At 41.1% G+C, this 144,179-nt stretch overlaps 2 protein-coding genes across 2 annotated transcripts in view; both read right to left on the reverse strand.

Moving 5' to 3' along the window:
- Nucleotides 1–22,173: 22,173 nt before the first annotated feature.
- Nucleotides 22,174–80,780, reverse strand: LOC140209930 (plakophilin-1-like). The gene is made up of 14 exons (XM_072278602.1): nucleotides 80,475–80,780; nucleotides 79,578–79,681; nucleotides 58,134–58,570; nucleotides 51,093–51,222; nucleotides 47,831–48,038; nucleotides 45,490–45,655; nucleotides 42,792–42,909; nucleotides 40,878–41,048; nucleotides 39,396–39,572; nucleotides 38,497–38,650; nucleotides 33,673–33,856; nucleotides 28,341–28,425; nucleotides 26,120–26,239; nucleotides 22,174–23,851 (listed from the first exon to the last, which is right to left on the reverse strand). The coding sequence occupies exons 1-13, from the start codon at nucleotides 80,653–80,655 to the stop codon at nucleotides 26,141–26,143; spliced, it is 2,214 nt and encodes a 737-aa protein (XP_072134703.1). The 5' UTR covers nucleotides 80,656–80,780; the 3' UTR covers nucleotides 22,174–23,851; nucleotides 26,120–26,140.
- A 63,245-nt stretch (nucleotides 80,781–144,025) lies between these two features.
- LOC140209931 (uncharacterized) overlaps nucleotides 144,026–144,179 on the reverse strand; it is a 20,675-nt gene continuing 20,521 nt past the window's right edge. Inside the window, exon 5 of the mRNA XM_072278603.1 lies at nucleotides 144,026–144,179. This exon is cut by the window's right edge and continues 4,973 nt beyond it. The gene's annotated coding sequence lies outside the window, so the exon portion shown is untranslated.

Genomic DNA, 144,179 nt, shown 5'->3' on the forward strand with positions numbered 1-144,179 from the left:
TTTGTACTCCCTCTATGGCAAGAATGTCTTTCCTCAGATTAGGGGACCAAAGCTGCATACAATACTCCAGGTGTGGTCTCACCAAGGCCTTGTACAACTGCAGTAGTACCTCCCTGCTCCTGTACTTGAATCCTCTTGCTATGAATGCCAGCATACCATTCGCCTTTTTCACCACCTGCTGTACCTGCATGCCCACTTTCAATGACAGGTGTATAATGACACCCAGGTCTTGTTGCACCTTCCCTTTTCCTAATTGGCCACCATTCAGATAATAATCTGTTTACCTGTTTTTGCCACCAAAGTGGATAACCTCACACATATCCACATTAAATTGTATTGGTCATGAATTTGCCCACTCACCGAACCTATCCAAGTCACCCTGCATCCTCTTAGCATCCTCCTCACAGCTAACACTGCCGCCCAGCTTCGTGTCATCCGCAGACTTGGAGGTGCTGCATTTAATTACCTCATCTAAGACATTAATATATATTGTAAACAACTGGAGTCCCAGCACTGAGCCTTGCGGTACCCCACTAGTCACTGCCTGCCATTCTGAAAAGGTCCCGTTTATTCCCACTCTTTGCTTCCTGTCTGCCAACCAATTCTCTATCCACATCAATACCATACCCCCCAATACCGTGTGCTTTAAGTTTGCACACTAATCTTCTGTGTGGGACCTTGTCAAAAGCCTTTTGAAAATCCAAATATACCACATCCACTGGTTCTTCCCTATCCACTCTACTAGTTACATCCTCAAAAAATTCTATGACATTCGTCAGACATGATTTTCCTTTCACAAATCCATGCTGACTTTGTCCAATGATTGCACCGCTTCCAAATGTGCTGTTAACACATCTTTGATAACTGACTCTAGCATTTTCCCCACCACTGATGTTAGGCTAACCGGTCTATAATTCCCCGGTTTCTCTCTTCCTCCTTTTTAAAAGGCGGGGTTACATTAGCCACCCTCCAATCCTCAGGAACTAATCCAGAATCTAAAGAGTTTTGAAAATTTATCACTAATGCATCTACTATTTCTTAGGCTACTTCCTTAAGCGCTCTGGGATGCAGACCATCTGTCTTTAATCCCTTCAATTTACCTAACACCACTTCCCCACTAACATGTATTTCCCTCAGTTCCTCCATCTCACTAGACTCTCTGTCCCCCTACTATTTCTGGAAGATTATTTATGTCCTCCTTAGTGAAGACAGAACCAAAGTAATTATTCAATTGGTCTGCCATGTCCTTGTTTCCCCATAATCGATTCACCTGTTTCTGTCTGTAGGGGACCTACATTTGTCTTAACCAATCTTTTTCTTCTCACATATCTATAAAAGCTCTTACAGTCAGTTTTTATGTTCCCTGCCAGGTTTCTCTCATAATCTTTTTTCCCTTTCCTAATTAAGTCCTTTGTCCTCCTCCGCTGGACTCTGAATTTCTGCCAGTCCTCAGATGAGCCGCTTTTTCTGGCTAATTTGTATGCTTCTTCTTTGGAACTGATACTATCCCTAATTTCCCTTGTCAGCCACGGGTGCACTACCTTCCCTGATTTATTCTTTTGCCAAACTGGGATGAACAATTGTTGTAGTCCATCCATGCGATCTTTAAATGCTTGCCATTGCATATCCACCATCAACCCTTTAAGTATCATTTGCCAGTCTATCTTAGCTAATTCACGTCTCATACCTTCAAGTTACCCTTCTTTAAGTTCAGAACCTTTGTTTCTGAATTAACTATGTCACTCTCCATCTTAATGAAGAATTCTACCATATTATGGTCACTCTTACCCAAGGGGCCTTGCACGACAAGATTGCTAACTAACCTTTCCTCATTGCTCAATACCCAGTCTAGAATGGGCTACTCTCTAGTTGGTTCCTCGACATGTTGGTTCAAGAAACCATCCCGCATACATTCCAAGAAATCCTCTTCCTCAGCACCCTTAACAATTTGGTTCACCCAATCTACATGCAGATTGAAGTCACCCATTATAACTGCTGTTCCTTTATTGCACGCATTTCTAATTTCCTGTTTAGTTGCATCCACAACCTCACTACTACTGTTAGGTGGCCTGTACACAACTCCCACCAGCGTTTTCTGCCCCTTAGTGTTATGCAGCTCCACTCATATCGATTCCACGTCGTCCAGGCTAATGTCCTTTCTTTCTAACCAGCAATGCTACCCCCCCTCCTTTTCTTTCATGTCTATCCCTCCTGAATAATGAATATCCCTGAATGTTGAGCTCCCATCCTTGGTCACCCTGGAACCATATCTCTGTGATCCCAACTATATCATATTAATTAATAACAATCTGCACTTTTAATTCATCCACCTTGTTACGAATGCTCCTTGCATTGACACATAAAGCCTTTAGGCTTGCTTTTACAAAACTCTTAGCCCTTACATAATTATGTTGAAAAGTGGCCCTTTTTGATTTTTGCCCTGGATTTGCTGGCCTGCCACTTTTACTTTTCACCTTACTACTTTTTGCTTCTACCCTCATTTTACACCCCTCTGTCTCTCTGCACTTGTTCCCATCCCCCTGTTGTGAACTAACCTCCACTCTCCTAGTCTCTTTAATTTGATTCCCACCCCCCCCCAACCATTCTAGTTTAAAGTCACCTCAGTCGCCCTCGCAAATCTCCCCGCCAGGATATTGGTCCCCCTAGGATTCAAATGTAACCCGCCCTTTTTGTACATGTCACACCTGCGCCAAAAGAGGTCCCAATGATCCAAAAACTTGAATCCCTGCCCCCTGCTCCAATCCCTCAGCCACGCATTTATCCTCCACCTCATTGCATTCCTACTCTCACTGTCGCGTAGCACAGGCAGTAATCCCGAGATTATTACCTTTGCAGTCCTTTTTCTCAACTCCCTTCCTAACTCCCTATATTCTCCTTTCAGGACCTCTTCCCTTTTGCTACCTATGTCATTGGTACATATATGTAACACGACCTCTGGATCCTCACCCTCCCACTTCAGGATATCTTGGACGCGATCAGAAATATCCCGGACCCTGGCACCAGGGAGGCAAACTACCATCTGGGACTCCGGACTGCTTCCACAGAATTGCCTATCTGACCCCCTTACTATCGAGTCTCCTATTACTACTGCCCTCCTCTTCCTTTCCCTACCCACTGTCGCTTCCCCCAGGTAAGCTGTCCCCCCCCAACAGTACTCAAACAGGAGTACTTATTGTCAAGGGGCACAGCCACTGGGGTACTCTCTAGTACCTGACCTTTCCCCTTCCCCTTCCTAACCGCGACCCACTTGTCTGCCTCCCGTGTCCCCGGTGTGACCACCTGCCTGTAACTCCTCTCTATCAACTCCTCACTCTCCCTAACCAGATGAAGGTCATCGAGCTGCAGCTCCAGTTCGCTAATGTACTCCCTTAGGAACTGCATCTCGGCGCACCTGGCGCAGATGTGGACGTCCGGGAGGCTTGGAGACTCCAGGGCCTCCCACATCCGGCACCAAGAACAACAAACTGCCCTCACGCTCAAACTGCCCCTCTCCTCAAATAACAACAAAAAATGAATACCAAACCTTCCTCGCCTCGCCCGTTTCCGCCTAAGCCCGTTGAGCCGAAGCCCTTAAGCCTTCACTTGTCGTGGTTTCACAAATGACAAGGAAGCGCCGAAGATTCTTCAAGAAATGTTTAAACTTTAATTTGCAAAGTAAAGCTGAGACAGACAGTGGACCAGACTGTGTAGGTCTGTCACTGTCCGCCCATTTGTCGTTCTCACACAGCATTCTTTATAGCCCCCTTCTGGGTTAGCATACGTCTGTAAGTTTTTTACTCTAATGAATCAATCACCCTTATCTCTCTTACTTGGCTACATTCATTTTTCTCGAGGGGTTAAAAGTACACAGGATTCATTCAATGGTTACATCCCAAATACCACAGTAATCCCATGCACTCTGTAACAGACACTGAATGCATAGTAAAGGCATGGTCAACATCTGAATAAACACCAAATACATGATAAAGACACTTAAAATAAACACTTAGAAAGCAGAGTTAAAATGTTTTCCAATATAACCTCTCCTTTGAGACTGACAAAGTCTCACATAGAGAGAGGAAACTCTGAGTACACACACACAAGTTCAAATAAACTCCAAAATTTACTCCCAAATCTGGGTCAAACTATAATTTCTTGTGCTTAGAACTCGAAATGTTCTCTCCCTACCTTCCTAGGCCACTGAGCCAAAAACCTGTCCCTTGATCTTTCGAGGGTACCGCTTCTACCCATCTACTGAATCTTGATTTCCCGCACTAGTAACTGAGTACTCTCTCTTTTCACACTCAACCCATTTCTAGTGCATTCTAATTTTAATTCTAGTTTTAATAGTGCATCTCTGCCTAGCAAATTAATCAGGGTTCCTTTGGACACTAATACTGGCAGAACTATTCTTTTACTGCCCATCCCCAACTGCACTGGAGCTGTATATTGTGTTAACTGTGTTTTCCCTGAGAACCCTACAGTCTTAATAAATTTTCCTGACATGGGAAGGTGAAGGGCATACTGTGGCTGTACACAGGTATACGTGGCTCCAGTGTCTATCATCATGGGTGTCAATTGTCCTTCTAACATAACCTGAACAATGGGTTCCTCTTCTGCCTCCCTTGTAATCACTGGGTAATGTCCCTTCCCACCTGGGTTCTCTGGGCACCCCTAGCATCTTGCATAGGGGTTCACTGGTCCGCTTGAGCCTGTGGGGGCTGGTCCTTGGCTAACTTGCAGTTCCCTTCTCATCGGCCCCGTTGGTACGTGATGGGCCATAACCTGAGTGGACAGTCTCTTCTCATATGTCCTGGCTGGTTACACCCCCAACATAGTCTCTCTATCTTTTTCTCCCCATATTCTGATTTTTCTCCTCATCTGACTCCTCGTCCCCTTCTGACCTCGTTCTTTCTGGCTGCCACACAAATCTCTCCAGGGTTTGCTCTCTCCCTTGTTTTCCTATTTTCTCTTGACTTCTCTTTAGAGTCCTCTCTTTCTGATTCAGGCTAGCATTTACTCGAGTCCTCGCGAATTCCTCAAACTGTTGTTGGAAACCCAGTGGGAAACCCAATTTCCACTGTAATCTCCTATACTCTTTCTCCGCTTCTCTTATCTCCCTTTCCACTCTCTCTTTTTCCCCTTCAAGGAACTCCTCTTCTATCCCTTGTCAACACTCTCTTATACCCTCATACTCATTACTTGACTCTTGCTCTTCTGATAAATCATCTTCTTTTTCAGCCTCTTCAGTGTCGTGTTCCCGTAACAGGAATTTCTCCTGATTTTTCCTCAGCCTCAATTCCTGCAACAGTTTGATACGTTCTCTTATTATCTTACTTTCTCGTTCTACTTTTTTCTTATCTTCCTGCATCTCCTTCCACAGTGCCCCTCTCTCCTCCTCATATTTCCTTCTTTCCTCCTTGTTCTCCCAGACTTTAAACTTTCCCTCCAGTTCTAGTTCTCCCGTTAATACAGGGCACTGTTTAAGAGTCTCCTTCTCGTAATAAGGGGGAGGGGTTTCTACATTTCTCAGGTCTGGGTATAGAGTCGGCTCTTTATTCGGTTTCTCCTGTGATTTACCAAACTGCTTTTCTTGTTTCTCAATGTCTTCTTTACTTGCTACTGATATTCGTCCTTTCTTTCTCAATCTTTCTCCCTCCATCCTAAAGAGTTTTAACACTTCTATCTCCTATTTTCTTTTTTTTCTCCCTTTTTTTAGATTTATCTCTTGGTTTATAATTTTTAATCAGCGCCTCCATTTAATCACATAAACTTACATCAAATGTTCCTTCTTACGGCCACGTCGTGACCAAATTTTTAGTTCTTTTTTCCCATTTTTCTGAAATTTCCGCTATCTTACCTTGACACACCGGGAATATTCTACTCAATATTTCTACTGCTGTTCCTTTCCCTGTCATATTGTTCTTCCCCCTTTTTAAGGTATTCTTGGCGTCTCACACCAAAGTAATACTATTTTCTGTAACCTATTTTCTATCTAGCCATATGGTTTCTTCTCACCCGTGTCTAAATTATCTACTTAAGCTATCCTTATCTTCTATTCTGTTCTGCCCGTGCAGACCCCTTTCTCGGGTGGTATCCGCAGAACCCTCTTTTTCACCTCGCCTATTCAGACCCTTAACTTTTCTTAAGGCGGTATTCATGAGGATTTTCTCTTTTCTTTCTTTCCCGGTCCGTTCAGCCCTTCGTCTCGTACGAAACGGTATCCACAGGGACTTACCAACACCACGTGGAATTTTTCTCACTTAACTTCTTATTACTTTATTCATACTCAACCCCCTCACTGCAGTGCTCTTGATTAATGCTCCGAGCCTCCTTTTAACCCTCAATTCTGCCAGATTCTTTGAATCGGAGAGACCCTTCGGCAGTTGTTTCACACTTTTGAGTCCCCGAGATCTCCCCAAAAACCAACAGAATTCTTAGTCCAAATTGTGGCTAAGAAGCACTTACCTTTGTTTGGGTGTACCCTGAATTCTGTTAGCTCTGTGGAGGTCCCCCAGGGACCGGGAAGCGCCCTCAATTTGCCGTTTCCTTCTTCCATGGGCCTCTTCCCGATCCTGCCGACTACGCCAGTTTTGTTGTGGTTTCACAAATGACAAGGAAGCACTGAAGATTCTTCAAGAAATGTCTAAACTTTAATTTGCAAAGTAAAGCTGAGACAGACAGTGGACCAGGCTGTGTAGGTCTGTCACTGACTGCCCATTTGTCGTTTTCACACAGCATTCTTTATAGCCCTTCTGGGTTAGCATACCTCTGTAAGTGTTTTTCTCTAATAAATCAATCACTCTTATCTCTCTTACTTGGTTACATTCATTTTTCTCGAGGGGTTAAAAGTACACAGGTTTCATTCAATGGTTACATCCCAAATACCACAGTAATCCCACACACTCAATAACAGACACTTAATGCATAGTAAAGGCATGGTCAACATCTTAACAAATACCTAATATGCGATAAAAACACTTAAAATAAACACTTAGAAAACAGAGTTAAAATGTTTTCCAATACACTCTGCACCTGGCTCACTCCGGAGCCTGCAAACTACGCTGCCCACTGTATAAGTCTGTGTTACTTTTAAATCTTCCGCGCTTCACTGCCCGACATCACACACCTGAGCAGTCCCGCCTCTCTGAATGCCGATGGAAAAAAACCCCAAAAAATTCAAAAATGGCTTCCTCCGCACTCCCGCTCCAATTCTCAGACTTCCTTCTCCGAATTCAAGGAAGCTAGAGGTCGTGGTACATATAAGTATGTTGCTAATGTCTTCCACTGTGAAGACTGTTGCAAAATATTCATTTAGTTCCTCTGCCATCTCTTTACTACCCATTATAATTTCTCTAGCATCATTTTCAATCGGTCCTTTATCTACCCATGTCACTCTTTTACTCTCCGTATATTTTAAAAAACTCTTAGTATCCTTTTTAATGTTAATTGCCAACTTCTTTTCATAAATCATCTTTTCTTTCCTAATGACTTTCTTAGTTTCCTTCTATAAGTTTTTAAATTCATCCAGTCCTCAGTTATCCCACTAATTTTTGCTTCCTTATATGCTGTCTCTTTTGCTTTTATTTTAGCCTTAACCTCTCTCGTTAGCCACATTTGTGCCATTTTTCCATTCATGATTTTCTTTTTTCTTGGAATATATTTTTCCTGCACTTCCCTTATTTCTTGTAGGAATTTCATCCAATTCTGCTCTACTGTCCCTCCATCTAGCTTACTTTTCTAATCTACTTGGGCCATTTCCTCTCTCATACCACTGTAATTTCCTTTGTTCCACTGAAATATCGATACACCTGATACCAGCTTCTCCTTTTCAAATTTGAAACTGAAGTCAATCATATTACGATCACTACTTCCAAGGGGTTCCATTACTTCCAGCTCCCTAATCGCCTCAGGTTCATTACACAGCATCCAATCCAAAACAGCTTCAGTATCATTAGTATCATTATAGGTTCATTAGTATCATTATCAACAGTATCATTATAAGTAATCTACTTGCGATCTTAACTCCTCCTAGTACTCGATCCAATATATCTCAATTTTGATTTTTGAATGATTATCTCATTATCTCCATTTTGAATGGCCTGTATCATAGATCTGAACCAAATCTTCATATTGTTGTTGAAGACATTTTCCGACCATGTTCAATTTCTTCTCCAGGTAAAGGCAGAAGATCTCAAAATCCAGGTTCATTCCTCTGTCTGCAGAGCAGAAGCTATGAAATGTTTGTCTCTGTGAGTTTCACGACATTTTTTCCCTGCTAATATGATGAACTGACATCAAGGCTTGGGCCTACTCCACTGCTCTGGGGAGTGATCGAAGGACTCCATCTGGTTCAGAATGCTGTTGTTTGCTCCTATTGTTTTTGAATCACGGATATGTGTTTTTTTTCTCTTTCTTAGCCCAGTGGTTATGGTCTTTCTTTTTGTTTAATTGGGTTATTCAAGTTTCTTGCTTTGTGGCTGCATGTTAGCACAGAAATCTCAGGGTTGTATAATTTATACCTTCCTTGATAATGAATGTGCTTCGAACCTTCGAAACTTTGAAAATCTCTTCTGCACTCTCCTGAAATGTGACACTCACACTGGGAAATAATTCTTTAGTTGTAGCCAAACTAGTATTTCTTTACCTTCTTGTTATTCATAAAGTTCCACATCTCACGTGCTTTTATAAATTCTTCCCCAACCTTCTCTGCCACTCTGAATGAAGCATATAGTTTTATCATCAGATCTCTCACTTCCTTTAGAAGTGTTTTTGTTTTACATTTTTCAGCAGTATGTTTACATTTATCAAGTATTATTTTTTTTAAATTTCCTTGAGATCTATTTTATTTATCATTGTTCACCATACCACCAAGTTTTCTACAGCTTCTGCCAGAAAGAAATGTTTAAGGCAACATTTCCATGAAGTTACCCCTGTTATCCAATTAAAAGTTTTGATGACCACTAACAATCTTTGGAATGTAGTATGCATCGCATACAAATATATTTGTTTCTTAGCATGTATTGCTGCTGCCACATCTTATTCACCCATAAATTAATATTATATCAGTTATACATCAGTTTTTCTGGTCTTGTGCAATGCTTTTAGATAAATATTTGTCAGAATCAGAATCAGATTTATTATCACTGATGTATATGGTAAAATTTGTTGTTTTGCGGCAGCAGTACAGTGCAATGCACAAATATATTGTAAAATACATTAAGAAATATATATTAAAGTTACAGTAGCAGTACAACAAGAGAGCAAACTTATTTTGTGATTTGACAGGGAGGTGACCTGCAAGATCACTTTTTTTGTAAGCATTCTGAGCATACTTTCCCGGGGAGTGGGGGAGAACTAATAACCCAGTGATAGCTCTTTGCACAATTAATTGTACATCAGAATCCAAATATGGACAACTAGAAAAAGAAGGCCAGGAAGGCATATAAAATCTGTGATCATGTCTCTTTGCACCCCACCCTACAAGTACAAATAAAATTCTGCTTCATGGTCCTTATCAATACCGATCAATCATTATCATTGCCCACATATGGGGACTCAGTAAAAATCAAAGCTGATTCCACATATGTTTCCTGTTTAAAACTTTTCATTTGGGATAAAAGACACATTATTTCTTCAAGCTGGTACCACAAAGTTACAGACAAGAGGTACTTCTTCTATTGATGGTGAAGAGGAACAAGTCTCAAAATCTCTCCCTTTAATAGACTTCAGCTAGCCAAGCAAGCCCAAAGGGACTAAACTCTGTGTCAGGTTTCAGTCCTATCGGGTTTACATTTGGACGAAGCATACACATTACACATGTTTTAAACATTGCTTTCATATGTATATATATATATAGTGTATTTTTATTGTGTTAAAATAAAAATCATAAAAATCCAATCACTTTGTTCTCCTTTACACTTCTGTACTGAAGAATGACAGTAAAAAATCTTGAATCTTGAATATCAAATCTTATATAGAGCTGGTTTGGCTTGGACCAGTACTTTATTTGTGGTCAAGATGATTTGCTTAATATTATTAGTAAATTAATTACTGTACATTTTTAAGATTGGTATAGTTATGGTTGAGACAGTTGTGGAAAAAAAGTAGTACAAATAATCAGATTTCGGTTGGCTTTGAATAGCCCTTTGGGTACATGTCAGGTTTTAAATCTAACCCAGACATCTACTCAGCCTGTGTGTCTGCCACACCCTGTAAAGCTGGATAAATCACGGTTTAAGTTGAAAGCATTGAAACGTTGATTTAGAAGCCGAACTCATGACACAGCATGTACCCATGCATAAAACAATAAATAAACTACTGTACCATATATAATGTAGAAGCAGTCTCAGGCTGGAGAAAATTGTGTAAGCTCATAAACAGTGGAACCAAGAAAAGAACCCTTGACAGGAACAAGCAATTTAAATATTAACAATTCAGATGTTTCACACTCCCATCATATGGGTTCATCTATCAGTATCCTTAAAATGTGTTTAAATATTTTTAAACTAATACATATCTGTTCAAAATGGCAACAATCCCCACAACACTACCTTTATGAAAATCAAGCAGAAGCCACAGATGCTGGAAATCTAAAGTGAATAAAGAGAAAGTGCTGGAAAAACTCAGCAGTCAGTCAGCACCTGTGGAACAAACAAAGAAGCCTAATCTTCTCTAAACTTGCCCACTATTTCATCCTAACAGTGAAATTCCCTTTGTTCAACCCATCACCTTTCCCCATCTTATCTGCTGCCTTGGCCTAATGTGCTCTCTATATGTCAGTTCTGAGACAAGGTTGCTAGTAGGGTAAGTGGGTTAGGCAATCCTGCCCAATGTCCAGAGGGATAGTGGCATCCTTCTGTAAATTGCCTTAAAGTCCCGAACAGGACTTGTAGTCTGCATTTTCTATGAAATACAGACATTCTGATCAGATGGACAAGATGCTGTGAAAGTCAGTGGCCCTGACAGTCTTCAGTGCCAAGTAGTGACACTACAAAGTTTCATTGAGTTTGCTGTTCTCGGTGTCGGATGTGGGAGGCCCTGGAGTCTACAAGCCTCCCGGACGTCTACATCTGCGCCAAGTGCATCGAGATGCAGCTCCTAAGGGACCGCGTTACGGAACTGGAGCTGCAGCTCGATGACCTTCGTCTGGTCAAGGAGAGTGAGGAGGTGATAGAGAGGAGTTGCAGGCAGGTGGTCACGCTGGGGCCACGGGAGGCAGACAAGTGGGTCACGGTTAGGAGGGGGAAGGGGAAAGGTCAGGTAATAGGGAGTACCCCGGTGGCTGTGCCCCTTAACAACAGGTACTCCTGTTTGAGTACTGTTGGGGGGGACAGCTTACCCGGGAGAAGCGACAGTGGCCGTGCCTCCGGCACAGAGTCTGGCCCTGTAGCTCAGAAGGGTAGGGCAAGGAAGAGGAGGGCAGTTGTGATAGGGGACTCGATAGTAAGGGGGTCAGATAGGCGATTCTGTGGACGCAGTCCAGAGACCCGGATGGTAGTTTGCCTCCCTGGTGCCAGGGTCCGGGATATTTCTGATCGTGTCCAAGATATCCTGAAGTGGGAGGGTGAGGAGCCAGAGGTCGTGGTACATATAGGTACCAATGACATAGGTAGGAAAAGGGATGAGGTCCTGAAAGGAGAATATAGGGAGCTAGGAAGGGAGTTGAGAAAAGGGACCGCAAAGGTAGTAATCTCGGGATTACTGCCTGTGCCACGCGACAGTGAGAGTAGGAATGCGATGAGGTGGAGGATAAATGCGTGGCTGAGGGATTGGAGCAGGGGGCAGGGATTCAAGTTTTTGGATCATTGGGACCTCTTTTGGCGCAGGTGTGACCTGTACAAAAAGGACGGGTTGCACTTGAATCCTAGGGGGACCAATATCCTGGCAGGGAGATTAGCGGGGGCTACTGAGGTGACTTTAAACTAGAATGGTTGGGGGGTGGGAATCAAATTAAAGAGGCTAGGCGTGAGGAGGTTAGTTCACTACAGGGGGATGGGATCCAGTGCAGAGAGGCAGAGGGGTGTAAAGTGAGGGTAGAAACAAAAAGTACTATGGAGAAAAGTAAATGTGGCAGGCCGACAAATCCAGGGCAAGCATTAAAAAGGGCCACTTTTCAGCATAATTGTATAAGGGCTAAGAGAGTTGTAAAAGAGCGCCTGAAGGCTTTGTGTGTCAATGCAAGGAGTATTCGTAATAAGGTGGATGAATTGAAAGTGCAGATTGTTATTAATGATTATGATATAGTTGGGATCACAGAGACATGGCTCCAGGGTGACCAGGGATGGGAGCTCAACGTTCAGGGATATTCAATATTCAGGAGGGATAGACATGAAGGAAGGGGAGGTGGGGTGGCGTTGCTGGTTAAAGAAGAGATTAACACAATAGAAAGGAAGGACATAAGCTGGGAAGATGTGGAATTGATATGGGTAGAGCTGCGTAACACTAAGGGGCAGAAGACGCTGGTGGGAGTTGTGTACAGGCCACCTAACAGTAGTAGTGAGGTCGGAGATGGTATTAAACAGGAAATTAGAAATGTGTTCAATAAAGGAACAGCAGTTATAATGGGTGACTTCAATCTACATGTAGATTGGGTGAACCAAATTGGTAAAGGTGCTGAGGAAGAGGATTTCTTGGAATGTATGCGGGATGGTTTTTTGAACAAACATGTCGAGGAACCGACTAGAGAGCAGGCTATTCTGGACTGGGTTTTGAGCAATGAGGAAGGGTTAATTAGCAATCTTGTCGTGAGAGGCCCCTTGGGTAAGAGTGACCATAATATGGTGGAATTCTTCATTAAGATGGAGAATGACATAGTTAATTCAGAAACAAAGGTTCTGAACTTAAAGAGGGGTAACTTTGAAGGTATGAGACGTGAATTAGCTAAGATAGACTGGCAAATGACACTTAAAGGATTGACGGTGGATATGCAATGGCAAGCATTTAAAGGTTGCATGGATGAACTGCAACAAATGTTCATCCCAGTTTGGCAAAAGAATAAATCAAGGAAGGTAGTGCACCCGTGGCTGACAAGAGAAATTAGGGATAGTATCAATTCCAAAGAAGAAGCATACAAATTAGCCAGAGAAAGTGGCTCACCTGAGGACTGGGAGAAATTCAGAGTTCAGCAGAGGAGGACAAAGGGCTTAATTAGGAAGGGGAAAAAAGATTATGAGAGAAAACTGGCAGGCAACATAAAAACGGACTGTAAAAGCTTTTATAGATATGTAAAAAGGAAAAGACTGGTAAAGACAAATGTAGGTCCCCTGCAGACAGAAACAGGTGAATTGATTATGGGGAGCAAGGACATGGCAGACCAATTGAATAATTACTTTGGTTCTGTCTTCACTAAGGAGGACATAAATAATCTTCCAGAAATAGTAGGGGACAGAGGGTCCAGTGAGATGGAGGAACTGAGCGAAATACATGTTAGTAGGGAAGTGGTGTTAGGTAAATTGAAGGGATTGAAGGCAGATAAATCCCCAGGGCCAGATGGTCTGCATCCCAGGGTGCTTAAGGAAGTAGCCCAAGAAATAGTGGATGCAATAGTGATAATTTTTCAAAACTCGTTAGATTCTGGACAAGTTCCTGAGGATTGGAGGGTGGCTAATGTAACTTCACTTTTTAAAAAAGGAGGGAGAGAGAAACTGGGGAATTATAGACCGGTTAGCCTAACGTCGGTGGTGGGGAAACTGCTGGAGTCAGTTATCAAGGATGTGATAACAGCACATTTGGAAAGCGGTGACATGATCGGACAAAGTCAGCATGGATTTGTGAAAGGAAAATCATGTCTGACGAATCTCATAGAATTTTTTGAGGATGTAACTAGTAGAGTGGATAGGGGAGAACCAGTGGATGTGGTATATTTGGATTTTCAGAAGGCTTTTGACAAGGTCCCACACAGGAGATTAGTGTGCAAACTTAAAGCACACGGTATTGCGGGTAAGGTATTGGTGTGGGTGGAGAGTTGGTTAGCAGACAGGAAGCAAAGAGTGGGAATAAACGGGACCTTTTCAGAATGGCAGGCGGTGACTAGTGGGGTACCGCAAGGCTCAGTGCTGGGACCCCAGTTGTTTACAATATATATTAATGACTTGGATGAGGGAATTAAATGCAGCATCTCCAAGTTTGCGGATGACACGAAGCTGGGTGGCAGCGTTAGCTGTGAGGAGGATGCTAAGAGGATGCAGGGTGACTTGGATAGGTTGGGTGAGTGGGCAAATTCATGGCAGATGCAATTTAATGTGGATAAATGTGAAGTTATCCACTTTGGTGGCAAAAATAGGAAAACAGATTATTATCTGAATGGTGGCCGATTAGGAAAAGGGGAGGTGCAACAAGACCTGGGTGTCATTATACACCAGTCATTGAAAGTGGGCATGCAGGTACAGCAGGTGGTGAAAAGGGCGAATGGTATGCTGGCATTTATAGCGAGAGGATTTGAGTACAGGAGCAGGGAGGTACTACTGCAGTTGTACAAGGCCTTGGTGAGACCACACCTGGAGTATTGTATGCAGTTTTGGTCCCCTAATCTGAGGAAAGACATCCTTGCCATAGAGGGAGTACAGAGAAGGTTCACCAGATTGATTCCTGGGATGGCAGGACTTTCATATGAAGAAAGACTGGATGAACTGGGCTTGTACTCGTTGGAATTTAGAAGATTGAGGGGGGATCTGATTGAAACGTTTATGATCCTAAAGGGATTGGACAGGCTAGATGCAGGAAGATTGTTCCCGATGTTGGGGAAGTCCAGAACGAGGGGTCACAGTTTGAGGATAGAGGGGAAGCCTTTTAGGACCGAGATTAGGAAAAACTTCTTCACGCAGAGGGTGGTGAATCTGTGGAATTCTCTGCCACAGGAAACAGTTGAGGCCAGTTCATTGGCTATATTTAAGAGGGAGTTAGATATGGCCCTTGTGGCTACGAGGGTCAGGGGGTATGGAGGGAAGGCTGGGGCGGTGTTCTGAGTTGGATGATCAGCCATGATCATAATAAATGGCGGTGCAGGCTCCACATTCAAGGAATTATGGACCTGTATTCCCAGACCCATCTGTTCTATCCCACTCCTCAGTGACTTTCCATTCACTATGTACTTCCTATCCTGGTTTGTCCCCCCAAAGTGCAACACCTTGCACTTGTCTGCATTAAATTCCATCTGCCATTCTCCAGCCCATTTTTCAAGCTGGTCCAGATCCTGCTTCATTCTTTGATACGCTGCCTTGCTGTCCACTGCACCCACAATCTTGGTGTCATCCGCAAATCTGCTGATCTAGTTTACTGAGTTATCAACCAGATCATTATATAGATGACAACATCAATAGACTCAGCAGCAATCCCTGTGACGTGCCAGTAGTCTCAGTCCTCCAGTCAGATAGACAATCATCCACAATTAAAGTACATTTATGTCACTATGTGATTCATTTTCTTGCAGGCATTCAGAGTAAATACAAAGAAACACAATAGAATTAATAAAAAACACGTGCAATAAAGACAAAGAACGAATGTGCAAAAGACAACAAACTGCAAATACAAAAAGAAAACAAAAACACAAAATAACAATAAAATGGAACTGAGCAATAAATATTGAGAACATGAACCCTTGAAAGTAAGTCCATAGGTTGTGGAATCAGTTCAGTGATGGGGTGAGTGAAGTAGAGTGAAGTTAGCCCCCCTCTGGTTCAAGAGCCTGGTGGCTGAGGGGTAAGAAATGCTCCTGAGCCTGGTGGTATTGGAAATCAGGCTCCTGAACCTTCTTCATGACAGCAGCAGCAAGAGAAGACCATGTCCAGATGGTGGGGGTTCTTGATGATAGATGCTGCTTCCCTGTCTCAGTTCTTCATGTAGATGTTCTCAGATGCAGTGAGGGTTTTACCTGTGATGAACTGAGCTGTATCCATTACTTGTTGTAGGGTTTTCCATTCAAAGTCATTATGTTTCCATTCCAGGTCGTGATGCAACAAGTCAGTATACTATTCACTGCACATCTATAGAAGTTTGTCAATGTTTTAGATAAGATATCAAATCTTTACAAACTTCCAAGAAAGTAGATATGCTGCTGTGCCTTCTTTGTCCTGTCACTTATATGCTAGACCCGGGCAGATCGGCTGAAATGATAATGCCAAGGAATTTAGAGTTGTTGGTCCTCTCCATTTCTGATCCCATGATGAAGACTGGCTCACAAACCTCCAGTTTTCTCCTCCTGTAGTCAATAATTAGTTCATTGTTTCTAGTGACAGTGAGTGAGAGGATATTATTGTAGTACCATTCAACCAGAACTTTTGAGGCAGAAATCTAGAGAGCTAAAAGATGACATGAGGTTATTCTGGCAGACAAGGAGAGGAAGATGATGGGTATATTAGGAGCAAAAAATAGCAAGTGTCAAAATTTCACCTCTTGAAGATCAATGCAGTCATGTATGCATGGAGCTAGAAAAGATGGGGGAGTCTTAAATCAATTTTTGCATCAATTTACTCAGGAGTCAGACACACCAACTGTAGAACCCCGGACCTGACAAGGCAGGCGAGTACAGAAGTTACTGGGGACCCAGCAGAGATATTTAAAGCATCTTTAGCCACAAGTGAGGTGTTGGAGGACGGAAAGATAGCTAATGATGTTCTATTATTCTAGAAAGGCTCTATGAATAAGCAAGGAGATTATAGAATGGTAAACTTGACATTGGTTGTGGGTAAATTATTGGAAGGTTTTTTAAGGGGCAGGATATATAAGCATTTGTTTAGACAAGGCCAGAATATGACTTTGCACAGGGTAGGTATCTTTAACTAATCTTACAGTTTTTCAAGCAGGTTACCAAGAAGGTTAATGAAGGGAAGGCCGAGCATATTGTCTTCATGGACTTTAGCAAGGCCTTTGACAAAGTCCTGCATGGGAGACTGGTCCAGAAGTTTCAGACACTTGGCACTCAGGATGAAGTAGTCAATTGGATCTGACATTGAGCAGACAGAGTGTGGTAATAGCCTATTATCTCTTTCACTGCAGGTCTATGACTAGTGGAGTGTTGCAAGGTTCAGTGTTGGGCCCATTGTTGTTTATAATTTATATTAATGATTTAGATGATAATATGGTAAATTAGATCAGCAAATTTGGATAGGGGCATAGTGGACAGTATAGCAGTATTTTAAGTTCTTGATGTCCAGCAGGGTCTTGTGATTGTAACAAATATGTTTAAAAAGCTAATAACACCTTTGGATGGCCCTGTAGAAGCCACTGCATCTGAATGTGCTATCATCTTACCAGAAGGATTACCTATCTTACACATCGAAGCTTGTATTGGGATCTGGACCAGCAGGGAAGATGGGCCAAAAAATGGCAGATGGAATTTAATGCAGGCAATTGTGAGATGTTGTGCTTTGGGAGGACTAACCAGGGGAAGACTTACACAATGAATGAGGTATGCCATAGGACAAAGGCATGTGAGAATACAGATCTATTCTTCCTTGAAAGCGGCATCACATGTAAAGAGAGCAGTAAAGACAGCCTTTAACTGGTTTTCATAAATCACGGCACAATGTATAGGAGTTAGGATGTTAGGCAGAAGAGGTAAAATATGAAAGTAGAGTATCACATGCAGTTCTGGGCATTGGTCTACAGGAAAGATACCAATAAGATATCAATAAGAGTCGAGAGAAAATTTACAAGGATGTTGCCAGAATTTGAGGACCTGATTTATAGGGAAAGGTTAAAATAGGATAGTATTTTATTCCTTGGAGCACAGGAGAATGAGGGGAAATCTTATAGAGGTATAGACTATTGTGAGTGGTATAGATAGAGTGAATATATACAGGTTTTTCCCTTCAGTTTGGGTGAAATTAAAACTAGATGTCATAGGCTAAGGGTGAAAGGCGAACTACTTAAGGAAAAACTTAGGGGAAACTTAATCAATCCAAGGATTGTGAGAGTGGGGAATGCGCTAACAGTGGAAATGGTAGATGCAGCTTCACTTGTAAAATTTGAGAGAAGTCTGGATAGGAACATTAAAATGAGGGGTTTGGAGGGATATGGTCCAGAAGGCAGAAGATTCTGTCAGCATGAACTGGATGGGCTGTAGGACGTGCTTCTGTGCTGTAATACTCTCTGAGTGTAAAGCAGTGATCCCTTTGGTGTCTCAGGAATTACAACCTATCAAATTCAGAACAATCTATTCATTTTCACCCTTTGCTTTCTGTTTTATAATTAATTCCCAGTATACTATCTCCAATTTCAACTGCTGTAAACTTGTTCACCAACCACCTGTGATACACTACATCAGAAGTTACTCCTATTAATTCTACTAGTCACATTCTCAATGAATTCCAGCAGATTAGATTAGCTTCTTTTTCATATATCTATTTTGGCTCTCCTTGAGTCCACTGCTCTTTTCTGGGAATTTTGCTATTTCTTCCTTCATCATACAGTAAATCCCTTTGCATTTACAATAGGTTACCAGGGAAACAACTCAAAGTTTTTTCCACTCCCTGTTTCCTTAAATAGCAAAATCACATTTGCTACCTGGAACAAGTCTAGAACTTAATGAACCTTGAGAGATGATAACCACTATTTCTAAATTTCTTTAAAGCTCTGGTAATATTGAAGTTCGCATCTTTCAACTTAACATTCATTTTCTTTTTTACTAATACTTAGTTCCTTCAATTCCTTGTTCTCACTAGATTTTTAATTCTCTGATATTGCCGCTAGGTTTTGTGTGTCTTCTTTAAAGATGGATGCAATGTAATTGTTTAATACCTCTGTTTTCTCCATTATAAATTCAATCTGTCTGCAACTTTTCATTTTTAGTCCCGTGGCTGACCAACGAGAAGACTGTGCCCTCTAGCCAACTAGGTTTCCTACCAATGATGAGCTTGCCTATTAGTTAACAACCAATCCAATGACTTTCATTTAGGAATCAAAACCTAGCTCCGGATTCAATGGTCTGCAACGAAGCAGATGCAACTGGGCAGACCAGTTTGTTCCGATTACTAAAAATATATTGTTCTATCTAGTCAGAAACCAAGTACCTCCTATATAGTATTTAAAACAAAATGAGCAATGCTCACTCATTGCCTCACATTACAAACATCACATAGGCTGCACCAGAAAGAGCACAGAAGTGATTCATCAGGATGTTGTCTAGTATGGAGGACTTTAGATATGAGGAGGGACTGGATTGGATAGACTGGTTTTCTTCTCACTGGAGCATAGTAAATTGAGATGTTACATTTAGATTATGAAGGGCTTAGAGAGGGTAGATATTCAGTCTCTTTCCTACAGTAGGAAAATTTAAAATTAGGTCTAGCTTAAGGTGATGGAGGAAAGTTTATAAGTGGATCTGAGGGGTAAATTTCCCCTGACACAGAGGACCGTGGTTATCTGGATCGGGCTCCTCCCCCCACCCCGCACAGAAGTGGTAGTGGAGGCAGCAAATAAGTTATTTCTACAGCTACTTGGTAGGATAGAAGAGAAATACATTCCCATTGCAGGTAAATGGGATCAGCATAGATGGGCATCATGGTTAGCCTGGAGAATTTGGGTGAAAGGTTCTATTTCTAAGCTGTAGACCCCTATCATTTTTATTTATTAATCACTTGTTGGACTAGCAAAATGCTTCTAGGATTTTTTTAAATTAAGAAGACATTTTTTGAATGGAACTTCAGAGATGGCAATTAGTATCAGTCAAGATGGCTTCAGCGTACAACATTCCTTGGGTCGATGTCTTCCAGATGGTCCAGGAAACTGTTTATTTCACAGCTTTTCACCTGCTTTTCACCTTAAGTGTGTTTCTGGACGTGTTAGTGCCTGCGATTTACAGTTTAGAGATTGATTGAGTGATTAGCACTTTGCTGTCCCCAAGAAGACTCCAGGAAGTGAGTGCGAGCTCCAGCAGCCTCAAGGTGAAGCAGCTTAGAGACAGGGCTCAAGCCTTTGATCAACTCCATTTTGCTGATTAAAGCATCCAGTAATTGCCAATTAGTGCATCAAGGAAGATTGAAGCAGTGACGTGAATGCCGAAGTCGAGCAAGGGTTTAACACTGCCTGCCTTTTGATTGTTGCTGGGAAGGATTTCTCTGTTGCCAGAGCACTCTGTGTGGTGGCCTATCACTCACTCCAGAGGGTAGACCTCTACATTTGAGTAGTATCTCCCTCTCTCTCAACGCTGTCAGGCGATATTCCTGAGGTTTTGCGTTTAACATGGACTGTACTATCAACTGTCAGTGCTATGGCTTTTATATTCTGCTTTGTCGCCTGTTCTTTCTCGATGCTGTGTGGCATGTTTTGTTAGTTTTTTTTTGTGAGAGGAGGAGATTTCAGGGTTGATGTCCTTGTGCCATTCATTTTTGTACGGGAAGGCGGGGGGGACTGGATTTTCTTTGAACAACTTCCATGGTTTTGTTTTGTGGCTATCTGGCAAAGACCGAATCTCAGTTGTACTCTGCAGATGTACTCTGATAACAAATGAACTTTTGAACTGTACATGACTCTCTGTAATTTGAGGTTAAGGATTCTCACACAAAATAAAGATTGTGACATACTGATTAATATCAGTTTACAGCTCTATAACTTGAATTAGTGGGGACATCACTCATCATGCCTGAGATTATACTCTAAATCTTATATCTTTTCCCTTGGCTGAGCATCCATGCACAGTAGTGTAGTGATTAGCAAAAATGCTTTAGAGTATCAGGACCATGGGATCAATTCCCTCTGCTGTCTGTAAGTTCTCCCTGTGACTGTATGGGTTTCCTGCCCCAGTCCAAAGATGTACTGGTTGGTAGGTTGATGAGCCACTGTAAACTTTGCCGCCCAATTTTAACTGATGCCTTCAGTAGAAATTCATTTAGGTTAGGATTAAATTAAGCAATTGCCAAAGGGCCTATTCTGCACAGTATCGCAAAGAATAAATAAGTAACAAATATTCACGTGAAACTCTTTAAATATATTCCTATTAAAAATGGTGCATAAAGACGTTGCAGATGCAATTAACTGGCTCTGAACCAGCTTCAGTTCACTCATGTTGCTTTGTTTTCTGTCGATTCTTTCTAGGCTTCCTTGTACCAGATTGTTGTTCAAGCAAATATTTCATACTTTTGTTTTCCCACAGTGTTTCAACTTTGTGTTGAAAAATAATGGCTGGAAATTCATCTTTGATCTGTAGGGCTATATAATAGCAACATCTTATTGTATTCAACCTCTGAAATGCAGTCACATCAGTTTCAATGGAATTAAAATTCAAAGGTAGAACTTTCAAAGAATATTTATATACAGGAAGACTCTGAAGTATTTAGTGTCATCAACCATAAATAATTTTCTGTGCTATGCATCTCTTCCCAGTTCATCTGACCTCACCTGAATGCTATTGAGATTGGCACTGCTACCAACCCTATAGTAGTAACTTCTTGTATTGTATCCAGTTATGCAATCTTGCCATCTTAAAACATGCTAATACAAAGCTTGATATTTTATGTAGGGGTTTAAGAGTGATGGCTGGGTGTAGATGCATCTCCACCAAAGGAGGTACAAGGCACTTCTTCCCTCTGCTAGCCAGCAGGTTACCCTTGGGCAAGGCGTAGCGTCTGCTTAGTCCCCCCGATCAGGGTCACCTGAACCCATGGAGCACGTGGTGGATAGACATATGAGCAGCTGGTGCATATCACAATTCCTAGTTATGTGACTACTGATGCCAGGCAAACAATCTCTGATTAAAGATTGGGGTTACCCACCTTGTGAAGACACTGCCCAGAAGGCAGCAATGGCAAACCACTTCTGGTGAAAAATCTGCCAAGGACAATCATTGTAATTTCACATGATTGCCCACATCATACAGTATGGCACATAATGATAATGATGAAGAGGGATAATTTAATAGTTTTCAAATAATTCATGGAATATTGCATTTGCAATGGGGTTGCTTCATAGTAGGTGATCACATTTTTTCCCTAATCAATTGAAGGATGGATACAGTTTTTGTCTAGTTTCATAATGATGAATGGCGTGTCATTGTAAAAGAAACACCAGAGCCAGCAAACAGATTGTCATACACAATAGGCTCTGAACTGCCAGAAGGACATATTTCACACAAAGTACAGGTGTACTAACTGCTAGTTATAGTATAGAGAAGCTGGGTACTAACTGAAAGGCCAATTAGATGTAATATTAATCAGTAACAAAAGAACCACAAAGCCATAATTTTGATTTATGTATTGTACAAGTAGTTTACATTTGTGGAAAACCTTTCAGGATGCTAAAGTCAAATTTCACAGCTGACACAGCTACAGAAATTGTTAGCAAGCCCAAATTTATTAACACAAGAGTACAGTGAAAATTCCCAAAGTCAAGCAAAAAGTATTAAACATGCATGAACCTTCTACACATACATTTTCCATAACTATAAAAAGTTAGCTCAGAAACCCTTGAACATTTTTGAAGTAAATACTGAATTATTTATCATGAACCTAGTGGAAAGAGGTATAACATTATAAAATGTTTTCAATCACATCTTTCAAAGTTTTGCTGCAAGTGAACTTTTAATTTTAATAAAGAGTTAGAAATTAATCAAATCAAATATGTGCCAGAAGAATACATTTTTTTTTTTTTTTTTTTTTTTTTATAAAAAGAGCAGAGTAATTTGTTATAAAACATTATTTGAAATATGTCTCGGTTCAAATTCTTTCAACTAGGATGCAATCTATTGCAGTTTTAGCGAAAGTATGCAATAACATTCAATGTTTGAATGAGTGCATATTGAATGTAGCTGGATCATGCAAACATTTATGCAACTGAGAAAATGGGAAGACATTTAATTAGAGCTACAGTTAGACATTCTTTTCACTCAAGAACTCTGAATATACAACTTAAACTGGTATTCTTGACACTCAAGTTGCTTTAGAACTGTCACTTAAAATAATCTTAAGACAAGGCAAGCAAGCCAAGCCAAGATTCAATGACTTCAAAAGTAAATCATCCCATATCTGCATAGTTACTTCTGTTTATCCTTGCTCAAGCACTTGTAGTCATGTTACTTCCCCCCCCCCACCATTTTTCTTTAAACACCATCCAGCCAATTGAGTGAATCAATCCCATAAATATAAAATGCTATGAAACTAAAGGCAGATATACAAACTTACATTCCTCATATTGTTTTATCATGGCAGTTAAAAAAGATACTTTTCCTGATCATGCATATCACATAGGTGTACAATCAGTGTGACTGACATGTCTACAAACTAAGTTTATAGATTAAACACCGGAAAACAAACCAGCAAAAAAAAGCACTTTATCATTTTATAGTTTAAAATTACATTGTCATTGTAAGCCTTGGATCAATTTGGAGTACCTTTCCTATCTTTGTCAACTATTTCATTTCTCTGGCATTTTTAAGGACTATTCCAAGAAGCAGTTGACAAATTGATGTTTGTTAAAATTATATAAGACAGCTAAAGCCAGCTGGAACATACCCAAGTACAAAACTTAATTTACTTAAAAAAAAGTTTTTTTTGGTTGTAACAATGATCAAAATATCAAATTTATTTACATACATCTTAAAGTCACTAATATTGACATCCAAAATACCCCACAGCAAACTTAAAGCATTAGCAAACTTGCAAAAATCCAAAAATTTAGATGAAGAGATACTCTGAAGAACATTTTTCAATGAGATATACCCCTCAAACTTATAAAGTATAGAACTTTTAACTTGCAATAGAATTCTAGAAAGTAAAACAAATGTTAAAAAAATATTACTTTTAAATTTCACTCTCCCCACCATAAACCCACTAGATTTTCTTATTTTTTTCCAGTGTTCAGTCCATGCAACAGGAGTCTGTTGAAGAGAAATTTACTCATCATAGATTTTCAAATCCACCTAGGAAATAAAATGTAATTTTAGTTGCAGCGAATTGATTTTCTGGGATCTTAATAAAGTTAACAATATATGAATTATGAATATTTGTCAGAACAGTTTACAACTAAATATACTTGAAATTTTGAAATGCAACTTTTCTACTGCAGAGATATCTAGACATTAAGCTGTTAGAAAATTCATCTCACAATATTCCACAGTATAAAAACTAAACTTGTTGCCACCAGAAATGCTAAAAGGGGAAGGACATATACTATGCCTGCAAAGAAAGAAAGAAAACTATCATTGGTGGAAAGACTTGAGGTGGTGTTTTAAGGCATACAAGATTGACAATGAGGAGAGGCAGAGAGGCTACTGAGCGAGATCCCGGATTTAATGAAGGGGATGCAGAAATCCTGATAGGTGAGAAACTTTGCAGGAAGAAGCACCTTATTTATCAGCAAGATCAGGTGGTCTGCCGCAGCCAGAGTTAGAAGCACCATGCAGGGGCTGCTTTGACAAGACTCCTCCAGGACTAAAAATCTCTATAGCATACAGCAATACCACAAGTAGTGTTGTATCTTACAAGCCATTATGTACAACAGCATCTGACTGTTCTGGGCCTGTCCTTGAAGGGACTCATTGTGAACATGGACAGTGTGTTTCTATTAGTATGAATCTTGGATCTGAGGGCACAGCCTCAGAATAAAGGGTTGACCCTTTAGAACTGAGATGGGGAGGAGTTTCTTCAGCTAGGGGATGACATCTGTGGAATTTGTTGTGACACAGGGCAGCGAAGGCTGCTTTTGGGTGTATTTAAGGCAGAGGTTAATAGGTTCTTGATGTGTAACAGGGTTAAAGGTTGTGGGAGAATAGAATTGGTAGAGAATTTAAAAATAAATCTGTCATGATTAAATGGCAGAGCAAACTCAATGCTCAATTCTGCTCCTTTTTCTTATGGTCTACACATGATATAGTTCACAAATATTGCTTCTCCATCCACACTCATCTCCCTCATCATCCTTATCCCATGATATGCACAGGTCAAAAATTGGTCAGGTGGCTTAAAAGACACCATGGCATCTGATTTCTAGGTTCAGGAGTTTCATAACATTTATTGAATCACTCAATGTAGGAAGATCTTTAAATGTTGTGAGGGAGGCCGCATCTTACAATACAAAGCCCAGAATAGGTTGAAAGTAAGCATCAGGGTTCAATGAATATAATACAAGAGATACAGTTATCTAAAAATGATACATTGTGAAGGGACAGCTTTATGGAAAATGTGAGGCCCATTCATATTTGCTTCAGTTCATTTTGGCTAGTCAATAGTCAAGTAAAATCTGCTTCGGGTATTAATTGGAATTGGCTCAGATAGTTCGATGATAGACTGTGTCAATGCAGTGCAAGCATGGGTTCTGGTCCAGTGTAGGGTGATATCCAAGTGGTCTCAAGCTTCCCAAAGCAGCAAAAAGTGGGATGACCAATGCAGACAGAATGGTTACTAGATCAGATTCATACCGGAAAGCAATGGGATGGCAACTGGATTAGATGCTTTTAAAATAAAAGTTAAAATATTTAAACTCATCTAAATTAATAGCAAAACCGTTTGATTGCCAGAAATGTGAATTTATCATGGGCACTAGCCTCAGCAGTATCTAGGAGATCTTCAAGGAGCAGTGCCCCAAAAAGGCCATGTCTACCATTAAGGACCCCCACCACCCAGGACTTGCCCTCTTCCCATTGTTACTATCAGGATGGAGATACAGAAGCCTGAAAGCACATACTCAGTAATTCAGAAATAACTTCTTCACCTCTGCCATCTGATTTCTGAATGGACATTGAACCTATGAACACTACCTCACATTTTTTTTTAAATTTTTATTCTTTTTGCACCAAAAAAACTCTGACCTCAAAACCTCTGCTGCCTTGCAGCTATACACATCCAGGGGGGGAAGGCTTCGGGAGTAAACCCCGAGGGAAGGATCCAGAGCTGGAGTCCCTAAGGCAGTCCTACATTGAGTTCAATGCTGACGGGCAACTCCTGTGATGCTGCTGTATCAGTCTCCGCCATTCCTTTGGGTTTATCGGATGCGTGGAGAGGGGGAGCTTGCTACATGAGCAACGGCTTGCTCTCCATATCGTACTGTCCAGGCTGCATATCTGGTCAGCTGGGATGCAATATCCATCCTCAATTACCGTAATTCAGTTTTTTGCTGTTATCATAGTTGCATCAAAGCAAAATTACAATTCAAAGCCAAAGACAACATAAGGAAGTATTTCATCCATTACCTTTCGAGCACTTTTATTATTTCAGAACTTTTTGCTCATGAATCCTAAAGCATTCTGTTGTGCTACTTTGACTGCAGATGATGTCAAATCATTTACAAAGTTCTTCTTTGAAAACCCTTCCTGTTAAAAAAATATGTAAATGCAAGCTTATTCACAATAACAGATGCTCCAACACTTTTGTTCAATTCAATGGCTTTTTGCTGTATCTGGACATAAACCACATCAAAAATGGAAGCTGAGTAGGTCATAAAATATTACTGGCCAGCTCCATCAGTCAGTGTGATCATGGCTGACAATCCATTTCAGTACTCTCTTCCCAGTTTCTTCTACTTTCCCTAATCTCTTCAGTTTAAAAAAAATACACCTTTTGACTACAATTACTTGTTTGGCCTGCACTATGTTCCACAGCTTTACCACCCTCTGGCAAAAATTTTTTTCCTGATCTCATTTACAAATCCTGAGATTATGACTCCGGTTCTGGACTCTCCAGTGACTGGGAAAATCCTCTAGGTATCTAGTCCTGACAGGACAATTTAGGTATACATACACATTATACCAGCCTACCCACCATCAAGGACGTATATACAGAAAGGCACGGAAAAGGGTAAGTAACATCATGGAGGACTGTTTGTTCCACTCTCATCAGGGTAGGGACTGTGGAGCATCCATGCCAGCACTACCAGACTCAAAAATCAGTTACTTTCCCCAACTAGTAAGACTGATTGTCACCTCCACCCACTAACTCTTGCCACTTCTTTATTATTTCCCATCAGTCACCTTTAGTGCAGCCTAGCGTCAAATTATGAGTGTACAACATATGTATACAAGCTATGTATTTATGGTGTGGATTTTTATTATTTTTGTAGTATTCTTTATAATTTGTGGGGTTTTTCTGAGCTGCATTGGATACAAGGTAACAATTATTTCATTCTCCTTACACTTGTGTGCAGGAAATTACATTAAACAATCTTGCACCTTGCATCTGAACCATCAGTGCCAAAGGCAGTTATGATCCTCAAACACCAGATTTTGAATGTAAAAGAATTTCAGTTTGCTGCTCTCAAAGTATCAATTTTTTTTTGTAAATACATTCTCAAGGTATAATCTGAGCTGCATTAAGCATTCAAGCTCAGGTCATTAGTGCTAATATTTAAAAACTTAGGTAGTTGGGTGCGAAAGGGGAGGCTACTATGAGTGGTTCACCTTCTGAATTCCCAAAAGGTCTCTAATAGCCATAAGACACAATGCAAAAGTGTAATCGATTACTCCCTTAGCTTGGAAAGATGCAACTTCAAGAAACTTAAGCAACATCCAGTCTGCAGCAGTGCACCTCACCAACATCTTATCCACCATCTTAAGGCTTCCACTCTTTCAGTAGTAATGTCATACAGCTGCAGATTGATACAGTTTTTAATAGGATGGTGAGAGCAGGAGAGCACTCAGCATCTTACACCTGACCCATCATTCAACGGGATCAGGGATGATCCAATTCTCAGGATGCTTCAGTCCTGCATCTCTTGATATCCACAAGTGATCTATCGTGTGGATAGTCAGAGGCTTTTTCCCCAGGGCTGAAATGGCTGCCACAAGACTCAAAGGGCACAGGTTTAAGGTGCTTGGGAGTAGGTACAGAGGAGATGTCAGGGGTAAGTAGCTGCTGTTGTGTTATTTTTTTTACACACGCAGAGAGTGGTGAGTGCATGGAATGGGCTGCTGGCGACAGTGGTGGAGGCCGATACCATAGGGTCTCTTAAGAGACTTTTGGATAGGTAAATGGAGCTTAGAAAAATAGAGGGCTATGGGTAAACCTAGCAATTTCTAAGGTAGGAACATGTTCAGCACAACTTTGTGGGCCGAAGGGCCTGTATTGTGCTGTAGGTTTTCTATGTTTCTAAATCCTGCACCCATTCTTACAAAAATTAGAACTTTTAAAATGTGAAGATCACAAGATGACAGATTCAAGAACAAAAGCCAGTAATGCATATTAAGTGCAATAAAAACCCATTATAAATACTAGGGATGTCAACATAGCATGCATCTCTTTAGGAAATATTTAAAATAAGACAATGGGGTTTGGCATCCTCTGAAAATGAAAGACCAGCCATATGCATACACAGCTATTGTGTGTGGACGGATGCACAATGACCAGGTATTCAAAGCAAATTAATACATATGTAAATATTATCAGTAATAAATTTAATCCTGTCAAATGACTGTATACCTTCTTGAAGAAATTCTGCAGATCTTTCTGCATCCACATTTCATACAGGAAAAGGCAGGCAGCTTTCCCAGCTGAGGGATGTGTACTATAGAAATGAACGGAAAATAAGTCAATATACTGTGGAACTTGTATACTGATAGCTCTGATCAAAGATGCTGTCTGTACTTGACTGCATTCTACAGGGCATGGTTGAGTAATTACTGTACAATAACATTCACAATATTTCTAAATCCAATTAAACTACTTTAATTGAACCATCCGATCTTTGTGGTGTGTGCATTTATGAACCAGAAATAAGTAGTCCTTGCCTATTGAAATGGACGGAGGGGGAAAATCAGAAGGACACACTGGGTCAGTTCAATAGCTTGTTTATCATAGAATTGGTGCATCAAGAGCAGAATAAAGCAGTTGGCTTTAAGCTGATAATACAGGCAAAATCTTGTAACAACTCAATTACTTTCCGGGCAATCCTTCACCTTGTTGTTAGGCACAGGATTCCCTGTTCCAGGTGGCAGGAGCAGTTACATCCAGGTTTTCAGTCAATGACAAAATACATGTAACATGGATTACATTGGAAGTACATTTTACTACTTCTGCCATTTTTCCAGTATTATTCAATAGTTTCTTGTCCGCTGCATTTAAATTCAGACTGATGCATGCCTGGGAATTTCCTCAGTGTCAGAATTTCCTAGTTATTCTACAGGCAAAGGTGTACCCATATGTTAGTGAAAATAATATACAATCAGTGGCCATTTTATTAGGTACACCTGTAAATCTGCCCGTTAATACAATGCAAATATCTAATCAACCAATCATGTGGCACCAACTCAATACATTTAAAAATCATGCGGATACAGTCAAGAGCTTCATTTCTTCTTCAGATAAAACATCAGAACGAGGCAGAGATGTGATCTAAGTGACTTTAACCATTAAATGACTGTTAATACCAGACAGGGTGGCTTGAGTATCTCAGAAAATGATCTCCTGGGATTTTCACACAGAACAGTTTCAGGGTTTTTCAGAGAATGGTGGAAAAACAAGAACAACATACAGAGAGTGGCAATTACGTGGCGCAAGCACCTTGTTAATGACAGAGGTCAGCAGAGGATGGCCAAACTGGTTCAAACTGACAGGACGGTAACAGTAACTTAAATAACCACACATTACAATGGTGTACAAGAGAGCATCACTGAACACGGAACACATCATACCTTACAGTGGATGGGCTACAGCAGCAGAACATACCGAAATATACTCAGTGGCCACTTTATTAGGTACCTTCTATACCTAATAAAATGGCCACTGAGTGTAAACATTTCCCCCAAGGTTTTCACAGCATCTATCCTGAAGATACGATAATCAATTGGCAAGTGAAACAAGTGTCACACCTGCCCCTACACCTCCTCACTCACTACCATCAGGGCCACAAACAGTCTTTTCAGGTGAGGCAACACTTTACCCGCAAGTCTGTTGGGGTTATCTACTGTATCTGGTGCTCCTGGTGTGGCCTCCTGTAGACCAGTGAGACCCGATGTAGATTGGGAGACTGCTTTGCATAGCACCAACGGTCCATCCGTCAGAAAAAGTGGGATCTCCTAGTACCCAGTAGCCACCTATTTCAATTCTACTTCCCAATCCACATGTAAGTCCATAGCCTCCTCTACTGTCATGATAAGACCACACTCAGGTTGAAGGAGCAACACCTTATATTTTGTCCGGGTAGCCTCCAACTTAATGACATGATCATCAATTTCTCAAACTTCTAGAAATCTGCCCCTCTCTTCACCATTCATATTCTTGTTTCCCTCTCTCACCTTAACTCCTTACCTGCCTACCACCTCCCTCTGGTGCTCTTTCTTTCGTGGTCTTCTAGCCTCAGCTATCAGATTACACCCCCCCCAACCTTCAAGCCCTTCATCTCTTTCACTAATCAACCTCCCAGCTCTTTACTTCATCTCTCCCCCACTCCCAGCTTTATCTATCACCTACCACCTTGTACTTCTTCCTCCACTCCCCCCACCTTCTTACTCAGACTTCTCTTTCTTTCCAGTCCTGATGAAGGGTCTTGGCCCGAAATGTCGACAGTTTACTCTTTTCCTGCTGCCTGACCTGATGAGTTCGTCCAGCATTGTGTGTGTGTGTTGCTTTGGTTTTCCAACATCTGCAGATTTTCTCATGTTTGTTATGAATTGACCACACTTCTACAAAGAAACTGTCAAGGAAGCTCTTCCAAACTGTGAGAGCTGTTAAACTGGTAAATAGTGGATTCTCCATCCTGAGATGTTTTTCAGTTGTACTACAACGCTGAGCTCTCTATCACATCATTGGAGTACTAGACATTTTATCAGTGGAGATCTGGGGAAAGAGTGAGAGATGGGTAGCCAAGAGCTTTCGAAATGGCTTCATCTTAATCTAGTTACCAACTGCTCTCCTTGTACTGATGTATATTCATTGCCAATACCATTGTACATTGCAGGTACAATCAGCTTATCAATAATTACATGCCAGAATATCTGTCGCTACATCAGCACAAAGGAAGTAGCTCACACAACTCAGATTTCACATCACCATTTCCACATCAATTTCACATCACAATTTCCACATCAATTTCCAAACTTAAATGTCAACATCATGCCCCAATCTATTCGTGCATGTCTATAAAACTGATTCCAATGATTTTTCGTTTGCCTCCACCAGCACTGGACAAACTGAAAAATTGCCTGAGGTGATAAAGATAACCCCAAACAACCTGTGAAACATGCTTCACTAATGAAATAGAAAAGTCATAGGTCCTTATCTTGAAAAGGATTTTGTAGATGCTGGACGAATACTATCAAGCCAGGGGTGCGTGGACTCTAGGAGGGGAAGCCCAGCTGTAGACAGAGCCTTCCACAGAGTAACCCTCAAGTAATAACAACTGGTACCACATATCAGTGTTAATTCATAAATCGATACATCCTGGCTACAAATACCTTCAGAAGCAACCAGTGACCCTCTGCACCTTACTGTCTAAACAAGTGTACCACATTGTGATCCACGAGCAGAGTATATACATTTTTAAATGGACTTGGGCATTCCTTTTTATTTGCCTTCACTAGTAAATGTGTAAAAAAAAAAAATGAAGCTATTCATGCCATGGTGCCCATGATTTGGTATCATGTAATGTTTGATGTAACTAGTAGAGTGGATAGGGGAGAACCAGTGGATGTGGTATATTTGGATTTTCAAAAGGCTTTTGACAAGGTCCCACACAGGAGATTAGTGTGCAATCTTAAAGCACATGGTATTGGGGGTAAGGTAATGATGTGGATAGAGAATTGGTTAGCAGACAGGAAGCAAAGAGTGGGAATAAATGGGACCTTTTCAGAATGGCAGGCAGTGACTAGCAGGGTACCGCAAGGCTCAGAGCTGGGACCCCAGTTGTTTACAATATATATTAAGGACTTGGATGAGGGAATTAAATGCAGCATCTCCAAGTTTGCGGATGACACGAAGCTGGGCGGCAGTGTTAGCTGTGAGGAGGATGCTAAGAGGATGCAGGGTGACTTGGATAGGTTGGGTGAGTGGGCAAATTCATGGCAGATGCAATTTAATGTGGATAAATGTGAAGTTATCCACTTTGGTGGCAAAAATAGGAAAACAAATAATTATCTGAATGGTGGCCGATTAGGAAAAGGGGAGGTGCAACGAGACCTGGGTGTCATTATACACCAGTCATTGAAAGAGGGCATGCAGGTACAGCAGGCAGTGAAAAAGGCGAATGGTATGCTAGCATTTATAGCGAGAGGATTCGAGTACAGGAGCAGGGAGGTACTACTGCAGTTGTACAAGGCCTTGGTGAGACCACACCTGGAGTATTGTGTGCAGTTTTGGTCCCCTAATCTGAGGAAAGACATCCTTGCCATAGATGGAGTACAAGGAAGGTTCACCAGATTGATTCCTGAGATGGCAGGACTTTCATATGAAGAAAGACTGGATGAACTGGGCTTGTACTTGTTGGAATTTAGAAGATTGAGGGGGGATCTGATTGAAACGTATAAAATCCTAAAGGGATTGGACAGGCTAGATGCAGGAAGATTGTTCCCGATGTTGGGGAAGTCCAGAACGAGGGGTCACAGTTTGAGGATAAGGGGGAAGCCTTTTAGGGCTGAGATTAGGAAAAACTTCTTCACACAGAGAGTGGTGAATCTGTGGAATTCTCTGCCACAGGAAACAGTTGAGGCCAGTTCATTGGCTATATTTAAGAGGGAGTTAGATATGGCCCTTGCGGCTATGGGGATCAGGGGGTATGGAGGGAAGGCTGGTGCAGGGTTCTGAGTTGGATGATCAGCCATGATCATAATAAATGGCGGTGCAGGCTCGAAGGACCGAATGGCCTACTCCTGCACCTATTTTCTATGTTTCTATGTTTACTTTTCTAAGCCCAGGTATATTTATCAGTGTATCTTGCATCAGGACTATCTATCGGTTAGCAATCAAAAATGTTTAACTGATGGCACGATTAAGATATTGTCTGGAATGCTTACCCTGTTTACAAAATACACAAGGCTGGTATAGTGGGGCATACAGAGGCAGATAAGTGGAAAGAAAATCATTGAAGCAAGATGAATTAATTTCAGTTTTGTAAAACTTAAAAATTTCAAACACAAAAACAGAAAATACTGCAAATATCAGGTCAGGCATCATCTGCAGGAAGTGAAACAGAGTTAGCATTTCAGGTTATCTATTTCCAACATTTTCTGATTTTATTTTAAATTTCCAGCATCTACATTTCCTTTATTTTTAAAATATGAATAAATACTAAAAAAAAAATGTGTTGCTTTGGATTTCCAGCATCTGGAGATTTTCCCTTGTTTGTGAACAAATTAGGTGATTTCAGTTACTATTTGTAAATAATCAGAAATCTTGCTTCAGTGTCAGAATATCCAGCAAGATCCATCAGGAAAGAGGTTCAAGAAAACAAAAAGGATAAAAAAAAAATAATAAAATAAATAATTAAATAAAAGAGCAGGATTATGGAGAAGATACAAGAATTATTAGAGATAACTTCTGGTTCAGCGTGGCAGATGTTGGATTCTAAATTTATTTGACAATTTAGTAAAATAGCATTATGTAAACTTTTATTTTGCCCAACTTCAATAGCCAAACTTAAAATGTTATTGTAGATACCTGTGCATGAATATTTGTTATTTTATATTTCAGATCCTTTACTATTTTAGGTAAGACGTTATATTTAGAAACTATTAATAGGCAACAAAACAATGAAAAGTTTAAACAGCAATTTTAAAAGGTTAAACAGTAAAATCTCTGAAAAATATTGAAAGAAATGTACCTGGATCTGCTTAGATTCATCAGATTTTTCAACATAGAACCCTGCAGCACTGTTTTTGCCAAGCTGGTGTTATTAGGAATCAGATGTCGCATAATGTTACAGGCAGAAGCGATGGTGTCATCTGAAGCTGTACTACTGCGTCCACTAGGGAGAAGCTGTGCTAACCCTGGTAACGTCTGAGAAGCTAAGAAAAGTTTTAAAACTTAAGTATTTTATTTTACTTTTTAGGACTATACATATATTAAACTCAGTTAATATTTTTCTAACACAAATTTATAATATTCTGCTACGCTCTTAAAAGTATCACCCAAGGTTTACATCCAAGTGCATTTCCTATAGATGTACTGAGTGGCTAATCTAGTAAAATTTCATTGTTGTAAAAATTACAATAAAAATGCATCCATCTTTTTCTCTGCCAGCAGTATTGAAGAAGCTTGAATTTGTTAATTGTTAAAGAGTTGCATTCAATGAAGTTCTGGTGAAAGATCACTGCAATAAAGGATTAAATCATTTTCTCTCTGCAGATACCAATTGACATGTTAAGTCTTGTATTATGCACTGAAAACATAAGAGGTCAAGCAAGCATTTATTAAATTTTATCTAGGGATCCTAGTCCCTATCACACTTGGAGTTTTACTTCCTTTCAGTATGTGGAGGTTCAAATCTTGAAGATCTTGAACATCTTCCATGTTATTTGCAGTCTTAAGGACCTTCTGAAAATCAAAATCTTCCATTCACTGATTTAGCTACAAACTTTTCACATCTGACTATGTTAGTGCAAACCTTTATTTCTGCTCCTGTGGGTTCTTTCCTTTCTTTCATATTTGTCCCTTCTTATGGTACATTTCTAAAGTCAATTGCATCATATTCTTCAATATTATACTCTATATTCTGAATGTGCATTTCTAATTAATCAGTTTTATTTTGTTATATGACGTGACTTCATTCATTTTGATTATAACTTTATGCATATTTTTTGTTGTCAATTTATAGGTTTGGTAAAATTAACATCCTTAAATTTGCATCAATTGAGTTTCATTCTAATTATCAATACCTCCTGTTTGTAATCCGTCATTTTCTCCAACTCTCTAGATCATTACAATAATAATCTAAGCATACAGATCAATACAAACACTGAACAATTGATGAATTAAATTGCATCAAATCATAACCAACTATTCACAATGAGACTCAACTGAAATTATTTACATATTGAAGATCAATAACAATATTGAAATCATATTTCATAATTACATTGAACGGAGGTGATTTGCCCATCGACTCTACCAGGGAAACCCTGCATTTATTATCCTGTCTTTTCTCTCACATGCTATTAATTCCCACTTCTCCTACCAACCACTTGCACTAGGGGCAAATTATAATGGTCAATCAACTTACCAACCAGCAAATCTTTAGCACGTGGGAGGAAACCATGGATGGCAAACCCACAGAGTCACAGGAACAACATACAAATGCCTCCCAGAGTCAGAATCAAACTCTGGTATGTAGAACTAGGAGTTAGCAATGCTAACTACAGCACCACTGAGTCACCCTCATAGTAACTTGTTACTTCCCTTTCTCGGAGGAAGCAGTCAAGGTAAATGTTACTTGTGCCACATGCAAATTGGCACAAAGTTAATAAGGTCAGAGAGCTAAATGTGTGGGAAAAGTGGGCTTGAATTTGTGGGGCATCAACACCAGTATTGGGGAAGGATGGAGATGTCCCATGGGATGGGCTCCACCTGAACCATGCTGTGACTATGGTCCTGGTAAATCACATAATGAAGTCTATGGACAAGTCTTCAAAAAACCAAATGGCAAGGGACTGGAACAGCTTGGAAGAGTATGGTTAAATTAAAGGGAAACAGATGCAAAAGAATTACCGAAGTCTCCAGGAAAAAGACTAAGAGTAGAAGTTGAGAAAGGGATAAGAATTTAGTATCAGGCAACAGAGACAAAATTGAAATGAAGAGTGGCGAGTACTGGACTGATAGTGTTATATTTGAATGCGTGCAGTATATAAAATAAGGCGTATTATCTCATAGCTCAGGTATCATTTTGTGGGCACCACTGAGGTGTGGTTGAATGAAAATCACAGCTGGGAGCTTAATATCCAATGAAACTCATCATATTGAAAGGGCAGGCAGGTGGACAGAGGGAGTGGGGCTGCTTTGTTGGTGAAAACAAATCAAAACCTGAGAAAGAAGTAAACACAGGGTCAAAATATGTAGAACCCCTTGTGGGTAGGAGTTATTCAACTGCAAAGGTAAGGAGGCCTTGATAGGAGTTATATACAAGCTTCTAAACATTAGCCAGGATGTAGAATACAAATGACAACAGGAGATAGAAAAGGTATGTTTTAAAAAAAAAAAGAACAATGTTGCAGTGGTCTTGGAGGATCCAAGTTGGTGAAGAATCCCAAGAGAAAGAATTTGTAGAATGCCTTCAAGATGTTGTTGTTGGTTTGTTTTTTTTTAAAAAAAAAGAACAGCCTGTGGTAGAGGCCACTAGGCTATTCAAGATTGGGGATTGTGTAATGAATCAGATTTGATTAGGGAGCTTAAGGTAAAGAAACCCTTAGGAGTGAGTGATCATAATATGATAGAATTCACCCTGCAGTTTGAGAGGGAGCAGCTAAGTTTGATTATTTTGGTATTACAGTGTAGTAAAAGGGAAATAGAGGCATGAGAGAGAAGATGACCAAAGGTGCAAGAAACGGGATATGAGCAGAGATCACAGTAGACCAATGGTAGTTGGAGTTTTTGCGAGTAATTTAGAAGATACAGAATTGGTTCATCCCAAAACAGAAACATTATAAAGGAAGGATGAAGATTCCCTTTATAATCATGGCACAAAAGGGAAGTCAAAGACAGCATTAAAGGAAAAGAGGGCATGCAATTATAGTAAAAATGAGTGAGAAGCTTTTAAAAACCAACAGAAGGCAACTAAAAAGTCAGGAAGAAAAAAAGATTAAATATGAAGATAAGCTAGCCAATAATATAAAAGTGGACACCAAAAGTTTCCTTTCCAGATATATTAAAAGGCAGGTAAGAGTAGACATTGGACTTCTCCAAAATAATGCTAGAGAGATAGTGACGGGGGACAAAAGAATAGCAGATGAACTGAATTAAGTATTTTGCAGTATTCTTCATTGTGGAAGACACCAGCAGCTTGCCAGAAATTCAAGAGCGTCAGGACAGAAGTGAGTGTAGCTGCTTTTTGTAAGCAGAAGGTGCTTGTGAAACAAAGATCTGAAGGTAGATAAGTCACCTGGACCAAATGGACCACACTCCAGGCTTCTGAAGGTGGTAACTGAAGATATTGTGGAGGCTTTTCTAGTGATTTTCAGGAATCACTGGGTTCTAGAATAGTTCCAGAGGACTGGAAAAAAAGAATCACAAATGCCATTCTAGTCTTTAAGGAGGAAGGGATAAAAAAGAGAGTTAATTATATGTCAGTCAGCCTGCCTGACCTCAGTGTTGGCAGCATATTATGAATCTATCGCTAAGAATAAGGTTTTGGGGGTACTTGTGGGCGCAAGATAATATAGGCCAAAGTCAGCTTGGTTTTCCTAATGGAAAATCTTGCCTGATACAGCTGTTGGAATTACTTCCAAAAATAAAAGGTTGGATAGACAAAGGAGAGTCAGAGGATGTTGTTTACTTGTATTTTCAGAGGGCATTTGACAAAGTGCTGCACATGAGGATACTACAAATGACAGGAGCCCAGGGTTTTACAGGAAAGCTACCAGCATGGGCAGAAAATTTGCTGACTGGCAGAAGGCAAAGACTGGGAATAAAGGGGGTCTTTTGTGGTTGTCTGCCAGTGATTAGTGGCATTCCGTAGGAGTCCATGTTGGATCCACTACTTTTCATGTTATATGTTAATGATATGGATGATGGAATTGAGGGCTTTGTGACCGAGTTTACAGAGATACAAGACTAAGAAGATGGACAGATAGTGTTGATGAAGCACTGAATCTGCAGTGATCGAGTCTGCAACAAATGGGGAGCAATCTCAGAAATTGGAGGTTCATAGGGACCTGGGGGTTCTAGTGTAGGAATGCTTAAAAGTCAACCTGCAGGTTGAGTTTGTCGTAAAGAAGGCAAATGCAACGTTAGCATTCGATTTTGAGAGGACTAGAATACAAAAGAATGGATGTAATGCTGCTTAGTAAAGCATTGGTCAGACTGCATTTGAAGCATTGTGAGCAGTGTCTAAGGAATAAGTCCATTATCAAAGGATGTGCTGGCATTGCAGAGGGTCCAGAGAGGGTTTATGAGAATGACCCTGGGAATTAAAGGGTTAATGTATGAGGAGCATTTGATGGCTCTAGGCCTGTACTCACTAGAAAACTGAGGGGGATTCCCATTGAAGCTCACTGGGTATCGAAATGTCTAATATAATGGACGTGGAGAGAATGTTTCCAACAGCGGGTGAGTATGAGGCCAGAAGGCACAGCCTCAGAATACAAAGACATCCCTTTAGAACAGAGATGAGGAGGAATTTCATTAGCTAAGGGAGATGAACCCGTACAATTCACTGCCACAATGAAGACAAGTCACTGGGTACATTTAAAGTGGATGGTGATAGGTTCTTGAATAGTAAAGATACCCAAGGTGACAGGAAGAATGCAGGAGAATGGGATTAGAGGGAAAATAAATCAGTAATGATTGAAAAGCAGACTAGACCTGTTGGGGTGAAGGGCCCAACTCTGTTCCTACAGTACATCTTATGGTCACTTGAGGGTGATCATTACCACAGTTTTAGTTGAATATACAACCAACTGCCTTGTTTGAGAGAAAGTTTAAGCACCTGCCTTACCCAATTGTGGCTGGAGATTACTGTGCCGTGACAGATTATTCAGCAATAAAACTGCTGTCTTCTGTACATCTGCATTCCCAGATTGGAGAAGCTTTGCCACCCATGGACTTGCCTTCTCTCTGTCCACTAATGCCGAACTCATCAGATAGGACGACTGCAGAAAAGCAAAGGAAATATTTTCATAATTCTGCAAACAGGCTGAATCTAGCATACTAGCCTAATGTTCACTTTTGCTGAGGTGAAAATTACTAAATTAAAAATCCTTCTTTGTTTTAAATGAATAAGAAAGCTTTTTTGTTTGCAGTCAGTGATTTTGCTAGTTCTAAATTGCCCCAGTTTACACCGGATTATTGTTATTTTAGGAAGAACACACAGATCATGCTGGATTTAGTTTCTGGTATATTATAATGGATCAATTGACAATGCCACACCTTTTACACAGTATATTAAACAACCATGTCTTACTAGCTATGCTTTTGAAATTTAGTTTGCAAGATCTGAGTATCTCAAGAGCATTTACAGTCTATCCCCAATTGCCCAAGAAGGCAGTGGTGAATCACCATCTTGCACCACTGCAATCCTTCCAGTGAAGGTACACCTATGGTGATTTTGGAATGGAAGTTCCACTACTTAGACCCACTGAAGAACTGGCAATAATTTCCAAGTCAGAATGATGTGGAATTAGGGGGGAAACCTAGAAGTTCTGGTGCTCTTATGCACCTGCTGCCCTTCACCACGTTCGAGGTTATGGCTTGGAGAGGAGCCATTGGCATAGCCTGGACAAGTAACTGTAGTGTATCCTGGAAATGATACACAGTGGCTATGTGCCATTGCTGAAGGAAATTAACGTAGAAGGTCTTCAGGTGGGGCACCCCTTCCCTCTCAATAATGTTCTGTACCACTTTGTTGCCGGCTGTCAGATTCTGCAGAGCTCCAGCAGAGGCTTCCAACGTTGCATCAGACTTGGATTTATCCAACAGTGATGCATACATTTTAACTGCTTTCGAATGGAAGAGGTTGTTAACTCCTTTGGGATTGTCATCCTCTTGAGTGAAATACATATTACATAAATCTGTCTGTGGAACAAAGAGAAAATGATTACAAAAGAATATTGTTAGCCATTAAAAACTAGGGGCTGGTCGTGGATTAGTTCTTTTAAGGCCAATGATCTATAACACAAATCTGACCTGCAAGTCCTAAATTAAAACTCACTTTATAGTGAAAATTACTGCCCAACTTCTCTGTATTCTGATGAGCTAATGGCATAATTTGAATTAGAAACTAGATTCAAACCTATCAACATTAAAGAATGTCGCATGAAACTAAATATGCATCATTCTATTCCAATATACTGAAAATAAAATTTTAAGTAGATTCTTTCACTGCTTATCCAGCTTTCTACCATGGCACACACTTAAAAAATGAATAGAGAAAAACAAAGGACATGATTTATTATTTTGCAGTATATTCCCATTCTTACTGAGATGGAAAAAATGCACCTGTGACTTCTGAATTTAAATTATTCAAGATGTCCTTTGAGCCCACTTTACATTCAACAAAACCATGGCTGATCTCCATTAAGGCTGCTATTCAGCACAATTTTGACACCTCTTGATACCTTTAATGATCAGAAATCCATTAATCTCTACGTATCTTGGAACTTGTTGACTGATTCTGACTCATAAATGTTTATGGCCCTCACTAAAGAGGATACACCTCACTTCAGGACCAGATGGACAATTTGACATGATTATGCGTCAGTGCAAAACACAATTAACCAACTTATGAAAAAAAATTAAAGGAGACATTTTCCTTTGGTCACCACTGCTCAATGCATGTACCAGTTACAGGCAGTACCAACGTGTACCAGCTAAATTCACTTTTCTGAGCATGTCACTGAAATCAAAAGCAAATATAAAAGAGGGATAACTAACATAAGATGTATAAGATGATGAGAGGCATTAATCGTGTGGACAGTCAGAGGCTTTTTCCGAGGGATGAAATGGCTAGCACGAGAGAGCAGAGATTTAAGGTGGTTGGAAGTAGGTACAGAGGAGCTGTTAGAAGTTTTGTTGTTATTTTTAAAAAAAAAACGCAGCGAGTGGTCAGCAGATGGAATGGGCTGCCGGTGACGGTGGTGGCGGCGGATACGATAGGGTCTTTACGATAGGTACGTGGAGCTTAGAAAAATAGAGGACTATGGGTAACCCTAGGTAATTTCAAAAGAAAGTACAGCTTTGGCACAGCATTGTGGCTGAAGGGCCTGTACTGTGCTGTAGGTTTTCTATGTTTCTAACATCAAGAGCCAAGATTCATACACATGTTTACACCTGGTATCCAAACAAATGTGCTCCCTGCTAATTTGTCAAATAAATAGTTACCTCCTCAAAATAATCTGCTCCAGGACTGAAACAGCCTACAGAAGACATCTTTGACATTTTTTTGGTATGCTGCACATCTGCTTGCTCACTGAGATGGGCAAATGCACTTGGCACTTCTGAATCCAAGTGGTATGAGAGGTTGTGGAGGATACAGACACAGTTTTCAACAGACTGGGGGAAATAAAATATGATGCAATAGAGTTAGCATAAACAAGCAACTTCTTTTGATGTTTAAGCTGGTAACCCATCATTAATAAAAGAATCACCAAAAAATTAGCTAAATGATGTCCACGTATACAATAGTAAAATGTTATTGTTAAATTGTAAGTAATCCAAAACTTTGAGAACTGGAGATGTAAAAAAAAAATCAAAAATTACTATCCAAAACACATTTCCATAAAATAATTCTTTGCAGGAGGTGCCCACATTTTGTCAATTAGAAGTATATTAACAATGCTTAAGGACAAATAGTAAGATTTGACTAAATGATAAAGCCAATTGAAAAGAATATGCATTAACATATGTTGACATTAAAACTGTCAGCAATATCTCTTGCTATGCACGTTGCAAGCTTTGTTACAATCAGGAGCTCCAAGTTTAATCTGAGCAGTAGATATTAAGTCAATTTAAAAAAACAGGAAATTGCAATTACTTTAATTATGAAGCAAATAACAACCATTCATTTTCCCGTTTATAAGATTTACTACATTTTCATGACAGCCAGTGATTGAGCAGAGTTGAACCACATAATATTGTTTAATATTATGCACATTACAACATATTTTCAAGGTATTTTAGAGATAGATGCATTTAATTACAAACAATTTGTCTAACAGTTCTAATCAACAAGTTCCAAAACCTGGGCCTCTATATCTCCCCTTGCAACTGGATCCTTGACTCCCTCACAAGGAGACCACAGTCAGTGCAGATTGCAACAACCTTGTTCTCAACATCAGCAAGACCAAGGAATTGATTGTGGATTTCAAGAAAGGGATGTCCAGGGAACACACACCAGTCGTCATAGAGCAATCAGTAGTGGAAGGAGTGAGTGGTTTCCAAGTTCCTGGGTGTCAACATCTCTGATGGTCTTTCCAGGGACCAAGATATTGATGGAATTAAGGGCAAGACCGCCACTATACTTCATGAGAAATTTGAGGAGAGATAGTATATTACCAAAGACACCTGCAAATTTCTACAGATGTATCGTAGAGAGCATTCTAACTGGTTGCATCACCACCTGGCATAGAGGGACAACTGCACAGGATCGGTAAAAACTGCACAAAGTCCTAAGCTCAGCCAGCTCCATCATGGGCGATAGCCTCCCCAGCATTGAGGATACCTTCAAAAGGTAATGATTGAAAAAAATAAATGCAACATCCATCACCCCGGGCATGCACTTTTCTCATTGCCACTATCAAGGTGGTGGTACAGGAGCCTGAAGAGATGCATACAGCACTTTAGGAACAGTTTCTTCCCCTCTGCCATCAGACTTATGAATGGACAATGAACCCATGAACACTACTTACACAATTTAATTTTATATAGATGCTTATTTTGATTTATAGTTTTTATTATGTATTGCAATGTACTGCTACTGCAAAACATCAAATTTCACGGCTTATGCCCAACTGATTCTAGTTTTTTTTTTTAAATAAATCATCTGTCCTTTCCTGCTCTTAGTATTGCATAACATATTACAGTAGCAAACAGGAAAGAAAATTGTTTTCTCCGCAGCAGAACTGGAATGGGAATTGAAGAACAAAGGCAAAGTAATTTAAATACATCACTTAAGTATCTAAAGCATTTGGAATAGAGGTGCAGTTATTACATTGCACCACATTTTTGTAATTCCATCATAAATTTTACACGTCTACCCTTATCATAATATTTAATAATCTGTATTAATTTTGTTACCTTTTCATCAGCTTTATCCACAGCAAGGCATCCTTGAACATGAGACATGAGAGAATCAATAAAACCAGGAGTGTTTCGCATCTGCTGCCGGCTGCTCTCCCCAGCTGAGCTCAGGTTCCTACAGAGGAACAAATGCAGTTCTGTCAGAGACCAAATGGCGGTGGCTCAGGACCAGTACCATGACGGTTAGGGTGCGAGGCAGGGTGAATGGAAGAAAGAGGGCCAACATTACGGTGTGTCTGTCTGGCTCTTGGTAATGCCTTTGTAAGTTTTGTAGAACATACCTGTAACTTCAATTGATTTTGCATCTGATCAGCTTCAGTTTCCTTACTTACTCTATTCCTGTTCTCCTTCACCTTTTACTTTCTTGCCTTTTTAGTCTCTTTCCTTCAAACCCATCACCTTCACTTTTTGATTTTTCCTTCCCTATTTCTATGGATCTTAAAACCTTCATTATCATTGTTCCCAAATTTGGTGTCTTGGAGTAGTAAATATTTCTTTTTCCCACTGATGCAGCTTGATTGGACGAGGATGCAGAACGTTTAATGTTATTCGTTTACAGACTGAGTACAGTATGTTGAATTCACCGAATGTCAACACTAATTTCTTTGACATGAGGAAGCCTGCAGATGCTGGAAATCCAAAGCAACACACACAAAATGCTGGAGGATCTCAGCAGGTCACACGGCATCTATGGAAATTAATAAACAGCCGACATTTCGGGCCGGGGCCTTTCTTCAGGACTGAAAAGGAAGGGGGAAGATAACAGAATAAAAAAGTGGGGGCAGGGGAAGGACAGCTTGAAGGTGCTAGGTGAAGCCAGGTGGGTTGGAAAAGGGTTGAAAAAGGAGGAATCTGTTAAGAGCGGAGAGTGGACCATAGGAAAAAGGGGAAGGAGGTGGGGACACAGGGGGAGGTGTTAACAGGTGAAAAGAGGCAAGGCACCAGAGTGGGGAATAGAAGAGGGGAAGATAGGGATTTTTTTTAAACTGGAAGGAGAAATCAATATTCATGCCATCGGGTTGGAGGCTACCCAGGCAGAATACGAAAGATTGCTACTCCACCCAGAGGATGGTCTCATCCTGACACAATTTTTTTGCAGGTTTCTACAGTACTAGATTAAGTTAGATAAATTTAAAATTGCTTTTAAAACATTAAATGGCAATTAATAGGAAAGTGGAGAAAAATAAAATCTTAGATTAAAGTTAGATTAGTGAAAATGTGGATTTGATGGTTGGTGCAGACCATTTCTGTGCTGTATGACTCCAGTTAATGAAGCATGTTAAAACGTGAAAGAATTAACATGCTTGTACAATCACACATCATGACACTTTCTTTTTGTTTGAAAAGAATCTATGGTAGATTAGTTACAGAAGTGAATCATCACTGTAGCTGAGAACTGAAAGAGAAGGCAATACAATCAGCAAAGGGAATGGTAAAGTAAAATACAGTACTGGCTTCAAAAGTTAATGAAATGAGTAACTTTCCACTTTGATATAAAGCAGTACACTGAATTGATCTTTAGTATCATATAGCAAATGGAATTTATACACAATTAGAAGAAACAATGTAAATACAAACAAACGAGACGCCAATGGAGGAAAGGTAAATGAAAAATAATAAACAAAAAATCCATGCTGAAAATGAATTGCTGCAAGGATTCCCACCTAAAAATGGCTTGTCCCAAAGGTGGGAAATCTATAACTGACTCCAGGAGAACTCTAGTCGAATAACTACCTGTTTGAAAACTGTTAATTACATTTTCCTCAGCCACAGTGTCATTGATGACCGAGCTCACTGCACACCATCACATGTATGTCATAGGTAAGAAAAAGCGCCAAGACATGATCTGATCTCCCTTCATCCAATGCTGATCTACTGTTGAATAGAACAGAGCAGGAAATACTGTCCAAATTTGCTTCCACTGGCCACAGGCATACTGATCAAACTGACAATGTCAGCATGCTTCCATTGTGAAACTTGATAGTTTGACATGTAGCACATACAATTTATTTTTAACTTAAAGAGTAACCAAATGTTCTGACAAATTGCTTATGTTATCTTACACTTTTACCAATAAATAGACAAAAACACTGGTGACTGAATCACTCACAAAATGTGCCTGCCGAGTTCCTTCAGCATTTTGTGTGTGCTGCTTCGATTTCCAGCACCTACAGATTTTTTTCTTGTTGGTGAATGAATCACAACCAGTTTAATTTAACGATCAAAAATACAGTTTATCACAACACTTCAGACACTGTGGTTGGCAGATAATGTAGTGGAAAACACCGGGCAGGTACAGACCATTATTAGGGTTGGCAGGCAAACTGTAAACCAACGCTCACAATTATACATGTGGGCAGAAAATTGTTTATTGGAATGGGAGCCAAAAAATACTTTATGAAAATAATGCTTGCTCCCACATTGACAACTTACCAAACATTTGAAAAAAATAAATCAAAGAATTGCTAGTTGTGTAAATTATAATAAAGAACAAGAATTGCTGAGTACACAACACTGGTTAAGCAATGTTGGTGGAAAAGAGGAAGATTGTTAATGCTTCAAGGGTAAGACAATTTATTAGGATTTTCAGAAAGGGTCTTTGACTTGCAACATTAACTTTTCTTCTTTTTCCACAAATGGTACCATAAAATATTCTGAGCTCTGTTTTGAAAGCACCAGTGGAAGGCTAACATACCTTAAACACCCTGAAGCATTGTAAAATATTTCTGAGTCCATGGTTCCTTGACTTTTAACTCCTTGAGAAGCATATGGAATGATCACAGAGTCAGTCAGTATTGTTAAGGCATCCTTAATTAGATCGTCCTTTAAAGTGTCACATGATGAAAGGTTCCACAAAAGTCCTAATAAGGTAGAAAACATTTTTATACTAAATATGGAATACATTTAAAAAACATTTTGTTGTATATCCTCATCATTGCTCCCTTACTTCACACCATACTTGCAGGGAATTCTGCAGAACAGCACAAATCCTTTGCCCCTGATTTGACCCAACCAAGTGTTACGTTCCAAAGGGTTGTGCAATCTTTTGATGCTCAAGCAATCTGTTGAAAACTCAATAGGTCAGTCAGCATCTGTAGATTGAAAACACTGCCTGACCTTTTCCTCTACAGATACTCTGACCAGCTGAATTGTTCCAGAACTTTGCACCAGATTTCAACACCTGCTGTCTCTTGCCTCTGTCTTGTGCAAATCCTTCACCATGCCATTCATCATCTGATCATAGCAACCCCCACCCACTAACAATTCACAGGACATGTGTACCACCAACTAACACGCTGATAAAAACAGAACCCCTCACTTCTAATTTCATTTTTGCACTAATTTAATCTAGTTAGTATATATACTTACTGTAATTCAGTTTTCTAAAATTATTTATTGCATTGCACTGCTGCCATAAAGACAATTTTCATGACATATGCTGGTGATATTAAACCCAATTCTGATCCCATCTTAATGGCAATATCAAACATCACCATCACGAATAGGAGACAGCTAGTAGACATCCCTGTACAACTTCAGTTGCCTCACTTCAGATGTCCTTCCACTCACCTCGACCCAGCCTATCACTACCCTTGCCTGTTTTCCTTCAGCTACTCTATATCAAAACGACGACGACAGAAAAGTGGTGTAGGTAGTGCCGTCACTCGGATTTACACTGTCAATGTGGAAAATGAAATACTGCACTTTTCAGGTCCTGGAACCTTCATCAAAACAGAGTGCGAGAAAGAGAAAGAATGAAAGTTAGTTTTAGATTGCAGAGAAGATGGGGAAGAGGATCTGGTGAAATGTAACAAGTTACTCCAAGGGCAAGATTGATGTGCAGGAATATGCTTGAGATGCTTTACTATCTTCTGAGATCAGAAATGAGGCATCAAAACTGACTAAACCATGGGCATACATTATTGTCACATTCCAGTGTTACACTATCCTAATCATTTAGACACAAGTCTCTTTAAAAAAAAATATTCATACTACTCACATCAACAATCAGAAAAAAATATTTAAGGTAGATGCTAAACAAGTTAATTCTCATTCTGAGATGGTGGTAGGTTACTCAGTTAACACCGCTCTAAGAGCCTGATTTTTCACCGACAGGGATCACAAGTGGGCAGTGGGATGGGGTGGTGCTACCCTGCATTGTGCATCTCGCCCAATTCCTCTTCTACAAAGCAAAGGTTAGAGCATGGTGGGTTACTCTCCATTTGCCTGGATGCATGGCCAACAACACTTCAGAACCATGTCACAAAGCAAGGAAGAGGTCCACCCGATGGTTTGTTGTTGCCGTTGAGTCGTTTAGTCGAATCCGAGTCTTGGTGACCTCATGGCCAGATACGGAAACAGATTGCCAGGCCTTTTTTTCCTGCGCAGATACAGCTGCTACCCAAGTTGGGACCCAGCTGGGTTTGAACTCAGGACCATCTGCCTTGAAGTCCAGTGCTGATGCCACACCACCACCAGCCATGTAATGTTACCCATTCATCAAACCATTAATTCTGAGAACTATTAGTATGAATTAGATCCAGTGCTTAGAATCTGAAAAATGCTTTGCCCAAGTTCAAAGCTTCTTGGCAAAGCCTGGGCAAGTTATAGTGATAACTTTAAACCTGGACTCCTCAATGTTTTGTATGAGAAACAACACGTGCTGAATCTAGCTACTTACACAATGGTAGTGGCAGTCTGATATAGAATTCGGGACGAAAGACATGATATTCAAAGTTAACAGCCAATAGGGTCAAAGTGGATAGAACTACAAACTGGCAGATGTTCTGCAAGAGTTTTGTGGTGACAAATCAATAGTGTTCCATATTGTCCCATTTCAACTGAGTGAATGTCTCCAGACAATAATTTTAAGCATAAGGTGACATTAGATTCAAAGTGGAATTTGCATGAGGCTTGGGCAGATGATTTGGGAGAAACGAGAGACAGAAAGGAAGGAAAAGGGATACATGCTCAAAAGGAGAATTGTGAGTTACAGCATTAAAAAATGGACAATAAATTTTTACAGAGGTTTATACCAGTTATTTGCTTCTTTGTTTCTGGGTCAGTTGTTTCTCTCAGCAGCTGAAGTATTTGTTTGATTCCATCGTGCTTCTTTACTTCCAACTTGTTGGTGGCATTCTTAAAGACTGCATTTCGGAGGGCTGCACATGCTGACTGCTGAACATAGGAATTTTTGACTTTCAAAAGGTTAATTAGTTTAGGGATTGCATCCAATTGGTAAATCTGAAAGAAAAACAATATTTCATTAAATCTGTTAGTGTATTAGTTCTAGGTATTAACACAGCATATCAAGTTGTTTAAGATGAATGCTTCAAAGTTATGCGCACAAGAATTCAAAAGCAATTTTCAGATTTGGTTTAACCTTCAAGCTACTGACAATCAATTACAGATGTCTAATGACTTGTATTTGTATTTCCCTCCCCCCTCCCCACCCCTTCTCTTTCTCCCTGGGCTTCCTGTCCCATGATCCTCTCATATTCCTTTTGCCAAGCAACTGTCCACCTCTTGGCTCCATCCCTCCCCCTCCTGTCTTCTCCTATCATTTTGGAACTCCCCCTCCCCCTTCAAATCTCTTACTAGCTCTTCTTTCAGTTGGTCTTGACGAAGGGTCTCGGCCCAAAACGTCGACTGTACCTCATCCTAGAGATGCTGCCTGGCCTGCTGCATTCACCAGCAACTTTGATGTGTGTTGCTTATATTTATATGGTGTTTTTGAGGGGATATAAAGCCAGAATTAAAGTGTTTGGGGGACATATTTTGAATGAGGATTTTTAACTCAAAGGGCAAGGTAACAAAATAAACAGGTTTGAAAGTGGATTCCAGGGAGAAATGCATGCATGAAGAGTATAATGCATAACCACTGGTTTTCATGCTGCCCAAAGGAGCTTACAATTATTAAACATTTACAAGTAGAAAATTAGAGTACTAAACTTGAAAATAGCAAGTAAGTGACAACAAAAATCAAAGGATGAATTTCTGCTGTCATCAAAGATGCCCTCACCCGCATCACCTCCATTTCCCACACTTCAGCTCTCACCCCATCCTCCCGCCACCACAACAGGGACAGAGTTCCCCTTGTCCTCACCTACACCCCACTAGCCTTCGGATCCAACACATTATCCTCTGCAACTTCCGCCACCTTCAACAGGACCCCACCACTAAGCACATCTTTCCCTCTCCACCCCTCTCCGCCTTCCGCAGGGATCGGTCCCTCCATGACTCCCTGGTCCACACGTCCCTCCCCACGGATCTGCCACCTGGCACTTATCCCTGTAAGTGCAAGTGCTACACCTGTCCCTACACCTCCTCTGTTGCCACCATTCAGGGCCCCAAACAGTACTTCCAAGTGAGGCAACACTTCACTTGAGAGTCCGTTGAGGTCATCTATTGCATCCGGTGCTCCCGGTGCGGCCTCCTCTACATCGTTGAAATCCGACCCAGATTGGGGGACCACTTCGTTGAGCACCTCCGCTTCGTTCGCCAAAACAGACAGGATCTCCCAGTAGCCACCCACTTCAACTCTGCTTCCCACTCCCATTCAGATATGTCCATACATGGCCTCCTCTACTGCCATAATGAGGCTAAACTCAGGTTGGAGGAGCAACACCTCATATACTGTCTAGGTAGTCTCCAGCCCCTTGGTATGAACATAGAATTCTCCAACTTCCGGTAATTCCCTCCCTCTCCCTTCCCCTATCCCTAGGTCTCTCTGCCCCCTCCCCCAGCTGCCTCCTTCCTCCTTCTTGGTTCCGCCTCCTTCTACTACCCATTGTGTTTTCCCCTATTCTTTCTTCACCTTTCCTGCCCATCACCTCTCTGCTTTTCTTCCCCCACCCCTTTATCTTTCCCCTTACTGGTTCTTCACCTGGAACCTAGCAGTCTTCTCCTTCCCACCCTCCCCCACCTTCTTTATAGGGCCTCTTCCCCTTCCCTTACAGTCCTGACGAAGGGTTCCGGCCCGAAACGTCGACCGTTCTTTTCCACCAATGCTGCCCGACCTGCTGAGTTCCTCCCAGCGAGTTATGAGTGTTGCTTTGACCCCAGCATCTGCAGATTATTTTGTGTTTACGATAGCTCCTTCATTAGTGTGGCCCAATAGTGCAGTAATTAGCACAACATATTACACTATAGGTAACTCAGGTTCAATTCCCACCACTGCCTGTAAGGAGCTTGTACATTCTCCCTGTGAATGTGTCTCTCTCTTCAGGGTGCTCTGGTTTCCTCCCACAGTCCAAAAACGTACCAGTTGGTGGGTTAATTGGTCATTGTAAATTGCCCCGTGATTAGTCTCAGATTAAATCGGGGGACTGCTATAAGCGGCATTGCTTGAAGGGCCAGAAGTGCATATTCCGTGTTGTAACTCAATAAATAAATGAAATCGAGAAATTTGATGATCCTTCATTATAATGCCTCCAGACACATATATTCTTCCTTAAATAAGGAGACCCAATCTATACATAGCACTGTCTTACCAAAGCCTTATATAGCCACAGTAAGCTCCACTACTTTTGCAATAAAGCCCAGCATTGCATTTAATTTTCTTAACACCGACTCCAACTGTTTCTTATGATGACTCTTCTCAAAGGATTCTTCACAATGGGATTACAAATTAATTCTAATCTATGACATACAATCAAAGAAGTAGTCTGCCCATAACTGAAACAATACAAGTACTATCTACGTTTTATTGTATAATACTGTCTTACTAAGTCTGCAATGATGATTTTCTTCAGCTAAAAGGGAGAATTCAATGCTACCACAGCTCGTCTTCAAAGGTGCTTTCTCTCCTCCAACAAAAGACACTTGTGGGCGGCCCAGCTGATTTGATTTGACACAAAGTGCATTTCAACATTTGATATACATATCACAAATAAGCTAATCTTTATTTTTAAAATGTGTATTACTATGTGATAGGGAAGACAATAGAAAGGGAAAAAATAAGAGCAGCATTAATGAATCACTAGATTCCAGAATGGTTCTACAGCAATGGTCCCCAACCTCCGGGCCGCAAAGAATGCAGTGGTGCAGCGCTAGCCGGAATGCACCCAGCACATCTTTAAGAAAAAAGTCGAAATAAACAAGCTAATTAATTAGGTACCGCCTGGCACGTAAATGTCAGCCCATCTGAATGGTCCAATTTTGTTCCTATGTCCATGGTTTTACTTCTATCCCAAATTGAATGGATCGATTACTAGTTTACTATATGTGAAACAATGACTCTGTCAACTCATGGAAAAGTAGTCTTTTTCATGAAATATTTGTGACTTAATACTTTACCGTTGATTTAGCGCTGTCCTCCTTAAAACATTCATTCTGTATGTAGGAAGAAGCAGAAACCAGAGTACTGGGATCTTGACTGCTTAAAAGAGCCACCGCTTTTTGTAAGTTAAAGTCTCCACTGATTTCTCTGTAACACATTGTAAAAGAATAGCTGTGATGAAAATGTAATTTCTGAAGTATATAGCTCAGACTTGTGTGGTTTACAACACAATTATACTTAAAGCTTATACTTAAATGCATTTCAGTAAGTAATATTTTGAGACAATAAACAATTAAATCCAGCTACCTTCAAGTAGACAATCATAGCAGACATTATTATAAGCAAGACAGCCAAGAATAATAGAGAAACAAACAGTTAAGTTTAAGGTCTATAACCAAGCGTCAAAAGTTCATTTGTTGTGAATAATGTTGTTCCCTACACCTGACAGTCCAAATCCAATTTGGCTGACAGGTCCACAGAGTACATCTGTTCCAGACACAAGCATGAGCCCCAACTAGTTGTCTGGGTTCTACTTCCTTTTATCTTTGTTTTGGACCTCCAAAAGCAACACACAAAGCTGGATACCAGCTTGAAGAACAGCACATACTTCATTCAAGCACATTTTAATTCCCTGGATTTATTGCATTTTATCATTTCAGCAGTAATGTAGCTCTTCTCATTAATTCCCTTTTGCTTTCTATTATAATTAAATGTCTTTCTTACCATTCATCTGTTTTTGTTTCTCACTCATTTTATTACATGTTAAAATTTATTTAATTCTGACCTTCCCAGTTCAAATGATAGGCTGTTAACCCAAAATCTCAACCATTTTCCTCTCTGCACAAATTCTATTGCACCCACAGAAAGTTTCCTGTAGTTTGATTTTTCTTCCAAATTCTCAGAATCCAGAATATTTGAATACAGATTAGTCATTTGGATCTGGAACAACTTAATCCAATTCCATTTATGTTTCGCATTTTTAATCTTATTTGCAATTCCAATCTATGCTGTTAAGTACTCAATTACAACCTTGACCATTTACAGTCATACCAAAAGAATTTGCCTGCCACACATACTGGACTGTTTGATCCCTATGAGATCCATTCTCCATGTTCAAAATAATTAGGAATTAACAATGCTAAAATAGGCTAAACATTGAAAAAACATCAGCTTTTCCACTGAAGTCGAAGATAACACAGCCATTTTAGAACGTTCTTTTAGGTAAGCAAACTCAGAAAATTGAAATAGTGGATAGTGAATGAAGCACAATTGCAGGAATAGGGATTGGCTGTACATTAACAAGGATGAAAGATTAATTTATCTGTTTTGTACTTTGGAACAATGAAACATTTATTCTTAACAGTTAATGTTAAGATTGTTTACTCCACAACAGAGGAGTATAAAAGTTTAAGTAGATGCAGGAAAAATGATGGATTGTTCAGGGTGGTGGGTGTATGGAATGAGCTGCCAGAGGAAGAGGTATGCGTGAGTAAAATTACCACATTTGAAAGCGTTTGGGACAGGCTTATCGATAGGAAACATTGAGGGCTTCTGGTAGTGCCATTAAAAAGGCGACCCGTGTGAGCAGCTCCAACTGTCTTGCATCGTATTGCTGCCACAACAAACTTTACGACATTCACCAGTGATTCTGATCTGATTCTGAGGGGCACAGACTAAATGCGCTAAATGGGACCAACTTAGAGAGGCTCCTTGGACAAGTTGGGCCAAGGCACCTGTTACTGAGTCGTAGAACTAACCCTGTGCTGTACCATTTGATATCAATTCTGAAAGGTTGGACCCTGATCAAACATGAAACGGGATGTTAATTCTCAGGCTCATATTGGTCCTTGTATAGGAAGCAACAGAGTGAGATGGGACAGAGGAGTCATATGACAGGCAACAGGAAGCTCAAAGGCATTCCTGCTGACTAAATGCAAGTTGCACCATGTGTTTGTTTTCTCCAGTGCAGAAAGGACCACACTGCAAACATGGAAAACAGTGCACAGGTGGCGAGGAGTGCAAGCCAAGCACAACTGTTTAGATCTCTAGATAGCAGCAAAAACAGACACTTGCAAGGGAATGTATCTTATAATGGGACAGATAAGTGGGGAAGAAAAGCAGACCAATGAGTTGTGAAAGGAAAGCTCCATTCAAAATGCTGATTTGAGGGTGAAGGGTAAGATTTGTCTGGTGGTGTGGAACCTCATTAAAGATGGCAGAAATTATGAAGCAAGGTCTATTGAATGCAGAGGTTGGTGGGATGGAAGGTGAGGACCAGGGTGATTCTATCATTACTCTGCCCAGGAGGAGAGGGGTTAAAAACAGAGATGCATGACATTGAACAGTTGTTATAATGAACAGGATTAGTAGGAGCAATTCAACACTTCCACTGAATAAAAGCATGCAGCCACACTTCAAAAAGTGCTTCCTTTCTTTGTAATGGCACTTATGCACTGCACCCAGGCCAGAGCCTCTAAATGACAACACTGAGAAATTAAAAGCTGACCTTCTCCACCTTTAACCATATCCCACCCCCACTGATGAGAACTGGCTCATGGACCTCCAATTCACTCTTCTTGAAGTCAATAATCAGCTCTTTGGTCTTGCTGACATTGAGTGAGAGGTTGTTATTGTGGCACCACTCAGACTTTCAATCTCCCTCCTATATGCTGATTCTAACCACCTTCGACTTGACCAACAATAGTGGTGTTGTCAGCAAAGTTAAATATCGCATTGGAGCTGTGCTTGGCCTCACAGTCATAAATATAAAGCAAGTAGATCAGGGACTAAGCACATAGCCTTGTGGTACATGTGTGCTGTTGGAGATTGTGGAGAAGGTGCTGTTACCAATCCAAACTGACTGGTATCTGCAAGTGAGGAAATTGAGGATCCTGTTGCACAAGGAAGTGTTAAGACCTAGGACTTGAAGCTTATTGATTAATTTTGAGGGGATGATAGTGTTGAATGCTGAGCTGTAATCAATAAAGAGCATCCTGTTGTATGTACCTCCACTATCCAGAGTATCTGATGCTGATCTGATGTGACCGTAGGCAAATTGGAGTGGATGCAAGTCACTTCTCAGGCAGGAGTTGATACGTTCCATCACCAACCTCTCAAAGCACTTCATCACAGTGCACTTAAGTGATAGTCCTTGATGCAGGTTACCTCTTTCTTCTTTGGTAAACTTCTAAACTGTGACAAATTTCTATAGCCGTGTGGTGGAGAGCATCACAGACTAATATGGAAACACCAATCCCTAAATGAAAAACCCTACAAAGAGTAGTGGATATAGTCTAGTCCATAATGGGCAAAGCCCTCCCCATTACTGAGAACATCTACGCAGAGTGCTGTTGCAGGAAAGCATCATCCACCATCAATGATGCCCACAATCCAGGCCATGCTCTCTTCTTGCTGCTGCTGCCATCAGGACAGTGGAGCAGGAGCCTCAGGACTCTCACCACCAGGTTTAGGAACAGGCTCCTGAATCAGAGGGGATAACTTCAACCAATTTCACTCACCCTATCACTGAACTGTTCCCACAGCCCATGAACTCACTTTCAAGAACTTTTCATTCATATTCTCAATATTTATTGTTTATTATTATTATTATTATTATATGTATTTCTTTTTGTATTTGCACAGTTTGCTGACTTTTGCTCATTGATTGTCTATCCTCTAGAGGGTGGTCTTTCATTGACTCCATTATGTCACAAGAAAATAAATCTGAATTGTGTACGGTCCCATGTAGGACATCCAGGATATATCCAGTGACCTAGGCAACTGCTAGTGGCTCCAGGTACGACAGCTTAAATTCCAGAACACTGGCAGGTATTACTGGGGCACACCTTTAAAGTTGGTGATTTTGTGAATAGCTCATTTATAGAGGTGGGTAGGTGGGTTATACAGCAGCTACCGTGTGTGTGCACACAAGAAATTGCACAGGCAACCTGAATTAGTAGGCAAATAATAGAAAGGAGAGGACTCAGAGGCAGCTCACCAAGATATTTTCCCTTCTGGTGCTTCAGGTAGGTTCAGTCAGAACCAAAAGCATTGCACTATGAGTATCTCAACTGCACACGGATGGGGAAAGAAAAGGAAGAGCACACTGGTAACAGAAAAAAAACCAAAAGCTAGGGAGCAAGCATTCCTGAGCTTACAGATGGAGTGTTGCCAAAGATGGCTTTGAACAGCTGCACAGCATCCTAAAGAAAGAGGTGAAGACCAAATCCAATACTGCAGGTAAAAGGAAGGATGACATTCTACAAATAGATTATAGGAAGCTAGGAAAGAGATTAAAAACAGAACCGCTAAAGTAATCTTAATCATGATTATTCCCATTGCTGCATGCTGACAAGTACAGAAATTGTAGGATACAGCAGATGGATTTATGGCATTTAAAACAAACATGGCTTTGTAACTCGCATGCATTCCTTCAAGATACAACAATAGAGCAAGAAAGATGATCCACTGATCACACAATAAATTAACAATGACATTAAACACAAGAAAAATGTTTATATAAAGTTGACACAAAAAAGGCAAGCCTGAGAAGGGAGTACATTACTGAATGCAGCAAAAGCATGACCAAAAATTGATAAAGAAATGAACAGAGTAAATGAACAAGAAACAAAAAAAACTGCTAATATTTTATGAAAAAGCAAGTAACTGGCAAGTGTATACAAGATCACCTTACAGACGGAGATGGAAGAATTCATTTTTAGGATTAAGACAGTAGGCAAATTAAATGAATATCTTGTGTTTGTTTAAACAGAAGGCAAGAATACAGTAAACCATGGATCCAATACAAATGAGGAAGGTAAGAACATCCATCAGCAAACAAACTAAAGGATGTGGAGGCTGTGGAGAAGGTGTAGAATGGGTCCACTGGGATGTGCCTGGATGGGAATATAATGGCTATAAAGTTAGACAATTTTGGGTCATTTTCTCCACAGGATCTCACAAACGACCCAACAGAAGTTAAGAAAATTATGATGTATATTATCCAATCCCCACCCTAATACAAAATACAAAGAAATGAAGTTTAAGAAGAGTAGTGGGAAAAGGTTTAAGGAATATTTGTGATGCAAAGTTTCTTTTTAAAGAAATACTGTAGATGCCGAGAACATGTTGTCAAGGGAACTGGTTGAAGCAGATGCAATTGCAATATTCAAGAGACCTTTAGACAGACACACAAACAGACAAGGAAAGAGGGATATGGTCTGTGACGGGCAGATAAGATGAACATGTGGGCTAAACTGTGGTGTATGTTTCTAGGTTCATTTGATAAGGCTGAGAAGTGATAAACCCCAAGAACCTGATGAATTACATCTCAGTTTTGAAAGGAGGTGATGATGGAACTAGTGAAAGCTCTGGTTTTCATCTTTCAAAGTTCCTTGAAGTAGTTCATATGAATAAGAGGATCAGAAATGTAATCGCATTACTTAAGAAATAATGGGCACTACTGAAGTTGTGATAATCAAACTGGAATCTATTATGAAAGATATAGCAAGACATTAAGAAAATAGTTACATGATTAAGTAGAGACAACATGGAAGGTAAATCACATTCAACTAATCTACTGGAATTCCTTGAATATGTATCTAGTAAAGCAAATGAGGAATAGTGAGCTGATGTGATGTACATGTATTCTCAGAAGGCCTTCATTAAGGTTCCACGCAGGAGATCAGAGTAAAGGTTATAAGTAAACACATCTTATCATGCTCTTCCTGCTAGAATTGGTTAAATTGCGAAAAAAATAATACTCAGAAGAAACAACTGTAGCTTTTTTATGCTTGCAGTTGACACAAACCTATATGAGCAGTGATGAAGAGATAAAAGGGCTAAAGACAAGTTGAATGAGTTGACAAGGACATTGGTTAGATAGAATGCCTTATGAGATTACCTACTTGGATAGAAACAAATAGAGTATTTTTAACAAGTAAGTGATTAAATTGCATAGGGAACTCAGTGTCTTTGGGTATTAGCCAGTGAAAGTAAGTATACTGATTCAACAGATAACTTTAGAAAAAAAAATGGTATATTGGCAGTTGTTGTAAGAGGTTTCAAACACAGAATGCAAAATGACATGGTACTATTAAGTTTTCTATAGAACACATCTGGAGAACTATATAGTTTTTTCTCTTTAAACAAGTTAAAAATATCAAGGGAATCCAGTGAATATTTATTACACTAATTTCTGGGATAGTGATTTGGTCATGAGAAGACTAGATTTTATTGTTGAAAATTTAGAACAATAGGTGACTTGAGTGAGGTATAAAATACTCAGAGCTCAGTAGGGTAGACACAAAGATGATGATTTCCCTCAGCTGAGGCGGTCAGGAGCAGGGATAGAAGTCTCAAAATAAGGGGTAAACAACTTAAGATGAAATGAAGAATTTTTCCTCCCACTCAAAGCAGATATAGAATTTTAGATTTCTGGACCTTATCCACTGACCTTTGGTTGAGAAGGTGACAGTGATTTTTTTATCATTGCTGACATGTCCACCAGCTTAACAGAACCTGCAAAATGTGTTTTAAAACTCAAACCTTCAAATCCTTATATTATAAAAGCTAATCACTAACAATTAAGATAGTCTCAAATATGGGAAAATTATTTATGAATGGAGGTAGGAAGGCACTCTCAAGTTCTTCCATTGCTGCAAAGACCCCCACCTGATGGCTCATTCTCCAGTCCAGCAAGCCCTTCAGTACATATTTTTCAGTAAATTAGCTGCATTGTATTTGCTAAGGCCAGCTGCAAATTTGATCACTAAACAGATTTCTGTCACCCTTAATTTCACATGAATACCGTTAAACAACACCTAGATGTCACTGCCTGAGAGGGTGGTGGCAACCAGTGGTAATCATTGATGTCAGAGGGAAAAAGGAAAAAAAATGTTGCAGGGAAATTTTAGAGAAATGAGACAAACTAGATCACTTTTGAATACACCCAAGGCTGGATTGATGAGACAAAAGGCCTCCTTCTTTATTACATTCATACTGCAATCTTAACTGAAATCCTTGACCATGTCATCAAATTAAATCATTATCAAACTTACCGCACTCCATCTACTTTCCTTCTGGAACCATCTCTCTTTGGAGCTTGAAGCTGCACGATTGACTGCTTAACCCTAGAGTTTTCAGGACTTCTGGTATCTGGAAGAATATGAGACCGCATGGACCTGGATCCTCTCACAAAGTAACTCCTGCTCCGGCCTAACGATCTGCGCTGGCTTCTTAATCGTTTAATTGTTGCTGAAGTTCCAACATTAAGAAGGTCTGGTTCACTTCGGCTGGATGAAATGCCATAGACAAAGACATCATCACCTTGTGGACTGTATGGACCAGAATATTTGCGATATGATGATCCACTCCCCTTCACACTGTATGAAGTTAACACACTCTTGTGCCGTTTCCCTCTTGTGATTCCCGTTCCATAAAGATAGTTGTCTTCCACTTTAGAAAATCCATTCATAGTACCGTCATAGAGTGAAGTCTAAGAAAAAAATTATGACAAAGTTTTCATTAAAATTAGGACTGAAACCCAAAACGACAAGATTAATTCAAGAGCCTAGAACAACCTTGCGAGTTGGGAAAAGCACATTAATTCATCAAGTGTGCAGTGAATCAACAAGCACTTTTTCCAAGTGTCCAACACTACAAAACAACCTTGATGGACAAGAGGAGAGATTTTTGCAGGGCACAACATGGGCAACAGGTTCCCAGCACAATTCAGACAGGTCTCTTTGACCAATGGTTATAAGGCAGCCTAGCACACATCTCATTTTTACTCTAGTTTAACTGTTCCTGTGCCAGTGACCTGAAAAGCTCCTGATGGTACAATAGTGGGTGGGGGGCTGGGGGAAAACGATACTTGACTATTTACTAGGCATGTGCTGCACATCATTACTCCAGACATCCCACCCTGCAAAAACTCATTTCAGGGAGGTAGCACCATCAATTTGCGGGAGACTCCCGGGAGAGGTGGGATGTCTGCAATAGAGTAGCTCCTTAGCAGCTAGCCAGCTAGTGTAAATAATGTTAGCTATGCGAATGAATGGAAGACACTTGTTAAACTTACCTTAACATGTCTTTTACAGTCTTAACCCATCATGGGCAATAGAAAAGTCACTGTTGCAAACAGTGCAGCGAGCAACACTGTCATTATTTTTGACCCCCATTAGGTAGGGGTACACTTTAGTGTAGTCTGGGGTGACGTACGTTTTATATTTATTTGGAAAACTCTGCCATGGCGCGCTCTCTCTCTCTCGCTTTCTCTCTCGCGCTCTTACTTGCTCTCTCTCGTGCTCTCTCTCGCTTGCTCTCTCTCTCAAAAAAATTGATTTCTGTGATATTGTATATAATTTGCAGGCATCAGGGAGCCACTATTCATATGCAGGAGACTCCCGGAACTTCCGGAAGAGATGGGATGTCCGTTACTCACAAGTATGTTTATCCTAGTGACTCCAAATATGAACATATCGGTTGCATGGAAGAAACATCCCCCAAATATTGGAGCCTTTGTGAAATAGGTTTTTAAGTGAGCCTTGGATACTCCAGAAGTCTTAGTAAGTTTCACTTACAAAAGTAGTGACAAGAAACATAAACTTCAAATAAAGCATGTTTCTTCTAATTTAAGCACTTATCATTCTGCCCTTAGAATTCACGACAGTGTTACAACACTCAACTGAGTGCTCAGGATGAGTTTCCAGGAATAAGGGTACTGATGGGATCCTCGCTTAAAGGGGGTCATTATATCTTTGCACATTGTACACAGACATGTGTTAAGCCGTGTGCATTGGGGACACAGGGCTTTGAGCCTGTTACCCTAGAAAAGCTGTGTAGCCAATGAAGAGAGGGGGAAATAGCAGCTTCCTTACATCTAACAGTGGATGATGGAGACTGAAGGCCCTGGGCAGTCCATCAATACATGAAACAGTGCCCAGTAGTTCTTTGCTATAGAAACAATGGCGAGGACGCCGCGTGATGGGAATACGGGCTACTGCACCAGGGTATCTGCACAGCAGTGTATAAAGCAGGACGCAAAGGGAAAGGTTCACACCAATCTCCCGGACAATAGTGTGTTTTGGTAAAATAAGTAGTACAATTTTCAAACTGTTTTGAGGGCTCAGATTACAGGGAAACTGAGAAGCTGTACTCCCTGATCATCTATAACATTCAAAATAAAACCTATCTCATGTACTTCACCAAGTCCAGTACTCTCTCAATGAATCATAGGATGTTTAAAAGTATGTCCTATGCATTAATTTTCTTTTTCACTTAGCAAAACAAACATCCACATGTTTGCTTCCTTACAGGATTAAATTTAAAAACTGCAATGCTGTTTTAACATAACAAAGAAAGACTCAAACAAATCTTCTGCCTTCATTACTATAAGTGTGGTTTACAACATAATCATACCAGCAACTCACAAACACAGTGGTCTTAAGTTAATTAAATCTTAATGCCACTTATCTTTTAGTTCCATAAAAATGTCATCAAGTACCAAATACGCCCAACTGAATCCAAATGTACATGCAGATACCGGGGAATCTGAAGCAAAGATGAACATACTGGAAGTACATAGTATGCCAGACATTTCAGGTTAAAGACCTTTCTTCAGAAATTTCTCTTTTCAGATGAAAGGTCACTGACCCAAAAAGTGACCCCTCTCTCTTTTCATCGACACTGTCTGACCGGCTGAGTAAGAACAGCTCCATCAGTTTCTATCAAAAGTCAAACTGCAACAAATTCAACTTCCTCCCACATGCCAGTTTTCTACCACTGATGTCATTTAAGAGCAAATGTGTATAACACCTTAGTTACTTATATAAAAATGACTTCTAACAGTAATGGCAGTAATATTCCAAGATTAACATTAATCAACAAAAATTGGTGAATCTTTGAATACAAGTTAAACTGAGCTCAACCTTGCACTCCAATTTCTATCTCAGGGCTAATGAGACCTGGCATTGATGTTATTGAGCAATAGGGCTGTTTGATATTAAGCCACCAGTTGTTTTGAGGCTTTGGGAAATTCCCCACTTCCATTAGAGTATAGTGTTTCAATAAGCAAATTCATAATGATGAATTATTAAATGTAATATGGACAATTTTTCATTTTCCTTCCTCCTAAAATTTTTTCTACAATTTGACTTCTTGATATAATCTGTTCTAGTCTTTTAATTTGAAACCACTTTACATACTATACCTCCGGGAAGTGTAAGTAATTTCGGAAATTTAACATTGACTTGATTAAAGGCTGGTTCCAAATGGCTTATATTTTTACAGTATCCCAGTCCGAACAAAACATAATTGTCCTATTAAATAAAGTGATTATTTGGTGACAAACCTCATTAATGCCCTTAGCAGTGTGGTCAAAAACAAACTATAAATAGATCAGAAATTATAGTGCATATCTGCAGACAATGTATTAAAAATAAGCAATATCACAATTTGATTCATTATTCTTCTGCTATTTCTTTTAAGTATACATTAACTGAATGCCACTTTATACATTGCCATTCATGGAAAGAAATACGATGAGAGCCGAATATGGGTCACTATACTTGTTCAGGTTCTTCAAATAGCCATCTAACGAGGCCAACTCCTGTGATTTTTGAGCATCTCTTTGGCTACATAACTAGTAAAATGAATGCCTCATAGGTTCAACCTTGCCCTCAAGAATATGCATGCTCTACGTGCAACTGCTTAGATTTTTCTGAGGTGTTTAGTACCCTCCCACAAGGGTGGCAAGGTAGATAGCTTTTAAAGTAACACCATTACAGTGGCAGAAATCTGGGTTCAATTTTGCCAATGCCGTTGAAGTGTTTTATGTTTACCCCGTGACCTCATTGGTTTTCTTCTACATTCTAAAGATGTATGGGTTGGTAGGTTACTTTGTCACCCGGGTCTCATTGGGCAGCAGGAGTTCATTGGGCTGGAAGGCATTGTTACTGTCCAAAATAAAGATCACAAGAATTTGTGGGTTGGTCAGGTAAATGTCCACAATAAAACTGGCCTTCATGTGTAGATGAATACTAGAGTCTGCAGGGCATCTATGAGAATATGGAGAGAATGTTTAAAAGAAATGAGTGTGAATAGGTGATTTATAGTCACCTAATTGGGCCACAGCATTTCTTTCTGTGCAGTTATCTCCCTCGGATTCTATCTCCCAATGGTTGTGTCTGCTGCATAAACAATCTAAGTTGCCAGTTTCTCTACATAATGAAGCTTTTCATCCCTGGTGTCCATAAGACATAGGAGCAGAATTAGGCCATTAAGCCCAACAAGTCTGCTTCAGTATTCCATCATGGCTGATCCCAGATCCCACTCTACCTCATACACCTGCCTTCTTGCCATATCCTTTGATGCCCTGACCAAGTAGGAAACAATCAATTTTTGCTTTAAATATACCCATGGACTTGGCCTCCACCACTGTCTGTGGCAGAGCATTCCACAGACTAAAAGAATTCCTCCTTACCTCTGTTCTAAAAGGTCACCCCTCAATTTTTAGGCTGTGTCCTCTAGTTCTGGACATCCCCACCATAGGAAACATCCTCTCCACATCTCCTTTATCTAGTCCTTTCAACATTTGGTAGGCTTCAATGAGATCCCCCCCCCCCACCCCACCCCCCAGATCCTTCTATATTCCAGTGAGTACAACCCCAAAGCTGCTAAACACTCCTCATATGTTAACCACTTCGTTCCTGCAATCATCCTTGTGAACCTCCTCTGGACTCTCGCCAAAGACAACCCAGCCTTTGAGATATGGGGTCCAAGACTGTTGACAATATTCCAAGTGCTGACTGATTGGTGTCTTGTAAAGCCTCAGCATTATCTCATTGTTTTGTATTCTATTCCTCTTGAAATGAATGCTAACACTGCATTTGCCTTCTTTACCACAGACTCAATCTGTAAAATAACCTTCTGGGAGTCCTGCACAAGGACTGCCAAGTCCCTTTGCATCCCTGATGCTTGAATTTTCTTCCCATTTAAATTATAGTCTGCATTTTGTTCCTTTCACCAAATTGATAGTATCAATTCCAAAGCAGCAGCATACAAATTAGCCAGAGAAAGTGGCTCACCTGAGGACTGGGAGAAATTCAGAGTTCAGCAGAGGAGGACAAAGGGCTTAATTAGGAAGGGGAAAAAAGATTATGAGAGAAAACTGGCAGGAACTGTAAAAGCTTTTATAGGTGTGTAAAAAGGAAAAGACTGGTAAAGACAAATGTAGGTCTCCTACAGACAGAAACAGGTGAATTGATTATGGGGAGCAAGGACATGGCAGACCAATTGAATAATTACTTTGGTTCTGTCTTCACTAAGGAGGACATAAATAATCTTCCAGAAATAGTAGGGGACAGAGGGTCCAGTGAGATGGAAGAACTGAGCGAAATACTTGTTAATAGGGAAGTGGTGTTAGGTAAATTGAAGGGATTGAAGGCAGATAAATCCCCAGGGCCAGATGGTCTGCATCCTAGAGTGCTTAAGGAAGTAGCCCAAGAAATAGTGGATGCATTAGTGATAATTTTTCAAAACTCGTTAGATTCTGGACTAGTTCCTGAGGATTGGAGGGTGGCTAATGTAACCCCACTTTTTTAAAAAAAAGGAGGGAGAGAGAAACCGGGGAATTATAGACCGGTTAGCCTAATGTCGGTGGTGGGGAAACTGCTGGAGTCAGTTATCAAAGATGTGATAACAGCACATTTGGAAAGTGGTGAAATCATCGGACAAAGTCAACATGGATTTGTGAAGGGAAAATCATGTCTGACGAATGTCATAGAATTTTTTGAGGATGTAACTAGTAGAGTGGATAGGGGAGAACCAGTGGATGCGGTATATTTGGATTTTCAAAAGGCTTTTGACAAGGTCCCACACAGGAGATTAGTGTGCAAACTTAAAGCACATGGTATTGGGGGCAAGGTATTGATGTGGATGGAGAATTGGTTAGCAGACAGGAAGCAAAGAGTGGGAATAAATGGGACCTTTTCAGAATGGCAGGCGGTGACTAGTGGGGTACCGCAAGGCTTAGTGCTGGGACCCCAGTTGTTTACAATATATATTAATGACCTGGATGAGGGAATTAAATACAGCATCTCCAAGTTTGCGGATGACACGAAGCTGGGTGGCAGTGTTAGCTGTGAGGAGGATGCTAAGAGGATGCAGAGTGACTTGGATAGGTTGGGTGAGTGGGCAAATTCATGGCAGATGCAATTTAATGTGGATAAATGTGAAGTTATCCACTTTGGTAGCAAAAATAGGAAAACAGATTATTATCTGAATGGTGGCCGATTAGGAAAAGGGGAGGTGCAACGAGACCTGGGTGTCATTATACACCAGTCATTGAAAGTGGGCATGCAGGTACAGCAGGCGGTGAAAAAGGCGAATGGTATGCTGGCATTTATAGCGAGAGGATTTGAGTACAGAAGTAGGGTGGTACTACTGCAGTTGTACAAGGCCTTGGTGAGACCACACCTGGAGTATTGTGTGCAGTTTTGGTCCCCTAATCTGAGGAAAGACATCCTTGCCATAGAGGGAGTACAAAGAAGGTTCACCAGATTGATTCCTGGGATGGCAGGACTTTCATATGAAGAAAGACTGGATGAACTGGGCTTGTACTCGTTGGAATTTAGAAGATTGAGAGGGGATCTGATTGAAACGTATAAAATCCTAAAGGGATTGGACAGGCTAGATGCAGGAAGATTGTTCCCGATGTTGAGGAAGTCCAGAACGAGGGGTCACAGTTTGAGGATAAAGGGGAAGCCTTTTAGGACCGAGATTAGGAAAAACTTCTTCACTCAGAGAGTGGTGAATCTGTGGAATTCTCTGCCACAGGAAGCAGTTGAGGCCAGTACATTGGCTATATTTAAGAGTTAGATATGGCCCTTGTGGCTATGGGGATCAGGGGGTATGGAGGGAAGGCTGGGGCGGGGTTCTGAGTTGGATGATCAGCCATGATAATAAATGGCGGTGCAGGCTTGAAGGGCCGAATGGCCTACTCCTGCACCTATTTTCTATGTTTCTATGTTTCTAAAATGCATTATCATACATTTCCCAACACTGTATTCCATCTAACAACACACACCAAAGTTGCTGGTGAATGCAGCAGGCCAGGCAGCATCTCTAGGAAGAGGTACAGCCGACGTTTCAGGCTGAGACCCTTCATCAGGACGGTCCTGACGAAGGGTCTCAGCCTGAAACGTCGACTGTACCTCTTCCTAGAGATGCTGCCTGGCCTGCTGCATTCACCAGCAACTTTAGTGTGTGTTGCTTGAATTTCCAGCATCTGCAGAATTCCTGTTGACTGTATTCCATCTGCTACTTTTTTGCTCATTGTTCCAATACTAACCCCTGAGGAACACCACTAGTCACTGGCAGCCAACCAGAAAAGGCCCCCTTTATTCCCACTCACTGCCTCCTGCCTGTCAGTCATAGTCATACTTTATTAATCCTGGGGGAAATTGGTTTTCGTTACAGTTGCCCATAAATAATAAATAGTAATAGAACCATAAATAGTTAAATAGTAATATGTAAATTATGCCAGTAAATTATGAAATAAATCCAGGAGCAGCCTATCGGCTCAGGGTGTCTGACCCTCCAAGGGAGGAGTTGTAAAGTTTGATGGCCACAGGCAGGAATGACTTCCTATGATACTCTGTGCTGCATTTCGGAGGAACGAGTCTCTGGCTGAATGTACTCCTGTGCCCACCCAGTACATTATGTAGTGGATGGGAGACATTGACCAAGATGGCATGCAACTTAGACAGCATCCTCTTTTCAGACACCACTGTGGGGGAGTCCAGTTCTATCCCCACAACATCACTGGCCTTACGAATGAGTTTGTTGATTCTGTTGGTGTCTGCTACCCTCAGCCTGCTGCCCCAGCACACAACAGCAAACATGATCGCACTGGCCACCACAGACTCGTAGAATATCCTCAGCATCGTCCGGCAGATGTTAAAGGACCTCAGTCTCCTCAGGAAATAGTGACGGCTCTGACCCTTCTTGTAGACAGCCTCAGTGTTCTTAGACCAGTCCAGTTTATTGTCAATTCCTCTATCTATGTCAGTATGTTTCCTATAGTGCTGTAGGATTTTAACTTGTTAAACAGCCTCATGTGTGGAACCTTATCAAATGCCTTCTGAAAATCAAAGTAATTGACATCCATTACCTCTCCTCTGTCCACTCTGCTTGTTACTTCCTCAAAGTACTCTAACAGATTTGTCAAGTAAGATTTCCTTTTACAGAAACCATGCTGACTTTGACTTATTTTTTTATTAGTCTTCAAATAGCCCAAAACCTCATCCTTAATAATGGATTCCAACACTTTCCCAAACACTGTGGTTAGGTTAACTGGCCTATAAGTTTCCTTCCTTCTTAAAAAAAAAATGGAGTGACATTTGCAATTTTCCAGTCCTCCACAAACATGCCAGAATCAAGTGATTCTCTCAACCTCTTCAGCAACCTGTTTCAAAACTCTGGAATGTAGTCCAACTAGTCCAGTTGATTTACCCACTTTAAGCTCTTTCAGCTTGCCTGGCACTTCATAATAGCAATCACTCCTGCTCCCTGACACCTCCGGAAATCTGGTACAATCCATAGCGAAGACAGATACAGAGTACCCATTATGCTCATCTGCCATTTCTTTCAACCCCATTATTGCCTCACCAGCATTATTTTCCAGTGCTCCACTATTAATTCTCAACTCCTTTTTACTCTTTATATAACTGAAAAAACTTTATATTATTAGCTAGTTTGCCTGTATATTTCCCCTCTTATGGCTTTTTTAGTTGTCTTTTGTTGGATTTTAAAACTTCGCAATCACTTTTGCTACGTTATATGCTCTTTGCCTGGCTTTCTGCAGTCCTTAACTTCCCTTGTCAGCCACTGTTGCCTACCCCTGCAATTTGAGAAATACTTCTCTGGAACACATCCATCTTACACCTTGCAAACTATTCCCAGAAACTTCAGCCACCTGTGCTCTACTATCATCCTCACTAGTATCCCCCTCCAATCCACTTGGGCAAGCTCCTCTCTCATGCCTCTGTATTTCCCTTTATTCCACTGCAATACTGATACACGTTACATGCTTCTCCCTCTCAAACTGCAATACAAATTCAATCATATTATGATCACTCCTTCCTATGGGTTCCTTTGCCTTAAGCTCCCAATAAAATTCAGAAACACAGAAAACCTACAGCACAATACAGGCCCTTCGGCCCACAAAGTTGTGCCGAGCATGTCCTTACCTTAGAAATTACCGTGGGTTACCCGTAGCCCTATATTTTCTAAGCTCCATGTACCTATCCAAGAGTCTCTTAAAAGACCCTATCGTATCCAACTCCAACACTGTCGCCGGCAACCGATTCCATGCACTCACCACTCTCTGCGTAAAAAAATTTACCCGACATTTCCTCTGTACCTACTTCCAAGCACCTTAAAACTGTGCCATCTTGTACTAGCCATTTCAGCCCTGGGAAAAAGCCTCTGACTATCCACACAATCAATGCCTATCATTTTATATACCTCTCACAGGTTATCTCTCATCCTCCGTCGCTCCAAGGAAAAAAGGCCGAGTTCACTCAACCTATTCTCATAAGGCAGGCTTCCCAATCCAGGCAACATCCTTGCAAATCTCCTCTGCATCCTTTCTATAGTTTCCACATCCTTCCTATAGTGAGGTGACCAGAACTGAGCATTGTACTCCATGTAGGATCTGATCAGGACCCTATATAGCTACAACATTACCTCTTGGCTCATATATTCAATCCCACGATTGATGAAGGCCAATGCAACATATGCCTTTTAATCACAGAGTCAACTTGCGCAGCAGCTTTGAGTGTCCTATGGACTCGGACCCCAAGATCCCTTCTGATCCTCCACACTGCCAACAGTCTTATCATTAATGCTATATTCTGCCATATTTGACCTACCAAAATGAACCACCTCACTTATCTGGGTTAAACTCCAACTGCCACTTCTCAGCCCAGTTTTGTATCCTATCAATGTCCCACTGTAACCTCCGACAGCCCTCCACACTGTCCACAAAACCCCCAACCTTTGTGTCATCAGCAAATTTACTAACCCATCCCTCCAGTTCTTCATCCAGGTCATTTATAAAAATCACAAAGAGTAAGGGGTCCCAGAACAAATCACTGAGACACACCACTCCATGCAGAATATGACCCATCTACAACCACTCTTTGCCTTCTGTGGTCAAGCCAGTTCCAGATCCACAAAACAATGTCCCCTTGGACCCCATGCCTCCTTACTTTATCAATAAACCTTGCATGGGGTACCTTGTCAAATGCCTTGCTGAAATCCATATACACTACATCTACTGCTCTGCCTTCATCAATGTGTTTAGTCACATCCTCGAAAAAACTCAATCAGGCTCGTAAAGCACCACCTGCTTTTGACAAAACCATGTTGACTATTCCTGATCATGTTATGCCTCTCCAAATGTTCATAAATCCTGCCTCTCAGAATCTCCTCCATCAAATTACCAACCACTGAAGTAAGACTTACTGGTCTATAATTTCCTGGGCTATCTCTACTCTTTCTTGAATAAGGGAACAACAGCTGCAACCCTCCAATCCTCTGGAACTGCTCCTGTCCCCATTGATGATGCAAAGATCATTGCCAGAGGCTCAGCAATCTCCTCCCTCACCTCCCACAGTAGTCTGGGGTACATCTCATCCAGTCCTGATGACTTATTCAACTTGATGCTTTCCAAAAGCTCCAGCACATCCTCTTCCTTAGTATCTACATGCACAAGCTGTTCGGTCCGCTGCAAGTCATCCTTACAATCCCCAAGACCCTTTTCCATCATGAATACTTGGCTTCAGTATTCACTAAGTACCTCTGCTATTTCCTCCAGTTCCATACACACTTTTCCACTGTCACACTTGATTGGTCCTATTCTCTCACATCTTATCCTCTTGCTCTTCACATACTTGTAGAACGTGTTGATGTTTTCCTTAATCGTCTTCGCCAAGGCCTTCTCATGGCTCTTTCTGACTCTTCTAATTTCGTTCTTTAGCTCCTTCCTGCTAGCCTTGTAATCTTCCAGATCTCTATCATTACCTCATTTGGATTTGGATTATTGCACAACACCCAATCTCAGATAGCGTTTCCCCTAGTAGGCTCAAGCACAACCTCCTCTAAAAAGCTATCTCACAGGCATTCAACGAATTGCCTATCTTGCAATCCGACAGCAATCTGATTTTCCTAATCCCCTTGCATATCGAAGTCCCCCATTGCAATTGGGACATTCTCCTTATTACATGCCCTTTCCGGCTCCCTTCACAATCTCAACCTTGGCTACAATTTGGAGGCCTATATATTATTCACTTTTTCCCCCCCCCCCCACCCTTGCAGTTTCTTAACTCTGCCCTCAAAGATTTGACATTCTCTGATCCCATGTCACTTCTTTCTGAAGATATAACTCCATCTCTTACCAACACAGCCACACCACCACTTATGCCTTCCTGCCTGTCCTTTTGATACAAAGTATATCCTTTGATATTAAGCTCCCAGCTATGACCTTCTTTCATCCACGACTCAGTGATGCCCAAAACGTCATATCGACCAATTTCTAATTGTGCCACAAGTTCATCCACATAATTCTGAATGCTACATGCATTTAAATACAGTACCTTCAGTCTGGCATTCTTTGCCCTTTTGAATTTTGCCTCTGTGGTACAATCCAATCATTGGCTTGTCCTTCCTTATATTCATATTACACCCATCATCTGCTTATAAACCTGCTAGCTCATCCGCAGCTCTATCATACTGGTTCCCATCCCCCTGCCATTTAGCTTTTGCAAACCTGCCTGCAAGGATATTGGTCCCCTTTGGATTCAAGTGCAACTGTCCCAGAAGCGGTCCCATGATCCAGAAATCTGACGCCCTGACCCCTGCTTCAATTCTTCAGCCATTCCAGTCAAGGTTCCCTGCAACCCCACCAAGGTCCTAATGTCTTTCCTAAAGTAACATGCTCAAAACTGACCAAAAAACTCTATGTGTGCCCTACTCTGACCTGTTGGGATGGAGTTATTTGTTTCATACATCATATCCCAGTTTATAAAATCAAGCCGCACTTGCAAATTAATACTCTCTAGCAACTTGCCCTGCAACCTTTAAAAATGTAAGCACATTTTGTGCTCCAACTGTTCTAACATTGGTGCATTTTAATTTATTCTCATTATTTTTCTACCAATACATGCTTATCGCATTTCTCTGGATTGATTGTAATCTACATTACTTTCCAGTCCATTGTCATCCCCTTAATTCTCTTATTTGCGTATCATGCTTTTGTGGTATATGCCGTCTGCAAAAATACATTTTCATAGAACAAAGTTAATGTCATTTCTCTACACCCTGAAGAATAAAATAGACTGAAAACAAATTTGTCCTTGTTTTCTGCTAGCTGTCCCGTGGACCATTTTAATCCCAAAGGCTTCCATTTACCAACAAATACTGTATATTGTGATAGTCTTTCAAATGCTCTTTGCGTTCCTTTTTGTAGTCAGTTGACCTACTTCCTCTAACTCATTTATTTTCTCTTTCAATTCACTCCTTTGTTCTTTGACCTGACCTTTTACTAGATTTGGAGACTAGCACATGCTACAATCCAATTTTTAAAATTAGCACAAATAGTAATTGCTAAATGCCCATGATGTAACAAGAGTAAATTCAGGTATATTTCAAGTGCTTCTTGAAATCGCTGACTAAATATGCTTGGCTGTTCTCTATAAATTAAGGACGCAACTTGACATAGGTAGAGTCGCAAGGCATTAGCTCCATGGAAAGGAAATTGCCTTTTAAACTCACAAGGGAGCATAGGCCATCAACATTTTGCTGTTGATGGTTCTGTAGCAGGCAATTTCTTTTTGTCGAGGTCGACATGCTAGCATGATGCTCAACCCTACACAGATGGAAAACGTGCCGGGGAGCCTGGCAGGGTTCGAACTCGGAAGCCTCCACTCCGAAGTCCAGCGCTGATGCCACTACACCACCAGCTGGCCCAATAGCTCTATAGTCACTTATTAAAGGGTTAACCTTATATCAAGGTCTGCTTGATAATGGGGTAAATTCTCCTATAGTAAAATATGGTAAAAAGGGTAATTTCTTCGACAGATATGGAAGCCAGATCTGTCTTTATATTCTCTGATATCCTCTGAGACCCTAACAAGGTTTTGTATTACTACTACATCAAAGGATGATCCCATGAAAAGTGCTGCACATTGTACTGAGTGTTAATGAACCACACAGCAATGTTGACAAAATAATAAGTTGCTGATAAAATTATCTAGAGTACCAAAAATCTTCAGAAACCGTCAAAGTCAAGCATAAAGAGTACAACTTTGCTTACCAACAGAAGAAATGTTTCCAGGAATTCTTACATTTAACTGATGTAACTTCTGTAGAACACCAACAAAAACAGCATACTAGATTTCTACCTTATTATCTGGTGACCAATTTGCTGAACATGAAAGTGTCAGGAATATTTATTGAATTGCTTTTAAAGCGAACTATAAATTTAAAAAAATTGTGCAGGCGACATTGTGTAAAGTGATGGTACGGGGAATACCTAGATTATTGTTGTACTGGGTGGGAAACAGTTGTAAAAAGATAAAATATATATATCCCTTTGTCTGACTTTGCATGAGAACATGCAAAGTCAATACGAGAAAGGAAATGTCTGTGCATTTATAAAAAGGTTTGAATCAGTTTAAGCTCTAAGGCATACAGTCACTCTAAAATTAGTGGGAAATTAAAGGTCTAGTTAGAGAGTAGGAAACAAACAATTTGTAAAAATATAGTATAGGAATGGCAACAAGATGTCCTCCCATGAATGAATGACAGACCAAGCTTAATGGGCCAAATGGCCTAATTCTGCTCCTGTGTTTTATGGTATTAATAGGCACCTATACAGTTATTGAATTTCATAGGTATGAGAATGAAATTAGCTGAAGTTCCCACTGATCAGGAAAAAAAGGAGGGACAAAACAGGGCTTTAAAATGAATTGACTCATCAGTATATATTCATTAGAAAAGCAACATCTGATACTGTACTCAAGCAATACTTAAACAACAGTTTATCAATTTTTGTTTTGTCTAGACTACACACCTCATCATAACCAAGCTGAATTTGAACGGGCAGCATGACGGCATCTGAACAAATGAGGCATCATGTGTGCAAATTTAACTCAATGAGAGTCAGAGGCGGTTCCTACTGGCTGGAACCATACCTCACACATAGAAAAAGAAAAATAGTATTGGTTGCTGCAAACCAGTTACCTCAGCCCTCGGACACTGTGCAAAGAGCTCCACAGAGTAGCGACCAAGGTTCAAGTGATGCTTCAAAACCTTTCTTTGCATCACACGTTCTGAAGTGGAGAAATCAAAAAACAAACACAGGTTGCTCAATTTAATCCATAACTCTTCCTGCATACTGTTCAGGCTTGAGCTAATATCTTTCAGGCACAATCTGTGCTGGACAAATGACCAAGAGAGAGCTTAACTTCCACTCTGATATTTAATGCATTACCAGTGTTACACTCTCCAGCATCATCACTGACTAGAAACTTCAATGGACCGGCCACACAATTTAATTCAAGAGCAGAGAATAAATCACACATTCTGTGGAGAAGAATTAACTTCCTTTTCCCCAGCACTTTTCTCAAAGTGCACTGAATCACTTTCCAAATGTTTGGATGTGATTAACACCAACCAGGATGCAGAAGATGCTTGACTGGAACCTTACCCAGTGCTCCTACCTCCACAAGTACACTGTCACTGCAGTAACATTCGCTGAATGCTTTGCAGAGAATTGCTAATGCTCTTAGGCCTGTTCCCTTCTTAGATCTGAAATCTCAACCATTCAGAACATGGGCAGGAAATGCATGACTCACAACCCTTTTCCAATGACACACCATCCACACCAAGTATGTCGTCAGTGCTTCATCAACGGCAGCTTGAAATGTGGGAACCGCCACATTCTATGACTATGGAAGCACCTCTATTGCCTATAATGAAGTTGAATCACGATCACTGTCTAAGTGAAACTAGTAACAGGCAATAAAGTGTGCCCTTGTACACATATAAATAATGACGGCTCTAGGGTACTATGGAAATTTAATGTCAAAGGCATAGTAAATTTGAAATAAAATAAACCTCAAACATCAGAGCAGATTTGACAGATGGTCATAACCACAAGAGATTCTGCAGATGCTGGAAATTCAGGGCAACACACACAGAATGCTGCAGGATCTCAGGTCAGACAGCATCTATGAAAAGGAAGAGACAGTCAATGTTTTGGGCCAAGACACTTCATCAGAACTGGGAACCAAGGGGGAAGGTGCCAGAATAATATGGTGAGGGGGTAGGGGAAGGAGTACACGCTAGAAAGTGAAAGCGTGTAGGGGAGGGCAGAAGCTGCGAGGTGGAAAAGTTAAAAGGGCTGAAGGAGAAGAAATCTGATACAGAAAGAAAAAAAAAGGAAAGAGAGTCTTCACAGAGATGTGACAGGCAGGTGAGAAGAGGCAAGTGGAAAATGGTGGAAGAGGGAAAAGGGATGAAGAAAAATTTCTTGAAGTTAGAGAAAATGATGTTCTTGCCATTAAATAGTCTGCTCTTGATTTCTCTCATATTATTCATGTAGACTCATTAGCCATTTATTAGCTGCACTTGTTCATTAATGCAAATATCTAATCAGCCAAACATTTAGCAGCAATTCCATGTATAAAGTCATGTAGACATTGTCTAGAGGTTCTGTTGTTGTTCAGACCAACCATCAGGATGCTGAAGAAATTTTGACCGTGGTTTGAGTATGTCAGCAACTGCTGATCTCCTGAGATTTTACGCACAACAGTCCACGATTTACAGAGAATGGTGTGAAAGAAAACATCTAGTGAGTGGCAGTTCTGTGGGGGGAAAACACCCTGGGAGTCCTTGTGCAGGATTCCCTAAAAGTTAATTTGCAGTTTGAGTCTGCAGTGAGGAAGGCAAATGCAATTCATTTCAAGAGGACTAGAATATAAAAGCAAGGATGTAATATTGAGACTTCATAAAGCAGTGGTGCGGCCTCACTTGGAGTATTGAGAGCAGGTTTAGGCCCCTTATCTTAAGAATGTGTTGAAACTGGAAAGGGTTTAAAGGAGGTTCACAAAAATGTTTCCAGGATTAAATGGCTAGTCATATATGGGGTATTTGATAGCTTTTGGCCTGCATTTAGAGTTCAGAAGAGTGAGGGGTGACCCAATTGAAAACTATCAAATGGTGAAAGGTCTTGATTGAGAGGATGTGGAGAGAATGTTTCCTAAGGTGGGAGAGTCTAGGACCAGAGGACACAGCCTCAGAATAGAGGGGTGTCCTTTTAGAACAGAGATGAGGAATTTCTTTAGCCAGAGAGCGGGGAATCTGTGGAAATATGTGCCACAGGCAGCTGTGGAGGTCAAGTCTTCATGTATATTTAAGTCAAAAGTTGACAGACACTTGATTGGTCAGGTCATGAAGGAATATGGAGAGAAGGCAGGAGATTATGGCCAAGAGGAAAATTGGATCAGCCATGATGAAATGGCAGAGCAGACCCAATGAGCCAAATGGCCTAATTCTGCTCCTTTATCTTCTAGTCTTGTAAATGACAGAGGACTGAGAAGAATGGCCTAACTAGTTCAAGGTGACAGGAAAGCAACAATATTTCAAATAACCACGTGATGCAACAGTGGTGTGCAGACAAACATCTCTGAATGCACAACATCCACTTAGAACGGATGGGTTACGGCAGCAGAAGATCACAAATATACACTCAGTGGCCACAGGAGGCAGCTAATAAAGTGGCTGTTGAATGTAAATACTGTAGACCCGGGATGTTTCTGAAAAACACTGAAGATCATTTGCCAGGAAGAAAATTAACTGGTGATATTACTTTATGATAGCTCAGTAATAAGAAATGTAGGTGGTGTTCATGAATTCATATGTCTATCAAAAACAACTTTAGTGATGATTAAAGTTCTTGAACCTATTCCATCCTACAACATTCACCTGATGAGTTTAACTGAAGACACAATTTTAATTCATGCTTTGATTGTTGTTTTAAAAAAAATTCTTAAGTTTTGATTTCATAAAAGCTAAAGCATGGTGAGGAACTGAAATTGAAAGCTTGATGATTTGACATTTTGAACATATCTTGTCAGTTGTAATGCAGCAATTTCATGTGAGAATGTAAGAAACAGTTAACAACTGGTCTGTTTCTTCATCGCATTAAAAAGCATATCCTGTTTTTACATTCTTAATACATTTCTGTTTTCGGTAAATATTGTCAGGACAGAATTTTGAAACTGGGACAAGAAACATTACGCAAAACTAAAAGCCAACTAAATAACTTCTTTCAGTGTTTAGAACTGGATAATACAACTTACACTTTTCAATGAGTTCCTTAATAAAATCAAACTTATGAAAAAGCAATAATGACTTTACCTCAGCTATATCATTTTTGATATACATTTAACTTACATAGCCAGGAATACAAAAATAAAAAGACAATTATTTGCTGATGGTGTGGATTCTACTACAGGTGTCCCTGCTTTTCGAACGTTCGCTTTACAAAACCTCACTGTTACAAAAGACCTACATTAGTACCGTTTTCACTTTCAGAAGGTGTTTTCACTGTTACGACGAAAGGCAGCGCGTGATAAAAAAAATCAGCACGCGATAAAAGGCAGCGTGTACCGTGAGCAGCCGCTCTCCCCTGGATTCGGAACGGCATTGCTTAAACACATTGCATTGAGTAGCCGTTAGCAAGATGAGTTCTAAGGTGTCGGGAAAGCCTGAAAGAGCTCGTAAGGGTGTTACACTTAGCGTAAAACTAGACCTAATTAAGCGTTTCGATCGTGGTGAACAAAGTAAGGACAAAGTGAGTTTGGCTTGTGGAAGCTGACGAAGATGATGTTGAAGAGGTTTTGGCATCCCATGACCAAGAACTAATAGATGAAGAGCTGATGCAATTGGAAGAGGAAAGGATAACAATCAAAACCAAATGCAGTAGCGCAAGTAAAGTCGTCCAGGAACTGAACATGAAGCAACTGCGTGAGATTTTCACTGCAATGATAAAGTACGACTTTAATTTTGAAAGGGTACGTAGGTTTAGGGGATATTTGTAAGATGGTTTGAGTCATTACAAAGAACTGCGTGATATAAAAATGCGCCAGGCTCAGCAGTCAAGCAAGCCTTCAGCATCAGCCACAGCAGACGACGAACCTCCACCTTCGACATCGCTGCAGGCAGTCATAGGAGAAGATGAGCTGCCTGGCCTGATCGACGATGAGATGACACCCCCGTGTCTCACCACCCTAAACCCCGGGCCCCGGACAGATCGTGTACCAATTTGCGGAGAATGCAATGGTAGCCGGGAGCCACACAGCACATCTTTAAGAAAAAAGGCCAAAATAAACATGCTAATTAATTAGGTGCCACCTAGCACGCAATTGTCGGCCCAGACCAGTGCCGATGCAATCGGCAATCGCCTTTGATCTGCGCTGACATTTACGTGCCGGGCAGCACCTAATTAATTAGCATATTTATTTTGGCTTTTTTCTTAAAGACGAGCTGTGTGCCTCCCGGCTACCGCTGCACCCCTGCATGCTTTGCGGCAATGTATCACTCGGCAGCCCGGAAGGTGGGGACCACTGCACCACCCAGCCTGCAATGACTCAGTCTAACACACCTTCAGTGTGCTCGATGTCTTCCCAATTCCCGTGATACTACACTGTACATACATTATTTCTACTTTATATAGGCTGTGTATTTTTATGTGTTATTTGGTAGATTCAGCAGCTTCATAGTTTAAAGGTTACTGGAGAGCACGATTATGCCAACAGCGCTTGCGTGAGATTTTCTGCAGACAGCGCTTGCATGAGATTTTCGCTATGGAGATCTGTGCAGGCAATCGTTGTAGAGAAGTATTTCTACTTTATATAGGCCGTGTATTTATCACATCATTCCTGCTTTTACTATATGTTACTGTTAATTTAGGTTTTGTGTGTTATTTGGCATGAGTTGGTAGGTTATTTTTGGGTCTGCGAATGCTCACAAAATTCTCCCATATAAATGGTAATTGCTTCTTCGCTTTATGACATTTCAGCTTACGAACCGTTTCATAGGAACGCTCTACCTTCGGATGGCGGGGGGAAACCTGTACTGTAATCAAGAAAAACTTGTATGTAACTGAATAATCTCTACTAAATTATTAAGAAGTCATTTCCTTTATAAACCTTGAGAAAGCTATAAATATGAGAAATTCTGCAGATTTTGGAAATCCAGTCTCTTATGGCCAGCAGGGTGATCTTGCTCAAGTGGAAGGAGGCTGCCCCACCCACTCACGTTCAATGGCTATCCGACATTATGTTATGTCTAAATCTAGAGAAGATTCGTTGTTCGATTTCTGATTCTAAACATGATTTTCTAATGTTATAGTTCCTGAATTATTTTCACAATCTTTGAACTGTTATTAAAGTATGGATCTGAGCCATTATTATTATATCATATGGCAAGGTATTTTTCCTTTTTTTAAAAAAAAACAACCAGCTCATCTTGGTAGTGGGGGTAGATTATTTTTAATAAAATACAATTATTTTATTTCTTTATTTCATAATTCAATTTTTTATACATGATTGATTTGGAATATGGGATACTGTGATATTACTGTGATTTAAATGTAATGTAATTCATATTATTTACTTGTATCCTTATGAATTTTGTATTTGTATTCATGCAATTTATATAATATCAATAAAAATATTGAAAAAGTAAAAGAAAGGAAATCCAAAGCAACACACACAAAATGTTGGAGGAACTCAGTAGGCGAGGCATTTCTAAGGAAATTAATAAAACATTATGGGCCACGACCCTTCTTCAAAACTGGAAAGGAAGGCGGAAGATTCCAAAATAAAATGGTGCAGGGACGGGAAGCAGACTAGCTGGGTGACAGGTGAAGCCAGATTGGTAGCCCAGGCAGCATCTATGAAAAAAAATAGTTGACAAGACCCTTCAACAGGGCTGATGAACTATTTTCCATAGACGCTGCCTGCCCTGCTGAGTTCCTCCAGCACTGTGGGTGTGGGTGCGGCTTAGGTTTCCAGCATCTGTAGATTTTCTTATTTAGACACATTATTTTCCAATCATGGGCAACCGCTTAGTTAATTACAATTCATTATAATCCTATGTGTTATTATCTGGTCAGTTAATTCTAACCGTGATGACCCTTGTGATCACATTGCTGTTTCTATAAAACTTTGTTCTCCAGATGAATACATAGGAAAGTTCAGTACAGTTAGTTTCAATAGCTAAATTAAATTAATCACATTTTTGAACCTGGTTTATATCACCATTACTTGCCTGTTCATGTGCCTGTCTGAATACCTCTTAAACACTGTTATCTTATGTACTAGAGGATAAGAGGCATAGATTGAGTGGAGAGCCAGAGACCTTTTTCCCAGGGTGGAATATGGCTAATATGAAGCGGCAAAATTTTAAGGTGATTGGAGCAAAGTATAAGGGGAATGTCAGAGATACTTTTCTTTAAAATAATAGAGTGGGAGGGGAATGTCTACAATTCATGGCAGGATGCTTAACAGCACTGGTGTATTGAGAAATCTTTTTCCTGGTGTATAAATGTCAAATACCAAAGGACATGCATTTAAGGTGTACATGTGGGGCGGGGGAGAATTTAAGACAGATGAGCAGGACAAGATTTTTTTCCCTAAAAGACAGAGTGAAAGGTGCTTGGAGCAGGCTGCCAGGGTTAGCGTGAATATAGAGAGAAGAATCACAGGATTTTGTTTAATTTGACATGGTTTGGCACAGACATTGACAGCCAAAAGTCAAGCGAAGTTTATTGTCATTCAACCACATACACATATATAATGTACATAATGTATATAGAAATAAGACAACATTTCTTCGAATCAGGGTGTAAAGCACATCATTTTTGAAGGCAAGGACAAAAATCTACATATGATTAACCAGCGACACTTTGAATACAATGTGGCCAGGAATACGGGAAGGCGTATTACTGAGGTGAACTGTTCATTGTTACCTATCGGAGAAATTTATGATTTCCAGCTTCTTCATCACTAACTATCTAATGTTCACCAAACTGTATAAAAGTTCCCTAATACACCTTCAAGTTACCTCAATAATTTCCATCATTAAGCAGAAATCATTTGGAATAATATTGAATTTAGTACAAATTTGACTATTAATATTTTTGCATTTTGATAGTGTAACACATACAAGTACACTGTCAAGAAATAATATTTTAATAAAAGTATTAGATTTAAAGGGCAGTACTTAATGCTGCAAGTTTGATTAATATTCTGTTGTAGATTCTATCCAGCTTTGGGCAGCAACATGCATTAATTTTTAACCGCGGTTACTGTCACACATTTAGTTTGTAAAAACTGGCAAAGAAAAAGTATCTTTTCCAGAAGGTTTACCTTGTGCCTCTGAGACCCTTGGCTCTTCACAGTAAAACTTTGCATTCTATTTCCAAGGTCAATAATGTCTTTTTGGCTTGCATTCCATTGCCCATTTGACGCGTCTGTGCAACAAAAGGAAGAAAAAAAACATTTTCAAAACATTATTTTCAAAAGCAATTTTGCATTATATATCGCTTAAAATGCTAATTATCATTCATTGGATACCAGAACACTGCAAATCCTTGATCTGGATCCGGGTGGTCAGTTAATTGTGTTAACAATTGACAGCATGTAAAGCTCATGGCTAGAGGAATACAAGAAGTTACAAACCTTAAAATCTAAGCCAGAGGTCGATGGACCCCTCGGTTAATGGCAAGAGTCCACGGCTTAAAAAATATTTAGGAACCCCTGATCTAAACTATTAAGTATATTTCATACATCAGCTCTCGTACTAAGTATACACACACGCTTCCATAATGGCTATTTAAATTTTTTTTAAGTCCATTAATATTCTGAAAGGCATTTGATAAAGAAGTTTTGTATTGTCAGTACATTATCAATATTTTTTTCTGTTACACGAGATTAAGAGAGCACACAAAAAAAAGGAAGCCTGTAAGAAGAAACTGAGCCGACCTTAACTACATTTACTGGGACTAATTATACACGTTTCAAGAAATTAAACTTTTTTATGTAAACTTTATATTTTCAACATATTTTATCTTTCAAAATATGATAATAATGTGCTGATATTAACTTAAAGCGATAATCCATATGGTAGTAACCGCGATGTAACTGGAAAAAATGACAGCTTAAAAAGGCAAGCTTTCAGTTTAGCTTTTTAATTATAATCTCTGAGAGGATACATTTAGTATATTTAAACAAGCAAAAAGAGAACGCAGACAATGGTTCCTGTACCTCTTTTAATAGTCGACTGATTTTTCTTATTCTGCATCATCATGCGTACTTGGTTGTTGACTCTGCGTTCACTATCCACTCGGGCCAAAGTGCTCAACATTTCGGGCGGTGGTAGAGCCAAAGTGGAATTATCCTGATTATCAAACGATTGACCTGCTGTTACAGTCTTCATATAAGCCATTTTAGCTGTTTCTTTTTCCCAGCAAACCTTCCACTCCCAGCAACTACTATTCCCCTATTTGATTGATCCTATTCCTCTGTAGTTTACAGCCGGTCTCTTCTCTTGTTGCGTCGCCCTGCCCTGCCCTGCCCCGCCCTGTACCTGATTAACAAAAGTCTGGGTGGAATTCAGTTTGGTGTGGTTAGCTGATTTGTCAATCGTATCCAGGCTGGTAAAGAAGTTGTCCTATTAGCTTATAAATAATGCCAGAAAAACGCTGTAATAAATTCAAAATCAGATGAGAACAAAATAGACAAGAACTTTATTCTCACGTGAGTTTCCAGAAGCTGAAAGCCTGAAGCTACTGTCCTGTTAATCCGGGAGTTTTCGCAGGTTATTTATTTTTTTTTACAAGGGGTTAATTTCTCTGTTAATACTTAATTTAATATGAATTTAGTTTTAACTCTGGATTTAACTCCAATGACAGTCGTTTCTGAGCACTGCTACTGCTTTGAATTAATGCAAAAATTAATAGCTGTAACAAGTATTTTCTAGGATAGTAATTAAAGTGAAATTCATATTATAATATCAATTCACAGCTATCAAATACTAGTTATTTCATTAAGAGTCGATTTATTTATTAATGATCAATCTCATTGGAAAGCCGTTTGTCTCATGGTACTGAGCTACTTGTTGAGTTGAGTGTACATTCCATTGAAATGACTCAAGTTGCTGGATTCTATCACAAACCACATCATCTGCGCAAGTACACAATGCTGAGGCAGGTACAATAAATAACTAGTTTCACTGATCGAACTGAACAACTTGGCAACTAAATAACAAATGAGATTGATGAAAAGTGCTCAAGAATGGAAGGCTAATGACCCACAAAATAAAATGGACAGATAGCTTCAGTTTGCACAATAATTTAAACCAGCAGGGAACAATACACCAACACACACAAAACATGCTGGTGAACACAGCAGGCCAGGCAGCATCTATAGGAAGAGGTCCAGTCGATGTTTTGGGCTGGGACCAGCATTTTTTGTGTGTGTTGCTTGAATTTCCAGCATCTGCAGATTTCCTCCTGTCTGGGAACAATGCGCCACTCTTTTTTAAAAATTTTCTCCTCCAATTACAACATGGGCTGTGTACTTTATTTGTTTTCACAATAACATCCAAAGTCAAAAGACCTACAGGAAAAAAAGCCTAAATCTGATACTAATTCTAATATTGAAAATGATTATTACATTGGTAGTACTACTCACAGAAGTGAAACTCTTGAAAGTTATAAATAGGCTTAAGAGTCAGTAAAATACCAATTTTAAGAGTTTATATTTATTTTCATATTTAATATCTTGGAATTGTAGATAAGTACAGCACTGAAAGAGGATATTCAATCTATTAAGAGAAGTGTAGTTAGTCCTAATATCCATTTTATATTTCCTTTTATAGTATTTATCAAGCCCTTTTTGAAATCTGTTTTTCAACTTTTGTCCACCAACCTAGCAACTCATTCATTTCCTAATCCTAACCTGATAGTGCATGGAGAGGTTTCTCCGCAAATTTTTGCCAGTTCCTTCATCGCGGAACCTGAAATCAACCCTACGGTGTTCCCAAATGAATCAAGCTCTCTGAGTATGGCAACATTAAATTGTCTTAATTGTTAGGAAGGGAGAGAGCTGTTCTTATTCAGCTGCAATCATTCAATTGATGTTGAAGAGAACATTATATTCAGTCCGTCCATTGGTCAGGCTCAACCATGGAAGTTGTGTCCTAGCTGTCTATACGATATGCAAGCCCGTATGCAGGCCAAGGTAGAACAACATGGAGAGCAAGCTGTTGCCCATGTATTACCATGTATTAGGTTCCCTCTCTCAACACAATGGAATAGCAGAGACCCATATAACTTGGCACCAAAAGCATCACAGGAGTTGGCAGTCAGCATTGAACTCAACAGAGGACTGCCTTAACCACTCCAGCTCTGGATATTTTCTTGGGGTCTATTCTATCCCCATGAGTTGGTTATAGCCACAAGGCAGTAGAGGTTTGAGATCAGTGTTCTCCTTCTCCATTGCAAAAGAATTGTAAGAGCCAATTGTAATATTGAGTGCTCTGATAATCCTAGAGTCATAAACATACAACAGAGGAACAGGTTATTTGGCCCATCAAGTCAGTCCTGACCATCATGCACCCATTTACATCAATCTTCCACTAATTCTCACCACATTCTCATTAAGTCTCTGCAGATTAATCATTCACATACATGAGAGGCAGTTTACAGGAACTATAAACCTACATGTCTTTCGGATGTTGGAGGAAATCAAAGCACATGTTCATAAATGTACTCTGGACAAGTGAACAAAAAGTTTGAGAAAGGATCTAATGTTTTCCCGATGTATATAGCAAATAAACTCTTCTTGTGCTTCCAGCTGATCTATCGATTATAACTGACACTTCAATGACAAACTCTGCCATCTTCAACAGGGATGAAGCTCTGACATGTCCAGTCCAGTGGTATTTATACCCCTGTAGTCTGCCCCTTCTGATTCGTTAGACTTCATCCAATCAGGTTTCCACTCTCCCACCTTGTTTACAATTGAATTCCAGCTCTTACGTAAAGTGAGACCTTCACATTTGTTAAAATTCTTTTCATCTAGTTTTAATTTTAATGGCTTCCTTTACCAGATGGTCCCAAAAGCCATTGGCATAGCACAGTAGTTTTGTGCCATCAAAGTCAATCCTATGGCCACTGCAAATGCAGTGTTCTGCTACTGACGATTTCTCCGGGTAACCCAAATGGATACACCTCCTATGCTCTGTGCCTGGTGGAAACCTGCATCAAGGAGCACAGGAGGTGCATCTGCTTGGGTTACCCAGAGAAATCGGCTCTAATTCATTGCGATTGTGACTGCATCAATGTGTTGGACCCAGGACTGATCCTCTTGAGATATTGACACCTAGGAACATAAAGCTGCTCACCTTTTCCACACCCTCAATGATGATTGGTGTGTGCACTCCCAGCTTCCCCCTTTTTGAAGACCACAATCAATTCCTTGGTCTTGCTGACTTTGAGTGTGAGGTTGTTGTTGTGATGCCATTCAACCAGTTGATCTACCTCACTCCTGGGCATCTCCAAGAACAACCTTATAATCTACCAACAAGATTGATGTCATTGATGAATTTATAGCCATACAGTCATAAGTGTAGACAGAGTAGAGCAGTGGGTTAAGCATGCATCCCTGAGGTGAGCCTGTGTTGATTTTCAGAGATGAGGAGATATTGTGACTGATCTGCACTGACTGTGGTTTCCTGATAAGAACTATTGTGTAACAGACAACATCAATGGACGGAGACCTGCTGAGTTCCTTCAGCATTTTGTGTGTATTGCTCAGAATTTACAGCATTTGCAGAATTTTGTGTTTCTGATAAAGAACTATAGTTTGAAGCCATTATTTCTGCACCTTTTGCAACTATCATGCATTGTATATCAACTTTAAAACAATCAGAAATATGTACACAACAGGAATTCTGCAGATGCTGGAAATTCAAGCAACACACATCAAAGTTGCTGGTGAACGCAGCAGGCCAGGCAGCATCTCTAGGAAGAGGGAGGGGGAGGGGGAGATCCAAAATGATAGGAGAAGACAGGAGGGGGAGGGATGGAGCCAAGAGCTGGACAGGTGATTGGCAAAGGGGATATGAGAGGATCATGGGACAGAAGGCCCAGGGAGAAAGACCAAGGGGGGGGGGGAACCCAGAGGATGGGCAAGGGGTATAGTCAGAGGGACAGAGGGAGAAAAAGGAGAGTGAGAGAAAGAATGTGTGTATAAAAATAAATAACGGATGGGGTACAAGGGGGAGGTGGGGCATTAGCGGAAGTTAGAGAAGTCAATGTTCATGCCATCAGGTTGGAGGCTACCCAGACGGAATATAAGGTGTTGTTCCTCGAACCTGAGTGTGGCTTCATCTTTACAGTAGAGGAGGCCGTAGATAGACATGTCAGAATGGGAAAGGGATGTGGAATTAAACTGTGTGGCCGCTGGGAAATATGTACCCAGTGTCTACTTTAACAAAAGGAAAATATGGCCGTTTATTTGGAGGATAATTTCCATGATTGTATAAGTAAGAATTTGTGTTGTAGCAGTAACTGATCTAAAACTGCTTGAATGTCTTGATAATTCTACTTATAGTTAAGGGTAAATTGTACCTCCTAAAATTTGGATTATGTATATTGTTGACAAAGATCATTAAATAAGCCATCTCATAAGCCTCTGCATCCAACACATCATTCTCCCTACTTTCACCATCTCCAAAGGAATCCTACCACCAAATATTTCTTTACCTTCCCCACTCCCTCACCTCCACTTCCGCAGGGATCACTCCTTCTGTGATTCCTTTGCCTAGACATCCCTCTCTGCTAATCTCCCTCCTGGCACTTAACCCTGTAAGCAGCCATAATGCTACATCTGCCCATTCACCTACCCTCACCTCCATTCAGAGCCCCAAACAGTCCTTCCAGGTGAGGCAACAATTCACCTGCGAATCTGCTGGGTTTGTCTATTGTACCCAGTGCTGCTGGTGAGACCTCTTCTACATGGGTGAGACCCATTGTAAATTGGGGTCCACTTCGTTGAGCACCTCTGCTCCATATGCCAAAAGTAGCCTTTTGTTTGGCTTCCTGGTGGCCAAACATTTTAATTCCCATTCCCATTCTGACATGTTGGTCCATGCCCACCTCTTGTGCCACGATGAGCCACCTTCAGGTTGGAGGAGCAACGCCTTGTATTCTGTCTGGGTAGCCTCCAACCTGATGGCATGAATGTCAATTTCTCCTTCCAGTAAAAAAAATCCGTCACCCTCCTCTCTTTTTCTATTCCCCATTCTGGCATCTTGCCTCTTCTCATTTGCCTATCACCTCCCACGGGGTTCCCCCTCCTCCTTCCCTTTCTGCTATAGTCCACTGTCCTCTCCTATCAGATTCCTTTCTCTCCACTCCTTTAGTTTTCCTACCCGCCTGGCATCACCCATCACCTTCTAGCGTTCCTACTTCCCTCTCCCCACCTTTGTATTCTGTCATCTTCTCCCTCACTTTTCAGTCCTGAAGAAAGGTCATGACCTGAAATGTCGACTGTTTATTCATTTCCATAGATGCTGCCTGACCTGCTGAGTTCCACTGGCATTTTGTGTGTGTTGCATTAAATAAAACAGGTTACTTTTCAGTACATATCCAAGAGAAGAAAGGAAGAAATAGCTGGATAACTAAACCTGTTCCACATTCAGTGAAGCAATGATTGATCCAATGTTTGGACTCAATTCTTCTTTCCTATAAATCTTTGATCTGTCTACCCAACCTGGAACATCCATAATAAATCAGCATTTTAGGGAGGGGAATTCCAAAGTTTCATGAACCAACCCTTTATGTGGCATCTGCAATTGGCATGCTTATGACAATGTACTATTGTCACAGAGCAATAGTACATTGCTCTGAGCAAAATTCTCTGACCCATATATATTTACATTCCTTCTAAACCAGGATGCTATGCCCTTTTGTTTTACATTTGTAACAAAGGAAATAGCCATCAGCTATCCTGTCAAGATAATGTTTCAGTAAGATTACCTGTTACTATTTTCTGCTCCAGGCTGTAAATGTCCATTCAGTGATTCTTGAGCAACATAATCAAGGGCCCTTCCCACCCCACTCATTCTCTCTCTCCCTTCTCCTGTCAGGCAGAAAATACAAATAACTTGAAAGCACCTACCATTGGACAAGGATGGCTTCTATCCCACTATTGTCAGACTTTTGACTGGACGTCTGGTGAGCAAAAGGTGAATTCTTGATCTCCCAGTTTGTCTTACCTTGGTCCTTGTACTTTGTTTGTTTAGCTGCATTGCACTTTTTCTGTTGCTAGAATGCCATTTCTGACATGCTGGTTACTTCTTACTATCTCGGTGAGCTTGTGTATGATATGATCTGCCCAGAGAGTATGCAAACAATTTTTTTTCTGTATCTTGGTACACAAGATGAACTTCCCGGTGGCCAAACATTTTAATTCCAATTAACATACCGTTCCAGCATATCGGTTCATGGGCTCAACTTGTGTCAAGATGAGGCCATCTGCAGAGAGGAGGAGCAACAGTTTATATTCTGTCTGGGTAGCCTCCAACCTAAATTCATGAATATTGATTTCTCCTTCTGATAAAAAAAACCCCCTACCTCTATTCCCCACTCTGACTTTTACATCTTCTCCCCGCCTATCACTTCCCCAGCTACTCTCCTCCTTCTGTTTCTCCTATGGTACACTCTCCTCTCCTAGTTGATTCATTGTTCTCCAGTTCTTGACTTCTCTCACTCACCCGGCTTCACTTATCACCTTCCAGCTAGCCGTCTTCCCTTCCCTGCACCTTTTTATTCTGGCATCTTCCTCCTTCCTTCTCAGACCTGAAGACAGACCTTTGTCCAAAACGTTGACTGTTTATTCATTTCCATAGATGCTGCCTGACCTGCTGAGTTCCTTCAGCATTTTAGAAACATAGAAAACATACAGCACAATACAGACTCTTCAGTTCAGAATGTTGTGCTGAACATGTACTTACTTTAGAAATTACCTAGAGTTACCCACAACCCTTTATTTCTCTAAGCTCCATGTATCCAGGAGCCTCTTAAAAGACCCTATTTTATCCGCCTCCACCACATATTGGCAACCCATTCCATACACTCACCACTCTCTGCGTAAAAAAACTTACCCCTGATATCTTCTCTGTACCTACTTCCAAGTACCTTAAAGCTGTGTCCTCTTCTGTTAGCCATTTCAGCCCTGGGAATAAGCCTCTGACTATCCACACGATCAATGCTTCTCATCATCTTATACACCTCTATTAGGTCGCCTCTCATCCTATGTCACTTCAAGGAGAAAAGGCCAAATTCACTCAACCTACTCTCATAAGGCATGCTCCCAATCCAGGCAACATCCTTGTAAATCTCCTCTGCACCCTTTCTATAGTTTCCATGCCTTTCCTGTAGTGAGGTGACCAGAACTGAGCACATTACTCCAAGTGGGGTCTGACCAGGTTCCAAAATAACTGTAACATTACCTCTCTGCTCTTGAACTCAGTCCTGCAGTTGATGAAGGCCAATACACCATACGTCTTCTTAATCACACAGTCAACCTGCACAGCAGCTTTAAGTGTCCTACGGACTTGGACTCCAAGATCCCTCTGATCCTCAACACTGCCAAGAGTCTTACCACTAATACTATATTCTGCCATCCTATTTGACCTACCAGAATGAACCACCTCACACTTATCTGGGTTGAACTCCATCTACCACTTAGCCTAGTTTTGCATCCTATCAATATCCCGCTGTAACCTCTGACAGCTCACCACACTATCCACAGCACCCGCAACCTTTGTGTCATCTGCAAATTTAATAACCCATCCTTCCACTTCCCCATCCAGGTCATTTATAAAAATCATGAAGAGAAGGGGTCCCAGGTCAGATCCCTGAGGCACAACACTGGTCACCAAACTCCATGCAGAATATAACCAGTCTACAACCATTCTTTGCCTTCTGTGAGCAAGCCAGTTCTGGATCCACAAAGCAATGTCCCCTTGGATCCCATGCCTCCTTACTTTCTGAATAAACCTTGCATGGGGTACCTTATCAAATGCCTTGCTGAAATCCATATACACTACATCTATGGCTCTACCTTTATCAATGTGTTTAGTCAAATCCTCAAAAGGCTCGTAAGGCACGACCTGCTTTTGCAAAGCCATACTGCCTATTCCTAATATATTATGCCTCTCCAAATGTTCATAAATCCTGCCTCTCAGATTCTTCTCCGTCAACTTACCAACCACTGAAGTAAGACTCACTAGTCTATAATTTCCTGGGCTATCTCTACTCCCTTTCTTGAATAAGGGAACAACATCTTCAGCGGTTTGAACGGGGCACGACTGCCCAATCACGCGGAGGTCAGCCAGTGAGAACAGCGAGAAGAGATAAAAAAAAAGGAGACAGATTTATATAGTGACCGTCGGAATAGAGGGAGACAGAGTTGGAAGGCTTTGGCTCAACGGGGCTTCGGCAATAAAGGGTTGAGGTGAGGTAGGTTATCTGTGTAGAGTACAGACAGAAAGTATGTGTGTGAGGCCGGTTTTCTGTGCTTGGTGTCAGATGTGGGAGGTCGTGGAGACTCCCAGCCTCCCGGACGGCCACATTTGCACCAGGTGTGCCGAGCTGCAGCTCCTTAGGGATCACATTAGGGAACTGGAGCTGCAGCTCGATGACCGTCGTCTGGTCAAGGAGAGTGAGGAGGTGACAGAGAGGAGCTATAGGCAGGTAGTCACTCCGGGGCCTGGGGAGACAGATAAATGGGTAACAGTCAGGAAAGGGAAGAGCAAGAGGCAGATGCTAGAGAGTACCCCAGTGGCTGTCCCTGTTTGAGTACTGTTGGGGGGACGGCCTACCTGGGGGAAGCAACAGTGGTCACGCCTCTGGCACAGAGTCTGACCCTGTGGCTCAGAAGGGTAGGAAAAGGAAGAGGATGGCAGCAGTGGTAGGGGACTCTAAAGTTTGGGGGTCAGATAGGCGATTCTGTGGACACAGGAAAGAAATGTGGATGGTAGTTTGCCTCCCAGGTGTCAGGGTCTGGGATGTTTCTGATCGCGTCCATGATACCTTGAAGTGGGAAGGAGAAAAGGTAGAGGTCATGGTACATATTGGTACCAACGACATAGGTAGGAAAAGGCAGAAGGCCCTGAAAACAGACTGCAGGGAGTTAGGAAGAAAGTTGAGAAGCAAGACCTCAATGGTAGTAATCTCGGGCTTACTGCCTGTGCCACGTGACAGTGAGTATAGGAGTAGAACGAGGTGGAGGGAAAATGCGTGGCTGAGGGATTGGAGCGGGGGCAGGGATTCAGATATCTGAATCATTGGGTCCTCTTTTGGGGCAGGAGTGTCCTGTACAAAAAGGATGGGTTGCACATGAATCCCAGGGGGGCTGATATCCTGGCAGGAAGGTTTGCTAAGGCTACTGGGGAGAGTTTAAACTAGAATTGGTGGGGGGTGGGAACCGAACTGAAGAGACGGAGGAAAGGGAGGTTGGCTCACAAATAGAGAAAACTTGGAGACAGTGCAAAAGGGAAGATAGACAGATGAAAGAGAAGGGACGCGCTCAGACTGATGGTTTGAGATGTGTCTATTTTAATGCAAGGAGTATTATGAACAAAGCAGATGATCTTGGAGCGTGGATTAGCACTTGGAGCTATGAAGTTGTGGCCATTACAGAGACCTGGATGGTGCAGGGCAGAAATGGCTACTTCGAGTGCCAGGCTTTAGATGTTTCCGAAAGGACAGGGAGGGAGGCAGAAGAGGTGGGGACATGGCACTGTTGATCAGGGCTAGTGTCACGGCTGCGGAAACGGAGGAAGTCATGGAGGGGTTGTCTACGGAGTCTCTGTGGGTGGAAGTTAGAAAGAGAAAGGGGTCAATAACTCTACTGGATGTTTTTCATGGACCACCCAATAGTAACAGGGACATCGAGGAGCAGATAGGGAGACAGATTCTGGAAAGGAGTAATAATAACAGGGTTGTTGTGGTGGGAGATTTTAATTTCCCAAATATCAATTGGCATCTCCCTAGGGTGAGGGGTTTAGATGGGGTGGAGTTTGTTAGGTGTGTTCAGGAAGGTTTCTTGACACAATATGTAGATAAGCCTACAAAAGGAGAGGCTGGTCTGGTATTGGGAAATGAATCTGGTCAGTTGTCAGGTCTCTCAGTGGGAGAGCATTTTGGAGATAGTGATCACAATTCCATCTCCTTTACCATAGCATTGGAGAGGGATAGGAACAGACAAGTTAGGGAAATGTTTAAATGGAGTAAGGGGAAATATGAGGCATTCACACAGGAACTTGAAAGCATAAATTGGAAAGTGATGTTCTCAGGGAAATGTACAGAAGAAATGTGGCAAATGTTCAGGGGATATTTGCATGGGGTTCTGCATAGGTACGTTCCAGTGAGACAGGGAAAGGATGGTAGGGTACAGGAACCGTGTTGTACAAAAGCTGTTGTAAATCTAGTCAAGAAGAAAGGAAGAGCTTACGAAAGGTACAAAAAAACTAGGTAATGATAGAGATCTAGAAGATTATAAGGCTCGCATGAAGGAGCTTAAGAATGAAATTAGGAGAGCCAGAAGGGGCCATAAGAAGGCATTGGCGGACAGGATTAAGGGAAACACCAGGGCATTCGACAAGTATGTGAAGGGCAAGAGGATAAGACATGAGCGAATAGGACCAATCAAATGTGACAGTGGAAAATTTGTATGGAACCGGAGGAGATAGCAAAGGTACTTAATGAATACTTTGCTTCAGTATTCACTGCAGAAAAGGATCTTGGTGATTATAGTGATGACTTGCAGTGGACTGAAAAGCTTGAGCAAGTAGGTATTAAGGAAGAGGATGTGCTGGAGCCTTTGGAAAGCATCAAGTTGGATAAGTCATCGGGACCGGACGGGATGTACCCCAGGCTATTATGGGAAGCAAGAGAGGAGATTGCTGAGCCTCTGGCAATGATCCTTGCATCATCAATGGGGATGGGAGAGGTTCCGGAGGATTAGAGGGTTGCGGGTGTTCTTCCCTTATTCAACAAAGGGAGTAGAGGTAGTCCGGTTAATTATAGACCAGTGAGTCTTACTTCAGTGGTTGGTAAGTTGATGGAGAAGATCCTGAGAGGCAGGATTTATGAACATTTGGAGAGGCATAATATGATTAGGAATAGTCAGCATGGCTTTGTCAAATGCAGGTCGTGCCTTATGAGCCTGATTGAATTTTATGAGGATGTGACTAAACACATTGATGAAGGTAGAGCCGTAGATGTAGTGTATATGGATTTCAGCAAGGCATTTGATAAGGTACCCCATGCAAGGCTTATTCAGAAAGTAAGGAGGCATGGGATCCAAGGGGAAATTACTTTGTAGATCGAGAATTGGCTTGCCCACAGAAGGCAAAGAGTGGTTGTAGACGGGTCATATTCCTCATGGAGGTCGGTGTCCAGTGCTGTGCCTCAGGGATCTGAACATAGAACATAGAGTAGTACAGCACAGTACAGGCCCTTCAGCCCACAATGTTGTGCCGACCCTCAGACCCTGCCTCCCATATAACCCCCCACCTTAAATTCCTCCATATACCTGTCTAGTAGTCTCTTAAACTTCACTAGTGTATCTGCCTCCACCACTGACTCAGGCAGTGCATACCACGCACCAACCACTCTCTGAATACAAAAACCTTCCTCTAATATCCCCCTTGAACTTCCCACCCCTTACCTTAAAGCCATGTCCTCTTGTATTGAGCAGTGGTGTCCTGGGGAAGAGGCGCTGGCTATCCACTCTGTCTATTCCTCTTATTATCTTGTACGCCTCTATCATGTCTCCTCTCGTCCTCCTTCTCTCCAAAGAGTAAGGCCCTAGCTCTCTTAACCTCTGATCATAATGCATACTCTCTAAACCAGGCAGCATCCTCGTAAATCTCCTCTGTACCCTTTCCAATGCTTCCACATCCTTCCTATAGTGAGGCGACCAGAACTGGACGCAATACTCCAAGTGTGGCCTAACCAGAGTTTTATAGAGCTGCATCATTACATCGCGACTCTTAAACTCTATCCCTCGACTTATGAAAGCTAACACCCCATAAGCTTTCTTAACTACCCTATCCACCTGTGAGGCAACTTTCAGGGATCTGTGGACATGTACCCCCAGATCCCTCTGCTCCTCCACACTACCAAGTATCCTGCCATTTACTTTGTACTCTGCCTTGGAGTTTGTCCTTCCAAAGTGTACCACCTCACACTTCTCCGGGTTGAACTCCATCTGCCACTTCTCAGCCCACTTCTGCATCCTATCAATGTCTCTCTGTAATCTTTGACAATCTTCTACACTACCTACAACACCACCAACCTTTGTGTCATCTGCAAACTTGCCAACTCACCCTTCTATCCCCACATCCAGGTCGTTAATAAAGATCACAAAAAGTAGAGGTCCCTGAACAGATCCCTGTGGGACACCACTAGTCACAATCCTCCAATCTGAATGTATTCCCTCCACCATGACCCTCTGCCTTCTGCAGGCAAGCCAATTCTGAATCCACCTGGCCAAACTTCCCTGGATCCCATGCCTTCTGACTTTCTGAATAAGCCTACTGTGTGGAACCTTGTCAAATGCCTTACTAAAATCCATATAGATCACATCCACTACACTACCCTCATCTATATGCCTGGTCACCTCCTCAAAGAACTCTATCAGGCTTGTTAGACATGATCTGCCCTTCACAAAGCCATGCTGACTGTTCCTGATCAGACCATGGTTCTCTACATGCCCATAGATCCTATCTCTAAGAATCTTTTCCAACAGCTTTCCCACCACAGACGTAAGGCTCACTGGTCTATAATTACCCGGACTATCCCTACTACCTTTTTTGAACAAAGGGACAACATTCGCCTTCCTCCAATCCTCCGGTACCATTCCCGTGGACAACGAGGACATAAAGATCCTAGCCAGAGGCTCAGCAATCTCTTCCCTCGCTTTGTGGAGCAGCCTGAGGAATATTCGTCAGGCTCCAGGGACTTATCCGTCCTGATGTATTTTAACAACTCCAATACCTCCTCTACCTTAATGTCAACATGCTCCGGAACGTCAACCTCACTCATACTGTCCTCACCATCATCAAGTTCCCTCTCATCGGTGAATACCGAAGAGAAGTATTCATTGAGGACCTCACTCACTTCCACAGCGTCCAGGCACATATTCCCACATTTATCTCTAATCGGTCCTACCATCACTCCTGTCATCCTTTTTTTCTTCACATAATTGAAGAATTCCTTGGGGTTTTCCTTTCTCCTACTCACCAAGGCCTTCTCATGCCCCCTTCTTGCTCTTCTCAGCCCCTTCTTAAGCTCCTTTCTTGCTTCCCTATATTCCTCAATAGATCCATCTGATCCCTGCTTCCTAATCCTCAAGTATGCTGCCTTCTTCCACCTGACTCGATTTTCCACCTCACTTGTCACCCATGGTTCCTTCACCCTACCATTCTTTATCTTCCTCACTGGGACAAATTTATCCCTAACATCCGGCAAGAGATCTCTAAACATCAACCACATGTCCATAGTACATTTCCCTGCAAAAACATCATCCCAATTCACACCCGCAAGTTCTAGCCTTATAGCCTCATAATTTGCCCTTCCCCAATTAAAAATTTTCCTGTCCTCTCTGATTCTATCCTTTTCCATGATAATGCTAAAGGCCAGGGAGCGGTGGTCACTGTCCCTCAGATGCTCACCCACTGAGAGATCTGTGACCTGACCCGGTTCATTACCTAGTACTAGATCTAGTATGGCATTCCCCCGGTCGGCCTGTCCACATACTGTGACAGGAATCCATCCTGGACACACTTAACAAACTCTGCCCCATCTAAACCCTTGGAACTAATCAGGTGCCAATCAATATTAGGGAAGTTAAGGTCACCCATGATAACAACCCTGTTATTTTTGCACCTTTCTAAAATCTGCCTCCCAATCTGCTCCTCTATCTCTGCTGCTACCAGAGACCTCTTCTCTTCGTGATTTTTATGAATGACCTGTAAATTTGCTAATGACACAAAGGTTGGGGGTGTTGTGGATAGTGTGGTGGGCTGTCAGATGTTACAGCGGGACATTGATAGGATGCAAAACTGGGCTGAGAAGTGGCAGATAGAGTTCAACCCAGATAAGTGTGAGGTGATTCATTTTGGTAGGTCAAATAGGATGGCAGAATATAGTATTAGTGGTAAGACTCTTGGCAGTGTGGAGGTTCAGAGGGATCTTGGGGTCTGAGTCCATAGGACACTCAAAGCTGCTACTCAGATTGACTCTGTGGTTAAGAAGGCATATGAGACATTGGTCTTCATCAACCATGGGATTGAGTTTAAGAGCCGAGAGGTAATGTTGCAGTTATATAGGACCTTGGTCAGACCACACTTGGAGTACTGTGCTCAGTTCTGGTCACCTCACTACAGGAAGGATGTGGAAACCATAGAAAGGGTGCAGAGGAGATTTACAAGGATGTTGCCTGGATTGGGGAGTATGTCTTATGAGAATAGGTTGAATGAACTCGGACTTTTATCCTTGGAGCGACAGAGGATGAGAGGTGACCTGATAGAGGTGCACAAGATACTGAGAGTCATTGATCATGTGGATAGTCAGAGGCTTTTTTCCCAGGGCTGAAATGGCTAACACGAGAGGGCATAGTTTTAAGGTGCTTGGAAGTAGGTACAGAGGAGATGTCAGGGATAAGTTTTTTACGCAGAGAGTGGTGAGTGTGTGAAATTAGCTGCTGGCAGTGGTGGTAGAGGTGGATACGACAGGGTCTTTTAAGAGACTCCTTGATAGGTACATAAAGCTTCGAAAAATAGGGGGCTATTGGTAAGCTCAGGTAGTTCTAAGGTATGGACATATTCAGTACGGCTTTGTGGGCCGAAGGGCCTGTATTGTGCTGTATGCTTTCTATATTTCTATGTTTCTATCTGCAATCCAACAATCCCCCAGAACCTCTCCCATCTCCATTGATGATGCAAAGGTCACTGCCAGAGGCTCAGCAATCTCCTCCCTAACCTCCCACAGTAGCCCTGGGTATATCTCGTCCCCTCCTGATGACTTATCCAACTCGATACTTTCCAGATGCTCCAGCATATTCCCTTTCTTAATGTCTATATGCTCAAGCTTTTCGGTCCAGTGTAAGTCATCCCGACAATCGTCAAGGTCCTTTTCCGTAGTGAATACTGAAGCAAGATATTTATTAAGTACCTCCGCTACTTCCTCTGGTTCCATACACACTTTTCTGCTGTCACACTTGATTGGTCCTGTTCCCTCATGTATTATTCTCTTGCTCTTCACATCCTTGTAGAATGCATTGGGGTTTTCCTTAATCCTGCTCGCCAAGGCCTTCTCATGGCCCTTTCTGACTGTCCTAATTTCATTCTTAAGCTCTTTCCTGCTAGCCTTATAATTTTTTAGATCTCTATCATCATCTAGTTTTTTGAACCTTTCATAAGCTTTTCTTCTTGACTACATTTTCAACTGCCTTTGTTCACCATAGTTCATGTACCCTACCATTCTTTCCCTATCTCATTGGAACGTACCTATGCAGAACTCCACGCGAATATCCCCTGAATATTTGCTACATTTCTGCCGTACATTTCCCTGAGAACATCTGTTCTCAATTTATGCTTCCAAGTTCCTGCCTGATAGCCTTTTATTTCCCCTTACTCCAATTAAACACTTTCCTAGCTTGTCTATTCCTATCCCTGTCCAATGCTATGGTAGAGGAGACAAAATAGTGATCACTATCTCCAAAATGCACTCCCACTAAGAGATCTGACACCTGACCAGGTTCATTTCCCAATACCAGATCAAGTACAGCCTCTCCTCTTGTAGGCTTATCTGCATATTGTGTTAGGAAACCTTCCTGAACACACCTAACAAACTCCATCCCATCTAAACTCCTTGCTCCAAGGAGATGCCAATCAATATCGGGGAAATTAAAATCCTCCATCATGTCGACCCTGTTATTACTGCACCGTTCCAGAATCTGTCTCCCTATTTGTGTGTGTTATCTTGGTACAAATGACAAGAATAAACCAATACCAGTAATTTCCTCTTAGGTCAATCCCTTTGCTGCTAGAATCATGGTCTCAAAAAATACACTGTATTTACCTTTGTTGCAGTATTTCCAGGGGAATCATTTCTATTGTCATTGAAGTGGATAATCAAGGTAACAAAAAGGCCAAAAATCCTTGCTTTTGGTTGGCAGTACAGGTTAGCATGTCTTTCCTTCTACACACAGACACAGGAGATTCTGCAGATGCTGGAAATCTTGAGCAATAAAGTGGAGGTGATAGGTAGCAGGCGATAACAAGCTAGCAGATGAAAGGTAATACCAGGTGAGGGGGAAGTTAGTTCTCTAACAGCTGATAATGACCTCCTTATACTGGCTTCTGTCCCCTTCCTTTCCAGTCCTAGTAAGCATCTTGACCCAAAACATCAGCTGTTTACTTCCTTCCACAGATGCTACCAGACTTGCTAAGTTCATCTAGTATTTTGAATGTGCAGCTCTTTCCTTATACTCTTTAGTTTATTGACCTCAGTACTAATGGAGTTATTTCTGTTCAGGATTCTCTGAATTTTGTGGAACTCATTTAAATCTCCTCTCATCCTCCAGTGCCTTAAGGAAAACTTTCCTGACCTACCCACCCTTTCCTCCATAATTGCAAAGTGACATTTTCCATTTTTGACAACACCCTCAAGTAGTTTCCATAAAAACTTCTCTAATGGCACCACTACTTTCTTCTTCTGTACTGCTCAGTATACTCCGGCTGTGGCCAGATCTGCATTTTATGCCATTGTCACAATGACCACCTTGCCCCCTTTCCTTGGCCAATAAATTGAAGTTGCTTGCAGAGTTCTTCAGAACATTACCTACTTGCTATGTTACCTCCAGCAATTCAAAGCCATTACCTTCCTTTACACTTCTAAAGATCATATGAATTGTATTATATTTCTTTCTCTAGTTTGTTGTCCCCAATTTCACCATCATAATTGAGAATTTCAGGATGTATATTGTACACATTTCTCTGACATTAAACGTACCTTTGAATCCATCTACCCATCTGAACTGTGCAAAAGTTAACCTTCCCCTGCCTGCACCTTTTTTTCTCCACAATCCACCACTTACAAATTTCTTTGCTGTTTGCAAATGTTTTAATCAAGTCGCTCTGTCGTTAATGTTTGTTATAGTCCATGAAAGCCACAGACTTGTTTAGAACCACACTATACATTAGTACTGAAACACCTGTCTGCTGTACTTTTCTAGACAAACTTCGGTGACCGTATGAGGTCCCTGCATTGGTCAGGGTTAACCACGGATGTCGCGTCACAGCTGTCTACATGATATGCAAGCCAGAGTAGTATGATGCTGAGAGCAAGCTGTTGCCCGTGTAGCAGGTACCCCTCTCCATGCAGCTGATGAACCCAAAGGAACGACAGAGACCGACACAGTTAGGCACAAGCTTCATCACAGGAGTTGCCAGTTAGCATTGAACTCAACGTAGGACTCCAGTTTAAGGTGGCACTGGTGAAACCCAGTGCCAGCTTACTGGTAGCAAACAAAACAAAGAATGCAAATAAATACTTTATTAATAACAATTTTTCTTGTAAAATTTATGGGAAACGATCTCCAGAAACAATGGAGGGGCGAGCAAAGGCAAGGCTGAGTGGAGGATCAGAGTGTCCGGTACGAAGTGAAGTCGAGGCTTGTTTGAGGCAAAGTCAGGGTGAGGTTGAGGCATAGTTGAGGCAAAGGTCAGAGTGAATGGAGCAGAGCAAAGCTGGAATGGAGGTGAGGCAGATTCAAGGCCTGCCAACCTAAACTGAGAGTGAGATTTGATTGATCTAAGTGCCAGTCAAATTTGGAAAGGTCGGGTGTGCGTCAAAATGTGGCATCAGAGTCCAGGCCCAGAGCATGCCCATGCGACAAGGCCTGGGTCCTGGTGTGAGGAATGTTTGGACAATTTAAATGCCAGACCAGATGGATTGAAAAGGCAGGGTAATAGGACAAGAGGCAAGAGTTGGGCTGGTTCGACTTGCCTCTCCGCGACATTTACTCGGTTCTGCGGTGAACTGAGGCTGAGGCTGTGGCCTGTTCCAGCTGCTCTGGGCTTTGTGTCTATGATTCACTTTTGTTCTGAATGCTATTTGCTTACTTTTATTGTTTACACAATTTGCTTTTTTTTTTCCCCTCTCTGCACATTAGGTGTTTGACGGTCCTCTTTTTTTATTATGGGTTCTTTTGGGTTTCATTGTTTTGCGGCTGTCTGTAAGGAGACAAATCTCAAAGTTGTATAATGTATACACACTTCGATAATAAATCCAATTTGAACTTTAAACCTAATGCGCTACAGCTCCAAATTTTTCCTCCGGGTTTAATCCCGGATTCTTCCTCACGAATGGGTTTGGCTGCAAGGCAGTGGAGGTATGATATCTTAGTTTTCCTCTTCATCATCTGAATGACCATATATTTATGAAGATTTGCACCACAACAATTCAGAACCTCCTGAACACTTTCAACAAGGACAATGAGAGGAAGCTTAATTAATCCTGATGTTAAAATCATCAATGATAGAAGACTGTACTCATAATGAATGTAAACTGCAGGATTATTCAAGATAAGAGTGGAAGTATTTACCCCGAGGCTGACAGTCTAGCTTTGATTTCAATATAATAACTCTTTGCTAACCTGAACGTAGAAAAGATGGATGCAATGAAAGAAAAGGCAGGGTGGAACTATCAAGAGAAGGGGTAATTCCATAGGATGAAGGCAGTTGTTAAATGTGGATTAAATTGTCCTTGGTCAAATTAAGACTGTCTAAAGGTTTTGAAACTGGATCCCTGAATGCTAGCCGGTATAGGGCCCAAAAAAATAGTTGTGATAGAGTGGGTGTGCCAGGTTTCTGGGGCTAGGATTAAAGGCAGGTGAGTGGTTTTGATCATATCAATACTTCAGTGTAAGCAGAATTGCTGGGTGGGGCTGGCCATCAGGTAAAGGCTGAGGAGATGTCGGGGAGCAAATTGGTTGCTACGAATGTAGACTTAATTGAGTGCAGTGTATGAGAACCATGATCTCTGTGGACTTCTTGGGAACAAGCTATTCAAGGAAATCTGTTTTTTCTTTGTAGTTCTGATGACTGTGCGTTATGAGGTGTCAGTTTCTTCTGTGCTCTCTTCTATTTGGGGTGTGACCTGACCTGTAAAATAGTTTCCTGGTTCCTACTCCACTGCTCCTGCGTATGAACACTTCTGTGATCAGCATTTTTGCCATGGTTGCTTTGCAAGTGTTTTTTTTCTGGTCCTTTTTACTGTGGATTTATTTATTCCTTTTAGTAGAGACTGGCAAAAGTCCAATGAAGTCAATTTGGATGCACGCCAGGGTCCCCACGCCCTTTGGGTGTGTTAGAGTTATTTCTTCCTCCTGTGTTGATATGGATTAGGATTAATTAACTGCACACCAGCCAAGGGAAGGCATGTTTGAGTCAAAGTTCCAATTTGTATTAAGTAGAAGTAGTCATTTTAATTTGCAATCTATATCAAAAATACCATTGATTTTAGAAACTAGTTTAGAAAAACATGACTTTTTAACAAAGAACTCAACTGCTTCCAGTCCAACACTAATCCACAGATGCAATTTTTATTTATTTACTCAGATACATATACACAATGAAAAATGTTTTTAGTCAAAATAGATTTTAATTTAAAATATCATTTATGTTTTTCCAACACAGTATATGCACAAGCAATTGTTGGACCCTTAACAGCGTGGAAAAGCTTTAGTCCTTAATTCTATTAGTCTTTTAAAAATTACACAGACTTTACCATTAAGAATGGCAAAAAAAGAAATAATTATTAGTCTCTAATGACTAACCTTATGAAACAAGAAACGTTCTCATTAAAGAAAACAGCATTTCTGGCTATGCCGAATTGCCTCAAATTGTTAGTTCAGTGTTGTCAGTTGAGAATCCCATATTCTCACATTGTTGCAATCTTGAGCAGATTTGTATGTGACTATGAACACTGCCTCATTATTCCTACCTTGTGCACTGTTTTTTTGGGTAATTTATAGTGATTTTATGTCTTTACACTGTACTGCTGCCTCAAAACAATAAATTTCATGTCATTGAAATCAGTGATTATTCAGCACATAGCACCCCTGATTCAAGCCAGCTCGTAATACATGCTCTGTTGGGCTGTTTGTTTCTTATTCCATATTACTGAATAAAAACTAGCCTTTTTTTAGCATGTGGGTTGGTTATATATCAGTTCCTGCCATCTTTACTGTATTGGTTATTTGCATGGGATTTCAAAGCTCAAAGTAAATATATTATCAAAGTCACCATGTACAACTGTGAGATTCATTTTCTTGCGACAATCACAGTAAATACAAGAAACACAATAAAATCAATGGAAGACTGCAGCCAACAGAACAAACAAACAATATGCAAATACAAAAGGAAAGAGGAAAAGAAGCAATAAATATCGAGAACATGAGTTGAAGAGTCCTTAAAAATGAGCCCATAGGCTGTGGGAAAGGTTCAGTGATGGGGGCGAGTGAAGTTATCCCCTCTGATTCAAGAGCCTGATGGTTGAGGGGTAATAACTGTTCCTGAAGTTGGGGGTGTGAGTCCTGTGGCTCCTGTAACTTTCTTCCTGAAAGCATTGCCTAGATGGTGGGGGTCCTTGATGTTGGATGCTGCTTTCCTGCGATGACGCTCCATGTAGTTGTGCTCAATGGTGGGGTGTGATTTACCCATGATGGACTCAGCCATATCCAGTACTTTTTGTAGACTTTTCCATTCAAGGGCATTGGTGTTTCCATACCAGACCGTGATGCAACCAGTTAATATACTCTCCACCACACATCTATAGAAGAGATCCAATTAGGTATCTCCTCTATTGTGTATTTAATATTTCAGTAATATTTGAGCAATATTGTAATTATTCCCGGACGCCTACATCTGCGCCAAGTGCATCGAGATGCAGCTCCTAAGGGACCGCGTTACGGAACTGGAGCTGCAGCTCGATGACCTTCGTCTGGTCAGGGAGAGTGAGGAGGTGATAGAGAGGAGTTGCAGGCAGGTGGTCACGCCGGGGCCACGGGAGGCAGACAAGTGGGTCACGGTTAGGAGGGGGAAGGGGAAAGGTCAGGTAATAGGGAGTACCCCGGTGGCTGTGCCCCTTAACAACAGGTACTCCTGTTTGAGTACTGTTGGGGGGGACAGCTTACTCGGGGGAAGCGACAGTGGCCGTGCCTCCGGCACAGAGTCCGGCCCTGTAGCTCAGAAGGGTAGGGCAAGGAAGAGGAGGGCAGTTGTGATAGGGGACTCGATAGTAAGGGGGTCAGATAGGCGATTCTGTGGACGCAGTCCAGAGACCCGGATGGTAGTTTGCCTCCCTGGTGCCAGGGTCCGGGATATTTCTGATCGTGTCCAAGATATCCTGAAGTGGGAGGGTGAGGAGCCAGAGGTCGTGGTACATATAGGTACCAATGACATAGGTAGGAAAATGGATGAGGTCCTAAAAGGAGAATATAGGGAGCTAGGAAGGGAGTTGAGAAAAGGGACCGCAAAGGTAGTAATCTCAGGATTACTGCCTGTGCCACGCGACAGTGAGAGTAGGAATGCGATGAGGTGGAGGATAAATGCGTGGCTGAGGGATTGGAGCAGGGGGCAGGGATTCAAGTTTTTGGATCATTGGGACCTCTTTTGGTGCAGGCGTGACCTGTACAAAAAGGACGGGTTGCACTTGAATCCTAGGGGGACCAATATCCTGGCAGGGAGATTAGCGGGGGCTACTGAGGTGACTTTAAACCAGAATGGTTGGGGGGTGGGAATCAAATTAAAGAGGCTAGGCGTGAGGAGGTTAGTTCACTACAGGGGGATGGGAACTAGTGCAGAGAGACAGAGGGGTGTAAAGTGAGGGTAGAAACAAAAAGTACTGTGGAGAAAAGTAAAAGTGGCAGGCCGACAAATCCAGGGCAAGCATTAAAAAGGGCCACTTTTCAGCATAATTGTATAAGGGCTAAGAGAGTTGTAAAAGAGCGCCTGAAGGCTTTGTGTGTCAATGCAAGGAGCATTCGTAATAAGGTGGATGAATTGAAAGTGCAGATTGTTATTAACGATTATGATATAGTTGGGATCACAGAGACATGGCTCCAGGGTGACCAGGGATGGGAGCTCAACATTCAGGGATATTCAATATTCAGGAGGGATAGACATGAAGGAAGGGGAGGTGGGGTGGCGTTGCTGGTTAAAGAAGAGATTAACGCAATAGAAAGGAAGGACATAAGCCGGGAAGATGTGGAATTGATATGGGTAGAGCTGCGTAACACTAAGGGGCAGAAGACGCTGGTGGGAGTTGTGTACAGGCCACCTAACAGTAGTAGTGAGGTCGGAGATGGTATTAAACAGGAAATTAGAAATGTGTGCAATAAAGGAACAGCAGTTATAATGGGTGACTTCAATCTACATGTAGATTGGGTGAACCAAATTGGTAAAGGTGCTGAGGAAGAGGATTTCTTGGAATGGATGCGGGATGGTTTTTTGAACCAACATGTCGAGGAACCAACTAGAGAGCAGGCTATTCTGGACTGGGTTTTGAGCAATGAGTTAGGGTTAATTAGCGATCTTGTCGTGAGAGGCCCCTTGGGTAAGAGTGACCATAATATGGTGGAATTCTTCATTAAGATGGAGGGTGACATAGTTAATTCAGAAACAAAGGTTCTGAACTTAAAGAGGGGTAACTTTGAAGGTATGAGACGTGAATTAGCTAAGATAGACTGGCAAATGACACTTAAAGGATTGACGGTGGATATGCAATGGCAAGCATTTAAAGGTTGCATGGATGAACTACAACAATTGTTCATCCCAGTTTGGCAAAAGAATAAATCAAGGAAGGTAGTGCACCCGTGGCTGACAAGAGAAATTAGGGATAGTATCAATTCCAAAGAAGAAGCATACAAATTAGCCAGAGAAAGTGGATCACCTGAGGACTGGGAGAAATTCAGAGTTCAGCAGAGGAGGACAAAGGGCTTAATTAGGAAGGGGAAAAAAGATTATGAGAGAAAACTGACAGGAAACATAAAAACGGACTGTAAAAGCTTTTATAGATATGTGAAAAGGAAAAGACTGGTAAAGACAAATGTAGGTCCCCTGCAGACAGAAACAGGTGAATTGATTATGGGGAGCAAGGACATGGCAGACCAATTGAATAATTACTTTGGTTCTGTCTTCACTAAGGAGGACATAAATAATCTTCCAGAAATAGTAGGGGACAGAGGGTCCAGTGAGATGGAGGAACTGAGCGAAATACATGTTAGTAGGGAAGTGGTGTTAGGTAAATTGAAGGGATTGAAGGCAGATAAATCCCCAGGGCCAGATGGTCTGCATCCCAGGGTGCTTAAGGAAGTAGTCCAAGAAATAGTGGATGCATTAGTGATAATTTTTCAAAACTCGTTAGATTCTGGACTAGTTCCTGAGGATTGGAGGGTGGCTAATGTAACCCCACTTTTTAAAAACGGAGGGAGGGAGAAACCGTGGAATTATAGACCGGTTAGCCTAACGTCGGTGGTGGGGAAACTGCTGGAGTCAGTTATCAAGGATGTGATAACAGCACATTTGGAAAGCAGTGAAATGATCGGACAAAGTCAGCATGGATTTGTGAAAGGAAAATCATGTCTGACGAATCTCATAGAATTTTTTGAGGATGTAACTAGTAGAGTGGATAGGGGAGAACCAGTGGATGTGGTATATTTGGATTTTCAGAAGGCTTTTGACAAGGTCCCACACAGGAGATTAGTGTGCAAACTTAAAGCACACGGTATTGCGGGTAAGGTATTGCTGTGGGTGGAGAGTTGGTTAGCAGACAGGAAGCAAAGAGTGGGAATAAACGGGACCTTTTCAGAATGGCAGGCGGTGACTAGTGGGGTACCGCAAGGCTCAGTGCTGGGACCTCAGTTGTTTACAATATATATTAATGACTTGGATGAGGGAATTAAATGCAGCATCTCCAAGTTTGCGGATGACACGAAGCTGGGCGGCAGTATTAGCTGTGAGGAGGATGCTAAGAGGATGCAGGGTGACTTGGATAGGTTGGGTGAGTGGGCAAATTCATGGCAGATGCAATTTAATGTGGATAAATGTGAAGTTATCCACTTTGGTGGCAAAAATAGGAAAACAGATTATTATCTGAATGGTGGCCGATTAGGAAAAGGGGAGGTGCAATGAGACCTGGGTGTCATTATACACCAGTCATTGAAAGTGGGCATGCAGGTACAGCAGGCGGTGAAAAAGGCGAATGGTATGCTGGCATTTATAGCGAGAGGATTCGAGTACAGGAGCAGGGAAGTACTACTGCAGTTGTACAAGGCCTTGGTGAGACCACACCTGGAGTATTGTGTGCAGTTTTGGTTCCCTAATCTGAGGAAAGACATCCTTGCCATAGAGGGAGTACAAAGAAGGTTCACCAGATTGATTCCTGGGATGGCAGGACTTTCATATGAAGAAAGACTGGATGAACTGGGCTTGTACTCGTTGGAATTTAGAAGATTGAGGGGGGATCTGATTGAAACGTATAAGATCCTAAAGGGATTGGACAGGCTAGATGCAGGAAGATTGTTCCCGATGTTGGGGAAGTCCAGAACGAGGGGCCACAGTTTGAGGATAGAGGGGAAGCCTTTTAGGACCGAGATTAGGAAAAACTTCTTCACACAGAGAGTGGTGAATCTGTGGAATTCCCTGCCACAGGAAACAGTTGAGGCCAGTTCATTGGCTATATTTAAGAGGGAGTTAGATATGGCCCTTGTGGCTACGGGGGTCAGGGGGTATGGAGGGAAGGCTGGGGCGGGGTTCTGAGTTGGATGATCAGCCATGATCATAATAAATGGCGGTGCAGGCTCGAAGGGCCAAATGGCCTACTCCTGCACCTATTTTCTATGTTTCTATGTTTCTATTAAGTACTCTTGCTTATTTAAATAATTCATTACGGTTGTATGTAAAAACAAGTGAATTGTATATGTTATGCTACCACGTGATATGTACGCAACTCGCTTAACGTAAAAACGACTCGAATTTCCGACACTCCATATTCTCCATTAAATTGGTTTTATGTTTTAGAGTTACAGAACGTAACAGTGGTGACAAGGAAGTTTTAATGAAACTGAGACACCTACCTACCTGTTGAAGCACAGTGCAACATTAGATTTAAAAAAGCAGTGCACTGAAAACTGGTCAGGTTAAAATAAGAAGAGGCACAGTATTTTTTTTCTTTGCAAGGGGAGAAAATTAGTCAGGTTAAAAACAAGGCAGGAAATGGCGGAGTTCATGAGTTTAGAGACAGTGACAAACGGGTGATAATAATCACAAAAAAAATGAAGAGTAATGGTCGGCTACATCAGGAAGTCTGGGTATGTTTGATTACACAACAGATAACTGGATATTTTATAATGAATCAACTGAGCAGTATTTTAAAGCAAATGCAATAGCTGATGAGAAGAGAGTGCCAATTCTGCTGAGTGCAATGGATTTAAAAGCATACAGTTTGCTTAGCAGTTTGACTGCTTCAACCAACTGCAATGTCTGAACAGAAACTAGCCTGATTGATCAAGTTGTGACACCTTTTTGGCAGGGCTCACATATACCAGAACAAAACAGGTTTAAAAGTACTGCTTTCAGAAAACGCAACAAAGTAGAATATATACAACCAACATGTTGGGCAGACAAAAATAAATGGACTGTATAGAGAAGAGAAAAAGTTGAAAAGTCAAGTTGCTGTTTCAGACAGTGCACTAACCTGCAAGCTGCCGATGAAAGTGACACAGGACTGGGTAGATGAGATTTACAAGCTAAAAATAGAGAATCAGATGGCTTACACCAGAACTGAACTGCAAATTGATTCAAATGGAATTGGACACCAGCTCGGCTTTTCCGTCATTCCACAAAATAAGTTTGAACAGCATTTCAAAGATACTAAACTGAGGTCTGCAGATGTTCAACTGAGAAGTTGTACTGGAGAAAAGATAACTCCTGTGGGAATGACATTTGTGACAGTGAAATATAACAACCAACAAGCCACATTGGGCTCTGTGGTGATTTCAAAGGCAACATGAACCCAGTACTGAAAGTAGATCAATACCCTCTGCCATGTATAAATGATACCTTTGCAAACTTTTTTGGAGGAAAACATTTCTACAAAGTGGACTAAGAGGAGGCCTACCTGCAGATGGAAATGGATGAGGTTCCTCACCATAAACATTCACAAAGAGCTTTATCAGTATAATAGGCTTACGTATGCTCTTTGTGTATGTCCAACTTTGGTTTGCATTTTCTGCAAGTTTTACCTTTAAACCTGTATTGGCCTGGTAGCATGGTAGTGTACTTTTACAGTGCAGGCAACCTTGGTTCAATTCCCGCTGCTGCCTGTAAGGAATTTGTATGTTCTTCCTGTGACCACTGGGGTTTCCTCCGGGTGCTCCGGTTTCCTCCCGCGGTCCACAGACGTACCGGCTGGTAGGTTGATTGGTCATTGCAACTTGTCCCATGATTAGGTTGGGGATAAATTGGGGGATTGCTGGGCAGCACAGCTAGAAGGGCCAGAAGGGCCTCTTCTGTACATATCGCAATAAATAAAAATAAATATTTGGAGTTGGATTAACAGCAGCTCTTTGGCAGAAATCTATGGACCAGGGGCTGCAAGGCAGTCCAGGCACTCCGTGTTACCTGGATGACATCTTTGTTACCTGTGAGGATGATAAAGGACATCTACAAAATCTAAAGACTGTTAAAAATATTAGAAGGTTATGGGCTCAGAGCACAATGTAACAAGAGTGAAGTATTTATATCAAGCATCACTTACTGTGGTCGCACTATTGATGCACAAAGCAGTGGTGGATGCCCCAAGGAATATTAACGTGTCATAATTACAGTTCTTTATAGGATTTGTCAATTACTATAACAGGTTCCTCCCAAAACTATCTATTATGCTCTGCCCTTGAACTCATTTCTATAGATCGAGAATAAGTGGCAATGGACAAAACAGTATGAGGTAGCTTCCAAGAAGGCAAAGGAAAGGAGATGTCAAACACCGTACTTCCACATTATGATCCATATCATCCAGTGAAGCTAGCTGTAGACTATTTGGGATGCCAACAGAAGAAAGGTGTGTAGAGCTATCAGAACCATTTCCTGTAGTCCCAAAGTCAACTCCTGCAATCACCACGGAGGAGGCCCCTGAACCTGAGGTGGTTTCACAGCCACAAGTCTCTCCTGCCAAGCAGAGTGATCCGCCTTGTCAGAGAAAACATTATCCCACATGCTGTGGTAAATCAAGGCAATTGGACTTGCTGTATTGTCTAGATGATGTTTCTCGATTTGCTGTAGGCTGTAGCCTTGATTTACTACTGCTTGATATACAATGACCTGAATGACTGAGAACTTTCATAGACACATTATCCCACAAGAAATTCTCCACAGCGATTAAATCTTTAGACCTGACTGTGTGTGTGTGTGTGTGTGCGCGCGCGCGCGCGCGTACACGCGTATATATATATGAAGATCGTGGATGTTATATATATATATATATATATATATATACATAACATCCACGATCTTCATATTGGCACTGCTTCCTTCAGCCCATTTTAGGGCCTGGGTCTGTGTTCAAACGTTTATCATCTTTTGTCCCTTCCTCTTTCCTGCTTCCTCCCAGCTCTTGTCTTGATTATGCTCTCAGATTATGAACTACTTCTATAATGCATATCTCTTTGAAAATTTTCTGTCAAAATTGTAATGAGAGACCTATAGATGGTGATAAACCCAAGTGCAGAGCAAGGTCTAGAATTAACTCAGACTCAAACAAGACTGACACAAACAAAATCCAAATGCAAAATCATAGACCGTGGTATTAGAAATGGAACTCCTACAATTGAGCACGTAATGCTCAGCATGAGGTCTTTAAGTACAGAATCTCCATGGAAGAATGTGGCAAGCAATAGTTTGCAGTCCGATTCTAAAAGGGACAATGGCAGCTAACCACACTCCAGAGAATTGGAGCACCAAAACCTGGATGCCTGCCACTATTCAAGTCCTTCAGTAGACTCTTTGCTTCCCCAACATTACCTACCCCTCTACCTAACTTTGTATTGAAAAACAAACTTGACCAAAAAGCCAACGATTCTGTCATCCAGATCATTAACATAGAATGTGAAAAGTAGCAGACCCAACACTGACACATCATCAGAAGCCAAATGGATTATATGCTTAGTAGGTATTCATTAACTACCTTGCATATCTAATAAAGTGGCCACTGAGTGTATGTTTGTGGTCTTCTGTTGTTGTAACCCATCCACCTCAAAGTTTGAAGTGTTGTGCATTCAGAGCTGCTCTTCCACACATCGCTTTTGTAATCAAATTTAAAATTTCTAAGTACATTTGTTCTCAAGGTATGTATACATTATACAACCTTGAGATTCATCTACTAGCAGGCAGCCATTAAACAAAAAAAACCCCGAAGAAACATTAAAGAAAGAAGACCGTCAAACACTAAGTATGCAGTGAGAGGAAAAAAAGCACATCAGGCAAACAGTAAAAACAAGCAAATAGCATTCTGTATTGAAGGCCGCAAAGAGAGTCTGTTCATAAACCTTGAGTGCAGTGCTAAGCAGAGCAGCAAGCTGAACTGACCTGTTCCTCATCTCTGGTCCCACACCCTGACCTTTTCAATCTGGCCTGATGCCTAAGTCATCATGCAGACATTGGGTTCATTTGCTTCAGTGCACTCTGCAGCCTGAGCCCAGCTGCCTCGATTCATCTTGTACCCAACATCTCCATTTCGGCTCAGTGTCTAAATCGATCAAAACTCGGGCCTTCCTCACTCTTGCGGATGGGCCCACTGGCTTGCCTCACCTCAAATTGTCTCCAAGTCCAAAGGGACATTGCAGCTATTGTCTATGATGACCTTTTACCAGAAAAAGCAATTAACAAAGTATTTAGGTGTTTTCCTTCTTTCATCAGTCACCAGCCAGAAGTCGCTGAGATTCACCGGTGCCACCTTAAACCGGAATGCGTGATTACTTGAGTTAATGTTGTCTTCCTGTCAACTTGAACCAGTCTGGCCATTCTCCTCTGACCACTCTCATTAATAAAGCATTTTTGCCCACAGAACTGACACTCACTGGACTTCTTTTTTGCACCATACTCTATAAACTCTATAGACTGTGTTGTGCACAAAAATCGCAGGAGATCAGCAATTTCTGAGATAATCAAACCACTCCGTTTGACACCAACAATCTTCCCACGGTCAAAGTCACCTAGATCACATTTCTTCTCTACTCTTATGCTTGATCTGAACAACAAGAGAACCTCTTGACCATGTCTGCATGCCATAATGCATTGAGTTGCTTCCACAAGATTGGCTGGTTAGATATTTGCATAAATGAACCTAATAAAGAGGCCACTGAGTGTATGTCCAATCTTTGTCTTCTGCCAGTCAGCCAATCTTCTGACCATACTAGTAACTCTTACATGTAGTTTGATTGGCTTTTATATTTAGCAGCCTCATGTGCAGCACATTTTCAAAGGCCTTCTGAAATTCATATAAACAACATTCTCAGACTCTCCTTTGCCTGTCTTGCCTGTTATTTCCTTAAATAATTCCAACAAATTTGGTAGGCAAATTTTCCACTTAAAGGAAACCATGCTGACTTTGGCTTATTTTATTGTGTGTCTCCAAGTACTCCAAACCCTCATCCTTTATAATGGACCCCAATTTCTTACCAACTATTGAAGTCAGGCTAACTGGGCTATCATTTCCTGTCTTTCGTGAAATGACATTTGTGATTTTCCAGTGCTCAGGAAAATTTAACGATTCTTGACAGATCACTTCTAATGCCTCCATGATCTCCTGAGGTACCTCTTTCAGAACACAGGGGAGTAGTTCATCTGGTCCAGGTGACTTACTTACCTGCAGAGCTTTCAGCTTTCCAAGCAACTTTTCTCCATAGTGACTAAACTCAATTATGCACCTAACACTCTCAAGTTTCCGGCATGCCACTGGCATCTTTCACATTGCATACTGAAACAAAATTCTTATTCAGTTCTTCCTTGATTTTTTTTTTATCCTTATTATCTGTTGCATCATTTTCCAGCAGTCCAATATCCACACTGGCCTCTTTTTTTACTCTTTATATACTCTGGAAATCTGATTTGGTATCCTGTTTAATATTTATTGGCTAGCTTACCTTCACATTTCTTCTTTTCTCTCCTTATTGTTTTTGTTGCTTTTTGTTGGTTTTTAAAAGTCTCCTAGGCCACTAGCTTCCCACTAATTTTTTACCATATTGTATGCCTTCTATTTTGCTTTTATGCTGACATTGACTTTCCTTGTCAGCTGTGATTGCCTTATCTTCCCTTTAGAATACTTCTTTAGGATGAACTGATCTTGTGTGGTCTGAATTATACCCAGAAACTCCAGCCATTGCTTCTTTACAAACATCATTGCTGGTGTCTCTTCCTAACTACCTTTGGCTGGCTCCCCTCTTGCCACTGTAGTTACCTTTACTCAATTCTAGTAGTAATACATCTGGTTTTACTACCTTCCCCTCAAACTACAGGGTGAATTCTATCTCATTCCCCTCAAACTACAGGGTGAATTCTATCTCATTATGAGCACTGCCTCTTAAGGGTTCCTTTACCTTAAGCTCCCTAATCAAATCTGGTTCTTTACACAACACTTAATCCAAAATTTCCTTTTTGCAAAACGGCTCAAACGCAAGCTGCTTTTAAAAAACATCTTGTAGGCCTTTTACCAATTCCTTCTCTTTGTATCCAGCACCAGTTTGATTTTCCCAATCTACCTGCATGTTGAAATCCCCATGATCATTGTAACGTTGCTCTTTTTACAAGTCTTTTCTATCTCCTATTGTAATTTGTATCCTATATTCTGGCTACTGTCTGAAGGCCTGTATATACAGTAACTACATCAGGATCTTCTTACATTTGCAGTTTCATAACTCTTCCCAATGGACTCTACATATTCTGATTCCATATCACTTCTTTCTGAGGAGTTGATTTCATTTTTCTACCAAAAGAGCACACCACCCCCTATGACCACGTGCTTGTCCTTTTACGACAATGATAAAGAGCCAGCACTAGTCTGGAGTACTTCTGATTCTGTTCCAGCGTGCTGTAATATCTGAAATTATCGAACACAAGCTCCTTCTAAGGAATTGGTAGTTAAGTACTGCAAGGAAAACAAATCATGTGCCAGAAATGGTCTTCTTCATGCCACACCACTCTATTGATTTTCTTTCTACTGGGAGAAAGCATTTTCCCATTTCTGTGTAATTGATGATCATGTCAGGTTCTGTGCACAATTTTGTGCTCCTGCATTGGCTCAAGAAAAACATGGGTTTAGCAAATAGGTGATGACTGATGGTAAGCAGTGAAGGCCAATTTATACTTGTGCGTCAAATCGATGCAGTAGGTACGGCATAGCCGCGTACCCTACAGTGTACCCTACGCCATAGCCTGATGGGTACCTCCCCAAAATGTAACTACGCGTCGCAGCGACGCAGACCGCAACAACTGTGATTGGTCCGCTTGGTAGCATTGCATTTCATTCTACACTGCAGTAGCTTCCCATTGAGTGACTGAAGGGTAGGGAAGGAACTCTGGCTGCAATGCTTTCCATAAAGCTTTACAGACCTCCGAAATTATGGAGGACTCTGTACTTGACGCCAGTTTGTAGCTAGCTGCGATAGCCAGTTTACTTCCACCTGAAGCTAAGATTCAAATGGTGATTGCCAGTCTCGGAGTATACTGTGCATACACTGATGCAAAATAAATAGTTGGAGACGATGAACCAAATCGTCATATCTACCTGCTGACATCCAAAAATATTTGAAATGCATTTCCTCATCCATGTCTCTCAGTGGCCGGACAGGCACAGTAAATTCACCTTCCTTCAGTTTCAGTGGCCATTGTTTGAAGTTTGAGTTTCTTTGTGTTGAGTTTCAACACAAAGAAACTCAACACAGCGGCATAGAAACCCCACCGCCAACTAGCATTTTGGCGGTGAATTGCAGAGCGATGCAGACACACCAATACCCAAGTATAAATACTCACAATGGCGTATCCCACTTGCGTAGGCTATGGCGTAAGCTAGTATGCATAAGTATAAATCAGCCTTAAGCAACTTTACAGAAAATTCAGGTCAATAGATATCTAAGTGAGCTTTTAAATTTGTTGAGAGTCAGTACCTCAATTCTCATATGCAGTCTGTCATACTTAGGCTACTGTGGAAGTTGTCAGCTATAAAATTTCTACTTAATGGTTTCACTGTTAAAACACTTTACCCTATACTCACTGGCAAACGGTTCACATTCAACCCCCATGTCTATGAACATTTGTTTGCAGACTGCAGTAAACTTTTTGCATAATTAATTGAAGTAAATTTAACCAGTTTAAATCTAAAGTTAAGTTATTTCATATTAATGTAATGCTTTGTTTTAAATTGATAAAATTATAAATATAAGTAATGTTATTTCTTTTGGGTATTGGTTAGTTCACCCATAGTAAAAGCAAAAAGGTGGGAGAGGAAGGTAGAAAGAGAATTAAGAATCAAAATATGAATCATGATAAAATATTTGCAATGTTTAGAGAAACTATAATATTAAAGATCACTTATAATACCTATTAGATAAAATCCCAGACTTTTACACTGACTATGACATAGAGCTTTACTTTTGGAACTTCTGTGATTCACCTTAATCACCATGTGTGACGCTTGAGTGAGGAGTATCTGTTTCTTCTCTGTGTCTGAACTTGTCTACATCAGAAAAAAACAGAGAAAAGAATATTAAGCATTTTTAAATATCAGTAAGTAGGCAAATCAAGAATGGTGTAGTAGACATTGGCTTTTTAAAAGACCACTGTCTATATTTGGAAAAACAAGTCTACATGCATTGGGGAAATGTCTGAAGATAATTGCCAGGCTTTCTATGAAACAGGAAGTGAAAATGAAGGGCTAAAGTGAGTCTTTGTGAACAGCCAAAGGTTTTAAGTTTCCCAGTTGTGCTACACTCATTATTAATGATTTGCTTCAATTAGAATGCAGTAATTCTAAGCACTATTCAAAAGTTTTCAAGTTTTTCCTGATTGGTGTGGTGGCATGGGAACAGTGGCTAAAAGTTTAACTGTAGCTAAACAAAGATATTAACAGACTTGTAGAGTGGGCAATTCACAATCAGCTTTAATATAGGAAAGTGTAACTGTAAGCTATCTACAATCACTTTCCTATTTGCCAGTTCAACCTCTGATCCCTGATCCAAGATAAGAGTACTGGCCTGTCTTTTCCCTCTCACCACCCCACACCCAAGTCCACCCTGGATCCTGGGTGGCAGACTATTATATTTGAAGGTGTCACTCACACTTTGAATGGTGCCTGAGGCAAATTAACACACCCACTGCAATGTGCTAAAATTCCCAAACTGTTTCAACCAAGCCACATTTTCTGTCCAAGCACTTTGAACATTTAAATGCCTCAACAGCCTATACTTTTTTCTGCCGCTCCTTTTATCCTTTTGTTCTTCTTGTCCCTTGGACTTGTTTTCTTTTAGAACATAGAAGAGACAGCACAGGAACAGGCCCTTCACCAACAATGTTGTGCCAAACCAACTAAACCAATAATTAACTGCTTAGCTAAAGTAATCCTTTCTGCTTGCATGGCACTCATATCAGTCCATTCCCTGCATATTTATGTGCCTATCTAAGAGCCTCTTAACTACCTTTATCATACTTGCTTCCAGTACTACTCCTGGCAGTACATTCCAGGTACCCACTGCTCTCTGTGTAAATAAACTTGCCCCACACATCTCCTTTGAATTTAACACCTCTCACCTTAAGTACATGGCCTTGAGTATTAGGCATTTTTACCCTGAGTAAAAGATACCAGTTGTCTATCTATTCCACCCAAGATGTTCTCAGAATTTGTTCTCTGTGTTGACTTAGACAATCCTTCAATTCTTCCTTGGCCCTCTCAACTTCCAGAATTCCTTGTCACTTTGCCAATGACTTCTTTGTCTCCATGCTCTACTCAGAACATTCAAGCATTCACCTTCATTGGTTGGGGCAAAGTATACTTAGTTGGGCCAGATAATGATCAACATGTAATGCTTCAGCTGCAATATCAGGGCAGAATCAGTATCTCTAGATCAATGCACAAGAATGTTTATCCAGTTTTTCATAAACTGCACATAAGGCATCTTGGTAAAGTGGTTTGTCCATACAATGCAGAAGATTATGGGTACCTATTATTTTGTGATACTAATTCAATGTCAACGGCACCATTATACTTCAATAGTTCTTTTTATTCCCTCTCTTCACTTTCATTGGCTGAGCACATGCTAAGAAATAGGATAAACCTTGTTGATGAAATGACGTAAAGTGATTGTCAACTATTATAAGACCATATAGCCATAAGACATAGGAACAGAATTAGATCATCACACCTGCTCCACCATTTCATTATGGCTGATACATTTCCCTCTTAATCCACATTCTCCTGCTTTCTCCCCATAGCCTTTCACACCCTGACTAATCAAAACCTATTTACTTCCACCTTAAATGCACCCAGCGATCTGGCCTCCATAGTCACATCTGACAACGAATTCTGCAGATCCACCACCCTCTTGAGTAAAGAAATTCCTCTTCATCTCTGTTCTAAACGGACATTCCTCTATTTTGAAACTGTACCCTCTGCTCCTAGATACCCCAGCAAAGGAAACATCTTCTTCCCATCCACTCTATCGATAGATTTCAGTGAGATCCCCCCCCATCATTCTTCAAAATTCCAGTGAGTACAGTCCCGGAGCCTTCAATCACTGCTCATCTGACAACCCCCTTCATTCCCAGGATCATTCTCGTGAACTTCCTCTGAATCTCTCCAATGCCAACACATACTTTCTTAAATAAGAGGCCCAAAACTGCTCACAGTACTCTAAGTGAGGCCTCACCAATGCAAAGGAGCCCAATAATTACATCCTTGCTTTTATATTCTAGTCCTCTTGAAATGAATGCTAATATTGCATTCGCCTTCCTCACCACCAATTCAATCTGTAAATTAACATTCAGGGAATCCTGTATGAGGACTCCCAAATTCCTTTGCACCTCAAATTTTTGAATTTCCTCCCCACATGGAACATAGTCTGAACATTTCCTTTTACCAAAGTGCATGACCATACACTTTCCGACACTATATTCCATCTGACACCTCTTTGCTCATTCTACTAATCTGTTTGAGTCCTTCTGCAGCCTTCCTGCTTCCTCAATACTACCCGCTCCTCCACCTATCTTCATACCATCGCAAATTTGGCCACAAGCCATCAATTTCATTACACAAATCACTGGCATACAACGTAAAGAGAAGCAGTCCCAACCCAGTCCCCTGTGGAACTACACTGGTCACCAGCAACCAATCTGAGAAGGATCCCTTTATTTCTACTCTTTGCCTCCTGCTGATCAGCCAATGCTCTATCCATGCTAGTATCTTTCCTGTAATACTTTGAGCTTTTATCTTGTCTAGCAGCCTCAAGTGCAGCACCTTGTCAACAGCCTTCTGAAAATCCATGTACACCACATCCACTGACTCTCCTTTGTCTATCCTGTTTGTTATTTCTTCAAAGAATTCCAACAAATTTGTCAGGCAAGATTTTCTTTTAAGGAAATCATGCTGACTTTACCCATTTTGTCATGTGCCTCCAGGTAAATTGAAACCACATCCTTAACAATCGACTCCAACATCGTCCCAACCACTGAGGTCAGGCTGACTCGCCTATAGTTTCCTTTCTTTCACCTCCCTCCCTTCTTGAGTGGAGTCACTCACTTCTGTCCCTTGGCAATATGGAAATTTCCAACACCTTATTAGTGTCTTCCACAGTGAAGACTGATGCAAAATACTTATTCAGTTTGTCTGCCAATTTTTTTGTCCCCCATTACTATCTCTCAAGCGTCATTTTCCAGTGGTCCTATATCCACTCTCACCGTTTACTCTTTATATACCTGCAAAAAAGCTTTTGGTATCAATTTAGATATTATTGGCTAGCTTACCTTCATATTTCATCTTTTACCCCCTTATGGTTTTTTTCATTGCCTTCTGTTGGTTTTAAAAAATTCCTAATCCTCTAAATTTCCACTAATATTTGCTCTATTATGTGCCCTGTCTTTTGCTTTTATGTTGGCTTTGGCTTTCCTTCTCAGCCACATTAGAATTTAGAATACTTACTCTTCTTTGGACTGTTTCCTGCGCCCTCCGAATTACTCCCCAAAATTCCAGCCATTGCTGCTCTGCTGTCATCCCAGCTCTTGTCCCCCTCTGATCAACCTGGCCAGCTCCTCTCTCATGCGTCTGTAATTCCCTTTACTCAACTGTAATACTGATACATCTGACTTGGATTTCCTCCTCTCAAATTTCATGGTAAATTCTGTTATATTATAATCACTGTTTCCTAAGGCTTCCGTTCCTTTAAGCTCCTTAATCAAATACAGTTCATTACAGAACATTAAATCCAGAATTACGGATCTCCTAGTGGGCTCAACCACAAGCTGCTTTAAAAAGCCATCTTGGCGGGATTCTACAAATTCTCTCTCTCTTGGGATCTAGCATTAACTTGATTTTCCCAATCTATCTGCATATTGAAATCCCCCATAACTAATGTAATGTAGCCTTTTTAACAAGTTTTTTTATCTTCCTCCCACGAATTTGTAGACCATCTGTTGGCCACTGTTTGGAGGCCTGTAAATAACTCCCATCGAGTCTTCTTATGCTTCCAGTTTCTTAACTCTATCCACAAGGATTCTAGATCATCTGATCCTATGCCACCTCTTCTAAAAGTTTGATTTCATTTTTTTTTACCAGCAGAGTGACTCCTCTTCCCTATCTGCCTGCCTTTTCAATTGATTATTCTTGGATATTAAACCCAATTACAATCATTTTTCAGCCATGACTCCGTGATACCCACAGCTTTATTCTTGCCTACCTTTCTCTGCTACGAGATAATCTGCCTTATTTTGTGTACTGTGTGCATTCAAATACAATATCTTCAGTCCTGAATTTGGCACCCTTGTTTTGTATCCCTTTTACACTGTAACCCATCCAGCTCTCTGCTTTGTTGCCCTACCGTCTGCCTGTCATCCTTCCTGACAGTCTCAATATACACTACCTGAGGCTGTAAACCAACATCCCTACCCTCAGCCCGACCGTTCCGGTTCCCACCTGCCGGCCAAATTATGAGTTTTTGCCTTCTCTCTTAAGGCTTCAATTCTAATTATTTTTGTGTTTTCTATGTTTGTTCCAATGCTGAAGTACTTTATTACATTTTAAGGTTTTTGTGCTAAGCAGTTGCTGCAGAAAGGCAGGAATTAGAATCAGAATCAGATTTAATATCACTGACATATGTTGTGAAATTTGTTAACTTTGCAGTAGCAGCGCAATGATGAATAAATATAGAGAGAAAGAAACTGAGTTACATTAAGCGTGTTAAATAGTTAAATAAAATTAATTAGTGCAAAAAAAAACAAAAATAAAAAGAAGTAGTGAGGTACTGTTCATAGGTTCAATGTTCATTTAGGAATTGGATTGTAGATGGGAAGAAGCTGTTCGTGAATCACTGAGTGTATGCATTCAGGCTTCTGTACCTCCTTTCTGATGGTAACAATGAGAAGATGGCATGTCCTGGGTAGTGGGAATCCTTAATGATGGACGGCACCTTACTAAGGCGCTTGTTGAAGATGTCTTGGATACGACGGAGTCTAGTACCCATGATGGGAAGGATTAATTTTACAAGTTTCTGCAACTTATTTCGATCTTGTGCAGTAGCTCATCCCATATCAGATGGTGATGCAGCCAGTCAGAATGCTCTGTATGGTACATTTCTTAAAGTATTCGAGTGTCTTAGTTGACAAACCAAATCTCCACAAACTCCAAATGAAATATAATCACTGTCTTCACTTCTTTATAGCTGCATCAATTTGTTATGTCCAGGTTAGGTTCTCAGAGATATTGACACCCAGTTCACTCTCCCCACTTATGATCCCTCTATGAGGATCGGTTTGTGTTCCCTCATCCTACCCTTCCTGAAGTCCACAATCAGTTTGTTTGGTCTTGCTGACGTTGAGTGCCAGGATGTTACTGCGACACCACTCAGCTAGTTGGTATTTCTTGAACTTGAATGTCCTGATATTCTGCCAACAACGGTAGGTTTAGAGGGAGAATACTGAAAGGGTACATTGAGCAAGGCAGGTTATTAGAAGAGGGAGGAGGCCAGGGTGGAGTTTTCATGCAGCAAATCACGTGCAGCGTAATTACTAATTGTCCTTTCTAAACGAATGACTTTTTCTATTTATTGCAGGCTCTGCCTTCGCCTCAGAGCAGGGTAAGGACTGCAGTTTTAGGAACTGTGACAAAGGAACTTGATGTTTGTGGCTGATGTTGTTGATAGTATTATTATTTTGCAGATCATTAGTGACAGTTGTCTCAGGGAGATTGTAGAGAATGTCATTTCAAGAAGTAAATTAATCTATTCCTTCTTACTAGAGATAATATTGGATACAATAATATTGGATACAATAATATTGGATTTATAATACTGCGGATATAATAGGGTCTTTTAAGAGCATTTTAGAAAAGTAGATGGAGCTTAGAAAAATAGAGGGCTATGCACTAGGGAAATTCTAGGTAGTTTCTAGAGTAGGTTACATGGTCAGCACAACTTTGTGGGCTGAAGGGCCTGTAATGTGCTGTAGATTTCTATGTTCTATGTTCTATAATGGATATGAGTACTGGCAAACTTTGTAATGCTCCCCATGAAGCAGGATGGGAGTGACTGCGCACCACGTACACAATGAACCGAGCCTCCCACAGGGCATTCCAATTTCTCAATGCACCGTTGGCATGAGACTAGAAGAATGAATATCCTGTATGTTAACTCTCAGAGTGATGAATTGTGCAGGCCTTGGCAAGTGTTTAGTACGTCTAACAGAAGTAATTCCTGTATCTGCTGCTAAAGTGACAAATGGTTGCATATCTAGCGCTTTGCTCCATCAGCACACTCCATTTCAAGTTCTACTTCCTAAAGGCAGTCCCTTTGGGATGAGGATGATTCGCTTCCACTCCAGTTCTGTGGCGTATGAGGTTAATGTCAGATCAGTGAACTCTACCAGAAGTGCGTTAAGAGCTGTGATTGATGGGATGAGCGTGTGCTCACTTTGCAGCTTGCATCTTTCTATTCCACAGGTAGATCAGCTGAAGAGTATAATTCTGCTCCTATACCTTGTGGTCTCATGGGCTTGATGTGTGCCTGCTGCACCCATATTTTGATCATCACAGACCAGCAAGTCCCAAGAGGTGGTTGAGCATGTTACACACAGCAAGCTACATTGAGAGGTGAGCCCAACATATTAATGTGGGGATACATCATTATGAGTTTGAAGAGATTCGCCAAGTCATGTACAGTGGAGAGCATTCTGGCTGTTTGTATCACTGCCTGGTGGGGAGGATCTGAAGAGACTGAAGAGGGTAATTGATTCAGCTGGCTCAATCACGGGCAAAGGCCTCCCCACCATTGAGGATATCTTCTACATAGAGTGTGGTGGTGATAGAGGCAGATACATCCGGCACATTTGAGAAACTGAGATAGGCACATGGACAATAGAAAAATGGAAGGCTATGTAGGAAGGAAGGGTTAAATTGATCTTAGAGTAGGTTAGAAGGTCAACATAACACTGTGGACTGACAGGCCTGCAGTGTGCTGTGGTATTCTATGTTTTATGCTCCATTTTCTATGTTATATGTTCATTCAATTTATTCAGCAGGAGCCTGTTGGAGCTAAAGTGCAGTATTGCACCAGGGGAGATTATGAAGAGGCTTAGAGTGAAGGCATGGTTTTGTTTGTTCGACATTGGATCACACGCCCTCCTATTAATGGAAACCTCCTCTGCAATCTTACTCTAGTGTTTGGTAGATTTAGTAGATTTGCAGTATTTGGTAGTTTTCCCTTCAATATATGAATCTTTGCTGATATCTCCTCTCTTAAGTGCACCTCTTCCTGATTCTCCTACAATCCGCCAAATCTAGAGCTGATTTACAACAACCAACTAACTTACCAAACCGTCTTTGCAATATGGCAAGAAACAGGAGCAAGCACCAGCCAAAATCTCAGGGATAATATGTCAGAATCAGGTTTCTTATCACGGGCATATGTCGTGAAATTTGTTAACTGAGTAGCAGCAGTACAATGCGGTACATGATAATACAGAAAGAAAAAAATATGTAAATTAATTACAGTATATATATGTATATTAAATAGTTAGACTAAAAACAGTGCAAAACAGAAATAATGTTTTAAAAAAAAGTGAGGTAGTCTTCATGGGTTCAATGTTCATTTCAATGTTCATTGGATGGCAGAGGGGAAGAATGTGTTCCTGAATCGCTGAGTGTGCCTTGAGGCTTCTGTACCTCCTTCCTGACGGTAATATTGAGAAGAGGGTATGTCCTGGTTGGTGGGGGTCCTCAATAATAACTCCATACAAGCTGCACCAGAGGTCATGAGATCTGTCCACAGTGACACCTCCTGATACATTACTATACTGCAGAGAGAAACAAGTGAACATTCAAGGTCACCATCTTTTGAACCAAATTAATCTAAAGATGTAGCAACATTCATGATATGGGACATAGCATTGTTCACAGGTGCCTTGTGGTCCCTGTTGCTGGTGATTTTGGACTTCCAGTAAAACTCCACGTTTCTAGCATACTTGGGTCTTTGTCAGTCAAACAGGTTTTCTCGACTATTGAACATTATTCTGTTATTTCTCCAACATACTTTTAATTGACTATTTTTGTTTAAAGATGTTACATGTCAGAAAAATTAAAATGCCAACAAACCTCGTAAGTATAGAGGGAGCACAGAAAACAAGGTGAATTAAGGGAGTTTGGGAAAGAGAACCTAGTTAGTTTAAAGAGAGCAGAGGGACTGGGGCCTGCAGGAGATTAAAAATAGGGACAGGAGTTGGCCATCTGGCCTGTAGAACCTGCTCCTCCATGCAATGCTGATCTGGCCGTTGATTCAGCTTCACCTACCTGTTTCCACACACACACACACACACACACACACACTCCTTTTTTCACCTACGATGCAAAAAACTAGCTAACTTAAATACATTTCATGAAATAGCCTCTACTGCTTCTCTGTGGGAAAAGTAGTTCCTCATCGGCTCCAACTTAAGTCTACTCCCCCAAACCCTGTGGAATTGGGTCGTGAATCTAAACTCACCAAGGGGAAACAACTTTCCTGCCTCTATCTTACCCATTCCATTCATAACTTTATATGTTTCTAAAAAGATCTTTCCTTGTTATCCTGAATTCTATTGGGTGTAGTACCGGACTACTCAATCTCTCCACATAGGCTAAACCCTCAGCTCCAGAATCAGCCTGCTGAACCACCTCTGCACCACCACCTAAGTCAGCATATCTCTTCTCAAGTAAGGAGACCAGAACTGCAAGCAGTGCTCTCGGAGTGGCCTTACCGACACCCGTAGAGTTGCAGCCTAACTACCCCGTTCTTAAATTCAATCCGTCTAGCAATGATGGCTATGTTCCATTTGTCTTCTCCATAACCTATTGTACTTTTTGAAATTTATTCCTCTGCTTGGGAGTGCTTGTGCATGAATTGCAAAAAATTGTTGTGCTGGTGCAGCACCTTATCAAGAAGATATGCTGCCGTCTAAACATTAAGCAATAATCTGATCTTAATTTTTCATTCCAAAGTGGATAATCTCACATCTACCAGCACTCAACTTATCTATTATTACTTTATATCGTCAATGAACTCGTGAGTTCATCAAATAGGACCCGCCCTTTCTGAATCCATGCTGCGTCTACCTAATGAAACCGCTTCTATCCAGATGTCTTCTTATTTTTTCAATTGATAACGTCAGCATTTTCTAGGCTGCATGCATTAAGTTGACTGGTCTGTAGTTAACACTGTTTGCCTACATCCTTTTTTCAACAGTGGTGTATTATTCACTGTCTTCCAATTTGCCAGGACCTGCCCAGAGTCCAGAGAATGTTGATAAATTATCACAAATGCCTCTACTAGAATTTCTGCTATTTCTTTCAGTAAACTCGGATACATTCCATCAGGATTAGGTGACTGCTCTATCATTAAGCTCACTGCAAAGCACAAGAGATTCCGCAGATCCTGGAAATCTTGGGCAAGACACACAATATACTGGAGGAATTCAGCAAGTCGGGCAGCATCAACAGTCAATGTTTTGGGCCAAGAACCTTTATCAGGATTTCCGAGGCCCACTAGTTTGCTCAGCTCTACCTCTTTAGTGATAGCGATTGTACTGAGATTGTCACCTCCTAGCATGTCCACAACATCTCTTTGACATATTAGGCATGTTCTCCAAAGTGAAGACCAGCACAAAATAGTTGTTCAAACCATCAGCTATTTCCACATAACCCAATATTAATTCCTCCTTCTGATCTTCCAAAGGACCTACGTTCAAGTTAGTCTCCCTTTTCCACTTTATATAACTATTAAAACTTTTATTGTGGATAGGAAGTGCAGCAATCATCACCTGGTGAGCTAAATGACATCAGGAATTCAGAACGGGGCATTGGTGTTCCATTGTGTTTTCTTCTCCAAAGGTCAAGTTTCAGTTTATCTGATCATATTTTCAAAATTGTAGAACTTGGTTACAGTGAATGCTTCCTGTAATGAGATTTCTCAACAGGAGTCGAGAGTGAGTGAAAGAATTAAAGGTACTAGTTGCAATGACTTTGTTTATAAATACATTATTACTCTATTATGGCAATAGATCTGATAATTAGATTTGCTAAGTCAGAGTTAGGTTTATTATCATCGGCATGTGGCGTGAAATTTGTTAACTTAGCAGCAGCAGTAATGAAGTGGTTGTGTCTTTTCATCAATGTTTAAAGATTAATGGAACTAAATTTTAAAAAGTTTAATACTTTAACCATGTAAGTGTTTACATATATTTATATCTATATGCACTGCTTGTGTTAATTACATTAATATTATGATTAAGTAAACATTGCCTATTAAAAGCACTCACCCACCCCCAGAAATTTTCATGTTTTATTGTTTGACAACATTGAATCACAGTGGATTTAGTTTGGCTTTTTTGACACTGATCAAGAGAAAAAGACTCTTTCGTGTCAAAGTGTAAACAGATCTCTACAAAGTGGTCTGAATTGATAAATATAAAACACAAAATAATGGATTGCATAGGTATTCACCCCCTTTAATATGATACACCAAATCATCACTAGTGCAGCCAATTGGTTTTAGAAGTCACATAATTAATTAAATGGAGACCTGTGTGCAGTCAAGTTGTTTCAATGACTGTAGTAAAAATACACCTCTGTCTGGAAGGTCCAACTGCTGGTGAGGCAGTATCCTGGAAAATACTACACCACGGAGACAAAAGAATACTCCAAGAATCTCTGCGAAAAGGTGATTGAAAAGCACAAGTCAGGAGATGGATACAAGAAAATTTCCAAGTCACTGAATGCCCCTTGTAGTGCTGTTAAGTCAATCATCAAGAAATGGAAAGAATATGACACAGCTGTAAATCTGCCTAGAGCAGGCCATCCTCAAAATTGAGTGACCGTTGAAGAAGGGGATTAGTCAGGGAGGCCACCAAGTGGCCTATGGCTGGAGGAGTTACAAGCTTCATTGGTTGAGATAGGAGAGAATGCGCATACAACAACTGTTGCCCAGGTGCTTCACCAGTCACAGCTCAATGGGAGAGTATCAAAGAGTAAGCAACTGTTGAAAACTACTCACATGAAACCTTGGCTAGAGTTTGCCAGAAGGCATGTGGGAGACTCTGAAGTCAGCTGAAAAAAGGTTCTATGGTCTGATGAAACCGAAATTGAGCTTTTTGGCCATCAGACTAAATGCTATGTTTGGCATAAGCCAAACACCGCACATCATCAAAAACATACCACCCCTACGATGAAACATGGTGGTCGTTGCATTATGCTGCAGGGATGCTTCACTGCAGCAGGCCCTGGAAGGCTTGTGAAGGTAGAGTGTAAATTGTATGCAGCAAAATACAGGGAAATCCTGGAGGGAAACCTAATACAGTCTACAAGAAAACCTTGACTTGGGAGAAAGTCAGTTTTCCAGCAAGATAATGACCCCAATCATAAACCCAAAGCTACTCAGCAATGGTTTAAAAACAAGTTTAATGTCTTGGAATGGCCAAGTCAGTGTCCAGACCTCAATCCAATTGAAAATTTGTGGCTGGACTTGAAAAGGGCTGTTCACTCACAATCCCCACGCAATCTGACAGAGCTTGAGCAGTTTTGTAAAGAAGAATGGGGAAAAATTGCAGTGTCTAGGTATGCAAAACTGATGGAGACCTATCCACACAGACTCAAGGCTGTAATTGCTGCCAAAGGTGCATCTACTAACTACTGACTTGAAAAGGATGAATACTTATTGATTCAATTATCTTGTTTTCTATTTATAAATAATTTATATCACTTTGTAGAGATCTGTTTTCATTTTGACATGAAAGTCTTTGTTCTGTTGATCAGTGTCAAAAAAAATCAAATTAAATCCACTGTGATCCAATGTTCTAAGACAATAAACCATGAAAACTTTCAAGGGGGTGAATACTTTTACATAGACACTGTAAAATGAACTAAAATTATACACTTAAATAAACTCATTACTCTAGAGATACTGGATGGCCTATTTTTTCTCTAAACAGCCAAACATGTCTCATCAAAGCACTGGGTGTGGTGGGTGCCTTTGGGTACTATAGTGGAGTTAGAAATATTTATTCACAGAAGGATTAAAAGAAGTATTGCTGAATATTGCTCTCAAGGCTAAAATGTGTGCGCTTCCACATTTTCATTACTAGTGCTTAGAATATGTTTTTCATAGGATTCATCCTAAAACTAAACATGCTTTCCAAGCTGAAAGCTTGGTCTGGGGATTTCTCAGCAGGTTCCCCTCACCTTTCTGTGGTAACAGCAGAGCGGAAATATCCCAAGTTACCGTAAATGGATACACTCAACCATCTTTCCTTTATTACACAATTCTAATTGTTAAATTCTAATTTGTCAATAAAGTTGTTGGGAATTTCACAGGCACAGCTTGTAAGTTCCCACATTATAGCATTTTTGCTTTAGCCAAACACAGTTTAGTTATTTTTGGTGAATTCACTTTGTGTTGCTCAAGACTTCCAGAAATACTGCATGTATCTCTTTTTGAGCTGTCTTCATGCATCTTGTCATACCATTGAAAACATTGGGAGGGGAGGGACAGAATGAACACAATACATGGTATAATACCAGTGAAAGTAGATGATCTTTGCAGGGCCTCCTGATTGGAATAAGCTTGTATTTTTGTCTTCCAGCTTTTCAATAGATTCAGGGAGGAATATAACAGTTTAGAAAACAAAATCGAGCTCTTCATAGTGTTACATCAGATTACTATCCAAGATATAAATCCTATAGAAATAATTGAGATAATGCGTTGTTCACATTTGAAGATAAAATAAAAATGTTTACAGGTGGCAAGTCCATCTTGAAACATTTGACTTCAGCACCCTCTACTGGTAACCAGATGTAAAATACCTGTGAGGAATACTTCCACTGGTAAATAAGGTTTTCTCTCAGTGGATGGGAACAGCTGTGTATGGAATTTACAGTTTGCATTCCAAAACAAGTGCAGCTATGCAACGATATTGCAAAATATTATAACATGGGGAATTCCAAACTGTAATTTCCAATCATATCCAAGGACTATTTAGCTAATGCATTAGTTATACTCTCAGGGGCTACTTTATCAGATAGTGATAGTCGTAGTCATAGTCATACTTTATTGATCCCGAGGGAAATTGGTTTTCATTACAGTTGCACCATAAATAATTAGATAGTAATAAAATCATAAATAATTAAATAGTAATATTTAAATTATGCCAGGAAATAAGTCCAGGACCAGCCTATTGGCTCAGGGTTTCTGACCCTCCAAGGGAGGAGTTGTAAAGTTTGATGGCCACATTCCTATGATGCTCAGTGTTGCATTTCAGTGGAATAGTCTCTGGCTGAATGTACTCCTGTGCCCACCCAGTACATTATGTAGTGGATGGGAGACATTGTCCAAGATGGCATGCAACTTGAACAGCATCCTCTTTTCAGACACCACTGTCAGAGAGTCCAGTTCCATCCCCACAACATCACTGGCCTTACGAATGAGTTTGTTGATTCTGTTGGTGTCTGCTACCCTCAGCTTGCTGCCCCAGCACACAACAGCAAACATGATAGCACTGGCCACCACAGACTTGTAGAACATCTTCAGCATTGTCCGACAGATGTTGAAGGACCTCAGTCTCCTCAGGAAATAGAGACGGCTCTGACCCTTCTTGTAGACAGCCTCAGTGTTCTTTGACCAGTCCAGTTTATTGTCAATTCGTATCCCCAGGTATTTGTAATCCTCCGCTATGTCCACACTGACCCCCTGGATGGAAACAGGGGTCACCGCTGCCTTAGCCCTCCTCAGGTCCACCACCAGCTCCTTAGTCTTTTTCACATTAAGCTGCAGATAATTCTGCTCACACCATGTGACAAAGTTTCCTACCTTAGCCCTGTACTCGGCCTCATCTCCCTTGCTGATGCATCCAACTATGGCAGAGTCATCAGAAAACTTCTGAAGGTGACAAGACTCTGTGCAGTAGTTGAAGTCCGAGGTGTAAATGGTGAAGAGAAAGGGAGACAGGACAGTCCCCTGTGGAGCCCCAGTGCTGCTGATCACTCTGTCGGACACTCAGTGTTGCAAGCACACGTACTGTGGTCTGCCAGTCAGGTAATCAAGAATCCATGACACCAGGAAAGCATCCACCTGCATCGCTGTCAGCTTCTCCCCCAGCAGATAAACCCGCAAGTCTGCTTGTGAAAGCAAACTTCCAATCAAACAATCGTGCAGCAGCAACCCAATGCATAGAGGCACGCTATGAACAAGTTGTTCTACAGACCAAACATCAGAATGGGGAAGAAATGTGATCAAAGTGGCTTTTGACCATGGTGTGATTATTGGTGCCAGATGGAGTGGTTTAAGTATCTCAGAAACTGCTGATTGTCTGATATTTTAATGCATAACTGTCTCTAAAGTTTACAGAAAACCTTGCAAAAAAACTAAAATAAAAACAGCCAGTGAGCAGCAGTTCTGTGGTGAAAAAACCTTGTTAATGAGAGAGGTCAGAGGAGAATGGCCAGACTGGTTCAAGCTGACAGGAAGGCAACAGGAACTCAAGTAACCACACTTTACAACAGTCGTGTGTAGAAGTGCATCTCTGAATCCACAACACGTCAAACCTTGAAGTGGATGGGCTACAGCAGCAGAAGACCACAAACATACAGAAATAGATAGATAGACAGATAGACAGATTCTATATTGATCCCAAAGGAAATTGCAGTAGAAGAGAAGTAAGAAAGAATAAAAAGTAGCTATCTCAAACAGGCTAACAGGAGAGAGCCATTACTTTCCCGACGACAGGTTGACTCATTGTAGAGTGTAAAGGCTGAGGGAAAGAATGACCTCATACAGCACTCTTTGGAGTAGCACAGTTGTCTTGGTCTATTACTGAAAGTGCTCCTCTGTTCAGCCAAGGTGGCATGCAGAAGGTGAGAAACATTGTTCAGAATTGCCAGGATTTTCGGTAGGGTCTTTTGTTCGACCACAGTCTCCAGTGTGTCCACTTTGACTCCTATAACAGCCAGCCTTTCTTATCAGTTTATTGAGTGTGTTGGCATTACTCATGTTGATGCCATTGCCCCAGCACACCTCCGCGAAGAAGATTGTACTGGTGATAACAGATTGGTAGAGCATGTGAAGGAGGGGCCTGCATACTCCAAAGGGCCTCAGTCTCCTCAGGAAGTAGAGGCAACTCTGACCCTTCTTGTACACAGCCTCTGTGTTGGTGCTCCACTCAATTCTGTCATCCCAGAGCACCCCAGGTACTTGTAGGTCCTCACCAGATGCACATCCTTACCATCAATAGTAACAGGGAGTAGTACAACTTTAATCCTCTTAAGGTCCAAATCCATCTCCTTTGTCTTGCTGATGTAGAGCTACAGATGATTCAGCTTGTACCATTTGACAAAATCCTCCACCAGGGCCCTGTATTCATCCTCCTGTCCTGCCTTTATACACCCAAATATTGTTGAGTTGTTGTCAGAGAAATCCTGCAGATGACATGACCCAGTGTTGTACCTAACGTCTGAGGTTAACAGGGCAAACAGGAGGGGAGCCAGTGCAGTCCCCTGTGGGGCCCCGGTGCTGCTTATAGCCATGTCTGACACACAGCTCTGAAGCCGCACAAACTGCGGTCTGCTAGTCAGGTAGTCCATTATCCAGGATGCAGCGGAAGTGCCAACCTGCGTTGGATGGAGCCTTTCCCCCAGCAATGAGGGCTGTATGGTATTGAAAGCACTGAGAAATTTTAAAAAACAAAACAGATCCTCACAGTGCTGCCCTGCTTACCCAATGGGAGTCGGGGGTACATTCACTGGCTGCTCTATGAGGTACCTCCGGTACTAATAAAAGTGACCTCTGGGTATTAATAACCTGGCACAGTTTGAAACAGAAAATGATGGAAGCACTGAATGGGTCAGGCAGAGTCAAGGGAAACGGAATCAGTTACTGTTTCAGATTGAAGACCTCTTATCTGTGAAGGGGAACTGGGAAAACATTCTCGCGGCATTCAAGAAAATTCTTTGAGTTCAATGTAAACACGTTTCCATGAAGAAAATGTGTGGATTTGCTAAATCTAGAGTCCCCTTCTAGATGCTAGGTTGCATGGGAAAGAAAGGGCAGGCTTATGGCAGTCACTGATGTTAGAACTTGGATTTGTGTCTTTTTTTCTTTATGAACAATCTGCAGGTAGAAAGTGTTCTACCTGTTTTGAAACATTCACGTTCATCTCTAGTTGAAGTCTGGTTCAGTGGAAGATTGAATCAAGCATTTTATGTCACAACTCACCCTCACACAATATCCTTGCTATATTTCGTGTCCACAAAAATGTTATCAAAGTGCAGAGCATTTTATTTATCAGACTGGAACTGGATCAAAGGACTGTAACTTATTCCTGCTATAATTTGTACATAATAATGTGCCCCCTGGAATTAATGAAGCACAGGGGAATTATATTCATATGTTAAAAATAAATCCTCCCCTGCATATATCTTATTTTCAAAATGGATGCTGGAAGCCCTCTGCAAAAATGTAGTAGTCCAGGAATTAGTAATTTCAGCTCACGCACTCTTAACCTGATCACAAGGGCTTGGGATCACCCAACACCATATCTGGCCCAGCTCCATTCTTTGAGGAAAAAGTGCTAAAGTGTCCTCACTCTCTCCCAACCCAAAGCTCCCTCTCCCCAGCATATCAACCCGTTAGTAAAATCAATAAAGACAGAGTCAGATGTAACATATTGCCATGGAGTCGTATCTTTAAGAAAAAATCAGTGACTCACCTCCATAGTCAGCATGGGGCACAGGTAAGTGGACACATCCGTGAAATGAGCAAGCCAATGTTTAACCACAAAAGTGACTTCTTGAAGCGAGGATGTTTCCAGTTTCGTGTCCCCTTATTGTTAGGGCATATTCTGGAGTTAGGGTATAAAGCAAAAAGTAATCTTACCAGCAACCAATCTTCAGATTTGAATGTGGATTGCAGATTGAATTTAAAACACAGCTCAGAACAATTAGGCTTCAGATGCCTGCATATGCATGAATGCGGCCTTAAATCAGTGCAGATTAACATTCGTTTTGGGTCTGGAGTGTGGGTGCAAAGAAGGAGGTGTGTTGAAACTATATGTAATTCAAAGGAAGCATTGTAGATACATTGTAACTATAGAATTGTCCTGTTGTTACCTTTGATGTTTAGCATATGAAAATATCATGTAAGATTGGATAGGGCAGGCCAATTCTTACAAGAGTGTCTCAATATAGCGCCTGCTGCTCGTTTTTGCTGAGTAAACCACCTCTGTATCCATTGGCTTCAGTGTCTCTCCGGGAACTTTGTTCACAGATACAACTCTTATTCATCTGATTTAGCTTTATTGTTACACACAGTGCCCACTTAAAGTATCCAAATGTACAGTGGCAAGAAGTTGAAAAGAGTATGGAACTATACTGGTGAAATTAAAAGAGGAATCAGGAAAGTAAAGAGACAGTATGATAAAATACTGAATAAAATTCTACATACATTGAAATGCAGGAGGATAATGTGATATAGGACCAATTAGAGAACTAAAGTAAATGGATTGGGGTAAATGGGTAAAAGTGGTTGACGTATGCATGATGGGTTGAAGCCCTCTTCTTGTGCCATGTAAGTCTGTAACCCATTATAACCCATGGTTGTTGGCACATTGTAGATCAAGTTCTTTATGAATACTTTGCATGATTTTCACAAATGATGGGGATGATACTGATATTGTTGTTGAAGAGGATTTGGGTCAAATATTGGATGCAATAAACATAGTAAAAGATAAAGGGTTTAGAAGTTCACCATTTTTAAGGTGGATACACCATCAGGCCCAGATGATATGTATTCAAGCCCATTAAAAAAAGCAAGGGGGTAAATTTGCAGAGATTCTAACAGGATGCAGAAAAGGTGCTAGAGGACTAGAAAACCTGAACATTATATTTTAATTGTTAAAAATAAAGTAAGAAATGGACAAATCAAGCATTTATGTGTAAACTAGTTTGACCATTAGAGTGGGAAAATTAGAGTAAGTTTATAGTATAGTCTTCATTTAGAAAGACATATTAATTTGCATAAATATATTAAAGGAATGTCCAATTTAACTAACTTGATTAAGTATTTTGAGGAATACTTGGAAGTATCATTGAGGACAGTGCACTTGATGTGTTTGATTGATGCAAATTTTAGCAATGGGTTTGTCAAGAACCTACTTGGTAACATAGCCAAATACAAACAAGATCATGGGGGCATGAGATCTAAGGAAGATTGATGAACTGGAAGCAAAACCTGCTTATTGCCATTTGCCAGGGATAATAGATAAACACCGAGAAGGTCTGCACATGCTGGAAATCTAAAGCCACACACACAGAATGCTGGGGGAAATCAACAGGTCAGGTATGGAGGGGGGGTGGGGAGGAGAATGGGGGCTGGCGAGAAGGTGATAGGTGAACATGTGGGTAGGAAAGGTGAAGGGCTGGAGCAGGAGAAATCCGACAGGAGAGCAGAGTTGGCCATAGGTGAAAAGGAAGGAGGAGGTGACCCAGGGGAGGTGATCATCAGGTGAGAGGAGGTAAGAGGCTAATGTGGGAATGAGAAGAACAGGGGAGGATGAGGGAATTTTTTTTTACCTGAAGGAGAAATCAATATTCATGCTATCAGGTTCCAAACTATCCAGAAGGAATATAAGGTGTTGCTTCTCCACTCTGTGGGTCACATCATCATGGCACAAGAAGAGACCATGGACTGAATTGTCAGAATGGGAATCAGAAATAAAATGTTTGGCCATGGGGAAGTACTATGTGTGGCAGATAGAGCGGAGGTGCTCTGTGAAGCGGTGTCTCAATTTATGATAGATCTCACTAATGAGAAGAAGGTCACATCAGGAGCACTGGACCCAATAGACACCTCAGCAGGTTCGCAGGTGAAGTTGTGCCTCACCTGGAAGGACTGCGTGAGGTCCTAAATGGAGGTGAGGAAGAAGGTGAATGGGCACGTGAAGCACCTTGGCCGTTTGCAGTGACAAGTGCCAGGAGGGAGATTAGTGGGGAGGGGTGAACGAGCAAGGAAATCACAGAGGGACCGATCCCCATAGGAAGTCGAGAGAAGGGGGATGGTTCTGTAGTAGAACCGCTATGGAGATGGTGGAAGTTGTGGAGAACGATGCATTGGATGTGGAGGCTCATGGAGTGGTAGGTGAGGACAAGAGGATCTCTATTACTGCTAAGGTGATGGGAAGATGGGGTGAGCATGAATGTTTGGGTATTTGAAGAGCTACGGGTGAGGGCAGCATCAATGGTGGAGGACAGGAAACCCCCTTCTTTGAGGGAGGATAGATGATGAGTCTTTTTGTGACTTTTACAAGTAGAGTTACTCATCGATCATGGCTTAGAACTCAGTCCTTTGCTTCTGTAGTAATAATGAAGTGTTCCATCTCAGTGATACATTCACAACCACATTCAAAAATGAGAAATACTGAAATATTATTATTTAAATTAGAGGGGCTGTCAGGTGATTTTAAATGAAGACAATTGTGAAGTATTTATTCCCTACAGAAATGCTGCCCACCTTTACTTCCTTGCTCATCATGTTTTTAACTTGAGCATCTATACAATGCCATGCAGTTATTGACACTGGTGGTCAGGCGTTGGGAATTTACTGCCAGGTTCACACTGTATCTATTGAGGGAGCTCAGATAAGTTGAACAGTGTGACTAATTAATATGGAAATCTTTGAGTAATTTACATCAGTTAGATGATATGAAGCACATTTGTTATGTTCTGATATTTGGTTATCTTAACTGTTTTACAATATTTCAACTGGCTGCTAGAGATGCTGTAGATATCAAGAGTTGGAAAGGTTTTGACACCATAAGCTACCAAAGGTCCATTTAAAAGTCCATATGCAAAGTTGGGGATTCTATCACCTGAGGACTAGATGCCATCAAAGGAGTGCAGCTGAACAGAACACTTGCCAGAGATGCAATTGGCCCATGGGACCAAAAGAGGTTAGTGTGCTACTAGAATTATTCTGAGGATTAACCACAAAGTGTGGCCTCATTTAAAATTAATTATGCCACGGAGAATAAATTATCAGTCTCAATTTATTTGCTTGCATTTTGAACACATGTATCGGTAGCATCAAAAACTTACTTCATGGAATTAATAGTATTCACTTTATGCAAGTACTGACAAGTGTGAAAATGAATTGATTAACATGGAACGTAATTGATTTACATAATATGGAACCAATCTATTGACCTGAATAGATGTTTCTTACAGTTATCCAAAAGTGAACAGCTGTAGACCGCCACTGGAACCAGTGCCTTAACCACTCACATACCATGTACAGTATGTGCTGAGCAATTATATCTTTCTAAATGTCCCAGCCACTTCTGTGCATGTGATGGACACTTCTCAGTAGCAATGTAAAGAAGTGCAAACAAACACGCCTCCCCCTTCGTCACCTGAAGTAGATGTTACCAAATGAAGCTGATGTCCCTATTGTGATGGGGTCCCTTGATATTTATAGCTTCTGCATTGCATTGTTGTTCTTACATTAATAAATTGGTTTATTATTGTCACATGCCTCACAATACTGTGATTAACATGTCTTGCAAACTGATCAATTCATCACAACAGTGCATTGAGATACTACCATGGGCAGTGAGAAATGTACATAGAACATGGAACAGAGAAGAGTACAGCACAGAAACAGGCCATTTAGCCCACAATGTTGTGCTGAACCAGCTAAAAAGCAAATCAAAAACACCCAAACACTAATCCCTCCTACCTTCACCATGTCCATATCCCTCCATTTTCCTTATATCCATGTGCCCACCCAAGCACCTCATAAAAGCCTCTAATGTATTTGTCTCTACCACCATATCGGGCAGTGTATTCCAGGCATCTACGACTCTCTGAGTAGAAAATTCACCCCCCCCTCCCCCACATCCCCCTTAAACCTACCCTCTCTCATTTTCAATGCATTTCAACTCTGGGAAACAGATACTCCCTGCCCATTCTATCTATGCCTCTCATAATCTTGTAAAGCTCTATCAGATCTCCCTTCACCCTCCAACGGTCCAGAGAAAACCAACCCAAGTTTATCCAGTCTCCCATTATAGCACATGCCCTCTAAACCAGGTAGCATCCTAGTGAACCTCTTCTGTGCCCTCCCCAAAGCCTCAACATCCTTCCTATGGTGAAGCGACCAGAACTGCATGCAGTTCTCAAATGTAGACAGAGTCCATGCAAGGGAGGCGGCTGTCTGTGATGTTCTGAGCTGTGCCACATCTCCTTGTAGCATTATCATGGGAACAGGCAGAGCAGTTGCCATACCAAGTCCTGATGCATCCAGACAGAATGCTGCTTATGGTACAGTGATAACAATTGATCACTTCTAGTGGTAAATCTACCAGCAATCTCCATGCCTCATCCTTCTTGGATAATGGGAAGTGCTTTAGGATACTTAATCTTGGATTAAGTGCTGCATCGAAGATGAGAAATCTTACATTGAAGAGATCCTTATTTTTTGTCAGATCAAGAATAAGAGTTTTCATTTGATGTTACAACAACATAAGTTAAGTGATAAGTGCAGATAAAACCAGCACAGGAAGCATACAATTCATTCCCAAGGATTAAGTAGTGTTTGCAGTATTTGCTGTCTTTCAAAATCATTGTGTTTTGTACTGATAGATTACGCTTTTGAAAATCAAATGTGACTACACTGGCAGTTTTACCTTGATCAGGAATTGAACTGTAGCCAATGTGGATTTCCTAATGGAGTTCTTGTACTAGAACCTCTTGACTCTGTGTCTGTACAATGTTGTTTGAAATAGTGTATACATTCTCTACATGTGGGAGTGCTCGTTCAGAACCACCATCACCAGGCATTATTACAATGGACCCTGCACATTTGTTGATTGTGTTTTTAAAATGCAAATAGGGCAGCATAATATTGGAACTACTAAAGCTGGTGCCTTACAGACCTAGATGCTGTTTGTGTTGAGTCGATGCATTCTCCCCGTAACCGCATGCGCTGGCTTCCTTCTATGTGTCAAAGACATAGGGACTGCTAGGTTAATTGGCCAATATAAACTGCCGAAGTGTGTAAGCAAGTCAAAGCATTGGGGGGAGGTGGTGGAGGTGGAAGTTGATGAAAATTTAGAGGGAATGAAAAAAAAGTACTAATAAAAGATTAATGAAAATAGGTGGTTGATGGTTGTTGCTAGAGTGGACTTCTTTTGGGTAGATGATTTGTTTACACTCAAATGACTTTGGCCAACAGACTTCTACTTTAACTGTTTGACAAAGGACTGTGGATTGAGTCCACACAATGGGCTTCCTAAAAGGTGTAAATACCAGAAGCTTCTGGTGTCTGATGCCGTAGTTTCGAAGACAGTATTATCTATACATTATAAATATTAATTGTCTTCTATGTTAGCACGTAAAATGCCAAATAAATATATTGTGGATTGAACTAAAGGCTGTGGATACCAACACAGACATGTTGGCGTCGGAAGGAAAGGATAGTGTGATATTTTGTATGTAGCTTCAAAGGGAAGCATTGTCTGTAACTTTTAAGTAGCGATTGCCTTTGTGTTTAGCATATAAATATCGAGCCCACATTTAGCTAGCAGACCTTTCTACGGAAAGCGTCTCCGTCGGTATGATGCCTGCTTGTTGTGTCAAATAGAGAAGCTGCTTTGTATCTACCAGTGACTCTGTCTCTCCGGTAATTTCATCCGTGCTACAACAGTTGTCAAGGACTCAATGACTAACTGCCGTGTTTTACTTCACTGTACGTATATTGTTACTTCCCTTCCTTCTCTATTACAGTCTTCTGTAACATCTAGAGAGAGTTCTGCACATCCTTCTTCAGTCAAATATCACAGAAAATTTACAATGCAGGACGAGATGCGGAAAAAATACCCACCAGTACAAACAAGTATTAAATGGTGAGAGATCGGCAGGTGCTAGTATTTAAAGGAAGGAACATATGCTAGTATATAAGCCTTTGGTACCTAACGATCAGATACAGCTAGTGATTTGGCAGACAAATAGTCTGGTAGCCTTTATTACAAAAGAATTTGAATACAAGTGTAAAGGAGCCTTATTGCAGTTGTATAGACTTTAATGAAAGCCCAGCAGAAGTATTTTAGAGGAAATTCAATGGGGATTTCCAAGAATGATTCCAGTAATATTGAGTTTCCCGTATGAGGAGAGATTAAGTAGGTTAAGCCTGCATTCTCAGAGTTTAGAAGAATGAAAGGAGATGTCACTGAAATTTATGAAATTCTTGCAGGCTGGAATTAGAGCAAGTGCTTCCTCTGACTGAAGAGTCTAGAACCAGGCATCACAGTCTAGAAACAAGTTTACTTTTAGGACTGAGATGGGGTGAGATTTCTTCCGGTATAGACTTTCTTTGTAATCTTTGGAATTATCCACTGTGGAGAGTGTGGAATCTCAGTTAATTATTCATTCAAAATAGAGAGCCATAGATTACTGGATAATAGAGGGAAATCAGGGTAATGGAACAGTGCGGGAGAATGACACAGAGGTAAGAATCTCTGAATTTCAGAGTAAACTCAGAGGGATGGATGTCCTATTTCTGCTCCTTCTGATGTTGTTGGCCATTTTGTCCATTGCCTTTGATCAATCTTTGGGTCTAAAACATTGCGGGTCACAACACTTAGATACATACCTGTGTACTCTTTAAATATGATGAAGATTTGCACTGTTTCCACCTTTTCAGACAGTGAGTTCCAGACCTTTACCAACCTTTGGTTAAACTTTATTCCTCATTTCTTCACTCGTCCTCCTACTGATTACTTTAAATGTATGCCCCTCTTTCCTGAGGGAATAAAGGTCCTCACTGTTTCCACTGTTTAGGCTCCTCATGATTTTATACACCCCAAATCATTTTCCCATCAACCTTTGTTCAAAATTTTAAGAAATAACCTGAGTTCATCAAATCTTTCTTTCCTGCCTCCATTTTCTGCTCCTGGTAATATCCTCATAAATCTCCTCTGCACCTTCAAAGCACATTTATTACCAAAGCATGTGTACGTTACACAACCTTAAGATTCATCTCCTAACAGGCATCCATGAAACAAAGAAACCAGAAAGAAAACATTAAAAAGACCATCAAGCACTCACTGTTCAGTGGGTAAAAAAAAATCATGGAAACAATAAATGCAAGCAAAGAGCGTTCTGAGGGAGTCTTCAAAGGGAGCTTGTCCATGGACAATTAGTCCAGGCAGAACAGAGCAACGGACTGAACTGGCCCGACCCTCGCCTTGGGCCCCAATACCCCGATCTTTTTAATCTGGCCCGTCCCTAAATCATTGTCCAAATGTTGGATTAGGTTGCTTCTGGGGCCTGGAACCCGCTGCCTCGACTTGGCCTGTACCCAACCTTTCTGCTTGGCCCAGTGCTTAAATTGATCGAACCTCGTGTCTTCCTCACTCACGGTGACGGGACCACTGCCTCACCTCGATTCTGTCACATCAAATTACCTCCCAGTCCAAAGGGATGTTACAGACTATTACTTGCGATGATCGTTTGCCAGAAAATAAGACTGACTAACAAACTATTTAGTTGTTTTCCTTGCAGGCCAGGCGGCATCTCTAGGAAGAGGTACAGTCGACATTTCAGGCTGAGACCCTTCGTCAGGACTAACTGAAGGAAGAGCTAGTAAGAGATTTGAAAGTGAGAGGGGGAGGGGGAGATCTAAAATGATAGGAGAAGACAGGAGGGGGAGGGATGGAGCCAAGAGCTGGACAGCGGATTGGCAAAAGGGATATGAGAGGATCATGGGACAGGAGGCCCAGGGAGAAGGAAAGGTGGGGGGGGGGTAACCCCAGAAGATGGGCAAGGGGTATAGTCAGAGGGACAGAGGGAGAAAAAGGAGAGTGAGAGAAAGAATGTGTGTATATAAATAAATAATGGATGGGGTACGAGGGGGAGGTGGGGCATTAGCGGAAGTTAGAGAAGTCAATGTTCATGCCATCAGGTTGGAGGCTACGCTGACGGAATATGAGGTGTTATTCCTCCAACCTGAGTGTGGCTTCATCTTTACGGTAGAGGAGGCCGTGGATAGACATATCAGAATGGGAATGGGATGTGGAATTAAAATATGTGACCACTGGGAGATCCTGCTTTCTCTGGTGGACAGAGCGTAGATGTTCAGCAAAACCTAGCTATGCCTGTCTTTTTGTTGGCTTTGTGGAACAATCTATGTTCCAAACCTATTCTGGTATCTGTCCCCCACTTTTCCTTCGCTACATTGAAGACTGGATTGGTGCTGCTTCCTGCATGCATGCTGAGCTCGTTGACTTTATTAACTTTGCCTCCAACTTTCACCCTGCTCTCAAGTTTACCTGGTCCATTTCCGACACCTCCCTCCCCTTTCTAGAATTTTCTGACTCTATCTCTGGCGACAGCTTATCTACTGATGTCTATTATAAGCCTACTAACTCTCACAGCTATCTGGACTATTCCTCTTCTCACCCTGTCTCTTGCAAAAATGCCATCCCCTTCTTGCAATTCCTCCGTCTCCGCTGCATCTGCTCTCAGGATGAGGCTTTTCATTCCAGGACGAGGGAGATGTCCTCCTTTTTTAAAGAAAGGGGCTCCCCTTCCTCCACCATCAACTCTGCTCTCAAACGCATCTCCCCCATTTCACGCATATCTGCTCTCACTCCATTCTCCTGCCACCCCACTAGGAATAGGGTTCCCCTGGTCCTCACCTACCACCCCACCAGCCTCCAGGACCAACATATTATTCTTCGTAACTTCCGCCACCTCCAACGGGATCCCACCACTAAGCACATCTTTCCCTCCCCCCCCGCTTTCCGCAGGGATCGCTCCCTACGCGACTCCCTTGTCCATTTGTCCCCCCCCCCCCATCCCTCCCCACTGACCTCCCTCCTGGCACTTATCCTTGTAAGCAGAACAAGTGCTACACATGCCCTTACACTTCCTCCCTTACCACCATTCAGGGCCCCAGACAGTCCTTCCAGGTGAGGCAATACTTCACCTGTGAGTCGGCTGGGGTGATATACTGCGTCCGGTGCTCCTGAAGTGGCCTTCTATATATTGGCGAGACCCGATGCAGGCTGGGAGATCGTTTTGCTGAACACCTACGCTCTGTCCGCCAGAGAAAGCAGGATCTCCCAGTGGCCACACATTTTAATTCCACATCCCATTCCTATTCTGATATGTCTATCCACGGCCTCCTCTACTGTAAAGATGAAGCTACACTCAGGTTGGAGGAACAACACCTTATGTTCCGTCTGGGTAGCCTCCAACCTGATGGCATGAACATTGACTTCTCTAACTTCCGCTAATGCCCCACCTCCCCCTCATACCCCATCCATTATTTATTTATATACACACATTCTTTCTCTCACTCCTTTTTCTCCCTCTGTCCCTCTGACTATACTCCTTGCCCATCCTCTGGGTTCCCCCCCACCTTCCTTCTCCCTGGGCCTCCTGTCCCATGATCCTCTCATATCCCCTTTGCCAATCACCTGTCCAGCTCTTGGCTCCATCCCTCCCCCTCCTGTCTTCTCCTATCATTTTGGATCTCCCCCTCCCCCTCCCACTTTCAAATCTCTTACTAGCTCTTCCTTCAGTTAGACCTGACGAAGGGTCTCAGCCTGAAATGTCGACTGTACCTCTTCCTAGAGATGCTGCCTGGCCTGCTGCGTTCACCAGCAACTTTGATGTGTGTTGCTTGAATTTCCAGCATCTGCAGAATTCCTCGTGTTTAGTTGTTTTCCTTGTTTGATAGCCACCAGACAGACGTCGCTGAGGTTCACCAATGCCATCTTAAATCAATGCAATCACGTCTTTCCTGTAAGGCAGTGATCAGAAGTGCATGTCAATTTGAGAAGTACTTCTCATTCCTAATATTCAATGGTTTGACAAATAAGTGACATTTAACTAGCTTTTAAACTGACCTGCTACATATAATGATTTATGGACATAAATCAATGCTACTCCTCTCCTTTGAACTACCCAGTGTCACTCCCATCCCCCTTAATTACCTACCTCTTTGCTTTGTTGCATCACCATAAATGCATTTCCACATACTACTCTGGATTAAATTTCATTTGTTTCTTTTCTGCCTGTCACCCCCACGGATTCGGCAACACAGCAGATACGACAATTGCGTTCGTGAATATGCACATTTCAGCTAATTATTATCTCATTGTGATGGTACTTAACTCCATTCTTTTCGTCATAGTGCTTGTCAAGACTTAAGCAAAGCACAGCAACGTTTTGCTGTCTGCTTGAACTCAGCCTTGCCTGAGAAATTGGACTGTCGAGTCAACTGACTCTTAAGACTAGCGGTATTTGTCTTATATTTATTTATTCCTTTCAGCTGCAGTGCTGGCATCCTTTTCCATTTGAGAGTTTTAGTTTGCAGAACTGTTTGGCCTAGCAGTTATTGTTTTCCTTTCCCTTTTACTCTATTCGCATTAAAGTCTGTGCACTATTGACCTGCCTCAGTGTCTGTCTCGGCACTTGGGCCATACTCGAATGTACTGACACTACCTAACTGAGCAGACAATTTACAATTCCTAGAAACTGAGGTTTTTTATCCTCACTCAAATCACACGGTGAATGCAAGCTTCTTTGTTCCCATGATTAAATTTAAATAAAGCACTTTATTTTGTATTATTATTGTTTTACCTTGCCTTACCTCAGGGCGCTGTGTAATAATTTGATCTGTATGAATGGGATGCCAGACAAGTTTTTCCACTGTATCTTGGTACATGTGACAATAATAAACCAATATCAGAGATATTCAAGGCCTATACACAATTCTGACTGGATGGGAGCTTCACAGTTATCAAAACATTTCCAAGGTGAGCAGTGCTTGCCATTTTCAGCAGTTAGCAGTTAGCGAGTGTTAAGGAAAAAATTTTTCCTGCAATTACACTCAGATGTGTAAACAGTGAGTCTGGACAGGTCATCAAGATGAACCGGCTGAAAGCAGTCTGTAATCATATGTGGCTCCAGCCTCAACATTACACTTTACTGCTCTACAAGACAACTCATTCCTGTTATAAGCATATTACTGGATGCTTTCGCACCTGTACATTTTTTTTGCTTATGGCAACTTTTCTACTTTTTAGAAAGTTTTGCTTTCTAACCCCTTTCTCCTCTGGATTCTGCAAACAGTAGTAAAGGAATTGCTTGTTGCTCACCTTGAAGGAAGCTGCCAATGAAAATCCTGTGATCTACATTTCCCCCTTTGCAAGTGAATACTATGAATCTCTGGCATTCAACAACTGTGATGTTACCTGGCAGGCCTGGCAGCCAACCACATTGTAGAAAAACTGCAGAAAGCAAACCAGAATGTAAAAGGTGCAATGCTTCAACTTTTGTTAAAAATGACAGCAACTCTATTTCACATGAACGTGTCATTACCTTAGGAGATGAAATTTCATAACTTTTTCTCTTTAATTAAAAATTAAAACAGCATCTATTTTGAAAGTTAGCTATCCTGGAACATGCCACAAAAGGATACATACGCCAGGTGGATAAGTAGACAAGAAACAAAAACAGAGAACTGAATTTTCTTATATTGCTGTACGTAGGCATCTCAGTAACTGCTGTTGGATTTCCTCCATACAAGAATTACTAAAACAGCTGCAGCATTATTTCTGGCAGCAAGTTCTGAGCCAATAGGCCTTCTATTTTAAATAGGTTACTGTTAACGTTGCACTAAGGCATTATGTCTTCATGTTCGTTAATCTGCCTTGCACTTCAGTTATTTAGAAGTGTTGTGTGATCACAGCTGCAAGTTGGTTTTCATGATATCTTTGCCTCAGATAACATTAACAATGTCTCATCTTTGACAATGGTAAGATATTGGAAGGCATAAGTAGGATAAGACATATGTTGAAGGAAAATATTATATTTAGGCTGAAAGTTGACAGATAATATAAGCCATAGCAGCTTTCTTCTTACCCCAGTCAAGAGTCATTCTTAATGCATTCTCCCCTCCCAACTAGAGTGGCAGTAGGGTTAGAATATGGAGCAAGGCAATTTGGTACGAGACCTTGTTGGTTGTATCCAAAAGCAAATTCACTGGAATCACTCCCCTCTAACTCCCCAAACTCCAGCAATATTCTTTGTTTCCAGTTATTTACACAATACCCATCTGAGAGCCACCATTATTTCTGCCTCACTACATCCCTCCCCCACCAATCTGGGTGATTCATTCCAGATCTTAACACTACACTGCCTACCTCGCATTTCATCATGTTACCTTTTATTCTTTTATTAGTAACCTTCATTTTATGTCCTTTGTTCCTTGATCCATCCACAAATGGGAACAATACCCATTTTGGTTTTCATGATTTTGAAAGACCTTTCTCAAGGTTCTCTGTTCTTAGCCTATCTAGTCGATCCATGTAACTACAGTCTGTCTTCCCCGAGGTAATTCTACTGCCTGGTCTGTAAGGATTTCACATCTTTTCTAAGATGTTCAAAACTGGGCACAAGACTCCAGCTGTGGTCAAATTTGCATTTTATAAAGTCTCAGCATGACCTTCTTATAATTATTTATAAATCCCAGGATCATAAAGAGAATCAGTACAGAAACAGGCCCTTCAGCCCATCATATGCTATCTTATTCTCCCCAAACTCCCCCCCCCCATCAATTCTATGTCCAACCTGCACACCATCGGTAAATTATAGTAACCAATTTCCTACTAACCTGCACATTTTTTTGGGATGTGGGAAGAAAATGGAGCACATTGAGGAAACCCATTCAGTTACAGGGAGGCTATGCAAACTTCACACTGATGACAACAGGTTAGATAGAACTTGGGTTGCTTGAGCCGTGAGATAGTGGCTTGACTAACTCTACCAATGTGACATCTGATTAGCTTTCTTTTCAACAATTTTCTGGACTTGACTTTTCTTAATTAATCCATACTTGTCCAAGAGGGACAAGGATAGAACACTGAAGGCAAAATTAGCAAGTGTAGCCGAAGTTGAAGCAAAAGGTAGCAGGTGCCCTGAGTTCCTGGTTGTCTATCATTTTAACTCTCCATCCCACTCCTCCTCTGTGACTTCTTACACTGTTCCCAATGTGACCTTGAGAACTGCATCTCTCTGTCTACATGCATTATAGTTCTTGGGCTTAATGTTCTACTTTCATATTATTAGCTATTCAGAATTGCTGACTCACCGTGTAAACAAATTAGCAAATGCTTAAGAGATTATATGATATAAAGGAGATAATTAACAGGTTTCAGAAATCGAATGTTAGCAATAACTTTCTATATCTACCCAACTATATTTTGAAATTCTTTCTTTGCCCACTGCTTAATGAACTTTCTGAAATGTATGTTATTGGGAGCTAAGAATAAATTGTGTTAAACAATGCAGACTTTTGTTGATTTATGCATATAATTTAAACTTAGTGATTGTTCTACACTGTTCTCCATTATTATTCAAACGAATAAATAATAATTGATCTGAAACTGACAGAAAAAAAATCTATGACCAATCCTTGGTGGTTCTGTTGCATTCGAAGAGGTTAGGAACACAATGCACATTCGGATCTGCTAAGATAGGTAGGCTGATTTGAGATTTAAAGCACAGTTCAAAATATTGTACATCTGATGAGACAGGCTCAGAAATGTTTTTGAAATAGTGATAAAAGACAAAATAAGTTTTAAATGGTAGAAGTAAGTCTTGCAATAGAAAATGTACCATCTTTTGATTTTTATCATTTGGGTTACATGTTTGCCTCAAATATTTGAAATATCAGTTACTGAGGAAATGAGTTGAAAGTAAAAATAAAAATTCTGGAAAATATTTGAGCAACTTATAGTGACCAATTTTGCAATCCACAGATGAAATTCTCACAATGAAATAGAGTTTAACTTGCCCTTCTCCAAGGAAAACTGACAGTTTCCATAGAAATATGCTTCACATATTCTGGTTTTAATATAATTCAAAGAACAAATAGAAATTTATTACATATTGATACTAGGGAATTCATACTCCTTCCCAGTCTTTGGCAACATTACCCTTAAACAGATATTAAGTAAAAGAAACTCTCAGGAAAACTGCATATATACATAGT

The sequence above is a fragment of the Mobula birostris genome, chromosome 14 (genome assembly GCF_030028105.1).
Source record: "Mobula birostris isolate sMobBir1 chromosome 14, sMobBir1.hap1, whole genome shotgun sequence".
NCBI lineage: Eukaryota > Metazoa > Chordata > Chondrichthyes > Myliobatiformes > Myliobatidae > Mobula > Mobula birostris.

Bases quoted from the DNA above. Each gene is read 5' to 3' on its own strand.
- LOC140209930 (XM_072278602.1), bottom strand. From the start codon at position 80,655: ATGGCTTATATGAAGACTGTAACAGCAGGTCAATCGTTTGATAATCAG. The intron at 79,682-80,474 runs GTACAGGAACCA...TTTGTTGCACAG, and splicing joins TCAGTCGACTATTAAAAGAG to ACGCGTCAAATGGGCAATGG. The intron at 28,426-33,672 runs GTACATTTCTTT...TCATTTCTATAG, and splicing joins ATGAATCTAAGCAGATCCAG to TACACATCCCTCAGCTGGGA.